This window comes from Eublepharis macularius, chromosome 12, assembly GCF_028583425.1.
Source record: "Eublepharis macularius isolate TG4126 chromosome 12, MPM_Emac_v1.0, whole genome shotgun sequence".
Classification (NCBI taxonomy): Eukaryota; Metazoa; Chordata; class Lepidosauria; order Squamata; family Eublepharidae; genus Eublepharis; species Eublepharis macularius.
The window spans coordinates 42,025,928-42,135,427 of NC_072801.1; the positions used below are offsets into that span (position 1 = coordinate 42,025,928).

At 43.8% G+C, this 109,500-nt stretch overlaps 2 protein-coding genes across 2 annotated transcripts; one reads left to right on the forward strand and one right to left on the reverse strand.

Moving 5' to 3' along the window:
• Positions 1-10,116: 10,116 nt before the first annotated feature.
• Positions 10,117-75,474, forward strand: GPR179 (G protein-coupled receptor 179). The gene is made up of 12 exons (XM_054995678.1): positions 10,117-10,991; positions 20,806-20,914; positions 48,947-49,064; positions 49,653-49,876; positions 51,048-51,116; positions 52,896-53,005; positions 55,748-55,986; positions 58,474-58,612; positions 59,717-59,822; positions 65,672-65,818; positions 70,205-72,160; positions 72,308-75,474. Exons 1-12 carry the CDS (start codon positions 10,117-10,119, stop codon positions 75,395-75,397), a joined length of 7,182 nt encoding a protein of 2,393 aa, XP_054851653.1. The 3' UTR covers positions 75,398-75,474.
• A 3,671-nt stretch (positions 75,475-79,145) lies between these two features.
• Positions 79,146-98,035, reverse strand: MRPL45 (mitochondrial ribosomal protein L45). Its single transcript, XM_054993704.1, has 9 exons — positions 97,938-98,035; positions 97,631-97,817; positions 94,453-94,654; positions 87,276-87,393; positions 85,593-85,691; positions 83,970-84,018; positions 81,851-82,000; positions 81,583-81,756; positions 79,146-80,790 (listed from the first exon to the last, which is right to left on the reverse strand). The coding sequence occupies exons 1-9, from the start codon at positions 98,033-98,035 to the stop codon at positions 80,698-80,700; spliced, it is 1,170 nt and encodes a 389-aa protein (XP_054849679.1). The 3' UTR covers positions 79,146-80,697.
• Positions 98,036-109,500: the final 11,465 nt, after the last annotated feature.

Here is a 109,500-nt window from a genome sequence, read left to right on the forward strand (position 1 = left end):
TCAGCACTCAAGAATGCAAAGAGGGGTACTAAATGCAATTTGCAATTATTTTTCCAGTTAAGGAAGAAAAAAAATGTTCTTGTTAGCATCTTTGTTCTACAGGAGGTTAATTGCTAAAAGGAGAGGTACTGGGGTTCCAGCCTACTTGGCTGGAGGAGAGGAACATTCATTTATTACAAATTTATATGTTGTGTCACAAAGAAGCTTTCAGAATAGTTTATTATAGAGAACAAACAGAACGCACAATAAAATCAATAATATACAATCTATGGCAGCGTAATAAAATCAAGCCAGTGTGGTGTAATGGTTAAGGTGTCAGACTAGGATCTGGAAGACCCAGGTTCAAATCCCTACTCTGCTATGGAAGCTTGCTGTGTGATCTTGGGCCAGTCATACACTCTCAGACTAAACTACCTCACAGGGTTGTTGTTAGGATAAAATGGAGGCGCACAGTACATTGTATGCTGCCCAGAGCCCTTTGGAGAAAGAGCAGGATCAAAATATAAATAAATAAAGCATCAGCATGTTCAGAAGCCCTCTTTCCTTTCTCAGCTAATTCTAGGGCTAATCTCTCCAGCCCCTTAGGCATAAGATTACTCTGTGGGATATTCAGTGATGGGACCAATGCACTCTGCACAAGCTTAGAGCCATTTCAGTTGGAATCCAGAGGCACTTCACAACCCAGAACGTTTCAACCTATGCTCCCAATGAACTCCTCCTGTCTTAGATTGCCACCTTTTCCTAGCAAGGCTGCTAACAGTGGCATGAGAAGCAGAAATTCGTATGTGTACCTTATTTCCATCATAGCGTCTTCATATGATAAAAAACTGCATAGCCATTGTTGAGTTTATCTTTTTCATACAGTTGCCAAGGACCCCTTCAGAGCCTACACATCAAGGCTACCCCACATCAACTTGGGACAGAACTCATCTCCTACAAGATCCATCAGGCTTTCCCTTTTCATTCTGGAATGCTCTGTCTATGATATAATAAAACTCTTCCATATCAGGTCACACCCACAGAACCTCTAACGCAACCTTGTAAATAAGCCCATGTACATTTTTACTTGCCTGTAAACATGCCACAAGCAGCTGGCTCTCTTCAGATTTGAAAACACTTCTCTGTTTGGTCACTAAGAGGTGATTATTAGGTGATAAAGTTGCCAACGTCTAGGTAGGGCCTAGAGCACTCCAAGTCCTGGAATTACAACTGATCTCTAGACTACAGAGACCAGTTCCCCAAGAGGAAATGGCATTTTTAGAGGGCTGACACTCTATAGCACTGCAAACCCACTGAGACCCCTCCTGTGCCCATACACGGCTTTCCCCTGCCTTTGCTCCCCAAATTGTCAGGAATTTCCCCAGCCAGAGTTGGCAACCCATAGGTGGCCAGTCAAGTGTCTATTCTGGTCTGATCTGATTACATTCAAACTGTAGCTACGTCTCCAACTAATTCCTCACCATAACGGCCACTCAGGTTGGAAATTTGGTCCAATCACAAGATTCTTGCCATTACAGGGAGATTATACTTCTATTTTATTAACTTTTTGTTTCTTCCATTTTCACATATATAAAGCAACACAACCAAAACAACAAGAAATCGGCAAATATCCATAGACCGAGATACGTAGTTATAAACTGTATCTGGGGGGGGGGGGAGAATTAAAAGTAATAGGACAAAATCAAGTACCCCTGTTTCCCAAAAATGGTCTCTGCTAGTTCTTCTTACCATAGGGTTGGGGCACTTTTTGCCCCTAACTAGCACATCCCAGATTAAAACAAATAGATGTGAATTTTCTGTTTTTCCAATGTATCTTTTGGCATAATATAACAGCCCCGTTCTAAACATTTATCAACAGTTAAGTCCTCCTGCCACGTCTGATCTGAACTCCATTGCCCCATTGCTGTTGTTCTGGGGGCAGCCACGTGAGTCTATTGCATCCCACACCATAATGAGTCTTGCAGCACATTAAAAATTATCAAATTGATTGTGGCATAAGCTTTCATGAGCCTAGTATGCCTCTCATGAAGTGGGTCACAAAAGCTATGCCACAATAAATCCGTTAAATCTTTAAAGTGCCATGAGACGCTTGTTGTTGTTAATCTTTATAACAGCAGTGTGACACATTAGTATTCCCAACTGGCAGGCTCAGGAAATTGAATTTGAGTGGTTTCAGTTTTGTCCTAGACCACTTAGGACAAAACTGGATGAGCAGGAGTTTAAAGCCAGGTCAGCATCTGTTACCAGACCAAAATTTGGTAACTGCCCTTTACATAGGTCTGGAACAGTGATCACCAATGTTGCACCTACAGATGCTATGGTGCCCATCAATGGATTTCCTAGTGTCCCATTGCTTCTTCCCCAAAGCGTCTCTTCCCCATAACAAAGAGCCCATCCTGGCTTTCCTCCACCTTATTGGAGCAGGAGGTGCTTGAGAAGAACCTAGGAGACATCACTTTTGAGCATGAAGAAAGCACCCATTTGGAAACAGATGCCTCCATTGCTTGAGCATGCTTGTCTTGTAGCCTGCAGCCATTTTGTAGCAATGCCTACTCCTTGTTCTCAAAATTCCAAAAGTGTCCCACTGGGTCATCAAGATTAGGGATCCCTGACCTAGTCCCACAGCATTCTTCCTTCGAAACCAGGACTTTCTTTTTTTAAATGGAGCTGTGTCCCTATTTTAACCTCCCTCAGTAATAGCTATACCTTTTAGAGAGACATTCTTGAATACACTCACTCATCATGACCAAACTTTAATTTGACTTTACAGGCATCTAGGGACAAGTAGTTGTAAGTTTAAATTAATATGTAATCAGTCACACAAATATCTTAAGAACAATAATAAAATAGCAGCACAGAATTTGAACAATCCATTAACTCATGCAACGGCTTTAAGAAAGCTGGTTAGACGGACGGACTCTGGTGTTTTGGTTCTCCTCTATCTGGAAGTGCAGTGTTATGAGTTTGTCCTGTCTTCCAGTGGGTCTACAAGAATGAAAATAGCAAACTGATTAATATCATTTACTTATTTTACTTTTGCCATTTTAATGTTGTTCTTTATTAATGTTATCTATTGGAGGCCAAAAAGGCCTCATGGGGAGATCTATGCCCCTCTCCCTTCAGCATGTTAAAGAAAATATAGAACAGGAGTTCCCCTTATGCTTTACTTTAAAATATATATGAATAAAGCAAACATTAATATGGCATCAAAAGTCTCCAATGTTGTCCCATCCAAAGGAAATATAATCCAGTCCCTGTAATGGAATCCCATACAAATTTCTATTCCAGTTTGTCTAAGCAACAAAACCACATGGTATACATATAAGAGAACCAGAAAAAATAAGTAGACATCACCATAGCCTGGAATAGACTTTCTAGATGCCATCTGTCAAAACGGCTGCCACCAAATTTTAACTGTGCCTATGTTGGCTCCTGGAACACTTATAGATGTCATTCCGGTGGCTAAATATATGTTTTTGGGATCAAACAAACTCAGTTATCCTTAAATTCATAAAATAATCCTATTTAGCCACCTGAATGACATCTGTAATTGTTCCAAGAGCCAAAATAGACACAATTAAAATTTGACGGCAGCCATTTTGACAGATGGCGTCTAGAAAATCTATTCCAGGCTATGGTGATGTCTACCCAATTTTTTCTGGTTCTCTTATATGTATACCATATGGTTTTGTTGCTTAGGCAAATCAGAACAGAAATCTTATGGGATTCCGTTACAAGCATGGAACTAATGGGGGGCAGGTGTCCTGCTATGGTGGGGGGTCTGGGGGGATCTTCCAGCTGCCACCACTCCACAGGCCAGGAGAGGGGAATTGACATGTTCCCCTTGGTGTCACAACATTTCTGTTGAAAACTGAAAGTGATGTCAATGTATCAGAGCAATGCTGTAGCATGCGTCCAAAACTATGGTAAAGTCACAGCAATATGGATACGTGCTAGAGCATTGTCCCAACATGTTAACTTGACATCACTTTTAGTTTGCACCAGAAGTGACATCGCAACACTGAGGATGCCAGAAGTGGTAGATCCTGCCTCCCCAAAATTCCCCACTGGTTGCTAGCCTTGGACAACCCTGAAAGGAAACTCACTACATGAATAGTGATGTGTGGGGTTGCCAACAGGCCTGGAGAAAAAAATGTTCTGTTCCTTTACTGGTGGTTTAATGGGATTTTATTTACCAGGTGAAGTTATTTTCCTCCAGACACTGTAAAGCTTCACCACCCCATTTCTACACAGTAAGCCTCTATTAAAGGGACAGCACATTTTTCACCAGGCCTGTTAGCAACCTTGGTTGAGGAATGAATAACAGTCACATACAAAAGACCTCAGGAAGATAGATTAATGGATTAGATCCCATGGAAGGTTTCTGCATGTGCACTGTACATCAGGACTTGCGTAAACCATCCCTTGCTACCTGTTTGTGCTAAGTGAAAGCAATTGTATCCTCACTTCCTTTCCAGTGCAAAACATAGCAGAAGGTATTTCTTCTGAAACAATTTCCAGAGCAAATTAAATAAAATCATGCAAATTGTGTTGTAGTCAGTACTTTGAACATTTCAAGGTGTTACATGAATAGAACATCTTGTGATTGCAGATCACTAATACCTGGACACATTAAATATTATTACTAGAACCCATGTGGTGTGAGTGGCTAGAGTGGTGGACTGGATCTAGGCGATCCAGGTGTGATACCGCACTCTGGCATGGAAGCTTACTAGGTCACCTTGCATTAGTCACCCACTCTCAGTCTAATCTACCTTGCAGGGTTGTTGTGAGGACAAAATGGAGGAGAGGAGAATGATGTAAGCCGCTTTGAGTCCCCACTGGGGAGAAAGGTGGGGTATAAATGAAGTAAGATAAATAAGTAAACAAACAAACACAATATTATTGTGGCTAACAAAAATTAATTTTTAAACTTTCAGCTGAAACTGTATGGCTACAGGGTTGCTTTCACCCCATAAACGATACATTTTTACTATACTATACATTTAAATTAAACTCTATGTATGTATTTATACATTTTAATCCTACCCTTCTTCCAAGAAGATTTGGATAATGGGGTCAGTTCTTTTTCCCCATTTTGGTCTGTAAAGAAGGTTAGCCTGAGAGAGGGTGACTGTCCCAAATTGAGCTTCGTGGCTCAGTAGGGATTTGAACCCAGGTCCTAATCCAACATGCTAACCCTTATACCACAATGTCACACTGTCATTAGTTCTGAGAGTCTAACAAAGCATCCTCCTCTCCATCCTGGCTCCATAGTCACAAACGGTTTTGATCAAGGAGAGAGAAACTGGAGGCCACAGGAATTTAAAATGGAATAATGGGGGTGGGGGTATGTTCTGGAAAAAGAGGATGCAGATCAACAGCTTTGTGCAGAAAATAATTGTTTAGCTTTGCATAAAAGAAGCATAATTGCGGGCAGGGGGTGAAACCCTGTTCAAATCAGCAGCCTACAGCTAGTTCAGCATAATGGAATGGATGTGCAGACTTTACTTTTGCATCCTAAAATGCAATTTGCATTTGGGAAACAGAATGTTTGGAACTGGCTTTCTGAGAGTGAAGGGCTCTCATATTTCGAGAACTTCTAATTTGCTTGGAGCATTTCCAGTCCACCTCTTCAGGATAACTGGTGACAGACAATATTCCGCCTTAGAGAGCTGAAGTTTGTTTGGAAGGGTAATTGTTGCTGGTGGTGTGCACACATTTTCCCATTTTCACTTTTGGTAAAGAGATCTGGCAGGGTTTTTTTTAAATTAAAACCCTGCAAAATACCTTTGACCAAAGGTGACACAGGTCAGAATATGTGTACTACTCCTGACAAGTGAATCACCTTTCAACTCCCTTAACACCTGTCTCCAGTCGGGCTGGAGTAGTGTCTGTGAAATGTTAGGTGGTTCATTGCATTGTCTATTGTATATGCTATACAGTCTGTGCATTTTTATTAGTTTTACTGTCTGGGTTCATTGCATTGGTTATTGAATATCTTATATTTGCACTGCTCTTAATTGCATTGTACAGTCCTTATTGCATTGTATTTAATTATGCAATCTGCCTTGAGTATCAGTTAAAAAGAAAAGACTATACATGAATGAACAAATAGTCCCTTTTTGCCTGTTGACCATGGTTAATAACAAAAACAGAGGAAGCAAAGTGAGAGTCTTTGCCTCAAAACCTAGTTCATAAAGTCAGCCTCTCTCCTCTCTTCCAAAACCTTCTTAAGAATTTCTCCTTCCTCATGGCCTTTCATTAACTGAGCAACTCAGAGTGTCCATTCCTGACTCTTTGTTTACCCTACCCTTTATCTCCCTCTCTCTTGACCTCTAATGTAAGCTCTTTGTGCAAAAACGTGCCACTTTTCTGCCCAATATCACACAGTAGTACAGCTCAAGAGATAGTAGGTTATTCACAAAATGACAGTTTTGTAGTCCATTTTTTCTGAATTCAGGTTGCAAGAATGCATCATTCTTAAACTAAAAAAGTTTTATTTTTAGTGTTTGCATTTCAGGGGGGAAAAAGATCAACCCTGAAGGGAGGTGATGACACACAACCCAAACAGTAAATCATGCAGAGGTACAGCTGGCAACCTCCTTAATACCAAGATAATTTCAGCTCATAGAAGTCTTGAATTATTTCCTCCTTGCAGCACAAAAGCAATTCTTTGGTGGCACACTAGGATGATACTCTGGCAAGCAGTGTGAGAATCACAAGTTGAGAAGTCATATTTATAACATATTTTATCTGAGATTCAGCCAAAACAGGTTACGAAGAAGCCCCCTCACAACAGCCATTGGCTGTGTTGCTGTGAGGTCAGACTATTCATGGACATATTACTGAGTCTTATCTGGTAAATGCAGTTATAGGGTGATCAATATGAACCCAAGCCCATACTTTTTAACAAGTGTTCCAAAGAGAAAAGGGAGATACAATTTTCTCTCCCCTACTTGACAAGCTACATTTGCCCCAATCTCCTCTTTTACACAACTGTTAAATGTTCTGTCTTCCTTTGCGTGTATCTGTCACTTGTGGTTGTCTGTACTACTGAGTACAGAAAAGATTGACTCAAGGGGCATAACAGACTGTAATTGCTAGCTGGCAATCCCTTTAGTTATCCGCTCCACAGCTACACTATTTGGATGGAAAGGCGGCTTATAAATGTTTTAAATATATTAAACAAATAAAATAGAAGCGTGCACATTGGGCAATGCATTTCTGTGAGAAGAGCAGCAGGCGCACAACTTCCAGTCCTGATAATTCTCTGGACTGGAGCCAATAAGGGATGGGAATTAGTCCACAGGACATTGGCAGGTGCTCTGGTTCGTTTCAAGGGGATAGCTGAGGAGAACATCCCACTGCACTGTGCCCTTTTTCTGATCCTTGGAGAGGCTGTTCTGAATTTTTCTGCATTTGCTCAAGAAAAGGGGAATGAAACCATGTGCTGGCCAGTAGAGGGGTTATGCATCCCATCATAAGGATGCGAGAATCGCCTCTCCTGCCTTTTCTTGTGAAGATCATGAATGGAATGATTTTAAATTCTCAGGCAGATCTTCTTGACTTTAATTACCAAGGAGGTTATATGTAAAATGCTGTCCAGTCGCTGCTGACTTATGGCAACCGTGTAAGAGTTTTCAAGGCAAGAGACAAGCAGAGGTGGTTTGCCATTGCCTGTCTCTATTACGGAGGTGACCTTGCCATAATTTAAATCACAATCTTATGCATGCTTACTTGAAAGGACTCGGTTCAGTGTGACATACTCACAAGGAGAAGTTCATGGGACCTAAAACTATGCCAAGTGATTCCAGAGCTAGGAATCCATTTGTAGTAGTTTAGCAGTGCCATCTTAAGCAGACCAGAGTCATAGCCTTTTAAGTTCATTGGAGTCAATGGTTTTAGAAAGGTGTAACTCTGATAAGTCCAATACTTCACTTTTGCTAAGTCTTCCTAGAACAAAGAAAAAATGTCTCCGGGGAGAAGGTCTCTCTCCAGCAAAGAAAGATCATCTAGCAGAATGGGAATCTCTGGATTCAGCCCAAGGATGTTGGCTCCAGAGCTTCTCTGAGTTCTAAGCTATTTTCAATAGATCATGTTAGAAGCAATGTGAACAACACAGGAAAAAAACCTGTACAGGCAATTTAATATAAATCACTATGATATAAATCTGATTAACTTTCAGTCTCCATAGGAAAGATAGCACTGAAATATTTAATCATGGTGGGGAGAAGAGATACCTTCATTTCACTTTGATTCACAAATATGGAAACACAAGTATTTCATTCTCGATTCTTCCTCTGTTGCATTTCCCTAATTCCACCTTACCTTCCATACATTCTCTTGTTCTTTTTAGCTCACTTTCCCTCTTTGCAAATGTTTCTGGTGGTTAGTTCAAGTCACATCCAGTTTATACTATTATACAGCAAGGGCCGTGGTGAACTACAAAGCAATTCAACAAAAGCCAATTAACTGCACTAATTTACAAAACAGCGTTCATAGACGTGCAGAAAAGTCATCATTTAAATATATATTTCCTCCCATTTTTATCAAAGTGGTTGTATGAATAACAGTAACACAAAAAATCGAAACAATCCCCAAGCAATAGAAAATGACATATCCAACTGACAGAATCTTAGAAATGTTGGCGAATACAATGGAAGTGATACCTTAAAAACTAACAACGTATATTTCAGCATCAGTTTTCATGAGTTCATGAGAAGTGTACTGTGTGTTAATTAGGTTGGTCTAACATATATACACTTGAATGTATCAGAGGAAGTGTACTCTGACTCACAAAAGCTGAAGCTGGAATAAATTTTGTTATTCTTTAAAGCGCCACTGGAGTCTTGTTTGCTTTTGCTGCTACTGGATGAAGACGGCTATCCATCTGGAACTACTAGGAATGTTGCATGTGCTGCAGTCACTCAACAGTGATGAAAATTCATTTTGCATATGCTCAGGGACATCTTTATTACAGTTTCACTTCTTCCATGCAGTGGAAAAAAGACACTCTGAGGATGAGGCCTGATAATCTTAAACCAGGCCATGTTGAATTTGAAAGAAAGAAAGAAAGAAAGAAAGAAAGAAAGAAAGAAAGAAAGAAAGAAAGAAAGAAAGAAAGAAAGAAAGAAAGAAAGAAAGAAATCTAGCCTTGGAGTCAACTCTCTCCATCCTTTTCCTTCCCTTTCTCATCTCGTCTTGTCATGTAGACAGCTCTAGAAAAGAAGACCCTGTCTGAAATGTCTCCATCCTTCTTTTCCCTTCCATTCTTCCCTGGTGCCTGAACAGTTAATTATATCGAGCAGTGTGATACGAACATCAGTAGGCAGTAGGTGACCTTATAAATGACTATCATGGTGTTAGTCAGGCTGATGAATGGGGAGGGGGGGAATAAAAGCAGGGAGGGGAGGGAAAGGGAGGGGTGAGGTGGGAAGACAAATTTCCCGTTGCCATGGCACTCCATGCAGGATTTGGTTGCTTGCATCACTGTCAGACCTATATCCCCTAATGGAACTAAAGTGAGACAGAGAGAAAGAGACAGAGAGGCACGGTTCCCTTCCAGTCTCCCTGCCTCACTCCCTCCCTTTCTGGCCTTACATGGGATTTCTCCATTTCGAGCATTAGCAAGTGATAGAGCTCTACGTCTGTGTGTGTGTATGTATGTGTGTATGAATGTATGTGTGGATCTGCAGAGATTTAAAAGCCCAGGCATATAATAGTAGTCGAAGAGGGGAGAGGGGAGGAGTGCAGTGCCAGCAGCTGCTCATATTCTGGTGACGTCTGCTCCATCACCAGCCAGGGAGGAAAGAAGAGAGAGAGAGAGAGAACGAGGAACTGATAGGGGCAGAGAGCGAAAGTCCTCCAAATTCTAAAAGGAGGCAGAGAACACTTTCTTGCCAGCGTACCAATGTTCTCTGGGGACCTTCCTCTTGGAGATGGATGGCCTCCCTCACCGCTTCTCTTGGTTTTCCTCCTCCACCTCCTGAGGATCTCTTGATCCCCCACCAGATGCTTCAGGACTTCCCAGGAGGGCTTCCCCGTAGCTGGAAATGATCTTTGCCAGATGACTCTGGCTTTTTTGGTGTTGTTGTTGGAGCCTTCTGCCAAGCCATGGAAATCAGCCTGTTGGGGTTTCTTCTCTGGTGCTTCCATCTGGAACTCCTGTGGGCAGCTGGGATCTTCCAACATCAACGCTCAGCTCCGCCCAAAGCGAGGACACCTGAAGCAAAGGAATGGATGCCTTCCTTCTTGTCTTCTCTGGCCCCACCTTTCACTTGGGTGCCCACCCCAAACTTGGATAAGGCCGATCCTGAGGGGTCAGAGGCAGCTGTGGCTTTCTTGTACTCTGGGGATGTGTTGCGTCTCTCACAAGCCAACTGTACTCAGAGATTTGAGGTGAGGGATGTGGGGAAGGCCTCTAGCCCTCCTCCAGCCTTGCGTTCTGCTTTGCGCAGTGCTACCGACACCCTAGCCCATGCTACCAATTTTCTCAACATGGTCTTCCAGACCAATGACATCCGTGAGTCGAGCGTAAAAGATGATGTGGAATGGTACCATGCTTTGGTCAGAAGTGTCATGGAAGGAGATTCCCAAGTGTACCGAGCCATGCTGACCTTTGATGCTCACCTGGTGTCTTCCAAACCCCAGATGATGCTCCAGGCCACCAAGGAGAACAATGAGATATTACTCCAAGATCTCTCAGCCTCTGCTGAAAGCTTGAGGAACCTGACTTGGGAAAATGAGTGGTACAATTTCTTCCGGTTTCAGAAGGCCCCAATGCTCTTCAAGCGAATCCTCAGCAATGATCTCAAGACACTGGACACCCCCAAATGGCACCAGGGAGACAGCTATGTGATGGATACAGACCATATCAAATGGTCACCACCTTTCCTGGAATGTGAGGATGGGAGATTCTTGCCCAATTGGATGGTCACACTCTCCTCTTCCTTCTATGGCCTGAAGCCTGATCTGAAACCAGAATTCAAGTGAGTGGGGAAGGGAAATACAAGGGATGATACTGTGTATGGAGACTGTGTGGAAAAGTGGCTATTCTGTGCCATTTTTATGACATTGCATATCCCTTTATGCTTAGGTATAAAAGTTTATTACTAATATGCATGTTCTGTGGAACAACCCACCAGACTCTTGTAGCAGTTTACAATATTACAAAAAATCTTGTCCCACAATTTAGTAGTAATAATGTTATTGTTGATTATTATTATTAATAATAATAATAACAACAATTATAAATCAGTAATGGTCCACTGAGCATGTGCAGAGAACTTTCTCATTCACTGCTAAGCAACTACTGCTTAGCTCTATTCACAAAAAAATGTTGGATAAACTAGTGTTAATTTCTGGGATTCAGGCCTGTCAGGAAAGAAGCCCAGACCTTTGATCTGGAAACCTAAAGGCCCAATCCCAGACTGCAGTGGGTTGAACTCAGTGGTGATGATGAAACATTCAACACATGCTCAAATACACTCTCTCTTTCAGTTTGATCTCATTATGTATGTTTCCAGGCAAACCCTGATGAACCCTGGCTCAAGGAATCTTCTGGGACCTCAATCTTTTTTTCACCCCTTGCTGTGACAGAACTACAGGATCTGGCCATGAAAGGAAGAGTTCGTCCCTTCCAAGTTCCTTTTACTTTAGTCCTGCCCCCTGAAACATACTATCCTGGCAACCACCTGAGCAATCAACCGGGAGACTCATCAGTGTCTTCCAAACCATACCTAAATGGTTGTCTGGAGGTGATTCTTGTTCACCACAGGCACCCAGGAAAATGGCTCTTTACAACCTGCTATATTATTTGAATGCATTTTACAAGCCTGTTCTATGAACCTGCAAGGTGCTTGATCCTACTTGAAAGCTTTGCCTCCTGGCCTAGAAAACCCATTCCTCTAATCCCAAGTGTGTGTGTGGGTTAAGCACCATTTCCCCCTAATTTTACTTTGTAGGTTCTCAATTTGAGCCTTAAGATTATTTTAAAAGTTCTAGAGGAGAGACCAGTTCAGCAGGGAAGAGGTTAATGTATCTAACCAGCTTTTTCTGCTGGTGGAAAGGAGGAGTCTCCTTTGACCAACCAAAAAAGTTTTTTTTGTCAGAGGGACCTCCAGAGATAAAAGCCATGTAGGGTGAGGGCTGTGGTAAGGAGAGGAATTAAGTGGGGAAAGTTGGCTGGATACAACTCACTGAGCTGGATCAAACAATCTTTTTCTGCTGGTGAAAAACAGGCGTGGGTCTCCTCTATCCATCTAAAAAGGCTGTACTGGGGAATCTCCATGAACAAAAGTTGTGTGGCTTGGGGGGTGGGGTAAGACGGGCAACTGGCTGAGACTGAGCAAGAAAGCTGGCTGGATCCAACCCATACTTCTGAAATAAAAACATAGTTAGGTTTAACTTTCATAGCGGAGGTGGGAACATAAATGTCCACCCTGTCTTATGCATATCTCTGTGTGGTGTAGAACCCTGAGAATTGTTCTTTTTTCAAAAACATATTTTTCCCCCTTTTAAAACACGAATCAAGTGCAAGGTATTAAGCAGTGTAACACTCTGGGGGTTTAAAGTGCATCTGTGATGCAAACTGCAACTGCATGTACAATTTATAGGGTTGCCAATGTCCAGGTGGTAGTTGGAGATCTCCCGGAATTACAATTGCTCTCCAGGCAACAGAGACCAGTTCCTCTGGAGAAAATGGCCGCTCTGAACGGGGGAATCTATGGCACTATACCCCATTGATGCCCCTCCCCTCCCTAAGCCCCACCCTCTCCAGGCTCCACCCCCAGATCTCCAGGAATTTCCTCACCTGGAACTGGCAATCCTAACCATTTACCTTGCCCAAATTAGTGGAGATCTTCTTGTCATGTCTCATGGTGCCCTTGGTGCTTATATTTAAAATTTCCATTGTCAATGTTGACCATGTTGGGAGGACATTCTGACCACATTTCTCTTTCTAGGCCTGTCACTTTAGCCCTGCAAATAAGCCCATGTGAATTACTAGCCCAGAAACAACCTGCCAGCCCATGCATAGCTGTTTGTAGGAAGCTGGTCTTGCATAAAGGCAAAAATCTTGAATCAGGAATGTTTGTATTTGGCATGAATTCACTAGGTGATTTGAGGTAAGCTGTGCTTTCTCAGAAGTAGAGTGGGAAATTAAATTGGCCCAGGCTGAGCCAATTTAATTTCAGGTAAAAGGTTTACACCACTTCTGTGACATCACTTGCTGCTTGCATGGTAAGCCTGAAGGGCTGTGCTGCTCCTGAGGCAATAATGGTTGGAGTGAGATGGTGGTGGACCCCAGGCCCTCATAGCTGCTGCCTCCTCATACTCAGAAAGATGGCAGTGCAGGTACAAGCATTAGAACAGACAACGTCTGTACCTGAGCCCCCTTCCTTTGTGGTGACTGCTGTCCCATTCACACCTGGCCTGCTATTTTCATGTGGCAGGAACAGCAGTACTTCCTCTTCTTTCTCATGAGGAGGGCAGCTTGGGCATGGCAGTGGCCACTGCACACCCTTCTTATAAATAACAACAACAACATTCAATTTATCTGCTGCCCTTCAGGACAACTTAATGCCACATTCAGAGGGATTTAAAAAGTGTGTTATTATTATCCTCACAACAATCATCTTGTGAGGTGGATGAGACTCAGAGAGCTCTGAGAGAGCTGTAACTGACCCAAGGTCTCCCTGCTGGCTTCAAGCAGAGGAGTGGGGAATCAAATTCGATTCTCCAGATTAGATCCTGCTGCTTTTAACCACTACACCAAACAACACCAAAGAAGTGCTGGCCCTCTTTGGATGGAGGAGCTGGACTACTTCTTGAGCTATCTTCCAGGGCAGGGGACCTGTGAGGACTTGTGGGGCACGCTTCCTGTGTCCGCTGTTTCACCCTCCCTACACTATTCCCTTTTTCCCTCTACTCCCCCTAGCTTCCCCCCACCCTTCCCTGCTTCCTTTTAACCCTATGCAGATATCCTGATCTGGTGGGCACTCACTACACGTGGAGGGACAGCAGAAATGAGTGAGCTGGCCCCACCCCCTGCTTCCTCATATTGCGTGGTCTGCATGGGGCAAACATGCAGAAGAAGAGCCTACACATATACTACCACCCCATGATCAAGTGACACTGATTGGGAAACATTGCTGATCATGGAGGAAGGGTGTTGTGCATGGGCACTTGCTCCACGCATTCACCACATGCAGACCACTTGGTGATTGCGTGGAGACAGGGAGCAGAGCCAGCGCACTTGTGTCTGTTCTCCTTCCCCATGTTGTGAGTACCATGTGATCAGGGCATCTGCATAGGGCTTCTTTCACCCACCAACCAATCTACCATTATCAACTTCCCAATATTCAGCCTCCTCCCTAGCAGCCGCCTACTTTTTCTTCTCTGCACGCACTTGTTTGCTTACCTACCTACCCTCTTTAGCTTCTCCATTTTCTTTCCCCTATTCCTGCTTCCTTCCACTCCCTCCACTCTTTTTATCTTTTTCTACCTCCCCCGTACCCTTTAAGTGACAGAAGCTAAGGCATGTAAGGCTCAGCTTGATATAGTTGCCTAGCATCCCCCCAAATGGCCATGAGATTCAGAATGGGATTTCACAAAATCTCAGCGGGCTTTGGGCTCTTAAAGGTACAGGTATTGATTTTATTATTTGGGTTTTTTTAAAAATCCACACTCTAGGGCCTGATTTAGAATTAGATACAATGAATTATGGAAACTTGTAAAGGTGTCAGCCCCCAGTTGCCACCCCCCCCCACTCACCTGTCCAGCAGGGAGGAAAGATGTAGGAAGGCTAGCAGGAGCATGAGGTAAAATGGTGCCGTGTTCCGCAGTTTCCAATGACATCACTTTTGGACCAAATGTCATCAGGAGCATGTGGCGAGCAAAATAAGCCAAGCAGTGTCCTCTACCAGGAGCCCCCCCCCTCACCATTTCAAGGTAATGGTTCCTGGCAACTCTGGAAAATTGTGCTGCATTCAGCATGAGAGAAACAGAGTGGTATATGTTGTGTCCTTAATGCCAGACTTAGGAATGGTGAGGAAGCAGTGGTTACAACAGGCAAGAGTTTTATTCTGTCTCCATTCTTTTACTCTCCCTATGAAGACCAGGATTACATAGGCAGGCAATGGCAAACCTCCTCTGTTAGTCTCTTACCATGAAAACCCCACTAGGGGTCGCCATAAGTCAGCTATGACTTGACGGCACTCTCTACTATTACTACTACTATTAGCTGTAGCTACTACAACTTCCTTTTCTTCTCCCTGTCCACAGTGAATCCTAGAGTGGACTAGTGCAGTCTCAAACACTGGCCTGGAGTAAAGGAAATCAGTTGTTAAAACATCAAAAGGAGTCAGATCAGGACTGAGAAGACCTGGATTCAAATCATTATTCTGTTATGAAGCATGCTGACCTTGGGCCTTTTATTGTCTCTCTAACCTACCTCTCAGGGTTGTTGTGAGGACTGGATCAAAGTGTCCCTGTGAGTTTCCACAGCAGCATGGTGATTTGAACCTGAGTTTCCCACATCCTACTCTGAAACTCTAACCACTACATTGTACTGGCTTGCGGGTTGGGGGTCCGCTGTGGAACAGTAGCAAGCAACCAGGCCTGGGTGAGTCATGCCAGCTGCATGGTATCAAGTTGCCCAGTGTTTGCTTCTGGGCTTGGCCCCAGTAAGTCCTCCCTCAAAAGCCAAACAGCCTTGGAAAGGGCCCTACCCCCTCTCCCTGCCTTTTGCTGACAGAAACCAAGTCTGGAATACCTGCTGAACTCTTATGGTTGCCTAGCAACAGCCACCGAGGGCATCTGGTTAAAGCTACAGGTGCTCCTTTTATACTTTTTTATTTTAAAAAAAACCCATTTTTATTTTTATTTTGGATTTCGGATTTTTCTGCTAACCTGAGGCATTTTTCAGGTGTGTAGGAAGATCTGTCTTGTCCGTTCAGGACTCCAATCTCTGAATTTAAGTTTCCTAGGAGAGGTCCATCACTGGCTACTGGCCATGGTGACTAAAGGGCACATCCACATTCAAAGGCAGGAAACCTCTGACCACCAGTGCTAGGAGGTGACATCAGGGGATCATCTTGGTTTCTATGCCCTGTTTGTTTGCTCTCCAGCGCAGCTGGTTGGCCATGGTGTGCCACAAGATGCCAGATTAGATGGACCAGTGAATTGATCCAGATAAGCACTGTTGTTGTTGTTAAAAGTGTTCTTAATATTCTTTTGGTGGGAGACATTTATGGGAACCTGGAATGCAAGGGACACAGGACAATCTAGGTTACCAAGACTCCAGAAGATAATGAAGCTCCTGACACATCAGTGGACAAGTAATTCACCTCAGGCCATGAATGTGAGGCACAGTTTCTAAGGAGAGCCATTTTTGCCCAATACAACCATTCTGGTCCCTAATTGCATCCCAGCTGTTGTACTCCAAGATGGTGCCAAGCCAACAGGTTTTTCCAAGTGGTTGCAGCAGGCAACCACCATGTTGCTCAAGATGGCACTGCCCTATAGCAATTGCCATCTTGAAGGTGATTCTCCACTACCACAGCAGGAGGAGACCAATTGGATGCAAGAAGGATGATGGCAAAGAAGAGAAAGATTAGGCAGGGTTGACATTTGCAACCTTGCTAGCTTGCCAGCACATTTAATGAATTAATGCTGAGTGAGAAACTGCTAATATTAAACCTCCTATTCTAATTCTTTCCAGGCCCCTTTGCACACCATGTTTTAAAAAACCTTTCTGTAAATAGGAAACTAATCCAGAAGGACTAGAATCCTTTCCCTGATGTGCTAGGGGTCTTTGGGGGAGGAGTAAAAAGCATTCAGCATGTGATGGGGTGCAGTCCATTCTGTTCACTCATGCACAATATCGTACTAAGTGTCTAGATACAGCCTGTGTTTTTAGTGCCTATAATTTTTCACCTTAGACAGTGAAAAAGCTAAGATCGGCTCTGTCTAAAAACCTTCTTCTGGTTTCCAGTCTTTTTTTTTAATGTCCCATCAATCCATCTTTCTGTCCTGTCAACTTAATTCCTGTCTGTCTTACTCTGAACGGACCGTTCTTTCTGTAGTTAGACTTCTGCTTTAGGATTCCTTGGCTTTCTCCCTGAGTCACAGTGTTCAGATTGTGCATTGTTTTGTTGTGTTCTATATAAATCCTTCCTCCCTTTGTGTTCCTTGGTTGCTGCTTGCCTGGGTTCATAAATCCTCAACAAAAAGGCAGTCTCCCCACCCATATGCTACAATAAAATTGGTTAGTCTTAAAGGTGCTACTGGACTCTTTTTGATTTTGCTACTACAGACTAACACGGCTAACTCCTCTGGATCTATCCCCACCCATACAGCGAGTGATCCATGATCCTTCTCTCCTGCAGCTTGAGATCTGAATTTTTCGGAGCCTGTTCCATCCTAAAATGGATGCATTCTGTCTTGTTCATGGTCATCCATGTTTCATGTTGGTTAGGTTCTCGGTTCCAGCTTCATCCCACCCTACAGTTCAATGGATCACTTTGCACAGCTAGGGTGGCAAAGAAGAAGAGCCCCAAAATTTAGGGCTACCAACCTTCTAGTGGGGTCTAGAGCTCTCACAGAATTACAGCTGATCTCCAGACTATAAAGATCAGTTCCTCTGGAGGCAATGGCAGTTGGGTAGGGTGGACCTAAGGCATCGCATCCCCTCTGAGCTCCCTCCTGCCCTCCCCAGATTCTGCGTCCAAATCACAAGGAATTTCCTAAGCCAGAGCTGGTAACCCTATAATGTAGTGTTTTTGCCCAGGCCTAGAGTTACTTCTTGAATCTCTTGGGGGGTGTTGAACCCTGTTAACTTCAGGTAGGGTTCCCAGTTGCCCACTGGTGATGGGCAATCTCCCAGCAATTTGCTCTGTTGCCCGCCGATCACTGGCAATTGGCTGGAGAAGGCAAACTACCTGGCAATCGCCTGCCACCAGCAGACAACCAGGGCAAGTATGCAGCAGGTGTGCTCCTGGCGAGGCGTGACGATGTCACTTCCAGAAGTGATGCCATTGCACTGGCGACGGATATGTTCCTGCCCAATGGGCTGAACTGGCTCTGCACAAAGCGCAAGAGCACACCCACTGCCAGCGCAATGATATTACCTCAGGAAGTGATGTCATCGTAGTGAAGCTGGGAACAGGCGTGCACTTCACATGCTTGTGAATATCAACCCCCCAGTGAGTACCAGCTTCCCTTCCCCACCACTCTGCTGGAAGGGTAAATAGCTGGCAACCCTAACCTTTTGCTACACAAAGGTTCCAAGATTCTACAGGAGAAGGTTTTTCTATCCATGCTATGGAAAGCTACTACTTCTTACACCTAGCCATAAGGCAGCAATTTCTACATTCAGAAGAATCAAATGAGAAAACCGTTCCTGGAATGCACCACTTCAGCTAACAGGTGCAGGAGCTGCATTTTTGAAGATTCCTCAATTTAAATAATCTCTTGCAGTAAGAGAAAGGTCCAAAGTAGGCCTTTCCTTCCTTTAAATGTTTGTTTTATTTTAAACACAGGGGAGCATTGGAACCCTCCCAACATGCTGCCTGAAGTAGTATGATCAAGAAGAGCTATACCACGATTTTGCTGAAGGGGCAAATTGGTCCTGAACCAGTGTGATGCTGCTGTGCAGCTCTCTGAAAGGAGAGACATACGCAGTAATAATAATAATAACAATTTGCCAAGATAATTATTGTTAATGATGATAATAATGATAGTAAGTCATTGTTAATTATTATTAATTATGCCTGCCTGGCTTACAACTGTTAAAGCCAAGGGAGCTGTTGGGTGACAGCCTTCGTTAGGGGTGGTGGATGAGAAACAGCTTTCCTCTTCTCTGTGGAAAATGGGTCACAGTAATACACATGGAATAATGTATTTCCCTCATCTGAGGAAACCTAGCAAGAGCAATGAAATCTCAGCATTGTTGTACCCGGCTGCTATGGATGTCTTAAAGTGCCTGAAATTCCATGGCACACACAAAAAAATCTGCACTTTCTTAAAACCAAGGACAAATCAGTACAACGAACAACTTCATTTTGAAGAATAAGGCTGCTCCACTGGTATAGCTTGGTATGGAAAGCATTGTTGAATTTTTTGGACTTCAAGTGAGAAAATTTGTTGTGGAAAATGCGGTGCTCTATTATTTCTTTAGTATATTATTTACCCTGCCTTTCCTCCAGGGAGCTCAAGGCATCATATATGAATGGTTCTCTCCCCTTCTCCATTATCTCCTCACAACAACATCCCTGTAAGGCAAATGAGAGAGAGAGAGAGAGAGAGAAATAGTGACCCAGCATCCATCAAATTTGTTTTACGTTAGGCCTAAAAGTACCAGCGAGCAACCAAAAGCAGGCCCTGTATGTATGTATGTATGTATGTATGCTAGCCTCCAGGTAGTGGCTGGAGATCTCCCGGAATTACAACTGGTCTCCAGGCCACAGAGATCAATTCACCAGGAGAAAATGGCTACTTTGGGAGGGGGGGTGGACTGTATGGCATTATGCCATGCCAAGGTCCTTTCCCTCCCCAAACCCCACTTTCTCCAGGTTTCACATCACAGATCTCCAGGAATTTCCCAAGTTGGATCTGGCAACCCTAGTATGTATGTATGTATGTATGTATTACAGTCCTTAGACCAGACGAGCAGGCCCCGTACTTCTGAGATTTAAGGACTTCCGGGTAGACCTGATGCTCTGCCATCTTTTAGGCATTGGGAAACAGTGTGGTGCTTGAAAGAGAGATGAGAAGGGTGAGTATAACACACAGTTACACTGAGCTGTGAAGTCCCTCCCTGATTCACATTTCACATCAGCCATTAACTCACTGGGTGGCCTGAGGCAATCTGCTATTCTCTCACCCATCTCTCTTAATCAGCGAGGCTTAGAAATCTAAGCAAGGGTGAGAAAGTTGCTCTTTTAAAAAAATAGCTGAGATTCTCAGTAAGTCCATATGCTTTGTAAGAACTCATATGTTTAAGATATTTTGCTTGGTTTTGCATGTGCTATTGTGGTGGCTATTTCCATTGTGAGAAAAAAGATGCACACTGCAGTGTTTTTAATTATGGAAGCAGCCTCTCCAGTGTTTAGAGGATGCCTCCTGCAGATGTTACACTGTTCACATGTGTAGGCTGCTCTTGTGGGTATTTATGCATATCAGCAGACCACAGTAACATCTGCATCAGTTTTAAGATCCAAACTACACAACACATTTGAACACAGTTCTATGGCCGGAGTTCCTTCAATCTGATTTGCACTTCCCACAGACAGACAGCAATTATGAAGCACTTGTTTCCCAAGTGCCACTGGCCCAATTTGGAATGGGAACACAATGTGGTGGGAAGAAGGGGGCTTCAGTGTCCTCCCCTTGCCATTTTCCCAACCCAAAATAACAACCCAGAGGGGGCGTTATTTTCCCATAAGTACAAAATCCTATCATCAGGTTCTGTGGAAGACTGGATTTTCAAGACGTCTCCCTCCCTCGCCTCTTCCCCCTCAAAGGTTCGTGTTTAAGGGTGCCAACATCCAGGCAGGGTCTAGAGTTCTCCTGGAATTATAACTGATCACCAGACAACTGATCACCATTTTCTCCAGGGGATCAGTTCCCCTGGAGAAAACGGCAACTTCAGAGGGTGGATTCTATGGCATCATGTCTCTACTGAGCTCCCTCCTCTTCCCAAACTCTGCCCTTCCTAGGATCTGCCCCCCAAATCTCCAGAAATTTCCCAGTCCAGATTTGGCAACCCTTCTTATGTTTAACCCCTTATGTTATCTGTTCCAGGGGGGTCGTGAGAATGGATGTTAAAATCCGGAACATTGATATAAACCAATGCACCAGTGGACAGGGATGGTTTGCAAACACACACCAGTGTGATCTCAACAGCACAAAGGTAAGAGAGGATCCTTGGAGCTGTACTTCCTGGTAGCTTCTCACAATCTCTAAAGTTCCTTCCTCCCACAGAGTCTATCAAACATTTCTGAAAGCACCATTAGCATGCCAGTAACTGTACGGAACTGAGAAGTGGTGTGGAGTCCTTGCTCAGAGGAGAAGACAGGGAAATTAGAAGTGGACAGAGCAACTTCTAACAAGGGTGGATGGGGATAATAATAACAACATTCAATTTATGTACTGCCCTTCAGGACAACTTAACATACAAAGTATGTTATTATTATCCCCACAACAATCACCCTGTGAAGTGGGTGGGGCTGAGACAGCTCCAAGAAGCTGTGACTGACCCAAGGTCACCCAGCTGGCTTCAAGCAGAGGAATGGGGAATCAAACCCGGAATGAAGTGGCACTGTAAGGACAACAGAGGTGAGAAGGGAGTCAGCTGCAATGCAATTTTGCACAAGTTGAAAACCAGGTGGTTTAATAGAACTTGGACATTTATAAAGGTTTTTGGAATTTGACTCAGAAGGATGCTTTTGCGTGACTGAATCTAAGATCTCATTTATGAACTTGAAAGCAATGATGCAAGCCACGTGTTTGTTTGGATGTGCAGAACAATATTAAAGTGGTAAGGATGCAGGCAATGGGGGGAGGGGGTGATACTTGTGCTTGTGTATAGTGTGTCAAGGGAGAGAGAGTGGAGGACACCTTACCTTCCTGCCCATCTAACCCAGCAGTCCCTCCTCCAATGCTATTCAGTAGAATAACATCTGAATGGGACCAAATATCTCGTTCAATCCCCATCATCTCCAGTTAAATGGATCAGGTAATGTGAAAGACTTTTATCCTGGAGACTGTTGCCAATCAGAGTAGGCAATACAGGCCCATTTGTATGATTCAGTATTGGGTAGCTTGATGTAGTTTAGGGCTGTAGCTCAATGGTAGAGCATCTGCTTGGCATCTAGAAGGTCCCTGGTTCAGTTCCTAGCATTTATGGTTAACGTAGATGATGTTAGACCACCTAATGCTTTTGACTAGGGTTACCAGCCGTAGCTGGAAACCTGCTGGGAAGAATTGGGGGTGGGGACAGGTGTGTTGCCATTGTGCCAGTGGGGGCCTCCCCCCATTTTTACCCACTGGCGTGTGAAGTGCCAATGGGGAATGTGGTTAAGCATGAGGAAACCTGCACTCCCTGACAGCTATAGAAAGTTAGAGCAAACAGATGTGATAGATCAATGGTCTAAGATGTGTCTATGTGCAGGTATGTATGTAAGTGGAAACAATCTGTTTTACAGATCTCATTTGTTTCAACGGGGTGTGTACTAAGCAGGTCCCCATTGGATTGTGTCAATTTTCTATTCTTTTTAGTTTGGCTTTTTGAAACTTTACTTTTATGCTCTTTGATGCTTGATAATCTATTTGTTTTGTTCCATTTTGCTGCTGATCATCTTTTTGAAAATAAAAATACTTCTATTGGGCAGAGGGTTTCTTTTGAAAGGCAGCTGCAAAGAATTTTTTTTAAAAAAATACTTAAATGACTGTGTTTACACATTTCTAAAACTCAACTATAGCTGAAATGTCAAGCAGGGGAAACAAATTAGCATATACATTTGAATTCTTCCACTCTAGAAATCATGGCTCAGGGCCATGTTTGTTCAGGACATGTTTGTAATGAGTTGGGTCCAAGTTTCCTGAACCCAACTTGGGTTTCCCAGAGCCACGTAGTAGCTGCAGAGAATGGTTTTTTAAAAAATAAAGCCAGATGGGCTCGGAATGCCCCCATAGGGGGAGGAAGGGCTCCTGCCTCCCTTCCCAGCCATTTCCCCACACTAAAACACTATGGGGAGGACTTCTTTCCCTATTTCTGCTACTCCTCCACATGGAGCAGCAAACACATGGCAATAAGTATCCCCTCAGTGCTGTTTTGGCATGGGAAAACTGCTGGGGGGGGAGCAGTAGCCCCCCCACCAGGTGGCATTCTGCTCTTGTCTGGGCTCTCCTTTGTTTTTTAAAAGCCATTACCTGCAGTGGGGAACCTGAATTAAAAACTCAAACATGACTCTTACACTGTTTGGCCCTTACACTGTAAGCTCTCTTTCCACTTTCAGAAGTCACTTCTTTCCACAGGAAAGGAGTGGGATTTTCAGGAATTCCCTTACTTGCACCACAGATTTTCAGGAATTCCCTTACTTGAGTCCCCCCCCCATCAGAATTTGTGGGAGAGGGGAGTATAGCAGGCTATAGCAGGAAGGGAAGTTCTCTTCCTCGAGTGCTGCTATTTTCACATAAATGGGTTCAAATGCAGCCTGAATTCTCCCTAGAAGCTAAAATGACGAAACTGAGGTTATCATACTTCGGTCACATCATGAAGAGAAAAGACTTCTCATGCTAGAAGTCAATGCTAGGAAAGGTGGAAGGCAGTAGGAAAAGAGGAAGACCCAAATGAGATGACTTGATTCAATAGGTAGCCACGGCCTCCACTTTGCGGGATCTGAGCAAGGCTGTTAATGATAGGACATTTTGGAGATCTTTCATTCATAGGGTTGCCATAAGTCAGAAGTGACTTGACAGCACTTAACACACACAGGAACCAAATTGAAGCACCATACTCAGTTTGTAATAATAGGGACCAGAAGCTTGTTGCAAGTACAGGGAGTGATGGAAAGTTAGTACAATCACTCAAGGCAGAATGCCTTGACCACAACCGAGGCAGGTCAGGCCACTAGGCAAACTCAGGTGATAGTCTAGGACAACAGATATTGAGGGCCTCCAAAAGAGCAGGCTTGAAGGGAAGCTTGGTGTGAGCTGTCTTCTAGAACCTTCATACCTATTGACTCTGGTCTTCTGTGGCTGCCATGAGGGAACAAAGAAAGTTTTTATCTATTTTTTTGTCATTCATTTTGAGTACTCGGTGTGTAAAATATTCATTATCTACTTCTCACTTTTCTTTCTATTGAATGGGGGGAAGGGGAGCACCAAAGCTGTAGTTGCCAAAAAACCTTGGGCTCGCCTTGATCTCAACAGGCTATCCAAACTATTTTCTTTCCGGGTAATGTTGGCCTGCCTGAATCCCAATAGAGGAGATCCTTATTAGGAACACAGGGGGGAGGGGGAGGGAAGCTGCAGATAATTCTGAAAGTTTTATTCAGGAATTAAGTGCCCTAGGTATTTTGAAAGAGAATGTTTTTGGCAAGGATAAAAATCTATACAGTCTAATTCATTGTCATTTAAATCACTCTATTCAACTAACACTAACAGTTGTATAGAGAAAGATTGCAAAACTCTAGAATATCGTGGGAGGGGAGAACAACACAGCCAGTCTCACTTATTATGATTTTAAAGGGAGGTTTCTTGGTGAGGTCTATGCAGTTTTCTATGAATCGATATAAGGAATGTTAGTTTAATGTGGCAATTAAATGCCAATGGAATAGGTAGTGTTCCTGCCAAAAAAACTTACTATTTGACAAAACCTTTCTGAGAATCCTTGCAGATTTTGCTGTTTTGTCACATCCTTTGCTGCAGTAGAAATAGCCCTTCTGGGTTTTCTCTCTCTCTCTTTATTGGCAGCAAGCATCCGTGTTCTTCTTCCTAGCTTCCCTCCTGCGTCTCATTTCTCCTTTGCTTTCAGCATCCATGTATTACTCCCCTCCCCTCTCTGCTGACCCATCTGCCTTCTTCAGCTGCTCTGTACCTTCCCAGCACAGCAGGGTTTTAATGTGCAAATCTGCATTTAAGCACCTTTTATTGAGTCTGTTTCATTACAGGCATCGGGTACATCCTGTAATGGGCAGTGCGGGTTGGTTTATTGCTCTTTGCTTTAGAGACGGCTGAGCTCGGTGCTACAAATCTGGTGCCCTCCGACAGAAGCCACCTAGGGAGGTCCTCCAAGCACGTAGGCCAGCAGACACAAGAAAACAGGGATGAAGCACAGTTTCTGAGCTCTGTAACCCAGAGTGAATTCAGCTGCCTTGGAATATTTGCACAAGGTCTTTTCGGCTTTTCCAGGCATCATGAGAAATACCATTTCTGAGGCAGGGACAGTTCAAGATCTTTTATTGGTGCATCCAAAAAATACAAATTGCATCCACTTTCCAGTAAGATGGGGCCACAATCCAGTGAAAAGTTCTTCTGCGCAACTGTGATAGAAATGAACAGGACCTGCACAGGATTGCTGTGATGTGGATAAGATGCAAAGATTCAAAAAAAGCCAGGGATGTCTTTAATAGATGCACAGAATTTGATATTGGGCAAAGCATTTTTTTAAATTAAAAGTAAGCTCCTAGTTCTTACTACAAAATTCTATCTGAAAGTATATGGACAATACTTAGATTAATCTCTGAAGATGAAGCATAGGGTATGTGCAGAATTTCCTATAGTTGGGTCAGAGCATTAGAATTTTGTGACCCTTACCCATGAGTAGCAGCCAGAGAATAAATTATGCACGAAGTATTTGTCTAACGTGCACAATTTATGCAGGTCAGGTCAGCTTTTCATGGCACAGAACTGTGGTGCATATTTAGAAGAAGACACATTCTGAGAGCACCCGAGCATCAGCAGGCGCAACGTGCTAGCGTCAAAACTATTTAGAGAAAATGTCAGTGTTAAGAATTGCAGAGGTTCTGCCTCTGAAAGGAAAGTTTGCACAAGTTTGGGGATTGTTAGCATAAAGCAAATCCCTAATCACTCTAAAGAACAATGGTATTTACATAAAACATTAATTATGTTAAAAGATCAGGAAGGAATAAATAAACCTAAACAGATTTCAGTTCACAAATGTTGCACTATCAGTGCTCTTTATATCAATTGTAGGTTAGACCTGAGCCCTTTTCAGACATTCAACTGTGCATAACAGGAGCCTTACAAATGCCACATATAGATCTTCTTGATTCTCTTGGTTGCCATGCTGTTTAAAAAGTGGTAGCAGGCATATGCTACAGCTTCAGTCCACCCAGACTGACCATTGGGTAGTTTTTTTTAGGATTCTGGGTTTCACGTATCAAAGATATATATGCATGCAGAATTCACACATTATCCCTTTTCAGGCAGTATAGTGACTGTGTGTATGGGGAGCATTATAGGTAGTGCATGTTCCCAGTATGTGTGGTTGCCGGACTCATTACATGTGGATGTGACGTCTAAAAAGGGATAATGTCAGTGTTCTGTGTAGAGTGTGATGTGTACAAGTTGGAGGCCCACAAAGAATTGCAGTGGAGGAACAATTTGCAAATTTCCCCCTCTACATCTCCCTCTCTAGAATTTTTCAGGGGCCTGATCAAACTAATCCGCCCTTTCCCCCCTTTCCTCTGACTCTCAGCTGCCCTTAATATTCCATTCCTCCTGATGCATACTCAGTCCACATCATGTATTTTGTTGTTGTTATTTTAGTTAAGGTTCGAAGTTAATTTAACACATGTATGTAGGCATGCAGTCTACATATGGAAAGACCTCTGGGTGGTTTCCTTGTGCTGCTTTCATCACACACACAGAGGCCAGCCAATTTACTATTAGATATTGTGGTAGCAAAGCAATATTATTCCTGGCATCCATCTACAGTGCAGGAATTGGGAGCTTATTCTTAGTGCCAATTTGAGTCACTGGGTAGTCCTATCCAAATCTAGACTTGGAAACATTTAATTCAGTGGCTCATTTAAAAATCTTTTATGACCTGGGACTCTCATATCTAATGGACCACATCTTCTGATATACTTCCATGTACCAACCAAACTTCTCTTTGCTTAGACTGGTCTGCTGCTCTTCAGCCACAAATAGAGCCTCTTCAGTGGTAGGAGTCAGGGCTGTTGCTAAGGAACGGCCTGCCCATGGAACTACAAAGGGCACCATTAGTTCATATTTTCTTTAGAGCATATAAAAATGCCCTATTTCTTAAAGTCTTTTTTGAAGGCTGGTGTTGTTACATTTTGTGGTGGACAATGGAGATGAGCTAATGGGTATCTTTAAGCTGTTTTAGAGCTGTTGCATGCATTGAGGGAGTTATGTTGATTTTATCATTATCGCAACTTGGAGTGGCATTTGTAAGCCGCTTACAGTTGAAAAGGATGGGCTATAAATATTTTAATTAGTAAATCTTTGAGGACAGTTATCAGAATAAGGGCTACTGAAAGTGAGGGACCAGGACACAAATTCCATAGGGCCTCCAGGCAAACTCTGTGATTTTTGGTTGAGTCTGAGGTGTGTGAGAAAGGCCCTGTCTGAGGGCAGGGCTGCCTTGGTTAGATTTCTGCTCTGCTGACAAGTTAAAGGAAAAAGACAAGGCTCCTAGTAGAATTCAACCAATTCAGAGTCCTCCTACTATGTGGTGATTTTAAGGATTGATATTGTAAAGTTTATCCCCCTTTTCTGGACAGGGTGTTTGAGGGGTGGTGGTGAGGCATCAACGTTTTAACAAGTAAGTAAATAAATATAAGAAAATCCCCGTAGGATCGGAATGAGGATTCCTCTACTCCACTGTCCAGTTCCAAAAGCAATGAGACAGACGCTGTAGGGAAGCCTAAAAGGGGGATGTCATGCTGACTGCATAGGCTTTTTTAAAAATCAAGCTGGCCTGTGATTCACCTTTTCAAATCCAGCCAGGAGAAAAACACAGGAAAGAGAGAAGGCCGGGAAAATTAAAACACCATTTGCTCAACCTGACACCTCTCCTTGAGACATGTGTGTAACTGACATCCTTGGGATAAATAAATGTATGTTGCTTTAGCCTTTGGTGCCTACGTGTGCCTATGTGACCAGGGCCAGTTTAGCCACGGAGAAGGATTGTGTGATGTTTCAGTGGCTCAGAAGGGACTGGAGAATGGAGGGCTGGAAAATACAGGCTTGCCTTCTCCTTCCTCTAGCAAGGAATGCCCATCCCAGCAGGAGATACCTGAGGTACTATTTGGTAACTCTCACTGTGGTAGTTAGACACTAGCAAATTTCTGTTCTTTCTTTCACATAGCTGCAAGCCTAGTGCAAGGCAACTTCCTATGGACTGTGAGCTCTCTACCTTTTACATTCTCTGTAGTTCCCCAGAGACCGCTTCGATCAGCGGATAAATGTTTACTGGTGGCCCCCGGCCCTAAGGAAGCCTACTTCGCTTCAACCAGGGCCAGGGCCTTTTCATTCCTGGCCCCAGCCTGGTGGAACGCTCTGTCAATGGAGACCCAGGCCCAGCGAGACATATTATCGTTCCGCCGGGCCTGTAAGACAGAGCTGTTCCGCCAGGTGTTCGGTGGTTGAAGGGAGTGGTGCCATGTCGGCCTTCCACCTTTGGGGTGAGGGTTCTCCCCACCATTGCACCTTAATGTATTTGGCTAATTTATTTTATTATTATTTATTGTATGTTGATTTTAGAATTATTGTTTTCTTGTTTTTATTGATTTTAACTGTTGTTCACCGCCGAGAACCCGAGGGTTCTAAATCGAAATAATAATAATAATAGTTCAATAAAGACCTTCTTTGGTTAAGTTAAGCTGTGCCAATGTGTCTTCACTCACAGGCCTTCTGCTCGGGCCATTGCTAGTGCTCTGTACACACTCAGAGGCTCAAGAGCTCCCCCTCCAAACAGCTGGTGAAAGGACAAGCCTGTTTAGTTAGGGGTGGTGGCAGGCTACCAGGAAGAATCAGTGATTAAAGAGGGAGGAGGAAAGCCACCCCTCTTGATCATGACAGGGAGCATGAAAGCAAGAGCCTTGTCCCCTCCCCCGTACCTGGTATCCACAGCTAGGCTACCTTTGAACATGGAGGTTTTATTGAGCTATCATGGCTAATTATTGTTGATAGGCTTATCCTAAACAGAGTTCACACCCTTCTAAGCCCATTTTAGAACAGGTTAATTCTGAATGGGATTGTACTGTTGATTGATGTCACTTTTTTAACCCTTTAAAAAGAACATGTAAGGTAGTAGTCATCCTGTGACAGGGAGTTCCCTGCGCCAACTGTGTGCACAAGAACTTCTCTATGGCTACGTGTCAGATCTGCCTGCTGCTTTATAACGACACAGTTCTGCAAGTTTTCTTTTTAATTTTTCCTCTTTTAATCAGGCTTAAAAAAAACAAAAGGGAAAAGAACCCAGCTAATGTAGATAATTAATGGCCTGCATCTATCTTTGGTCATAATTTCTGTTGCATCCCTCCTTTTCTCATGCTGGGTGAATACCAGGGACACCTGCTGATTATTAGGTGGGTGTAAATGACGTGTTTCTTTTGAACCATAGGAATCCTTTAAATATCCTCTTTCCCAGCACTCAGGTGCTTCTGATTTTTTTTAAAAGACTAAAATCTATCTAGAAACATTTTTATTCCACCTATGTTCTCAGAAAGGCATATAAGGTACCATGTTCCTCTATTTCAACCTTACAACAACAACCCTCTGAGGTGGGTTCAGTTTAGAGTGTATGAGTGGCCCCCTAGATTACCAGGCAAGTCTTACGGCAGAGTGTGGATTTGAGCCCTGGTCTTCCCGAGTCTCTCTGTTTTCTGTGGAATGTAATCATCTTCTTGCTCATAAAAAAAACAGGGTGCCACTGGATATCAGCATTTGTTTTGCATCTAACATAAAAAGTGCAAGCCAGACTACACCAAGATTTTACATCATGTCCTGAAGTTTTTTTCTTTTATTTTAAAATTTTTTAAAATAACATACAGCCCAACAAAGGGTTCTAGAGAACTTGAAAGCTTGCACTCTGGTATGCGTAGTTTGGTTGGTCTTAATAAAAGGAATAGTGTGGATTCTTCCAGATCCAAATCAGCTATTCTAGCCAGTGCTGTGCACTACACTAAAGGGGGGGGGGGTGTCACAGATTGCTTTCTGTTCTCTCTTCCTGCGGGAATCTCCCTCCTCTCCTTCTTGCTCTCTTCATTTCACACAAGCTCATTCATGCTTGGTCTCTTTTGCCTTTCCCCTCTGTTTTTTCCTTTGTGCCTTCTGCCAGCTTCCCACAATCTGTCTCTCAAGGTGTTTCCATTTAGGACCGGGTGGTTCTGCTCTGAAAATTTTTGGTGCTGTGTGGAAGTAGTGTTGCCAGACTTGCCAACTTCTCAATGGGGCCTGCAGGTCCCCCAGAATTAGAAGAGATCTCCAGGTGACAGAGATCAGTTCCCCTGTAGAAAACAGCAGCTTTGGAGGGTGGTCTGTATGGCATCACTTCCCTGCTGAGTTCCCTCCTATACCCAAACTCTGCCCTTCCCAGGCTCTGCCTCCCTGAATCTCCAAGAATCTCCCAACCCCAGAGTTGGTAACTCATGTGAAAGGGAGGCTGTTTGCCTCAGATTCACAAGTGGGTTTGGGAAGTTTATTTACTTCATTTGTACCCCACATTTTTCCCCACTGAGAACCCAAAGTGACTGACATTGTCCTCCTCGCCTCCATTTTATCTTCAAAACAAACTGGTAAAGATAGAGAAGGCTGAAAAGGTGTGACTTGCTGAAGATCACCAGAAAACTTTGAAAGCAAAGTAGGGATTCAGGGCCAAGCTACAAGTGACGAATGACACAGGTTGGACACTTGTCAGCTTCCCTCAAGTTTTGATGGGAAATGTAGGCATTCTAGTCTTGCAGCTTCGCTCTCTGACTGCTGTCCAATGGACTTCTCAACTGTCACTTGTCCAACATTCCGCCAAGCTGCCTACATTTCCCATCAAAACTTGAGGGAAGCTGACAAGTGGCCAACCTGTGTCATTCGTCACTTGTAGTTTGGCCCTCAGATCTGGGTCTCCCAGATCCTAGTCTAACACTTTAACTGCTACACCATATTGAGTTCAGACTGGATTTCATTTCTGTGACACACATCTCCTTATACATGCCTTCAAGTTCTTCAGGATGGTGTACACCTTACAAAGGCCCGAGGTTCCAATTGGCCACTGATGATAGCACACATATCCCTCCATGCTTTGGCCTTGGCACATGCAAGACTAGGGTAGCATTACCTGCCTTCTCTTTCTGGAATGGGCCCAGAAATTGCCACAACAGTGCAGCACCAGTGTCTGTTAAAGGAATACTTATTAAGACTGTCAAATAGAAGACCATATTACCATAAACCCCAGGATTTATCACTGAGGGGACAGGTGTGTTGGCCAAAGAGTGAGAAGGCCAAATTACAGCCCCGATTCTTTTTCGTGGCTCTTGGCTGGCCTCAATGAACGCTCCCAGCCCATGTGGAAATGCTTTCAGTTGCATGGTGTCTTGTCTGATATGGTTGTGCCCACTCTGGATGCCAAGTTGTACAAGAGGATTCTCTGACCATGCACATACATCTGGGACACCCAACAATTGTGGAGTAGGGTTGTCAACTCCAGGGCTGATTCCAGATGACTAATGTTCACGCGGAACGTTGTGCCTCGTTGCGGGGAAAATGCGAAATATCGCGTTTCCTCGCGCGAGTTTTGCGTGACGTTGCGCGACGACGCGCAAAACTCGTGCGAGGAAATGCGATATTTCGCATTTTCCCCGCAACGAGGCGCGACGTTCCACGTGAATGTTAGCCATCTGGAATCGGCCCAGGTTGGGAAAATCCTAGAGATCTGGAGGTGGATCTTGGGGAGGACAGGGTTTACGGAGGTGAGGAACCTCAGCAGGGCATAATACTATAGAATCCTTTTCCTTAATGGGAACTGATCTCTGCCACCTAGAGATCAGTTGTCATTACAAGGGATCTCCAGGCTCCACCTGGAGCTTAGCAACCCTATCACAAAGCAATTTTTCTTTGTTGTGTCTGTAGAATAGTTGCTACTTGGCAGACTAGCTATGCATTACACAGTCCTTGGATCTTGTCCAGGTCTGCCATGAGCACTCAGTTCCCAAGTAATGAGCATCCAGATCGGACTGGGACCAAGGGAATGATCTTAGCCCCCCCGCCCTGCATCATTTTCAGACAGTCCCAGGGGGTGCTATTTGCCCTGTTGTGGAAACCTATGTGCCACCCATCAGGACATGTGGCGCATCCAACAGGGCAAATAGTGCTCTTCATAGCCATTTCAGTTCAGGAAAGTGATGGTAGAGGGCTTAAGCCCTGTCTCCCCATTATTCTCATCTGAATCAGGTCCTATGCACCTGGGAATTCAGTTGGCACAATTTATTTTAACTCACAGTGCACAACTGATAGAAAAATCCTTCTTAATTTTTAAAAGTATTTAAACAAGGTTATTATTTGGAGTGCAGAGCTACGCATTCACAATGTGTACCAACTTAAAACATCTAAAATGTTAAAAAGTGCTGGGGTGGGTGGGAACCTACCAGTAGTATGGCACAGCTATATAGGGGAAAGTGGTTTGTGTAGCCTTTTGTCCATGTAATTGTGTGCCTGTATTTTCCTCTTTACAGATATTACAGGGCATACAACTGTTTTTTTAAACTGTTTTGAAACTGTCAGGAACAATGTTCTGTTGCTATATTTATGAAAATGGGAGATTCCAGGGTCATGCTTGCTTGCTAGTCACTCTTTCTAATCTAGAAACTCATCCTCTAATATCAGATGAGTGTGGCTACTGTGTAATGAGTAATAGGCACTTTGCACATGCTCCAGAGTACTCTCTTCGCTTGTTGCAGTCTTGGCGTTCAGTCCAAAGATTCTCTGGGTCCAGTTTAGTTAGATCTTCCCAAATACCTTAGTTTTCTTAAGTGAGTGGTAGTGGGACTTAGGATTCCTGGGATATTATACTCTCTGTGTAATGAGTGATAGGCACTTTGCACATGCTCCAGAGTACTCTCTTCGCTTGTTGCATTCTTGGCGTTCAGTTCAAAGATTCTCTGGGTCCAGTTTAGTTAGATCTTCCCCAAAACCTTAGTTTTCTTAAGTGAGAGGTAGTGGGATTTAGGATTCCTGGGATTATACTCTCTGTGCCCCCCTACAAAAACATTTTTTTGTAGTAAGTGGTTCTGGGATTTAAACCTGCCTCATCACACTTTTAGCCCTAGGTTTTGAACAGAGGCTTTCTAACAATTATTTATTATTACACAAAAAGCATTCTCCAGGTGTTCAGAGGCACACATTCTTTAAGGCTTGCAATTCATGATCAGGAAAAAGAACACTGGACTGAGTAAGACTGGGCACCAATGCTTCTCCTCCTGATATTCCCTTCCCAGGACCCCATTTTCTCTCTAGGCAAATTTCCTCCTGAAACTGAGGAGGTAACCCCAAAGTAGTTTGAATCTTTCAAGATTTTCTGCCCACTGCTGACATTAAAAAAGAGGAGCCAAATAAGAAAGAAGGAAAGGGACAAAGAAAAAAAAAACATAATGGAATGGAGCAAATAAAAATGAACTCAGACAGTAAAGAGTTTACTGCCTCAGGACAAAAGCCACAGGGCCATCAAATGGGATGAAAAACCGCTTGCAGATTTCTCTATATATATTTCTAAGGGAAAAGCCATAGATATAGATTGTGAATGAAAGCTGGATATTTGGGAGGTGGGCAACACATTTCTAAGGGGTACTGTCCATAAACCTCCCCTAGTGGCCAAGGGCCTGATCTCACACCATGTATGCAAACTAAGAGCCTTGTGACTCTTAAAGACTACTGAATTTATTGTGTCCGTAGATTCCGTGAGCCAGCATCCACTTTGGGAGATGCACACACACACTCAATTATCACATAACCCTTGTTCTCTGTCAGTCATTAAGAATCATCATTTATACTTTGATGTTTCTTTTTCTTAATGTTGTGCTGTCAGGCTCATGCAGAGGGAAGAAAGATGGAGGAGAAAGTGGGCATGGGCCTTGAGAACCAACTATTGGATGGGTGTTTAGGACACAAATGATTCAGATAAACAGGGGAAAAGGTGCTTGGCTCAGTTAGATGCACATATAGACTTAATCATCATCCTTTGCTAATTAAATTGGTTCTGCCATGGTCCTCACAGAAAGTGGTGGGTTTGGGACGAGGTATTTGGTGGGAGAGAGCAAAAAGTGGCAGGAAATAGAAGAGGGAAGAAATAGAAGGGAAACAAGAAAAAATGGGCAGAGTCAGTAAAGTAGATTAGAATCTCTCTTTCAATTTATGGTTATAGGTAAAGGACATGAGATCCACCTTAAAAGTACAACAGGTTGGTTTACGGGTTTCAAATCACTTCCCTTGAGGAGACACTCTAAAGCTGAACTGAATCTCAATAGTACATTTTAATTGACCCTTCCTTCACAGATCTCATACATTTTAGCTGAACTGAATCTCAATAGTACATTTTAATTGAATCTTTCTCCACGGACCTCCACAATTACTTCAAATTTGGTGACAGTTTATATCTACAGGTTAATGGCACAGCCATGGGCACACGCATGGCACCACAATATGCTAACATATTCATAGCAGACTTGGAGCAATGCTTCTTCAGCTCCCATCCACTGAAACCTCTCCTGTACTTAAGGTTATTGGATGACATCTTCATCATTTGGACCCATGGGAAGGAAGCCCCTGGAGAGATTTCATCAGGACAACAACTTTCACCCTACTATCAACCTGAGCCTGGACCACTTTACACAACAGGTACACTTCCTGGACACCACTGTACAACTACATAATGAACAGATAAATACTACCTTATACCAGAAACCCACCAACTGATACTCATATCTACATGCCTCCAGCTACTACCCTAAACATACCACTCGGTTGATTGTCTACAGCCAAGCCTTATGTTACAATTGTATCTGCTCCAATGTTCTTGATCGGGACTCCCACTTAAGAGATTTACAAGCATTTTTGGGACTACAGTACCCACCAAATGAGATAAGGAAACAAATCGACAGGGCCAGACTGGTACCCGGAAACAGCCTGCTCCAGGAGAAACCTAAAGGAACTAACAACAGAATACCACTGGTTGTCACCTATAGTTTCCAGCTCAAACCCATCCAACATATCATCAGTGATCGACAGCCCATCCTGGAAAACGATGCCTCTCTCCCACAAGCCCTGGGTGGAAGACCTCTCCTTGCCTACAGACTGCCCCCCAATATTAAACAACTTCTCACTAACAACCATAAATCGGCTAGCAGAGTCACCAACACAGGTACCAGACCCTAAAACAGACCCAGATGCCAACTTTGCCCTCATATCTACCCAGGAAATACGATTACAGGATTCAATGGCATCAACTACACTGTCTCTGGCTCTTACAGCTGCTCATCCTCCAACGTGATATATGCTCTCATGTGCCAACAATGTCCATCAGCTCTGTACATTGGACAAACCAGCCAACCTCTGCGCAAAAGAATAAATGGACACAAATCTGACATTAAAAATGGCAACATCCAGAAACCAGTGGGAGAACACTTCAATCTACCAGGACATTCCATTAAGAACTTAAAGGTCACCATAGTTCAACAGAAACCTTTCAAAAACAAAATCCAATTTGAATTCATATGTAAATTTGACTCAGTCACACTTGGATTGAATAGAGACTATGAATGGTTATCTCATTATCAGAAGTAACTTTCTTTCAGGCATTCTATTCAGATTCAGCTTTGGAGGGGAGGGGTCACACCCAACCTGGATTGTGCACGCCACCTCTTTCATGACTTTTGCAACTGATTGCATCTACTTCCCCCTCCCCTCACCACTTATATATATCTGGCCATTTTCTTCATACCCTCCACGTACCTCCCCTGTGGTTCTTGAAAGCTTATGCTAGAGTATAGTTGGTTAGTCTTAAAGGTGCTGCTGAACTAGGGTTGCCAGCCTCCAGGTGGTGGCTGGAGATCTCCTGGAATGACGACTTATCTCCAGGCAACAGAGATCAGTTCATCTGGAGAAACTGAAAGTTTTGGAAGGTGGACTCTATGGAATGATACCCTGCTTAGATCATTCTCCTCTCCAAACCCTGCCTTCTCCAGGCTTCATGCCCCAAGTTTCCTGGAATTTCCCAACTTAGAGCTGGCAACCCTATACTGGACACTTTACTATTTTGCTACTACAGACTAACATGGCTGAGAGCCAAGCCACAAGTGACGCCTGACACAGGTTGGACACTTGTCAGCTTACCTCAAGTTTTGATGGGAAATGTAGGCGTCCTGGTTTTGTAGCTTGGCTCTCCATTACAGCTGCAAGACCAGGATGCCTACATTTCCCATCAAAACTTGAGGGAAGCTGACAAGTGTCCAACCTGTGTCAGGCGTCACTTGTGGCTTGGCTCTAACTCCCCTGGATCTAGGACCTCAGAGTGGCTCTCTTTCTCCATTTTAGCCTCACAAGTCACAACTAACCTGTGAGGTAGCTTAGGCTGAGGGAAGCCAAGTCTTCTAGATCTTATTTGACTCTCTAACCACTATTGTACAGTCTCTCTTAATAGGTAGGGAAAAGAAAAAACTCTCCTGACTCACATTTTCTTGCAACATTTTTCGTGTTAACAGTTCTCCAATTCACATGTTTTTCAATATGCCTAATTATGGCTGCAGTTGGGATTTTTTAAAATGGGAGTAGAGGTGGGGAGGGGGTCGATGCTGAACATAAGCGCCATAACATTTCAAAAATAAGGCCTACAGCACAGGCCTATGGAGACTTACTCCAATCTAAATCAACTGGTTTAGACTGGAGTAAGTCTGCATAGAATTGCACTGTAAATATTCCACCACAAAAATGAAAGTAAGGGCAAAAAGTCACATTTAAATGTTGACAAGTTTTGAGTCGGTATAAAATTTGGTTTTACTTGTAAATACCTCCCCTATACTTCCTCCCACCATTGTCCCAGCTTTCTGCCCTCTGCTTTCTGTGCCTTTGAAATCTGCCTGTCTTTGAATATCTTGATTCACCTGTACACCTCTCTGCACTTTCCTTCCTGCTCCCGCTGCCCTGCATCTGAAGTAACGTTTAGCAGGACCTTTAGGCCCTTTGGCATTGAAGTCCCAGTCAGTTTACTAGCAGGTGCTCATTTTGTGGTCATATTTGCTGTCCTCTTGGCAGGAGCTGCTTCTCAAAGGATTAGCGCGCTTTGTGGCATTAGCAATCCATTTAGGTTTTAGGGAAAGGGGGATTTAGCCATCCAACATTCAGCTTTTATAATACTTCAGTGGTTAACCACTGGTGTCCAGAAAAAGAATACTCCGGTAGCAAGAAGGAACTATGGCAGGCAGAAAAGGACTTTGGAAAGAAGACACTTGGCTGTACGTTTGTCCATAGAAAGGTTAAGGCAAAGTTGGTTGAACCAAGAAGAGTTGATCTTTTAAGTGTACCCTCATCAGCACTTAACCCGAACCAGGGTCGAATCCACATTACTCATTCTAAGTCGCATGTTCCCCGCATTCCCCATGCATTCTCGAGTGCCGGTCACATTACCTCATTAAACAGACGCATTTCATTCGCATTTCTCCCGAATATGTGGTCACAGGTTTTCAACGGGAGTTTCACGGTGGCCATGAACAGGCCAATGCACAATTTACGCGGTTTTTTTAAAAACCACCCCCCTTCCTGTCTCTCCGGCCGTTCCGAGAGTTCCTATTGGCTGATTCAACTTGCAAGTGCTCCGTAGTCTGCAAAAGACTGTTTTTGACTTCATAGCATTGGATTTATTGATTATGCTGTTTCTGAATCAAATCTGGTAGTTTGAAAAATCATTTTGGGGTGAATCCATCCTCAGAACGGACTCGCGAAACTTCCTTTTTTTTTTTTTTTTTTTGAAAAATTTTTATTGGGTTAGAATCCATTATTTCCACATTTACATTCAATTTTCCCCAATTTTTTTCATCTCTAACCCCCTCCCTTTCCCCCCCCCTTTTTGTTGACTTCCAACAGCTTTCCAACCCTTTGTCCCCTTTCCCTTACTTTTATTAGCTTCCTCTATCTAAAACAAATATATATTCTCCATTATTCTAAGCAGTACATCCTTAACTATTTTTAACATTATATGCCCAAACTGTAAGCCTTTGTTTCCATCTTAGATAAACAATTTATCCCAATTTTTCAATTTCAGGTATTTCTATATATCATAAACCATATAGATCATACATTCGTTTATATCAAACAATTTGACTTATTCTCTATATATATTACTCATTCTATCTTTTTATAATAGTTCTATATATCTCTCCTCACGTAGTCAATCAATTTGACCCATCTATATCTTCAGACATTCAGTTTGGTACAAAACTTGTCAGAAAAAAAAAGAAAATATTGTTAGTTAATCGCTCCTTATATTTAGTCCTTATAATTAATTATTTTCTCTATGTTCTGTTTGTTAACCTATATATATCTATATATATGTCAATCTATTAATCTGACTGCTTATTAATTCACATTTATCTCTTCTCCCCCCGGTAAAGTCTCCCCCCTCTACTTCAATACTTCAGTAGTTCTCAAACTGCCACAGTTTTCCTCCCACCTCCCATTTCTTCTCCAGGTATTGTTTCAGCTTCTCCCAGTCTGTGTTGAACTGCCCTGAGTCCAGATCTCTCAATTTTCTTGTCATCTTGTCCATTTCAGCCATATACAGCAATTTGTAAGTCCAATCTTCAATAGTTGGCACTTCTTGTACTTTCCATTTTTGCGCATACAAAAGTCTAGCTGCTGCTGTCATATAAAATATCAACGTCCTGTGTTGGGCTGGAATTCCCTCCATTCCCAAGTTCAGTAGCAGGAGTTCTGGGTTCTTATTAATTTGAAATTGTAAAATTTCACTCATTTCTCTTATTATTTCCCCCCAGTACTGCCTGGCTACCTCACACGACCACCACATATGATAGAGGGAGCCCTCATGCTTCTTACATTTCCAGCATTTATTAGAAGTATTCGAATTCCCTAGCGCAATCTTCTTTGGTGTCATGTACCAACGATAGATCATTTTATAAATGTTCTCTTTGATATTAATACATGTCGTTGTCTTCATTGTAGTTTTCCACAAGTATTCCCATGCCTCCATTGTTATTTCTTTATTAAAGTTTATAGCCCATTTCACCATTTGTGTTTTAACTATCTCATCCTCGGTATACCACTTCAACAGTACTTGGTATACCTTGGATATTCTTTTCTTATCTTCTTTAAGAAGGGTCTGCTCTAGTTCCGAATTCTCTATTCGTATACCTCCCTTTACAGAGTCCGAATTATATAAGTCTCTGATCTGTCTATACTGGAACCAATCGTAGTTAGGTGATAGTTCCTCTTGTGTCTTTATTCTAAGTTTGGATGCTTCAGTTTTAGTTATTTCTTTATACGTTAAACATTGTTGTTCATTATCAACAGCTCTCGGGTCTATCACCTCATATGGAACCACCCACAAAGGGGTTCCTTCTTGTAGATAAATTCTGTACTTCTTCCAGATTATGTATAGACTTCTCCGAACAAAGTGATGCAGGAACATCGAGTTGACCTTTACTTTGTCATGCCATAAATATGCGTGCCATCCAAATATTTTTTTATATCCCTCTAGGGCTAATAGTTTCTTGTTCTTTAATGTCATCCATTCTTTCAACCAAACTAGGCAGATTGCATCATGATAAAGTCTCAGATTGGGCAGTTGCATTCCGCCTCTTTCCTTTGCATCTTGTAAAACTTTCACTTTCACTCGAGGCTTCTTGCCTGCCCAAACAAAATCTGATATTTTCCTCTGCCATTTTTCAAATTGTTTGGAGTCTCTGATGATTGGTATTGTCTGTAGCAAAAACATTACTCTTGGTAACACATTCATCTTAACTGCTGCAATCCTGCCCAACCATGACAAATTCAATCTATTCCATTTAATCAAGTCTCTCTCTATCTGAGTCCATAGTTTTTCATAATTGTTTTTGAATAGATCTATGTTCTTTGCAGTTAATTCAACTCCCAAATATTTCACTTTACTTGTTACTTCACAATCCGTTGTTTCCATTAACAATTGTTGTTTCTGCTTAGTCATATTTTTGCATAATATCTTTGACTTCTTTTTGTTAATGAAGAAACCTGCCAAGTCTCCAAACTCCTTGATCTTATCTATCACTCTTGGCATGTTCTCCAATGGGTCCTCTACAATTAACATTATGTCATCCGCAAATGCTCTGACCTTGTATGAATAGTCCTTTATTTTTATTCCACGAATTTCATCATCTTGACGTATTTGTATCATCAGAATCTCCAATACTAAAATGAACAACAATGGAGATAACGGGCAACCTTGTCTTGTTCCTTTACTAATCGTCAATTTCTTGGTCAATTCATCATTCACCACAATTGCTGCAGTCTGGTCTCTATAAATTTCCTTAATTGCTCTGATGAATCTTTCTCCCAATTGTAGCTTTTCCATAGTGGCAAACATAAAGTCCCAGTTTAAATTGTCAAACGCTTTTTCAGCGTCAACAAAGAAGAAACCAACCTCTTTGTCACAACGCTTGTCATAATATTCAATAGCATTGATCACTGTCCTTAAGTTGTCTCTTATTTGTCTGTCTGGCAAAAAGCCTGCTTGTTCCTCCTCTATGACTTCCGAGAGCCACCCCTTCAATCTCTCCGCCAATATCTTCGCAAAAATTTTGTAGTCATTGTTGAGTAGCGATATAGGTCTATAATTTTTCACATTAGTCAGGTCTTGGCCCTCTTTTGGGATCAATGATATATTCGCTTCACTCCAAGTTTCTGGAATCCTTTGATCCCTTAAAACCCCATTCATCACCTCTTTTAGGAATGGTGCCAGTTCATTAGCCATTGTCTTATAGAATTTAGCCGTAAGTCCATCTGGCCCTGGCGCCTTTCCTAGATTTGCAGATTGTATTGCCTTACTTATTTCCTCGTCAGTTACTTCACTATTCAACTTATTTCTCCAAGCTTCCGAGATTTCTGGAAGTTTGGTTTTCTCCAAATATGACGCTATTGATTCTTTGTTTACTTCTTTTTTATTATACAGCTTAGCGTAAAATTTATAAAAGGCTCTACTAATGGTAGCCTGCTCCAAATACGTTTTGTTATCTTCGCAAATTTTATTTATTATCTTCTTTTCCCTTTTCTTCTTCAATTGCCATGCCAGGTACTTCCCAGGTTTATTAGCACCCTCAAACGCTTTTTGATTCAATCTTTTGAGATTCCACTCCAATTCTTTATTGCTCATTGCTGTTAGCTGTTCTTGAAGTATTTTAATTTCCTGGTATACCTTCTTTTTCCCTGGTCTCTTTTTTAGCTGTATTTCTTTGGCTTTTATTTTCTCCTCAATCTCTTGTCTTTTCTCCTCTTTCTTCTTTCTTGCTCTACCATTTAAGTCCATTAGTATGCCCCTTACAACCGCCTTGTAAGCATCCCAAACTTTATTGGTTGGTACTTCTTTATTCACGTTGTATTGTATAAAAAACTTTGTCTCTCTTCTCAGTATTTCCATATTCTCTCTTTCCTGTAACAAGTCCTCATTTATTCTCCATGCTTTCCTTTTTCTCTTTTTTCCAAATTTCCACATAATTGGGTTGTGATCTGAGCCTACCATAGGCATTATTTCTACCTCCTTAGTCCATAATGCTAAGTCTTTTGAGGCCCAGATCATATCAATTCTTGATAATGTAGAATGCCTTGCAGAATAAAAGGTAAACTGTCTGCTTTTAGGATATTCTCTCCTCCATACATCTTCAAGAGTCTCTTGTTGAATCAACTCAAAAAAAAGCTTTGGTAATAGTCCTCTTTTCTTTTGTGCCGTTGTAGTCTTTTTGTCTAGTTCCAAGTCTGTCACTCCATTGAAGTCTCCAGCAAGAATTATCTGGTCGTATGCAAGATCGTCTAAATGCTTCCTTAAATCCTCAAAGAAGCTTTCTTTTGCACCGTTAGGTGCATAAAGTCCGACTACCAACACTCTCTTTAAATTCCAAATACATTCCACTGCTACAAATCTAGCTTCCACATCTCTCATAACAAATTTTGGCTGTAGCTCCTCTTTTATGTACAACACCACTCCTCTTTTTTTCTTGTTGGAGGCCGCTACATATTCTTTGCCCAATTTTCCAGATTTTAAATATTTTACATCCTGCTTTCTGATATGGGTCTCTTGCAAACAAACAATGTCACATTTTTGTTTTAGTAGCCAGTGAAAAGTATTTTTCCTCTTATTCGGTGAGTTTAGTCCATTTACATTCCAAGATAATACTTTACACTCCATACTCATGATCTTGTTGGTAAGTCTTTTTCATTGTCCTTAATAAATCGCTCCATCTCTCGCTCAGATCTGATGCGTTTTTTGGCCCCTCCAAACTCAAAGGACACTCCTTCCGGTAACTCCCATCTGTACCTGATTTTCATGTCCTTCAAAATCTGAATTAGCACTTTATATTTTTTCCGGTCCAGTAACACTGATCTGGGCAGTTCCTTCATTATAATAATCGTCTTGCCATCAATCTCCAATGGATCTTGAAACTGTTTTGTCACAATCCTCTCTTTCATATTTCGTGTTGTAAACTGCACAATCACATCTCTTGGTAGTTTCCTCTGGGTTGCTATTCTCGAATTCACACGGTATGCCACATCTAGGATAGCCACAACTTCCTCCTCCTCCTTCCCCAGGTACTCAGCCAACACCTCAGTCATCTGTTCTTGCGCTGACTTTCCTTCCACTTCTGGCAAGCCACGAAAACGTAGCTGCTTCTCCATATGTTTAGTTTCTGCAACTGACATTCTCCCCTTCACCAATCTCATCTCTGTTTGTTGCGTGTCTGCTAAATTCTCCATCGCGTCTTCTACTGTTTTAACTCTCTGCTGCGTTCCTTGTAATTCATTTCGTATTGTTTCCATACCTTTTTTCACTTCTGACAGCTCCGATTTTACTGTCTGTGTAACCTCTTTAACCTCTTTTATCAGCTCCAATTTCGTGTCCTTAAGTTCTTTAATCATATCTAAAAGTTTTTTGTCCAGGTTTTTATCCAGGTTTTCTATTGCCGATTGCCACTCTTTTTTTGACATCGTGGGGCTTGCTTTAGCTCGCTCCCACGAATCCGCTCTCTTCCTTAACTCCGTGGCGTAAAATTTAACGTTTTTCTATTTTAAATGTCCCGGTCTTCTTATAGAAATTAAGTTTTAAAGAGTCCAAAATGTCGGGCGTCTTTTCTCTATGGTTTCTCTATGATTTTGTAATCCAAGATGGCCTACTTCCTCTTCCGCTGAAGCCGCGACCCTTCCCCTTTCAAAAATGGCGATTCCCTACTTCCTGCCCTCCAGCAAGGGCCGCTTCTCTCCAGCCACTCTATTGTTATTACGCACTTCCTGTCTCCCGTCTTCCCACAGCAGATCTCGCGATGGTGTCTTTTTCTCACAGCTCCAAAGCCACAGGTATTCAAAACAATAGTCCCATTTCTTTAATAACTTCTTTAAACTTAGTCTCTTTTTAAATTCGATTCCTGCCGAGTCTTCCCCTCCTTTTCACTAGTCTGTTGCAGTTTAAAAATCTACTTTTTTTCCTCTCTGTTTTTATCAATCTGTCCCGTCTCAGAAGATAATGATCTTTACCTTCTCTTCACTTTTCTCGGGTTGTAATCGCTGTTTCGATTTTAAGTTCTCCTCTCAGCTTCTTCCCCCAATCGATGCTTGGGTATGTAGGTCTTATGCCAGCCGAATTGGCCCCAAAACTGCCGCAGAGATTATAGCCGACCCGTCGCAAGGTGGGACCTCAAGGATCGGGGGGAGACTCGTTGTGTAAAGCCCCCCCTCGTCCGAGATCTAGCTCACCCTAGGGTCTTGAGCGTTCTTTGCCTGCTCCCCGCCTGAGAGCAGTCGGCCGCGGGCTATTTTCACCCCGCCGGCCGGTTAAAACGGCAGTCCGGTCAGCTCCGCAAGTGGAGCTGCGTTAGACCTCCATGGATCCCAAACAGGAAGTCCGCGAAACTTCCTTTTTAACTGTTTTTTATTTTTTTTATTTTATATTACTGTAATATCGAAATTACGAAATATCGAAATAATGACACTCCAAGGAAGTGAAACTTCAGTAAAATTCAGGCACTGAACTGTCCTGCATAGGAAATGCCCACGAAAGCTTCCCACATGCTTCCAAATTTCCAAAAAAGAAACAGGAGAGAGCCATCAGTGCTGTCAGTGGGAGAAAGAGAGGCATCATTATCTTCAATGATGTTTCTTTATAATGCAAGATCGAAATAACGGAAAAGTGCGCTCAAAATTTTTTTAAAAAATGGGCGGGAAAAAAAGGTCCCGCCCAAAAAAGCTGTTTTCGAGCAGCCGTGTGACCGGAGGGACGCGCGAGAAAGACGGATTGGAAGCAGGAATGTGAACGAAGAGGAAAAAATCGCGGATTGGAGGCAAACAGAAGATATCCGATAAACATGCGGGTAATGGGTAAATGTGGATTCGACCCAGGGCTCATATTCAGAATCTGTTTGGTCAAGGGCCAGGGCTCAAGGGTAGAGCCTCTGCCCTATGGACAGAAGAACCCAGGTTCAATCCCTGGCATATCCAATTAAAACGATCAGGTAGTAAGTGATGTGAAAGACCCTGGAGAACTACTGTCAGTCAAAGTAGACAACGCTGACCTTGATAGACCAATGGTCTGACTCAGTATAAAGTGGCATCATATGTTCTGTGTTCTAGGGTTGGTCAGTGGTAGAGCCCCCACATTCTTCTTCTCAAATATTCTTCTGCTCAAATAAATGCTGATAGTCTTCAAGGTGCCACTGGACTTCTGCTTAACTTTGCTACAACACACTGCTATCCCTCTGGAGTTATTGCCAATAAGGGGACCAATAGTTTGAGCCAGCCTAAGGCAGGTTGATATATTATAAACAGGGCTATTGCATGTTTCAAGAAATCTTAACTGATTCATTGTGTGAGCTTTAATCAATAAACCAACCAGTACAATCTAAGTATTTATAAAACAGTAGTCCAGAAAAAAAAAATCTTTGTATCTTAGAGCTTTCCCTGCTGTGTGAGGGAGAATGCTAAATGTCTCTTCTGGGATTGAATCTGTCACTCATAGTTTTTAAGGTCAGTTGCATTAAAGAACAGCCAGAAATTTTAAAACAATCTACCACCCAGTTAATACTTAGTAGCTGCCCGCTTTTCAAACCAAACAGTTTCTAATGGATTGATTATTGCAGCCCATCATTTTAGAAGCCAGCATTCAGTATTTGTTATTAATTTGTTTAGAAAAGTGATATGCCGCCTCTCTAGGAACCTGCTCAAGGCTGCCTGCAAAATAAAAAATGCAATAAACATAATAAAAAACAACTGAGGAAAAGTTAGTTGTTGTAGATTTTCCGGCTTGTATGCCTGTTGTCTTGGCATTGTAGTTCCTGATGTTTCACCAGCAGCTGTGACTGGCATCTTCAGAGGTGTAGCACCGAAAGACAGAATTCTCTCAGTGACACTCAGTGCCAGTCACAGCTGCTGGCGAAACGTCAGGAACTACAATGCCAAGACCACGGCCATACAGCCCGGAAAATCTACAACAACTAACGTTCTCCAGATGTGAAAGCCTTCAACAATATATGAGAAAAAGTTGTCAATAAGAAACAAACCATTAAAAATAAGCCGGGGGCAAAAAAAGCATAAAACAATATCCAACAGCTTAAATTATATCCATAAAACAAAACAGAGGTCCAGTTTCCAATCTGCACAGCATATGAACAGCTTAATAAGATGGAACCACTCAACTGAAAGCCTGGGTTAAAAGAAATGTTTTGGCATGGTGCCTAAAGGACAGTAAGGCAAGCCTCAAGGAAGAGGGCATTCCCAAGACAAGGGGCTACCACCAAAAAAGCCCTGTCTTTGGTTGCCACCTCACCACTACAGGCAGGGGCACAGAAAATAGGATCTTGACTGGTGAGCTGGAGAGTATGGGAGGGGCAGTCCTTATAGTAGTTCAGCCCTCAGCTGTTTAGAACTTTAAAGTTAAGAACCAGGTAGTGAAGCCAATTTCCCACCAGTAGTGGGAGGCCTCCTGCTGATTGGGCCCTCCTTTCTGCTAGAAATGACGTCCGGCAATGTGTGATGTCACATTCTTCTGAAATCCTAGATGTGACATCATTGCATCAGGTAATGCTCTTGTCCCCAAAAACTTACCATGGAGATTTTGGGGGCAGCCAGAGCATCACCTGACACCCTGACGTCACAGCCAGGATTTCAAGAAGGATATGATATGTCACCAGCTGTCACTTCCTCCCATCGCCTTGCCCTGAAAGCTCAGCAGCCTGGCATTCTTTTCATTAATCTAGACAATGTGGAGTAAAGGTGGAGACTAAGTTTTGTGGCCCAGCCTCTGGCTCCTTCCGACAGTGACCTTCCTGCTAGGGAGCAAGATGCAGCTCCACTGGTAGAAGGCAATAGTAGAGGAAGACAGATGAATCTGCCTGGGGAAGGAGTTCTGAAGTTTGGTGCCATGAGCCGAGAAGGCTCTTTCATGTGTTACCGTCCATCTATCCTCAGATACCAGGGGTACCCGAAGCAGGGCATCCAAGATGACCAGAGTGGACAAGTAGGTTCATATGGGAGAAGGCGGTCCTTAGGTATGCTGGTCTCAAGCCGTATAGGGCTTTAAAGGTCAATACCAGAAACTTGAATTGGGCTCAGAAATAAACTGGGAGTCAGTGTAGACAGAATAAGAAGATTGGAGTCATATGGTCCCTATGACCAACTCCAGTCTTACTCCAGGAAAATCAATTTGCATAACAGAGAGCGGGACCACAAGTGACACCTGACACAGGTTGGACACTTGCCAGCTTCCCTCAAGTTTTGATGGGAAATGTAGGCAGCTTGGCGGAATGTTGGACAAGTGACAATTGAAAAGTCCATTGGACAGCAGTCAGAGAGCCAAGCTGCGAGACCAGGATGCCTACATTTCCCATCAAAACTTGAGGGAAGCTGACAAGTGTACAACCTGTGTCAGGCATCACTTGTGGTCCCACTCTAAGAGTTGGAGTGCTCTCTGCTTGGGAGAGGGATGACTCTTCTCCAGTAATTTCCTTTTGCTAGCTATGAGCCTGCAGCTGGGTTCCATCTTGTATACAGAGCACATTCCCAATAGTTTAATTATTAGTGTGAATTCTAGGGCAGAGGGCATTTCTCTACAGTATCCATTGGAGAATACAGAAGGCGTGGTTCAAACCTGTTCACCAAAGTGCAAGTTCCATCCTGGACTCCTTTAAATCCTTTGTCCTTTGTAGCTAAAGTAGAAAGGTTAACTTCCTACGAATCAGCAACAATTGCTCAGTCACATGTCTTCTGCTGCAGTATTCAGTGGCTGAATGTATGAGGTTGCACATATAGAGCCAACAAGACCCTGCGAGGAGAATGTTACTTTGCCTGGCCTGCTGCCCCATCTAAGCCCCTCAACAGAATGGTGTCTGGCCTTTCATCTTCCACTTGAACTTATGCTTAGTTATTCCAGATTGAAAAGAAAACATGAATCATTTAACAGGCTTCTAATAAATCTCAACATTACATTTCCTTTGATCATTGACAATTTATTATATTTCATGGCTATGCTCCAGTTTATGCCTGGGGAAGTACCAGTCTGTCTCCATGGTTGCTACACTACTGACAAGACCACTTGGGTGGTTTTCAAACTTGATTGGATCAATTTCCAACTCTCTTTAGGTGCTACTACAGTCTGACTGGCTCTGTTTCCTGCTGCTTTGCCATTTCCTGAGGGGAAATCTGGGGAGGGAAGGCTGAAGCCCCTTCTCTATGCGTGTATGGTCCTGAATTAAATCAGGCACCCTATGTGTGGAAATTGAGCAGAACTCATATGCATGCCTGATTGTTTCACAGGGTAGAAACCCAGGTCCAAAGTATACTTTGTAATGTGTGAATTGGCTATATCTACGGTTCCTTCTGTCTTGCATTTCTTCCCATCCTTCTGATTATGTGCTAAGCTAAGACACCAAACAACTTCATGGGAAACTCGATGGGTATCCCAGCCTCTAGAAAGCTGCAAAAGTGATCTTGTAGATCCTGTTTATTTAGGCATGTGCTGTGGGTGAATGTGGGTTACCCACAGCACCTCAGGTTACACACCAGGGTCAAATCCACATTCACCCATTACCCGCATGTTTATCGGATATCTTCCGTTTGCCTCCAATCCGCGATTTTTTCCTCTTCGTTCACATTCCTGCTTCCAATCCGTCTTTCTCGCACGTCCCTCCGGTCACACGGCCGCTCAAAAACCATTTTTTTGGGCAGGACCTTTTTTCCCCGGCCATTTTTTAAAAAATTTTTGAGCGCACTTTTCCGTTATTTTGATCTTGCCTTATAAAGAAACATCATTGAAGATAATGATGCCTCTCTTTCCCCCACTGACAGCACTGATGGCTCTCTCCCGTTTCTTTTTTGGAAATTTGGAAGCATGTGGGAAGCTTTCGTGGGCATTTCCTATGCAGGACAGTTCAGTGCCTGAATTTTACTGAAGTTTCACTTCCTTGGAGTGTCATTATTTCAATATTTTGTAATTTCGATATTACAGTAATATAAAATAAAAAAAATAAAAAACAGTTAAAAAGGAAGTTTCGCGAGTCCGTTCTGAGGATGGATTCACCCCAAAATGATTTTTCAAACTACCAGATTTGATTCAGAAACAGCATAATCAATAAATCCAATGCTATGAAGTCAAAAACAGTCTTTGCAGACTACGGAGCACTTGCAAGTTGAATCAGCCAATAGGAACTCTCGGAACGGCCGGAGAGACAGGAAGGGGGGTGGTTTTTAAAAAAACCATGTAAATTACGCATTGGCCCGTTCACGGCCACTGTGAAACTCCCGTTGAAAACCTGTGACCACATATTCAGGAGAAATGCGAATGAAATGCATCTGTTTAATGAGGTAATGTGACCGGCACTCGGGATTGCGTGGGGAATGCGGGGAACATGCGACTTAGAATGAGTAATGTGGATTTGACCCAGATTACACCATCAGTAAGAATCGTAATTTTGCTTTGCAGTTGGAAAAGGAACACATGCAGACAGGAAAGAAAAACATGCAGACAGGAAAGAAAAAAAATGGCCCCAACGCGCCAACGAAAACTATCCTAAAAACAGTCATGTGCCTAAATGTATTCGTCTTTACGAAACCTCAAGAGTTGTTACTCTGAAAACAGAGCGTAGGCCAGCATTTCACATATTTAAAATGGGCTCTAATGATATATCTGAAGAGGCCTAACTTAAACCTCCTTTCCTTTCTTTAGTGCATTCCACAGGAAAACCAGGGCTTCATTCTTGGAAGATATCTTTGCCCTTGTAAACCAGGTTTCTACCGAGCAAGCAGGCCCTTCTCTTCCTCCTCCTCCAGTAATGGCTGGTCTGGTAGGTAGCACCATTATCCAATTTCTTGTACGTAGTTATCTCCTACAACCTTGTAGCAGTGAATGCCAAGGCTCGGATCCAGCTAGCTTTCCCACTCAATGTTGCTGAATTCCCCTCCTTACACATGGGCCTCTGTCCCATGTGCCTTTTAGTCCATAATCTCCAGCATAGCCTTTTTGGGTGGTCAAAGGAGTCCCTTCCTTTCTCAGCAGCATAAAAGATGCTTGGATATAGCTTTGAGGCTGCACTGCACTGTGGCTGCCCCCTAAAAACTACCATCCTAAAGGGCATCCGCTGTCTTAATGATTTCTAGACCCTCACTGGGATTTAGCTCTGCTTTCCTGGGATTTTCTTCTTTGTGAAAGGGGTTGGCAACTAGATTGGCTGGGTAGTAGTGAGCCAATCTAGGATTGGGCAGAAAAATGAAGAAAGAAATCCTTTCTTTCTTTTACAGCCCGGAAAACCCACAACAACCAAATCTTTTCTTGTCTCCTCATTCCCTTATCTTGTACACTTTATTCTGCATTTTTAGGGACTGGCAACCACTTTTCGAATATGTGGCTGACCCAAATTCCCCTCTCCCCCCAGGGAAAAGTTCTTCTCAATATGCAGGCCAATATGGGACAGTGGATCCTGGATATTTGCTGGAGTGTCGTCCCTGTCAGGAGGGATGTACCACTTGCATCGATGACACCCCATGTTTGATCAAAGAAGATTGGTCTTTGCGGGCTGCCATACTGGCTTTCCAGGCCTTCTGCATGCTGGCAGTCTTCTTCAGCATGCTGGTCTCCTACCACTTCAGGAAGAGCAAGGTAAAGGGGCTGTGGCTGACTGGGGGCACAGCAGTTGCTTTGCATGCCGAAGGTTCCCAGTAAAATCCCCAGCATCCCCAGCTAAAAGGATTAGATTGCAGGTGATGCGACAGAACCCGATCTGAGACCCTGGAGAGCCACTGCCTACTTGAGTAGACAAGGGCCGTTCCACACATCCTGGCATAGCACTAAACTCATGCAATGAGGACATCTTCCTGGCACGATTTCTGATGTCATCACACCACAAAAATGGGATTGTGGTGCGATGACATCAGAAATCGTTGTGTGAGCTTAACTGTATGCTGGGATGTGTGGAAACAGCCAAGGCTGACTTTGATAGACCAGTGTTCTAACTTGGGTTGGAAAATTCCTGGAGATTTGGGGATGGAGCCCGGCTAGTGCAGAGTTTGGGGAGAAAGACCTTTCTACAGCCCCCATCCCATATGGCTTATGTACATGCTGGTCCCAGGACCCCCAGCTTGGCCTTTTTGGGTGTTCAGAGGAGACCCCCCCTCCCTTTTTCATCAGCAGGAAAGGCAGATTGGAGCCAACCCCTGTGAATTAAGTTCAGACCACAAAACTCCCAGAACGTATCTGATGGACCAAACCATATGGAGGACACCAGAACTTTGTAACATATGAATTAACTCTCAGATAGCTTTCAATGAAGCTTAGATAAGTTGATGGAGGATAGATCCACCATTGGCTGCAAATCATGCTGGCTAAATGGGACCAACTACTTTCAGAAGCAGGGTACCTTTGAATGCTAGTTGCAAGGTAGGCAACATGTGGGTGGGGGAAGCTATAGCCTCTGTGCCCTTGCTGTGGGCCTTCTGGGGGATCTGGCTGGCCACTGGAAGAAACAGGATGCTGGACTAGATGGTCATCTGAACTAGTAGGGCTAATCCCTTTGGGTTCAAGCAGCAAGGAGTCCCAATGATACTTCTGTGTGTGTTTTGGAATTCTGTGATAGGGAGCATAGCGTAGCTTTGGAGCAGAAGCACGGGATCTGCACAAAGGAATGGGACATGGTGCATGGCCCCAAGGTCTTCCAAGTGATCTTCACCACCACTATCCCATTTGACTCTTACATATAAGCATCACCTCCAGATCCACTATCTTTGATGACTTTGCTTTGAACCACATTTCACATCTATTTCTGTTTTCCTAGAGGATTCGGGCTTCAGGTGTTATTCTTCTGGAGACAATACTCTTTGGCTCGCTCCTTCTCTACTTTCCTGTGAGTATCTGGGTTGGACCGTAACAGGTTGCTTTGGCTAGGGTTACATTAGAACTGTTTCCAGGATTCCCCAAAAGGGAGTTAATAATGTTTCCAACATGAGGAGGAAAAAAGGGCCCATTCACTTGCAGCTATTACTCTGGTGTTTATTAGGATAACGAAAATGAATGGCAATAACAAATGCCATTAGTTTCCCTGTGTCGTGCCCTTAATTGCCATGTGGTTTGCCTTTCATTGCGACATGGTTTGCTTTTAACTGCCTTTAAAACTGGTACTTTTTCTTCTATCTGTCTGAAATTTGGCAGGAAAGATTCCTTGGGCTAGGGGGGCAGTCTCTGAGGATTTCATCTAACTGGATGGAAAATAAATTTCTCGGCAAAACCATTGAAAACCATAACAAAAATGAACTTGTATACCAACTATAACAAAACCTAAGAAATTGTTAGAAAATAAAAATGCGCAACCTAACCAGACGATGGTGTTCAATGCCAAGCCAGCTTAATTTAGGCCTCAGTCAGGTGATCCAGTTGATCTGTCACTGCATTGGCAGTGCAAATTGCGTAGGTTGAGGAGAGAAGGGGAAGGGAAGGTGAACAGGGAAGCAAGGTGGAGGTGCTTAAGAACAGACTAGGCGAGTCCTGAGCAAACTGGAAAAAGCAGGTGAGGCAAGCTATGTTCAGGCCCAAAGGCTGCTCCCCAAATTTCATTGTTAGCATTAGAGCTGCTACCCTCTAGGTGGAGGCTGGAATTGTTTTGGGATCATAAGTGATCTCCACTACAGAGATCACTTCCCCTGGGGGAAAAATCTTGGCTCAGCCCTGCAGTTCACTCACTAAAACCAGTGAGGGACAAGGAAACAGTTACCCAGAGGCTTCCCCCTCCAAAATGTTGAGTTGTGTGGCTGTTCATGAATTATGCAAACATTGCAACGTTGCATGTTATAGGGTTTATTTTGCATAATTTGTTTCTGCCAGCTGTGATGAGAAATAAAGTACTATCTTTGTATGTAGGCACTGAAGGCCATGAAGGGAAGGGAAGGGAAACCCAGCTTTGAAAGTTGTTGGTTTCTGTGGGTTTGGATCCAACCAGTTTTTGTGCTGGTGAAAAGGGAAGGAGGGCTCTCCTTTGACTCCCCCAAAAGGATATGCTGGGGATGATGAGCCCTGCATGGACAAAATCGATGTGGATAGGGGTCATAGTGAAGAGGAGAATTTGGTGAGATTGAGTGAAAAAGCTGGCTGGGTCCAGTCCTATGCGAAGAACCAATTTCTGCAGTAAAAGGAATAAACTCAGCCATACTCGTCTGATGCCTTTTAGCCACTCTAGCAAGAAACCTTCGTACTCAGAGGCTTTATTAATCCAGAGTGTCATGTTTTAGGGACTTGCAACAGGGAATAGAGCTTACCATTGTGCCCTGCCTGTGAAGGCCCCTGAGGAACCCAGCTAGCCCCAGTCCAAAGGCAGAAAGTCAGCCAGATGGCTTGACACAACCTAATTGTAAATGATTTAGGATTCTCTAGAGGAAATGACTGGAATCGATTGCTGATGTAAATTTTGGGTCACCAGGATAGCCAAGAAAATAGTCTTATGCAATCTCCCCCTTTCCCACTGGGAAGAGCGCAGTTGTGCTTTCCTACTGTTTTCTGGCTGAAAGGGCCAGGCTGGAAAACTGGATGTTTTTTAAATATATGCATGTGCAGATTAATATCATTTGGGGTTGGGGGGAGGTTCATAAGAGACACACCAATGAGTCTTTTCCTGGCCTCTCTTTCCGTGTAGGTGTTCATCCTCTATTTCAAGCCAAGCATCTTCCGCTGTATTGTCCTGCGCTGGGTGCGTATGCTGGGTTTTGCCATTGTGTATGGAACCATTACCCTCAAACTGTACAGGTAAGAATATTGGGGGTGGGAGGGACAATTAAAAATGCATACAAATGAACCAGGGCCGTTTCCACACACGTTGAATAATGCACTTTCAACGCACTTTAGTTATCCTTTAGAAGTGGATTTTGTGTTTCACACACGAAAACCCAGTTCCAAATGATCACCAAAGAGCATTGAAAGTGCATTATCCAACGTGTGTGGAAGCAGCCCATGTGTGGAACAAAAAATCCACTTCCAAATGATTGCTAAAGTGCATTGAAAGTGCATTATTCAACGTGTGTGGAAATGGCCCTCATCAAAGGTCCATTTAGATGAGCAAATTGACTCCAGCAAAGAACAGAGAGATGTCCTATAGAAAATTGTACGTCAGCACTATGAAATTGTACTTATGCCTGCTTTTCTTCCTCCAAGGAATCTTGGGAATTGTAGTTTGATGAGGGGTACTGTCTGTTGTGTATGTAAAGTGTTATCAAGTCACAGCTGACTTATGGTGACCGTTTCCAAGGCAAGAGACATTCAGAGATGGTTTACACCAGAGATGGTGTAAAGACCTTGGACTTCCTTGGTGGTCTCTCATCCAAGTAGTAACCAGGGCTGACCTTCTTAACTTGCAAGATCTGGCATGATCAGGCTATCCTAGGCCATTGGGATTCTCTAAGTTCCTCTTACCCCATACAACTATAGTTCCCATGTACTTTGGGGAGAGGGAATGACTATACAAATCCAGACACCCCCAGACAGTTTTTTTCTCCAGCAGGCTGAGCCAATCCTCCCTGTCTTCAGAACTCGTTTGACAGACAAACTGTCTAGCAAATAGAACACTGCTTCCATAGTCTGTGTTGACACTCCCTCATGCTTCGGATGGGCTGGCCACTTTTTATTTAATTATTCTTAAACATTGGAATACCATGTGTATGTTGATGCAATTAAATGTACGTTCATCCCAGCCATTTCTTTAAAAAACAAACAAACAGAACTAAGGTGTAGGCAGGGCTTTTTTTCAGCAGGAACGCGGTGTAACGGAGTTCCGGAACCTCTTGAAAATGGTCACATGGCCGGTGGCCCCGCCCCCTGATCTCCAGACAGAGGGGAGTTTAGATTGCCCTCCGCGCCGCTGAGTGGCATGGAGGGCAATCTAAACTCCCCTCTGTCTGGAGATCAGGGGGCAGGGCCACCGGCCATGTGACCATTTTCTCTGAGGGCAACCCACTGAGTTCCACCACCTTTTTTCCCAGAAAAAAAGCCCTGGGTGTAGGACATTGAAAAAATGCTTCAGAGAAGGAACAGGACTGGTGATTTCACTGGTTCGCAGCCAATCAGTACTATGCACAATGCTGTATTTTTGACACAAACAGGAAAAATGGGTTTCCCTGGACTTCAATCTGGAGAAAATTGTAGAGCTGGCCAAAACACAGTGAGTGTACTTCCACAGGAGGCACACCTTTAAAATCATATGCATATGGAAGCACCTGACATAGGAAAGGGTGATGAGCCCTCTGAAGAATGCAAGATGCTGATAGACATTTCTTTATCTCCAGCATCTGGTACTCAAAGGCATCCTGCTTCTGAACTTGGAGCGCTCTTTGTATAACACAGCTAATACCCACTGATGGACCTTTCCTTCATGAATCTTTCTAAAAGTCATCATAATATGCTGTGGCCATTGATGCCAGAAAATAATTATATATTGTATGAATTTATGGCCAAAGAGGTTCCCTCTAGATATCTCAACTAGGATTTCTTTTCCAGTGCCACATCATATGCATATATATATACAGTCCATCTTAGGAACGGAGCATGGCTGGAAGGGGGCAGCGTCTCACCTGTACTGCAGTCCATGTTCATGAGGAGTCTGGTGCTAAATTGAGGATGGTCATGGTTCAGTGGCAGAACATTGGTTTTGCATTCAGAAAGTCCCAGGTTCAATTCCTGGTACCTCCAATCAAAAGGACCAGGTAGTAATTGATGTGAAAGATATCTAATGGAAGCCCTTGTGAGACGCTGCCAGTCCAAGTAAACAGTATTGGCTTTGAAAGACCACGGCCTGACTCCATGACTCCATATATAGCGGTTTCGTCCATTCGTAAGTTTAGGGTTGGGGTTGTGGCTCAGTGGAAGAGCATCTGCTGTGCTTGCAGAAAGGCCTGAGTTCAATCTCCCACAGAGAGTTTTAGGTGATGTCAGAGACCAGAAATCCTGGAGAAGTGCTTTCAAGTACACAATCCTGACTTTTATAGATCAACTAGCAACAGAGCCCGTTTTTTAAAAAAACGGGCCCTAGAAAACAGCGTGGCCTCCAGAGGAGGAGCCTGACATTCCCACCGCTGCACCGGCCTCTGGAGTGAAGGGCTGGCTTATCTGGTTGTTCCACCACCGCAGCGCCCTCTGGAGGCCTTATTGGCCACCAGTATAAAATGTGCACCAGGATAAAATATGCGCCGTCAACAACACGGTTCGCCTTTTATGTTTAAGGATGACCTAATTCAGTATAAGGCAGCTTCATTTAAGGAGATACTGTGGCTCAGGGGTAGAACATCTGAATTGCATGCAAAATGTTCTTAGTTCAATCACTCCAGTTTTTTTACAATAAGGATCAGGTAGTGTATGAAAGACCTGAAACCCTGGATAGCTGCTGCCAGTCAAAATAGACAGTACTGACTTGGAGAGACCAATGGTCTGACTCAGGAGGCAGTTTCATGTGTTCGTATTTCATCAACCTCAGACCATCTCTCTCTTCCTGTTCTGCAGGGTCTTAAAGGTCTTTCTCTCCCGCACAGCCCAGAGAGTCCCTTACATGACCAGTGGGCGGGTTCTCAAGATGCTGGCTTTGATCCTGCTGTTGGTACTTTGGTTCTTAGCAGCCTGGACCATTGGGATGTTGCAGAACATAGAGAAGAACATCCCACTGGTGGTCAGAGCCCAGACGCCTAATGGCCTCCAGTTCTACATCTGTGACCATGATCGTTGGGACTACATGATGGTTGTGGGTGAGGACCAGATCCCTAAGCCGGTACTTTTCATGGTCGGGGCCATAGAATATCCCCATTAGGGTTGGCATTCATTTTGAACCCATGTCTCCTGCTAGCATCTTTCCCCCCCTAAATGGAAATATGGCAGTACAGCCTAGAACTTACATTTATTATTGTGATCCTTTTGGCTGTCTTCCACCGAGGTAAAGTTTTCTCCTGCAGCAAGCACCAAACAGAAAGCAAGCTGCTACAGTCATTGGCATATGGTTGTATACTCCCATCACGTTACCTTGTGTGTCCTTCCATCCAACCCCTTGAAACACCCAGTTCCTGATCATTAGACAGGACAGTACCAGTGGTCTTTTTAAAAATCTAGCGGGGCATGATATCTGGAACCCCCAGAGGGGTTCTTCACTTCTCTCTGGATAACTATACTTTCGGAGTATCTCCTGTTAAGAAGGCTGGCGCTGCTACCACTCCATCCATGTCACTGTTTACAGGCTTTGCCTGCTGCCCACATCTCCCACTTGCTTTGATTAGCTACCACAGGATCAGCTACTATTTGTGTGGTCCAGTGATCTAGCAATCTATTGACCAATTGCCTCCTTACCCCTATGCCTTTGTAGAAACATGGTCAAGTGGGGCTTAATGCGGCCCAGCATTCAAATAAGAAATTTATTATAAAGAAAATGTCCACACACATACTTTGCACAGCCATGGATCAAGCAAGGATACAAAGTAAAGGTGCATATATGCAGTCCTATGATCCTCCTCTAGACATGCTCTCTTAAAGCAACTCTTAAAGTTACACTGTTTTATCTCTTATCTATTACCATTGGCTGAGCTGCCTGCCCTTTGTTGGCTTCATATGGTAATGGCAGCCATCAAGATGGAGCCTAGATGTGACGTGTCCTTCCTGCAAGTTATCACCCGATGGAATTGGCCAAAATGGACCCCATTCCCCTTGTGACTAGAGTTTATCTCCTCTGTTTGCCCCCCCCTTACTGCCAGTCCTCTTCTTCCTGTTATTCCCAGGAAGAGATACTATCTAGTGTTTGGCATCTCCGTGTCTCTGTCCCCTCCTACGTGTCACAGTCCTGCCTAGTTTTGGGATGGTCCTTTGATGGTTTTCTGCTGTCTAGAAGCATTTGTATAACCAAACCTTAAATACGGGGAGCTTGTGAGAGGGACTGCAGGGATGAGGGATGCTTGAGAACAATTAAACCCTCTCCTGTTTCCTATCTTTTTACAAACAGAAACACTTCTTGGAAGGAATGTGGGGTTTTTGCAGCCCCTGGACTTCTAGTAGGGTGATGTAGCTCAAAGTGGAGGGCATTTCTCCACAGGGTCCATGAGAAATGATGGGATGGGGAGGGAGTTGCAGTGAGAGAAGTGAATTGGTGTTAATTGCCCCTCCCCTTCCATTAGTAGAAAATTTAGGCTGGATCTAACCCACTCTCTCTTAACCATTCACAGTTATTTTCTCCAGTCTACCACTTCTCTCTTTTCTCACACCCACTTCCATTGCCCTCCTCAACATAACCAGGCTTTGGACGAGAGAACAGCAGCAGACCTCTTGCAGGGCAAACTGCTGAGTCTGGAGATGTATGGTTTGTGGCAGTCCAAAGCTTATTTTGGGTGCAGAGCTTTTCAAGTATCATCAATATTTGTGGTTAGATTGACAAATAGGGAATGGGGAACTGGGAACCAGCTTCAGCCTCGGGCTGGACAAGTGCGTGGCAAGGCGTCACTTACTGACCTTAGGGAATGCAATATAAGACACTAACAGGTTCAGACACTCAGCTGCAAGTTCCGCCAAGAGACAAATCAGAGAGAATTCTATCAGTCTGTTGTCAGATTTCACCCACTGATGGAACAGCCAAAGAACCAATCTGTGATGAATTTGAATAGGGATCAATAATATCTCCTCAGGCCATTTCCACACACCTTTAAAGGGATGGCCTACTCACAGAATGCTGGCAACGTCTCCATTTGCAAAACATATGAGTGCCATTTGGCTTCTATTTTTTCGGTACCTTTTCTGTGACCACGAAAAGTGTATTCCCAGAAAAGGCGCCAAAAAAATGGAAGCCAAATGCCCTGCAACCATTTTGCAAATGGAGACATCTGGATTCCTGTGGAAAAGCTGCCAGTGTTTGGTGAGTGGGCTGTCCCTTTAAGAGCGTGTAGAATCAGCCTTGTTGCAGAAAACTCTGGAGTCACACATTAACAAGGAAACTTTTTCTTGGTGCATTCTGAGAGAACCTCTAGTCATGTACAAAGTGTCATCCTCACATACTGAGTCATTATAGCCAGCCTCCACCAATCAGAAGTCAGAGATGAGTCAGCCTTAAGGGTAAAGGTGAATGGCTTCTAGCCAACTTTGATTTTAGCCCCTCTCTGTCTTAGAAATTGAGAGGGATAGAAGAGATGGGGAGGCAGTTAGAATCTTGCCACCACAGAAATTTTTCATTTCCCCTTCCCCCTTTCTCCACTATCCTCCAGCGGAGATGCTGTTCTTGTTCTGGGGAAGTTTTCTCTGCTACGCCACACGGACCGTCCCTTCTGCTTTCCATGAGCCACGCTACATGGGTATCGCCCTCCACAATGAGTTGATTGTTTCTGCCGCTTTCCATGTTGTCAGGTAAGAACAGATAAATGACTTTTGAGTTGGGGACCTCAGATATTGCTGCTTTGATAGCCCAGGAATGGGGGGGGGGACAAGAGGGTGACTTCTGAGTGAAGAAATCCTTTTTACCATTTTTCCCTATGCGTAATTACATTTGGAAGGTTCGCGGTGGAATTCATTCTCTCCTTAATTCTTTCTTCTCCATCATATTAATCTTCCCCCTTAAACAGGATCTCCAGTTACATGAAGAAGTGAACTGTGATTCATGAAAGCTCATATTTAAATAAATGTTGTTCCTCTTTAAGGACAGGGTTTTTATTTAAATCTCAGCCTCTGTGCATTTCGCCTACAACATAAGGTTGATAATACTGGCCTACAGCACAGAGCTGTTGTGTGGATGATATGTGTGAAATGTTTAGGAAAATTGCTAAATATGGATTTAGAGAACAGTATTATGAGGGCAATTAACGCTGGTACCACGAACTACCAAAAATTCAGCTGTATATTGAAAATATTTATATCCCAATGACCAGACTTAAAGGAGTTTACATCGATTAAAACCAACTAAAATCTCAGGTCACAGAAAGAGGAGTTTTAAAAAAGTAGATCAATACTCATCATGAGCCATCAAACACATGTTGGGAAAGTTCTGCTTTACAGAATCTCCAACATTTTTGCCAGATCGGGGCAAAAGCTGGTTCCATGACATAGGAGTGACCACTGACCAAACTCAAGGAGAAACAGTTCTTACTAAGCTGATTGAAAAAGCTACTAGTAATCCCTGGTCTGATTGTTGGACCTGCCTTGTAGGCACATATGGGTGGAGGCGGACTTGGATTGATATGTTCAGCAATTTAGATGCTGCATTCTGTACCAATTGTAGCTTCCATGGTCTTCAAGGGCAGCCCTATGTGGTGTGCAATACAGTAGTCCAATCTCTGGGTTAGAGTAACATGGACTAATGTGGCTAAGTAAGCGAAGCCTAAAAAGAGGAACAATATTCATGACAGATGAAGCTGAAAAATGCTTAAAATAAGTTGTTTTAAACTTAATTTGCTATCATTCTAAGAGGAGATGTATTGTTTTCTAACTCTCTATTGTATATATTTCTGGCTGTAGGTTTTTAATGGTTCCCTCCCTGCATCCAGACTGGACATTGCTGCTGTTTTTTATTCACACGCACATTACGACCACATTGACATTGGCACTTCTTTTCATCCCAAAGGTATGAGCCTGCAGAATCTGTACAAAAAATAAGAGCTTGTTCTCTTTTCTCTTCCAGCTCCTCCAAAATATTTTTTAAAATTTCATTGTGTGCATTAAAAATCATGAGATTTCAGGTTTTCATTTCTGCTTATTTGAGGTATGATTCTTGCAAATACCTAAATTTGAATTCTACTTCTGCAAACTATGGGTAAGCATTTGGGGCTTATTGGTCAAGCAGTGTTCTTTTGCCATTAATTATGTGTAGTTCCAGGTTCTACATCTGTGTTAGAATGCCTCTAAACACCTCTCAATTTAAAATGGCTTTTGAAACCAAATGCAAACACTTCTCAATTTAAAATGGCTTTTGAGACCAAACTGATTCTCCACCCCAAGTTTTTATTGTTAATTTTGTTTTGCTGTTCATTTTAAGGCACCATCCTTACATTTGCTATGCACACTAGACAAACTCAGAGAGGAGAGGCCTTCCCTCAGCCACAGTAGCTAAATGGAACCTCCCTGTACCGAGGCAGTATACTCTGACTACTAGAGGCTGGGGACAAATAACAGGTAATAGAAATCACCCTCTTTTCTTAAGAACTGCCCAGAGGCATTTAACTGGCCACTGTTGGAAACAGAATGTTAAATTACATGGACCTTCATCTGGACAGTGATTGTGTTCTGAAGCCTATTGAGAGTAGTGGTATCTCAAGACACACTTGACAAAAGAGTCGCTTGAAGGTATGTAGCAGGGAGAATAGTGCCATTAGCCCCCCCCCTTCCTATTAGACTTACTTGTAGGGTGAAGCACTTCACACCATGCTGTGTTCTCACAGGGGCCAGCACCTGTCCTATGCAATGGCTTTCAACCTCCCACTTCCCAGTTAGAACATTTCTGTGCAGGACTGTGTATGTTGTATATGGGGTGGGGCACCAGTAGCCATTGTCAGCAGCCCTGCAAAGTACCATTGGTATGGCAGAAGGGAAGAACAAGAGTAGAGGAGACAGAAGTTCAGAGAACCAATCAGAGAGACTCAGAAGTCCTGATGGCACATGCAAGTTGCCCATTGGGAAGCAATATCCTTCCAGAACCATGTTCCAGTGCATGTGTTGGTCACTTCCTGTGAGACTAAGACTAGCAGTGAGCAAAGAACACATTGGAGTCTAGATCTGTACCTCTGAGCCACATGTAATGGACTGTCTACATACCCATTATTTATGTGACACATGGTTAGGGTACAGAAGGTCTCAGGTAGCTCCAGTTAAGGGATCTCAGGTAGCCGGTGCTACAGATCATCTTTCTCTGCCTGAAATTCTGGAGAGCTGCTGGCAGGAAGAGGGGAGGGGCTACAGTTCAGTGACGGAGCATCTGTTTTGCTTGCAAAAGACATCAGGTTTAATTCTCGGCATCTGCAGTTAAAAAGATCAGAGGAAGTGAAAACCTGGAGGGAGCTGCTTGCCATTCAGCATAGCCAGAACTACCCCTTGATAGACAAGATGCTTATCTCAGTATAAGGCAGCTTCATATGCCCATTAGATTAGAGCTAGTGCTGTGGCTCAGTGGTAGAGCATCTGCTTGGCATGCAGAACGTCCCAGGTTCTGTCCCTGGCACCTCCAGTTAAAAGGATCAGGCAGTAAGGGGTGTAAAGAATCTCAAACCTGAGACCCAAGAGAGCTGCTGCCAGTCAAACAATGCTGACCTTGATAGACCAAGGGTCTGACTCAGTAGAAGGCAGTGTTATTTCTTTAACAACTAATATTGAGCTGAATGGACCAACCCTCTGACTTGGCATAAAGCTGCTTCGTTCAGTGATTCTAGCTGATCAGCAAATCTCTCTCTTCAGGCTCAGAGTCAGTAGCACTGTCTACTAAATTAATCCCATGGCTGGTAAAGTACCAGATATTTACATCTGGGGAAATTACACTTATTCTCCAAACCTGGAATTTGCAGTAGTTTTGAAAAAGACTCAAAATATTCATTTCGCAAACTCACAGTGTTCACCAAAACTAATGTAGTAGAGTCGATCCAGTCCTGTGCAACTGCAAAGCTCACTGATTCATACATTATCAAACCTACATATGTGTGAATCTACCTGCACCTTACAGGATTGTTGTGAGGATCAAGCAGGATAGAGCTGTGCATGGCACAAATATCCCCGTGTAGTCCCATAATGCATGTGAAAACAGCTTATACAAAAATGGCTGAAAGGCATTTTTACATTGCAATCCTAGGCACAGTTATGCCAGTCTAAGCTAAGGTTGCCAAATCAGGGCTGGGAAGTTCCTGGAGATTTGGGGGTGGAGCCTAGGAAAGGCAGAGTTGTGGGGGGGAGTAACCTCAGCAGGATATAATGCCGTAGAGCCTACTCTCCAAAGCAGCCATTTTCTTCAAGGGAACTGATTTCTGTGTTCTGGAGATTAATTACATTTCCAGGAAATCTCCAGGTCCCATGTGAAGATTGTGAACCCTGGTCTAAACCCATTGGTCTAACTTTGCCTAGGATTGCAATTTATGTCAAAATACCCTGTTGAGAGAGCAACCTTGGTTATTCTGCCTGTTCCAATGGGAAGGGTCTGCAGAGAAGAATCCTAGATAGATACCTCCTAATTTTGAATTCCCATATCCCACTCTCAAGTGGGATTTTGGCTGGAGTTACCGTAAGAACTTAGAGGAAGGAGGATAATGGTGGTTTGAAGAGCAGAGCCATAAAGACAGCTGGAAATTGAAGTCACAGTGGAGCACTGGGACACATAAAGTGCATTATGTAGATCCCAGGAGGGACATAACCAAAAATCCACCTAGGCTTTTTTCAGTGGTCCCTAGACAGATACTTCCAGAAAAGGCAAGTGCAAAATTCAGATCACAAAGGAAAGAGCTGTACGCTGTTGTTAAACCCAAACTCCTGGTATTCACAGGTATACTGCCCCTGTTTATGGAAGTTCCACTAACCATTGCTCAGCCAGTCCTCCATGAATTTGTCTAATTTCCTTTTAAAGCTATCTAAGCCAGGGGCCATCATCCCTTGAGTAGAACTACCAGTTTGCCAGCATGGTGTAGTGGCTAGAAAGTCAGACTAGGATCTGGGAGATCCAGGTTTGAATCCCCACTCTGTCGTGGAAGCTTGCTGGGTGAACTTGGGCCAGTCACTCACTCTCTGCCTAACCTGACTCATAAAGTGGAGGTTGTGAGGATAAAATAGAAGATGGGAGAACAATGGTGTAAGCTGTTTTGAGTCCTGAGTGGCAGAAAAAGAGGGGTATAAAATTACAAATAAGTTAATCCGCCATTGGCTGCATGTTTGCAGGACCTCTTCCTATTCATGCAAATACAATAGTCCTTTTTGAGATGCCAGGCTTATGCAAATCTCAGCTGCCCTCCCTCACTCCCCACGGAGACATTCATTCATACAAGTGCAGCCTGCAACTCTGCCAGGGGACAGCAGTCCTAAGCAACCCACAGGCAATTGTGTGGGGCTCAATAAATGTCCGCCACCTGGAAGAGGCAACATCGGGGAAGGCCTTGGTCTCTGTACCCTGTTTGTTGGCCCTCCAAGGCAACCAGCTGGCTGCTGTGTGAGATAGGATGCTGGACTCGATGGGCCGCTGGTCTGATCCAGCAGGGCTCTTCTTATGAGGTAACTGGTTATCCCCATTATCTGGGCATCACCAATTCCATCCCTTCCTAGTAAGACAGAAGGCCTGACTACACTTTCTGGGTTTGCCCTGCTCAGGTCAAACCAGACAAACAATAAGTGTTCCGGGTCAAAAATGAATTCTGAGGGATGCATGGGCCAGTAGGGTTGCCAACCTACAAGTGGTGTCTGGAGATCTCCCAGAATTACAACTGATCTCCAGTCGGTTTGGTGTAGTGGTTAAGAGCAGCGGGACTCTAATCTGGAGAACTGGATTTGATTCCCTACTCCTTCACTTGAAGCCAACTGGGTGACCTTGGGTCAGTCACAGCTTCCTGGAGCTCTCTCAACCCCACCCACCTCACAGGGTGATTGTTGTGGAGATAACGACAACATACTTTGTAAACAGCTCTGAGTGGGTGTTAAGTTATCCTGAAGGGAAGTATATAAATCAGATGTTTTTATTATTATGTATGTTATTATGTATAAAATGGCTGCTTTGGAGAGTGGCATAATAGCCTGCTGAGGTCCCTCCTCTCCCTAAACACCACCCTTCCCATGCTCCATCCCCAAATCTCCAGGAATTTCCCAACCCAGAGTTGGCAAACCTAGCAGCCAGGATTGGGACCATGGCATATGGGGGGGGGGAGGAAGGGATTAACCCTTTCCCTCTATGCTCTTTTCCCCAAAAGGTAGAGATACCCTACCCTGCCCCCCACCCCTCACACCCCGCCCCCACTTACCTGGCTGGTGGGGGGGCACACATCTTCTGTGTGCGCTCCCGTGCGCAGCAGCCACCTGGATTGGCCCAGTTTGGCCTGGACTGGGGCCGCTGCGGAGCGTGGGAGCGCTCCTGCGGTCCACAGCGTCCCAAAATGGGCCCGATCCGCATCAAAGTGGGCCCAAAACGAGCCTGTTTTGGCGCAGATTGGGCCCGTTTTGGGCTGCTGCAGAGGCCAGGAGTGCTACTGCCCTCTGCAGCTGCCCCAATCCAAGCCCCTGTGGAGTGTGGGTGTGCTCTGGGGAGGGACGCGGGTGCGCCACATGATGACATCACTTCCTAGAAGTGACATCATCATGCTTGCAGGAGCGTGCACACGTGCATCCCCTCCCCTGGAAAGGTGAGTGCCAGGCACCAATCCGCCCCCCACCGGGAGGTTGAGGGGGCCTGGCAACCCTACCAAAAGGACTTGGGCAGCTGGTGTTTGCCCCACGGTGGAAACTTGTGTGTAGCCCAGGGCTGGATCGAGGGGGGGCAGGGGGGTAGTCTGCCCCCAGCGCCACCAGGGAGGGGGCACTGGGAGCAGCTGCCAGCTGCCAGAGGGCGCAGGCAGCAGTGCGGGCAGCCTTGCAGCCCCCTGCGCTGCCTTTCGCCTGCCCCGCAGGACAGGGGGTGGACGGCTTTCCACACACCCCCTGTCCTGCAGGGCAGGTGAAAGGCAGCATGGGGGGCTGCGGGGCCACCCGCGCCATTCGCCTGCCCCGCAGGACAGGGGGCAGCCGGCCGCCCCCTGTCCTGCGGGGCAGGCGAAAGGCAGCACAGGGGGCTGCAAGTCCGCCCGCACCATTCGCCTACGGGGAGGCAAACAGCGCGGGTGGCTTCCCAGCCCCGCACGCTACCTCCGTTCCGCCCTGCGTGATGACGTCACCGAAGTTACGTCATCACGCAGCGTGGGGAGCGCGCGTGCGGGCTGGCAAGGGTTGCCCCGGGCGTGGGCAACCTAGATCCGGCGCTGGTGTAGCCTATTGATGCACCTGTTTCCCCAGTGAGACAAATATTTTTATTTATTATAGGGTTGCCAACTACATGTAGGGAAATTCCTGGAGACTTAGAGGCAGAGCCTGGGGAGGATGGGGATTGGGGAGGGGAGTAACCTTAGTGGGGTATATAATATCATAGAGTGCACCTTCCAAAGCAGCCATTTTCTAATCTTTTCAGCCTGAAGATCAGTTGCAATTGTGATCCTCACCTGAAGGTTAGCAACCATACTGGGACCTCTATCTGCCAAGTACAAAAACTTTCTATGACAGAGAGGTAAAAGGAGGTGAAAGGACAAGAATGAGTGAAAAGGATGGCCAGATTCAAGCCAAAGTATTTTGTGTCTGTCTGGTATCTTTTTTTTTAAATGTTCCCTGCCAACATTACAATAAATAACACGTGTTAAACACTACCACATTATCCATAATGGACTCCAGTGGACATTTTCAGCATTCTCCCATTCCGTGTTCCCAACACAGTTCCTGCACGTGGGGTCGCCCTTGCGGGAGGAAATTGCCGCCGAGGTGTATGAGGATGAACTAGACATGAGGCGTTCGGGCTCCTACCTGAACAGCAGCATCACATCAGCCTGGAGCGAACACAGCCTTGACCCCGATGACATTCGGGTGGGTGGAACACTCAGGACCTTCTTTTGACGCTAGCTATGCCAGAAACTGTACCGAGTAAGAGTTGCCTTTTGCAGTCTTTCTCCTGAAGTTAATCCCCTCCCAGGACCCTAAATAACCTCAAAGCGGGAACGGGTGGGATGACTGAGAGCAAACACTCAATGAGTCTAGGTGGAAACAGAGGCAACCAAGGACCATTGGGCTTGGTCTGTTCTGATTGGCATTAAAATCTCAAGAGGAGGCCTTTCCCAACCTTGCTTTACAGTGCAATCTTAAGAACTCTTCCCTGCGTGTAAGCCCCGTTGAGTAGACCTGCTCTCTAAGTTCCTTTTCTAACAACCTCAGGGCCAAAATGGCTGATGTAGGGTGACTGCTTTAGCTGCCACAGTTTTCTGCTGTGTTGTGGCTCAGAAGGAAGAGAGGGCTGTGCAGTCTCCTAGGAAGATGTGCCAGTGTCCATGCCTAACAACCTGTACACTACCAAGGAAACTTAGGTCCAGGGTCGGATTTGGCTGCAGAATGTGGGACAGAGCCTATAGAGAGAAAAATACGAGAGCTTGATTTGGAAATCCACTGATCTCTGTCCCCTGGGTGAAGCTGGCCCTGTTCCCAGCAGCTGCAAAAAACAAAACAGAAAAAGCTGTGTGATCTACTGAGTGGAGCTGGCTAGGATGGGTGGTGCATGCTATATTAGTGATGCAAAGACCCCGCAGTGCACAGTGGATAGCATGAATTGGGCCTTCCAATGATTTTTGTTTAAAGTTTTAATGCCATGAGCAGTGCTTGGGGGGGGGAGCAGGGAGAGAAGGGTTATTTAACCCTTTCTTCTCACCATTTTCCTGATTTCAACCACCCCCATACTCCAATCGCTATGAATCCTGCAGTAGAAAAGGTACAGGCATTGTGCAGCATTTTTGAGGAGAAATTCGGATAGGAGAAAACAACACTGGGGAGAATCAAACCCCTACATCATTCTCAGCAAAAGCTGCTTTGAAGGCTATAAAAATCATTTGGATCTCCTATGTTATAGATGACTTGGAGCCAAGGTTTGCAGTTTCCTGTGAGTTTGGTTGTGGGAAGAAAACGGGGATGGTGGGAGGTGGGTTAAGGACTCGTGGCCAGACGGATCCCCAGATGATCTTAAGCTATGAAAAGCCTCTGGGAATTATAGAGAACTGGGGCTGAAGATGTGCTTTCATGAAGGTTTCAGGTCCAGTCCTTGGCATCTGCAGTTATGGAAGGATCTTCAGTGGCAGGGCTGGGAAATTTTTTGGCTTGACAGCTTTGGGGAATGACCACCATCCAAAGAAAGAATACTAAATTAGATGGACCAATGACTGACTTGGTATAAGGCAGCTTTATAACTGAAAGATGGATCGCACATAGCTTTACTACACAGTATGATGTAGGTACAAGACAGGGCCATGGCTCAGTGGTTAGAGCATGCTTTAGAAGCAGGAGGTCTCAAGTTCAATCTCTGGCTTGTGATGTTAAAAGGATCAGGCAATAAATGATGGGGAAGGCTCCATCTGAGGCCCTGGAGAGGCGCTGCCAGTCACAGTACTGACTGACAGGCCAACGGTCTGATTTAATATAAGGCAACTGCATGGGTTCCTTAGTTTAGGTATGGGGCATGAATGCACCATTTTGCATGCAGAAGGTCCCAACTTCAGTCCTGGCGCATCCAAAGATTTCAGGTTGTAGATAATGGGAAAGACCCCTCTACTTGAGACCCTGGAGAGCAGCTCCCAGTCAGAATAAAAACTGACCTCGACAGACCAAAGGTCTGACAAGGTAAAGCAGCTTCATGAGCCTCAAATTTATACCCAAACACATTTGGAAGACGAATTCAGACCTTGGGTGCAATTGTTTGTGCATACATACATTTTTGCCCAGGCAATATCCACCCCTTGTTTATGGACATGAGGGATTCACTCTTGCACCTGAATGGGAAAGGCATGGACCAGGTTAACACAGAACACTCTAAAGCATGCAGCTGTGCTCCCTAGCTGGCCGCGCTGCTTTATGAATTGCTTTGCCTGTCTTTACCCTAATGTGAAGTATGAACGCTGCAGTTTTGCATCTGCAGTGTGAAAGTACATTTTCTTCCTTGGGGATTTGGTAAAGAGAGGCTGGGCTGGAGTCCACTAAGTGGCAAGGGGTTGCAGATCGCACTGGGAGGTTCATTGTTCCCTTCCTAGATCTGCCTTCATTGAAAATCAAGGCTCATTGTTCAGGGCCATTGTTTCTCAAAGCTGTTTGCTCTAACATGTGAAAACACCCACTTGCTGGTGGCTCCCCCTACCTCTCCCCAACACACACACTGCTGGATTTATTAAAAGGATTAGGCAATAATCATATACCTACTCTGCTCCTCCTGCAAGGAGTTTACAATACCTTACAGTTCCCAAGGAGTTTCCTACCTGGCTGGCTTACTTGACAAGTTTGGCTTATGCTACTTTCTTCCTCTTTTACAAACAAAATCTTCAAGGCCTGCTGGATCACTACTTGTGGTAATCTGCTTATTGGAACTGTTTTGCCATGGGCAGTAGATCAGTTTGAAAAGTCAGTGGTCCGCTGCTGCAAAGGGTGAGTGAAGGAAATCTCCAGTGGCAGGATCAGACTATATTATTTTTTTTAGAAAATGCATCCGCTGTCTCTCCACAGAGACCTACTTGAGGCGGCTCACAGAGTAAACACTACAAGAAATGATTAAAATGTCATCATAAGAACTATCAATAATAAAACAACCCAGAGCACAAAAACAGCATAACACAACTGTAATGTTTTGCATGTAATGCCATTGTGTTTTATTTCTGCTTGCTAATGTGGGGTTTTTAAAGTTGTCATTATTAGTTAAAATGCAGGCCTCTGCAGAAAGGAGGGGCTCGATAAGTGAATGGAGTGTAATCGGATCCTCAAATTAAAACAAGCAAATCATTACAGAGTGGTATCAAAAATAAGCAAAACATTACAATATTTAGTAATCTAAAATGGTATCAATAAAAACAGTAAAATAATGAGACCGTAAAACTTGCTTTAAAAAACAAAAGAAACAGTCCCTCAAAAGCCTGAAATGTTTTGGACCAGGCACCTAAAGGAGACTAAGGTAGGCACTAGGCAAACCTCAAGGGAGAGGATATTCCAAAGGCTCTGTCTTACAGTAAATCTAGATGGATCAGTAGGGTTTAATTAAGGTAAGGAATCAGTGCCCAGGTTCAGCACTGAACAAGGGAGATATGCCTGTAAGCCTGGACAGGGTGCAGTTTTCTCACACACATACAGACCCCAGACCACAATCTAGGGTTGCCAAGCTCCAAGAGGTTCCTGGAGTTCTTCAATTATAACTGGTCTCCAGATCACAGAGATCAGTTCCCCTGCTGGAGAGAAAGGCAACTTGAGAGGACAGCCTCTATTGTATGGATTTGAGGGGAAATCCCTCTCCCAATTCTCCCCTTCATAGTTACCCCCACTAAATCTCCAGGAATTTCCCTAGCTGGAGTTAGCAACCCTTCACCAGCTTCCCTTGGTTCTAATGGAAGGAGTTTCAGGCAGCATGACATGGCTTCCAGGCAAACAAGCCCATAGAACCACACTGTTTATAAATTAGCTACTGTGAGGAGGATCATATACTGAATATGTTAGAACAGGGTTCCTCAATGTGGTGCTACTTCCCTTGGCATTTGCCAAGCTTTGCAGAAAGCAGGCAGGGCCATTGTAAGACAGTGGTTGTTATTGGCTACCATTTTCAAATGAAAAGGTTTTCCACTGTAGTATCAGGACTGGTAAGGGACTTGTGCTGTCCTGAGTCAGTATGTGGTTTCATTCATCCTTCAGCATTTCCTTCTTCCCTAGAGGTGCAAGGAAGAATGTATTCCATTTTGGCAACACCTCCTGAGGCAGCCATTTTGGATTTGGCTCTGTCTCCTGGGGCAGCCATTTTGGGGTGGCACTCACTACTGTCTCTCAAAATTCCAAAAGTGCCTGCATGCTCAATATTGTTGAGAACCCTTGTGTTGGGGGTTGGGGGGGGGAGGTTAAAGCAGAGTCAACTTCGGGAAAAAAAGAAGAAAAACTGCTAATGTAGTCAGTAGGTAATGCAAAACACCTCTGCCTAAGATACTGGAGAACATCTGCCAGTCAGAGTAGACAATACTGACCTTGAAAGACCAGTAGTCTGACTCAGCATGTGTTTATTCCAAATACATACACCAAGTTGTGTGACAGTAAGCCCAACAGTGTTGATACTCAGTCTACAAAATAAGATTCCTGTTGTCATTTTGCTTTTGACTGAATAAGAGTTTTGGTTCCCTCCCACCCTTTCCTTGTATCTTTCTTCCCCATCCTTCACCCTAATGCCCCCTCCCCTCTACACATAACATGCAGGATGAACTGAAAAAGCTTTATACGCAACTGGAAGTTCATAAGACCAAGAAGATGACGGCCAATAACCCTCACCTTCAAAAGAAGAGGAGTTCCAAGAGGGGGCTTGGCCGTTCCCTCATGAAGCGTATCACCGAGATCCCTGAGTCTATGACCCGCCAGTGCAGCAAAGAGGAGAAAGATGGGTCTACCAGTGGAGGCGGCGGGAGTCGCTCAGGCTCCTACAAACGAAGGCACGTGGACTCTGGTAGCTCAAGCATGAAGCTGAAAGATGACTTCTCTTCCAAGAGCAAGGTGGCCTCATCAATGAAGAAGTCCCACAGCACCTATGATCACACCAGAGACGCCAAGGAGAACAACATACCAGCCAGGCATGATAGCTGCAAAGAGGCTCCTTTGTTAGATTCACTGATGAGGAAAAAACTAGCCAAGAAAGCTTCAGAGAGATCCAGTAGTGACTCTCTCGATGATTCAGCACCTTTGGTCTACAAATCAGCCAGCGCTCACAACCTATCGGCCAGTAAGAAACCTCTGCACCCCAAGCCTTCCCCCCTGCAGAAATCCCTCAGTGTTGCCACCAGTGCCAAAGAGAAGGCCTTGCTGCTCACTAGCAGAGCTTACTTAGAAGACTGTAGAAGGCAAAGCCAAGACAAAGAGAAGAGAGCAGCAGGAGACTCCACAACAGAAAGTGACGCCTCTGGGCACACTGAAATGACTGACATCGCCTCAGATCTAGTGGTGAAACAGCTACAGAGGGATGACGCATCTGAAAGAACTGTTAACTCCCTTCTGGAAGATAGCAGCTCCGTAAAGGATACTGCACAGCCGTTGGAAGCTGTCACGGCCCCATCAACTCCCTCAGAAAGCAGGATGCAGAAACATGTTACGTACACCACCAACAGGAGTTACAGCGTCCACATCTCCAATTTGGCGGAGAAGAGATACCAGGCTGGCAAGAAGATGCCACCTGAGCCTCCCATTCGGCAACAAAGCTTAGGTTATAGCCTTGAAAGAAGAGACCAAACACAGACTCTAGCTCAGTCCTTGAGAGATTCCAAAGACAGTCCAGTGCTGGTCAGTGTACACCTTCAGGAAACGACAGAGTCTCCAGCAAAGAGTGAGATGGGAAGAAGTAGGCAAGCAGCAGATGACACACCACTTCCTTCTCCCATTGGCCTACAAAGGCTGGCCTCCATTGCTGCAGAAGTCTGCCCTTGGGAGGTCATGGAAGTACCAAGCAAAAAAGACCCACAAGGGAGTGAGCTAGAGAGTCAGGATGACTCTCCAGAGAAACAACCCCCTCAGGTCTCCATTCCAAAAAGCTCCATGAAAAGCTTAACTCTGGCCATTAAGGCATTCAACCGGTCACGGATAAAGGCAAGCACTAGAGCAAGGAAGGATAGCGAAGAAAGCCCAAGAAAAAATGAGAGAGAAAAATATAAGGATGGAAAAAACGAAAAGCCTAAACTGGCAGAAATAGTCTCTTTGTCTGTTGGAGGTACACCAAGGCAGCAGGAAACATTCAAGAGCCCGGAGGAGAGCAAGGTAAAGGTAGCCAACAGGCAATCAAGCATATGCCCTTGGGATGATGAAGACGTCCCAATCAGCCCACAGAAGAAGAGTCCAAGCAAAGTATTTGAGGTATGTCCTTGGGAGACGAGCGAAGATGGCACCATGCTAGGCAGAGCAAGCAGCACAGACGCAGCGGCTCCCAAAAGCACTGGAAAGATCTCCCCTATCAAGGTGGGAAAGGCCAAGAGTCAGCAGGAATCCATGCAGAGGAGCCTAGACACTGATCAAAACACAGAGAATAAAACCTCCAAGGATGCTCTAATGGTTCCAAAGACAGACAAGAAGAAGGCAGCAACATATCCTTGGGAAGTGGCAGAGGCCATAGCCAGCACTAAAAGTGATGGACAGTCCTGGGAAATGAGCACAGCTTTGCCCGGGGATGAATCGGTAAAAGAGGAGAAAGGGAAGCCCTTTGGGTACAAAAAAGGGGACTCTTTGAAAGAGGTTCTTCAGCCTGTGCCCCAAGAGAAGGCGAGTAGCCAGAGTGATTCCAAGGGTATCAAAGAACCCTTTCTGGGAACAGAGATGAAGAAGAGTCCAAATCTATCTGAAATAGACCAGAAGAAACCCAAGAGAATAGAGATCAATAAGACACAAGTTTGTCCTTGGGAAACAGAAGCCCGCATCAGTGATAAAGAACAAGTCTGCCCTTGGGACATGGAGGAACCTCCAATGAAGATGTTGTCTGTGGAAGACAATGGAGGGTTTTCCAAAGAGGAGAAGAGCAGCACTCCACAAACAGCAGTAAGGGAGAAAATCAGCCACCAAGTGGATTCCATTTGTCCCTGGGAGTCCATGGAACTACCACCAAAAACAGATGCTAGGAAATCCAAAGAGGAAACAAACATCAGAATAGTGATATGTCCTTGGGATACAGGTGTCCCAGAAGAACCAAATCAGGATCCAGGACAGGAATCCAAAGGGGCTGAAAGGATAACACCTGGAAGTCCCGTATCAGAAGAGATCAAAGACATTCCATCTAGAAAATGGGATCGAGAGGGCAGCTTTCGAACTTCTGTTTGCCCCTGGGAAGATGTAGGGGCTGAAGAGCCTAACATAAAAATTGCTGCTAAAATAACAGACCTACCCAAAGTCATTTTGAAGACATGCAGCAGTGAGGAGAGTAAAAAGGCAACGGTTTGTCCTTGGGAAGCTGCGGATATTGAAATTAGCTCAAAGGCAGCCATCTGCCCCGGGGATGTGACTCTGGCTTCATCAGATAAAAGGACTTCAGTACACGATCGGGGTGGAGCATCAAAAAGGACAGGAGACATCATGGCTACAACCGCAGAGATGGTGAGCAGCCCACGAGAATCCATCTGTCCTTGGGAAACTATGGACACTCACAACATTCCATCAGAGACTGGTGCTAAAAGTCTAGACCAATCTAAAGTTGACTGCAAAGAATCCCATAGCACTGAGAACTTCAAGGCAGAAGTGTGTCCTTGGGAAATTCAGGAAGCAGAATCCAGCACTAAGGCAGATGTGTGCCCATGGGAGGAGCCTGAAAGCTCACAGAGTAAAAGATCATCCTCAAAAGGTGGCAGAGCTCTTGAAAGGGGTAGGACTACCCCTCTGAAAGAAACAGAGCCTTCCAAAGCAACAGAGAAAGTGAGTGGTCCACGAGAGTCAGTCTGCCCATGGGAAAATGTAAATCTCAATGAAACCTTTGTTAAACCTGAAGTGTCTGAAACCCCTTCTAAGAAAACTGAGAGTGCTGATAGTTTAAGGGCAGAGATTTGCCCATGGGAAATCACTGAAAGCCTACCAAATATAAGCGCTTTGAGTACAAGTGACCAAGAAAGGAGGTGTACCGTGCTAAAGCCTCTGGAAAAGCTGAGCAGCCCACAAGAAGAAGTCTGTCCTTGGGAAAGCACGGAGCTTGAGGAATCGTCTATGCGTTTGGGTGCTCAAAGCCCAGCCTCAAAGAAATCAGATAGCATCGAAAGTCTAAGGGCTGTGGTTTGTCCATGGGAAACCTCAGAAGAGGACCTCAGCATGGTAGACGTGCACCCATGGGCAACAGAGGATGCACCATTTGAAAAAAATGAGACAAGGCAAGACCCAGTTGGGGCTTCCAAACAGAAAACAGACAGGGCACTAAGAAGTCCAGGTGCAAAGAAAGTTGGGGGAGAATTTGCATTTAAGAAAATAGAGAAGTCCAAGAGCCACCAAGAGAGAGTTTGCTCCTGGGGGAGTATGGATTTTGAGAAATCACCTACCAAAAGCACCCGAAGTCTAGATCTGTTGCTCATTGGTTACAAAAAATACGACAGTGTTGAGAGCCTAAAAGCAGAGATTTGCCCATGGGAATTCCAGGAGATTCATACTAGAGCTGAAATATGTCCATGGGAGGAGTATGAAGGACCACCAGAGGGAGATGCCTTAAGAAAGGATAAAGACAGGTTTTCTAAAGATGAAACAAATACCAGACCAATGGGATGGTGGAAGGCCAAGGAGAAAGTGGGCAGCCCGCAAGAATCCATTTCTCCTTGGGATAGCATAGAACTACTGAGCAGCAAAAGTCCAAACCAGTCCAAAGCTGGTTCTAGCAAATCTGACAGTGTTGAAAGCTTGAGAGTAGAGGTATGTCCTTGGGAGGTAGAGGAAGAGGAATCTAGCAATAGGATGCATCCCTCAAAAAAAGAGCCAATGCTAATCACTAAAGTGATATTAAAACGAGACAGAAGTGGAGCTTTGAAAGGCAAAAGACTGACCAGTCCAGATTGGAAGAATGTTGGAGAACCAAGCACTTCTAAAAAGATAGAGAAGGCTCACAGCCATCAAGAGTTAGCTTACAAAAGTACTGAAGAACTCTCAATTAAAAAAAGCAGTAAAAGCTTTGATCTGTCCAAGGTTGCATCCCAAAAATCTGACAGCACTGAAAGCCTGAGAGCAGAAGTCTGCCCATGGGAATCCCAGGAGTTTGAATTGATCACCAAAACGGAAGCATTTCCCTGGGAGGTGGCTGGCGTTCCCTTAGAGAAGAGGCTATCGAGGAAGGTTGTTAGCAGGGCTTTCCAGGGGGATACCAAAGAGGTGACAAAAAGCTCCGGAGATCTATCCAAAGGTGCAGAAGACTTGGCATCAAGCAATTCAGCCAGCACTTCAATAAAAAAATCTGACAGCAGGAGAGAAATTTGCCCTTGGGAAACAGAACCCCCTGAAGTATCCATTAAAGAGATTAGCCAATGGGAAACAGGAACTGTGTTAGTCACCGAGACCGAAAAACAGGCAACCTGCACTGGTAAGACAGCGGTATCACCAGTATGTGAGAAAAGATCCCAAAGCAAACACGAGGGGTTTGCCAGACACAAACCTCTGTGCCGCACCTACCCTGAGAGCATGCTACCAAAAGGCTTAAGCAAAGGCAGTGGCACACAGACAGCAGCAAAAACGGGAAGTGACAGTGCCATAGCTGACATCTGTCCTTGGGAAGACCCTGCCGCTATCAGGAAGGACTCCGCCGCGATCAGCAAAGCTTTCTCAGAGGCATCTCTGTGGGAGGCAAGAGACAGTGGTTCTGCTTCAGCCAAAGACCAAACAGGCAGGAAGCCCCAGCCTGATGAGGCAAGGAATCCTAGGGAAGTGCGATCAGTTATCTGTCCTTGGGACTGTGACTGAACTGGCAAGAACAAAGAAGTTGCTTCACAGCTTAAGAAAGGATGTTGCTAAATGACCGCTCCGCACGCCGTGTAAACTGGCTCAGCATAGCCTACTGGCCTGGATTTCAACAAAGACATCTTTTTGTGGCGACTCTGGTGGTAACAACTGCTGTATTTTTTTAAAGAACAGCGAACCAGCAATGGTAAGTTGGAACATTCACCAGAGAAAAGTTGTACCTTCCTGCCTTCATTTGCAGAAAACCCAAGCTAGCTGCAAAACGCTGCACATTGTTATCTCTGTGTTAAATGTGTAGTGTACAGGCCTCTGCCAAATCCAGACCATCCATTCCCCAAGTCTGTGTAGACAAGAAGTATCTGGATATGTTCACAGTAAAAAGTGTCATTTAAAATAGTCTCTTAAGCAAACCTGTGAGCATCAGTCGACAAAGAGCCCTCCAGAGATCGTAGAGGTTTTATTTTCACTGGCTAGTATTTTGTTCTAGGGAACATGAGCGACCCAAGTTCCCACAAAAGGTGAATCGTGGCTGACCATGGATTTGGGACTATACTCCCCAAAATATGATTAACCCAGCAGTGTAGCCTCCATATTGCTTCAGAAGGGAACTCCTGTTGAGGGTCATCTTCCTATTTCACCCCAAACTATCTTCCCCAGTTCATTTTGGCATCTGGAAACACCAAATATTGTTTTTGTATTGTCTTAACAATGTCCGTGTTGACGCCTGAATGCTGCATTCCAAGTCCAATGGCTCCTTCAGCCATTTCTTTCTCCCATTTTCAGACATTTTCATATATCTTTCCAGGAGCACACTGTGGAAAGCTTTGGTATTAATTTCACCCGCACACACAAAATCCATAGTATTTGTGTAAATCAGAGAACGTCAAAACTTTCTGCTTTGAGAGAGCCATTTTCCAAGTTGACATGCCTGTTGAATCTGTTGGATGCACGCCATGAGGCTTTCCCATGCACTTTGGTGAATTCTGGGGCACATTCAATTTGTAGGGCCTGATGCATCTTGCTGGTGTAGTCAACTGAGCACATGTTAAGACATGCCTGACACTTCCTTACAGCTATTAAGTGGCAAGGGAGACCACCTGTACTGGGGGAGTTCATTTCCAGAAAGTATGTGTCTACCATTACTGAGGCCAGTAGGGTAGTAGCTCAACATACCCTCTATTAAAGGGTGATCTCAGCACCTGGGCAAGTGCTGTCCCTCTTATAACCCAGAGTGCACCTGATTTGCTTTGTCCCAAGAAAACCCAATGGGAACCAATGCAAATGGAGCTCCTGCCCCTACTTGCAGGACTTCACCCCAGCAAAAGAGATCTGAAGCTCACCAAAAAATAAAAGGCGTGGCTTACTAAAGTCAAGAGATGAAGGTGTACTCTTGGTACACCTTTTCTGCAGAAATGTGCAGCTCATCAAAATATAGTCCTGCCATTTAAACCATGGACTATTCCCAGCTCACATCCTAGCTAAATATAACACTTATTTTCTCTAACACAAAGGAGAGAATACTGTAAGCCACTTCGGGCCCCCAAGGTGAGAACAGAACACTGGACTTACCATGAAGGTTCCTTCTTTTTGAGGGCAAGGACAACACTTGGAAATGCTTGGGTTCCTCCACCCACAATCCCTGGGGGCAGGAAACTGATTGCTGTATCTCCAGGGGAAGAGGAACCCATCCATCAATCTGTTTTTACAATTTATCTTTACCTCAATGGTTTATTTCAAAGGGATCTTTGAAATAAAAGGATCAGGTGGATGAAAAGCCTCATTCTGTCTTCTCAAGATCTCCCCCCCCCCTTCTCTAAATGATCAAATTGTTCTAGCTATTCTTGGAGTGACAAAGGGGTCTTCCACCTCCAGGCTGCCCGCATGGTGGAGAGCTGTCATCTCCTGTCCACTCACCAAGACGGCCCCAGAAGGCTGCGTAAAGTTGGCCAGTAGGGGCACAGATTTGGCTTCAAAATACCTACTGGGTTCTTTGTTCTCCAAGCTGGATGCCTCATGATCGACAGTGCCCTCCCGGAGCAATGCTATGGTGGGACAATTAGGCAAGCAGGACTGAAGGGCCCTCCTGCTCCGCTGCTTGGGGATAACATTCCCTAATTCTCCCTTGGAGGAGGCCCCATGGTTGGAGGCCTCAGTTGCCTATCGAGCACATTATTGCGACTGAAGCAGCAGGCGAGAAAAGGCAGGGAGAATGAGACACAGGACAAAAGCTTTTTAAAAAAATTATGAATGGGCACACAAGCAGGAAAGGAAGAAAAAGTGCCACCAAAGAGTTCCTAGAAGGAAAATCTCCACTGCTCTTGCAGAGAGAGGCAAGAAAAGGACTGACAGGTGGGCCACTCTACCCGCTGAAGACAGAAAATGCAGTTTCCTGCCTCAAGGGGTTGTAAGAAGAGGAACCCAAAGTATCCAAGTGTCTTTCTCCCTTCTCAAGAGAAGGGTAGGGTATAAATGAAGTAAATAAAAAAAAATCTCAAAAGTTGGTACCTGCAGATCTTTCTGTCCAGGTTGGCCAACTTTCCTTGCAGCTTGGTGCCAATGTGGAAGACTGGCTATGAAAACATGGCAACTCAGACAGAATTTCTAGCAGCATCCCTGTATAGTGGGATGTTGGAAAAAATGAGGCAAAGACGATTAGTCATGCCCTTTTCCTACTTTGTGTGGGCACACTCCCCCTTCTGGGCTATCTCACGCACCCTTGCATCTGGGGCTGGCAGAAGAATACTAGGATGGAAATAGTGTTGCACTATGTGCTGACATCACATCCGGATTACAACCTGGACATCAGCCGATGCTATGGAAACTACAGTAGGACATGGTGTCAACAGGTTGCACAACATCACACCCACCCCTTGCCCCACCCCTAAAGCTCCTGGGGGTCCCAGGTGGCATCCTGGCATCCCTACCAAGAGAGATGGGGCTGACCTGACTCGCAGGAAATGTGTGTCAAGAGTTAGTAGGCTGTATACAACAAAAGAGAACACAGAAGATGGGCCTCATTCAACATTTCTCTCCCAATCTCCATAAAATTATTGAGAACCATCAGAGCCCAAGAACGGATGCAAAAAATCAGCCCTTCCTGCAGCCACCCTCCTCTCTGAAACCTTCCACATTGCCTTGGATTCTCTGAGCATCAATTAACCCCCTACACATACAAGGTGTCCCCATGAGCAGCAAAAGTGACATTTTTTGCTTTATGATAAAAGTTGAAATCTAAAATTTGCTTGATGGACCCTGCCTTCCCCTGTGAGCTGTTCTTTGCACCTTTAGGCAGTACTGCAAATGTAGTGTGAAGCTGCCCGTCTGTCTCAGTGCTGAATGTCAAACGAGGTTATCTAATGCTGTAATAAGTGTAAATACAGAAATAAAATATTCTCTATATATATTAAAAGGATGTATATGGCTGATTCTTTAGCGAAGGAGTTTTGACAACGGGTAAGACTTTTTACCTCCAACCTGCTGCTAGAAATATCCTTTTTGGTTTTGTGATGACTAGGTTCTATCTTGGCAATATGCAACCGTTTTAAAACAAACCTAAGCGCAAACATACACTTCCACTGGGCTATCTCCTTACAAAGGAGGAGTCAAAACGGACAGGGTTGTAGGAGGAATACAGATACGGATTTACAGGGTTTGTTCCACACGTTAAGTGGGGCATGCAAGGATCTGCCACTGAGCCAGACAGCCTGCATCCACGCTTGTTCCATTTAAAATCCCTTAGCATGCCCTTAGAGACCCTAAGACCAAGTTTTTATTGATAAAAGGTGGGGAGACAGGATGAGGCTTCCTCTTCCTTTTTTGTGCTTCCTTTTCACACCACAACTGCACATGGTCATCAGAAAGTTGCACATGCGCTCAAAGACAGAGCTTGCTTCCATTTTTCACAAAGGTTTTTTAAAAAAAATCGCTGTACCACAAAGCCCCTTGAAAGATTCCAGACTGAACCATTACACATTACAACTTAACACTTATTTAGCATGACCATTTTCTTATCTAGGTATTAGATAAGAATTTCACAAACTTAATGCCTGATAACCCAAACTCTTTGCCAAGAAAAGTAAATTGCCTTTTATGTCCTGGGTAATTTGTTCAAAGCTGCCCCTATTTGCTTCCGCCTCCCCATGACTTATTCTGCTTGTGCTAGGACCAAGGAACTACACAGGGCCTCCAAACCCCTTTTGACTGATGGAAACACGGCTCAGCCAACAATTGCACTCCACCGATTTGCAGCTTAAATGCCCGAATTAAAGGGGGTAGCACAGCCTGTTGCCTAGCTTTCAGCAACAAAAGGCATCTAACAAAATCCAGTGAAAGCCTCCAAGCAAAAGCCAAAGTTGGCCTGCAAGGCACAAAACTGAAACTAGGCTTCGTTTCTGGACTAGCCGGTTACCACTCAGTGAAAGCCCTCTTTACGTAGGCTGAAGGCAAATGTGAAAGTGTGAAGTTGTTATGGGCATTCTGAAGCAACGTTAGTGGAGTTATGGTAAAAGTGGTGAAGTCATACACATTAGCAAAAAGCTGTCTGACTCTTTCACATGTATTCTAAATCAGCACTTCAAAACAGCTCTCCCATAATCATACTTAGTCAGTAAAAATATAATATTGCTTGACTACTAGGAAAATGTGACAGACTAAAGATAACGATTTCTTGGGGAAAGATTGCTTAATCAGGTACGACTACCACACACCGATAGCATTAAAAACTGAACGTTGAAGAGGGTCTCCGATGAAAGCCAATTGGCTTATTTTTAGGTTTTAACTCAGCTCTAGAACTTGTCTTCCCTACTAAGTCTCAGCCTGACAACCTGTGAAGGAACAGATATGCATTTCTGACTATATGCAGGGTGCTCAGTATCAAAGTATAGCTGTAGCATGACCCGATGTATACAGGTATTAGAAAGCACAGTCTTCAAGAGCAGAGGATAGTACAGCACATAGCACTGAGAGACAGTGCTTTCCTTGTTATTCCCTAAAGATTAAAGCACTGCTTTCAAGACTTGTCTCTTTACTGATCAATATTTCAGACAGAATTTGAAGTTATGCAGTAACTGGCCTCAAGAGGAACTCTGAAGAGGCTGGAAAGATCTGGCAACTCTAGTGGTCTGCAGTGTGATGAACAGCCCCAAGGGTCCTTTAAGCAGCTTGGAACTTCTCAAGACTCAATGCTTGCACATGGAGGCATGAAGCATATGCCACACCCAAGCACACAGTTCTAGAGGGGTACCTCCCTTACCAAATGCAACAGATCACATCTGCTCTGGCCCACCCCTTAAGCATGATTCGTATCACAAAGTCTGTTGGGTTGGCGTGGCTTGGGGAATGCCGATTTCTTCATATTCCTGTGAATGCTCCAGAGATGGTCCTGGGATCATAACAGTCTGCAAGTTAGGAGGAAAAAAAGGAAAGAGATTGTTAATTTCTATTTCCAAAATACACTACTCTTTATTAATCTACTAGCAATGAGTCCCTCAGGCATTATGGAAGGAGTTCTTTAGTCCTCATTGATCCTATGGAGCAAGAATCTAAGTTGGCTTTTCCAAACCTGGTCCTATACCATTTCCCACAAACCAAAAGTGGCCTTTAAGCCCTTGGAAGGAGGTAAGGAATGCGTCCCTTTCCCTACTCAAGATACAGGTGGGAAAATTAGCAACACAGACCATAACCTTCTTCCCTCCCCACATCCTGGCCCGAAGAGCAAGAAACATTGAAATATATTGCTCCTGAACCAATGTAGTGTAGTATTAAGTGAGGCTAGGATCTGGAAGACCCAGGTTTGTATCCCACTCTGCCACTAGGATTTCTAAATGACTTTGGGCTAATCATAGAGTTTCAGACGTACCTCCCTCACAGGGTTATTGTGAGGAGAAAATGGATGGGGCGGGGGAATCTTGTACACCTCCCTGAGCTGCTGAGGGGAAGTGCAGAATAAAAATGTACTAGTTAGGTGGTGTGCTGAAGCTGCCTTCAAGAGAGGTTCTTTGCAGACTTCTTTGTGGTTGCTGGTCACCAGTGTCTGGTCCGTCTAGTGTCAAGGGTAGTGTGGGCAGGCTTGGAAGTGCTGCCCTGACTGAACATATTACTTGTGTCCTTATTACCCATGTGCCTGAGTACATTCTTCCAGATGGCCCACTGAGGTTAGGAAGATGCCACGGCATCACACTGCACAGTACCTTTGTGACAGCGTCTTTTGGAGGAGCCCAAGAGGGAACAATCTTGCCATGCAATCGCCATGGACTGTAGGGGTTGACCAAGTGTCTTTCCAATACTACATATTCCAGGACATCCTTAGGTATTTGCTCTCCACCATACATCAGCCGGCCAAACCGGTCATAGATAGCTAGGGTCTGTCAGGAAAAACAGGAAATGTTCAACGCCCATTAAGGATAGGTGGAAAACATCAGTATCACATCCAGGATGAAGGTGTGTGGACAGACGTACCTGACGGGTGTGCATGCGGACTGTCACTTGTCCATACAAGTTGCCCTTGTTCATCATATCAGTGCATCGCACTTGAACCACGCGAGGGGGTTGAAGGGACTCCACGAAGCTCCACCGGATAGTCTTGTATCTGTTTCCGCGCACCATCTCCTACCAATTCAACAACATCTTTTAGCATCAAACTAGAAACTAGCTCAAACTGGGCAGAGACCAAGTTCTCTCAGGAGATGTAAGCACCTCTGTGATCCCTCTCTGCTCCTGCAGACCCTATGAAATGTTCCCCCTCACACATAGCAAGGGGACCCATGACCAACAAGGACAGTAAACAGAATCTCAGGTGTGAAACTAAAAGATAACAAACACATGAAGATGCATTATACTGAATCTATCAAGGTCAGTCTTGTCTGTTTTGATGGGTGGTGACTATTCAGGACATCTGATAGAGCTCTTCCCCATCACCTGCTACCTGATCCTTTTAAATGGAGATGCCAGGGATTGAACCTAGGATCTTCAGCAAAACAGATAACCCACCACTTAGCCACAGTCCCACCCCACAAAAACAGCACGAAAAAATGTCTTCTACCCTGACGACGGGTTTAGTACCTTGCGTGTATCTCCAGCCAAGGCTAATGTGACATTCATTTCCATGTGTCTCTTCCCTGCCACTTTATCTGTCTTTTAAGTTTTCCAAAGATTCAAGTTTTAAACATTCAGCAGAATGATAGAACTACACATCCATCTCAGAGCCTTGAAACTTCGGACACTGGCAATGCCAAGCAGAGTTACATAGTTCTGAATCCATCAATTTCAAATGTGATTCCACTTAGGATGAGTCTCTATTTTATGTAGTAGCCAGCTACCTGCCACCCAACACATTTCCAGCAGGATTTCTTTAGGGCATTTTCCCTATAGGAACTACTTGCACACCCACTGCAAGGCACACACCATCCTGTGAGAGAACCAGTCACCTGCAGAGATTTCTTTAAAACACGACCCTGCCACCACAGATTTTTGACTGGCCCCTTCTAAGATGCCCAGGCAGGATCTCTTCCACATCAGCAACATCAGGGCTATCAGTAGAGTCTATGAAGCCCATGATGGGAAAGTACGTGGATAGGTTCTCCCTGGATAGGTTCTTCAAGGAAGAAATCTCAGTGGCTTCCCAGCAGTGAGAAGGAAGCAACTACACGATAGAAATACAGCTGCCCAAGTCTACACTTCAATGGCAGGGCCAGCCCAAAGTTTGTTGGTGCCCTAAGCAAGCCAGACTTTGGTACCCCCTTCCCATTCAACACCCATAAACAAACATAATGAAACATCAACTGCCTCATTTCAAGGGCTCCAAGCATGCTTACGTGGGAGTAAATCGCCTTTAAAATAATGGGACTTATTTCTGAGCAGGCACGGTAGACATGCATAAGAGGAATGCTGGTTAGGCTCCTTCTTTGCACTACACCTAGGACCCCTGGGGTAGCCTGTGGCCCTCTAACTCTTTTGTCCCCTACCCAAGCTTTGGCACTTTAGATGATTGCCTAGATTTGCCTAATGGACAGGCTGGCCCAGCCTAAGAATGATCACCGCAGTAAAGAACTCTGGTCCTGCCCCCCCTACCCACCTACACAAGGAGGTGGCAAAAATGAACTGCGGAATGGAGCCAGCACCAGTAGAGTTGTTCGCAAGGCAATGGGAAGGGGGCGGGCATGTGAAATCCTCTTATCAGTTGGTGGATCATTATGCCATTGGCCGAAGTGGCAATGCAGGGACATCATGCAGAAATAAGAGACAGTGTTAAACAGCCTCTAGCATAAAAGAAAGTTCCATGATATCACTGTAGTGTAGTCATTAGGATCTGGGAAATGCACACTCAAATCACCACTCTGTCATGGAAGCTCTCTGGGTGATCCTGGACCAGTCACACACTCACAGCCTAACCTACGTCACAGATTTGTTGGGTGGATAAAGTGGGAGCGTGATGTAAATTACTTTGGGTCCCCCACTAGGAAGACAGGCAGGTGTAAATGAAGTAAAACAAATGACACTAACTTATTTTTTCCTATTCCGTTTAGGGGATTTTAACATTTCAACAAACATGCTTGCTAATCTCTATGCAAATATTTACCGGATAGCAGCGTTCTGTCACTAAGGAGTGAAGCTTATCTTTGTTAAAGCTGTAAAGAACAAAGACAACAGGCAGTTACCAAGATGCCGCTGCAGACCTGCAGATAAGCTGACGTTCTTCCCGAGGTCATCCTATTCTGTCAACAGCAAAACACTCACTCAAACTCACTCACTCACTCTCTCTCTCTCTCTCTATCTGCAAATACAAGTGCCACCCAAGAAGCCCAATTCTCTCTCCCACAACTTCACACACCCCATTTAAGCACATAAACAGTGCATGCTTAAGACTGCTTTCTTAAGACTTGCTTTCTTAGAATGTCAAGGCTATGATCTGGGAGATACAAGCCCAAATTCCCATTCTGCCACGAAACTTACTGGGTGACCTTGGGCCAATGTCTCTCTCTCTCGCTCAGCCTCACCCTTTCATTGTGAGCATAAAATAGGAAACAGAGAATCACATATACCATCCAAGTCCCTTGAAAGAAGGTCGGTGAAAAAATGCATCACTGAAGAACAGCACCATCCCTTGTAAGGTTTGGTAACTATCCTTTTGCCATGCAGTCCACAAATCTATCAGTGTTTTATAGGATCCACAAATTTTGGCTTGGCTTGATTTGTGGTTGCTACCAATTCCTGCCCCCCCCCTCAATTCTGCACATGTCAGAGGACTCAGGGAAGGGTCTCGCCACAGTGGTTTCAGAAATGACTGAAGCTGCATGAAGCTTTTACTGCAAGTGATCACTGCAAGTGATCAGCACAAAGTAAGGCACAGGGGTACTATTTCTCACGCCTGGCACCATGAAAATCTCCCCCATCAAACACACAGAAAAACACTGTGTAAAGGTGATCATCAGAGGGGAGGAGATGGTCACTATTAGCAGCCAGGTTTGTGGACACTTGTTAGAAGTGATAAGTCTAATGAAGACACTACATGGTCATCTTCATGATACATGTGACACAAAGGTCAGAGATCTCCAGATCCAATTCAGTCATACATACCGTCAGAAGACTCACCTTAGAAAGAGGTCTGTCAATGTGGCTTGGGAGCACTTAGCCTGTGCTTTCGCCTTACTTCCCACACCATTTTCACAAGGGGTGGGGGCCCTGTTTGTCCCTACTTTGGCTTCCATGTGTCCTGGGACCATATGAACTCATGGAGCCCAAGATAGTGGCAACCAGCCATTTAAGTCCTGAAAAAACAGCATGGGAAAAGGCAGAAGCTGTCCCCCTGCACTCCTGTGCAGTGCTCTTGAGCTGCACTGAATGACAGAGTACTTCCTAAGGTACCCCAAAGGTATGTGTGACTGCAAGTCAAAGGTTTTCCCTACCCAACTCAGGTCACATGTCTTGTGCAGATGAACCCCAAGAAAATCTTTGTGTAGTGCAGTGACTGGCACTCTCTCATACTCACACACACACACACACACACAGATGTCTGCTGATTTTAAGGCTCACAGAATTCTCCATTACTGCTGAAGAGTTCTCGGAAAACCCCAAAGCCTATACCAACCTACAATGGTCTTTATATCATCCATTCTTTAAGTCCAATAAATCTAATGTCAAAAACTGAAATTTGTGCACACAACGAGAACCCAAAGAACACCCCCCCCCCCAAATATCTTACTTTGTCAAGTTATTGTGAGCTTCAATAAAAATATTCTGGGCTATTTCTGCAAAAGTTTTAGTGCTGAAGTCAGGATTGTGATCTTTGATCTTCCGGATTCTGCAGAGATAAGAAAAAGAAAAAGGCCAATGGAGAGAAAAAAGTTTATGCCTCAAAGGGGAAAAGGGAAAGAGACCACAATAATACAGGGGACAAATTCTTCAGAAATGGAGTGATCTGATTCTGACTGCCCTATTATTATCCCAAACTGGCTCATCACTCTACAAACAGCCTAACACAAAACGAAATGCATCTCTGTGATCATAGCAGGAAACATGAAAGGAGGGTCTCCCTGACCTAAGAAGTTGCTTGATTGGCAGCAAATTCCAGAGGAACAGAAGCAAGAGCCAGTAGGATATGGGAGAGCCAGGTTCAAATCTGCACTCTGTCATGGATGCAAATAGGGTGACTTTGGGCCATTACTCTCTCTCAGCTTAACCTGAGAAAGAGTGGTAGCTGTGAAAATAAAATTGGAGGAAGAGGACCATGCTGCAAACTGCTTTGAGTCCCCATTGGGGAGAAAAAGTAAATATTTTCTTCAGACATTGGCTGATTCCACACACGTTAGATAATGCACTTTCAATGCACTTTATCAATCGTTTAAGGTGGATTTTTTGTTCCGCACACAAAAAAATCCATTCCGAATGATCTATAAAGAGGATTGGAAGTGCATTATCCAACGTGTGCGGAATCACTCATTGTGTAGTTCAGTTACAAAATTCATTGGCACAAGTTTGGAAGAATTCTTTGTAATAGGATTACATTTGTTGCTGAAATAGGCCTATGAAAGAGCACCGGCCACAAAAGCCAGGAACAGAACATTCATGTTCAGAGAGAACATGCCTCTGATCAGTAGGCACTGGGAACAAAGAAAAAGGTTGAGCCTATCCAATACACCTTGCTTGTGAGTACAATATCTAAAGGCAGTCAGGGCAAATGCAACTCCTGTTTGATCTAGCAGTGCAATTTTGAGTTTGCACATGCTTCTTTTAGAATGTAAAGTATATTTATTATATTTTCATCCCACTTTTTAGGAATAAAATTACCTCCCAAAATAGCTTGCAGCGATACACAAAACTGCTCAAGGAAGGAGATTACTAAGTTCTGAATCCAGGCAAACAGACCGGCGCTTGGCTGTGGCCTCTCTTCCCTGTGACGGCTTCATTGGTAACATTTGGTGGCTGGACATTTCTAAGTGCCCCCTCCCCATTACATGGTACAACTCATGTAAGGCCGTACCATTTCAGAGTGCAGGTGGCAAAAATCACACGTTTTCAATGCTTCCCCCATGTTTACAAAAAAAATCTGTCCACGGATGGTCAGGATGCAAGAAGAGAGCATAGCCTCTCCCCCATAATAGTCTAACTCCTGTATCAAGAAACTTTTGACATGGGCAATATTCAGCCACACCCATATATTGTATCCTGAAATGGTAGAATCCCAGGAAGTTGAACAATATGCTTTTCATGATCATGAAGATCAGTGATTTGCATTCTATGCCGCCTGAAACAGAATGGTCCTCCTCACTCCTGAGTATATGCTGAAGAGGCAGACTTTGAAAGAGGGCCACAAGACGAGGGAAACAGATTGTTAAAGATGCTGGAGGAAGAATGGCTTGTGCACAGAGATGCCTGGAGTACGTACGCCAACTGAGAAGCCGCACTCTGCTTCAACTGCTCCATCTTCTGTTTCAATCCCTCCTTTGACAAAGAAGAAACACGAGCATCCCCTTCAGGAGGAATGTAAGGGTCGAAGATCCCAGCTGTGCAACCATATAGGAAGCAAAGATTATAACAGTTAACACACGCCCCAAGCTCAAAAGATTCAAGTCAAAGACTGTGAACAACTGGGAAAGGCAATTAAAGCATGTAGAATTATCTACCGGACCATGTTTCTATTTCAAAGGTAATGTTCTATAAGTAACTTAGAAACAATGAGAACCTGAACTGAAGACTTTTAGTCAGCTTCCACTGAGAAAATTCCCTGTGTAGGTCTATGGCTGCTGCAAGTGCAGAGGCATTCACAGTGGTAACTGAGCAGCCACACAGAAATGTTCCCTCTGGGGCTGCCATTTCCCTTCCTAACACCAGGTGCCTTTTCCAGGCTTCTAAAAATGGTGATAGCTAGATGGTTAGAGCGTTATAATGATTTACTGCAACAATTAACTAATCCCAGCATTTTAAAAATCTCTAGCCCTTTTCACTGGTGAATTATAAGGCAAAATGTGCAGGCAGTTCCTTTCTTCCCCATAACTCCACAATGAAAACACAAAGAATGCTGTCAAAGAAACATTTCTACTGCTTACAATCCAGCCTACATTGTAGCATGCAAACAAACTCTTACATATGAAGTAGCACCAGCTCATTTTAAACCACCTAAGCCCTTTTGAGTACTACCTCTATATACTAAGGATGACCAGAGGATATTCAAAGGAACCTTGAAAAGTGTTTAGAAACTTCGATTTGTACAGACTGAACAACCAAGACTGGAGTTGTATGTTCCCTGTAACCCTTTCCAGCCATCAAACATATCACTCCAGTCTTGGTTCATCTACACTGTTTCCAGGCACAACTCAATGTGACATTTAAAGCCCTACACAGTTTGGAATCAACATACCTGAACAACCACATTCTTCTTTACGAACCTACCTGACCATCTTTGGAGGCCCTGCTTCAGGTGCCCCTGCCTTCTGAGATTAGGTAGGTGGCAACCTGGGAGAGGACCTTCTCGACAGTGGCACTAAAATGCTGGACCTCTTACTCCAGGGAGATTCTCCTGTCTCCTTTTGTTGCCATCTTCTGCCAGTGGGTGAAGATTTTTTTGTTTCACTTGGCATTCCCTCAGTGACCCCTCCTCCCTTTCCAATGTTTTAATTTGTTGTTTTTATCTTTTGTTTCTAATTTCAAATTGTTTTAATGATGTATTTATATGGGGACTTCCGGTTGGGTGGGGTTGCGATTTGGACGCGTGTGGCTGCTGCTCCAGAGGATTTATTTTATTGCTATTTCTCTGTTAAATACTTCTGTTCTCTTGGTTATTCAAACATTTATAGGATCTCTTGAGGCTTTAGCTCCTAGTTCTTTAATCTTGGTTTTTGTTTTGATAGCAGCTGACCTTGCTCGGCTTGAGCAATTACCTCTCACTCCTCACCCTTTCTGAGATGCTGAACCATGGCTCATTTTCTGGGCTGACTAGCAGGAAAGGAGACTGATTTCTCTCACTTATTCTAGGTGGCGAACTTGTGTACTCTTTGCTGTTTCCTTTTAACTGGTTTGCTCTTTGTTCTTTAATCTCATTTCTGTTCTGTTGCTTAGCCAGTCGGTGCTTTTAATGGCCACTCTAGACTGCTGCTGGGTGTGTGAGTTTTGCCCCCTGCTTTAGAGGATGTTTCTGTTTTCTTTCCTCAGCCTGGTTGTGGGAGGTTTTACTCTATTTTATTTATTTAAATTTATTTCATTTATCTTATTGTTTGATTCTGATCGGGTGGGTGGTGGAGCAAGGGAAAGTAGAGAATAAGATTAATAGGGTGTAACTATTCTAATTAGTAAGACTTTATTATTTATTTATTTATTTAATCGCATTTCTAGACCGTCCTCCCCATCAGACGGGCTCAATTACTGCATCCTAATTACACAGCTGATAGCACTATCCAGCTACATTTATTTTTCCAACTATATTGTGATAAGAAGTCTAAGAAGTCGAACTTTACGCTACTGCTGTGTTATTATAATTCTCTAACTTGTCTTAACAAGTAAAACCTATACTTGGAATTTAATAATCAATGGGAAAGAAATGGGGCTGCCCATTCAATGGTATTCCTGCTCCCTGCTCTACGCAAAGTAAAATGGAAGATTTCTTCCCCAGAGGGACTCTCAAACTGCATTGGACAGACAGACAGTTACCAGGTGTTTGTCTGAAGAGTCTCGGCTGTCTGCAAATTCCAACCCGCAACACCTACAATCAGACGAAAGCCAGAAGGAACTGAATTTTAGTGATCTTTCTGAAATTCTGTTATCAGGAAACGGAGGTCCAGAACCAAGTAAAGCAGAAACCCTGGGCTATTTAGCCAATCAAACAGTATTAATAAGTCAGACTCTTGCCAAGACCTATGATAAATTGGACCTGATAACCCAGTACTTCCAGGGACAATCACTGATTAATCAAAAGACCCAATTAGATAATAATCTTCCTCCAGGGACATGCCCACTAAAGGAAGTGAGAGGAAGGGCCTCTGGGGGGACTTATTTTGACGCAGTTCCCCATTCAATTCCGGATGAGGACGTTTGTCAGGTTGTGTTAAAGATCTATCCTTACCAAGGGAAGCATATTAATTGGCTCCCGAAATGGCGTGCTAAGCGACATCTAGCCCTCTTCCTGAATGTACCACATATAGACTTAAGAACCGTAGAAAGAATCCAGGGTCCAATATACTATGATCGTATTCTACTTACATTCTTTTCCCCCAGGTTACCTAGACTTATTTTGGCTAAAAGCAATTTTCTACAAATATATGGAATAACTCCCTTAAAGCACCTCTGTGACCCAATAGTTAAACCACTAGTTCCATTAAAACGTTTCATCTCTGAAAGAAGGAGTTGCGATAGAAAGATGAATAGGTCTATTGACAATATCGACCTATGTAAAGATTTACCACCATCTTTAGACCAGAAAAAGGAATCTAATGAAAGGGAAGGCAAGCAGGGAAAGTCATCCCTCAGCAATAGAAAGGAAACTAAAGAAGTAGTTGATCTGAATCCAACTAATGACCCCTCCAATAATTTAGCTAGCAAATCCCATGATCTAACTGCTCCATCAGCTTTGGACTCAACTGAAACCAACCTGTTTATATCCTTTTCCAACCTGGACTTACAAGAACAGGGCAAAATGATAAAATGTTTTCAAGTTCTTCAACAGAAACAATAGGATCTTCATCAGTCGTCTCATAGAAAATACAGCAGGCTCGAAACACAAAGTCCTGCAGAAATCTACTCCACCCCAATTGCCCAAACAAGTGCTCATGATGGAGCTCTCAACGAGCTTGAAGCTAGCGACATGAAGCATGAAGGCAATGCCCCGCTGCCCCTCGAACCCAGGATTGTAATTAGAAAAACCAAGGCTCACACCACACAGACCACAGATACGATCTTGCCGTTCTCCCAAGATTGACTCCCAAGTACCCCTGTCAAAATCCTTTCATGGAACGTGGCAGGATGGACATCTAGGATAGGAGCTCCAGGTGTAGCGGAGTTCCTCAACAACTTTTCAATAATACTACTCCAAGAGACTTGGTCTCTGGAAGATGTGTCCCTCCCAGGATACACAACCTTTACGGAGAAAGCAATACGAGGGAGGAAAGGGGGGCGCCCTAAAGCTGGCCTCTCTTGTATGATCTCAAATGCTCTGAAATATGATAGAGTAGAACTTCTTGAATCCTCTCCTTCAACATTAGTTATTTATTTGGAGCTCAATGTCTGTGCCCTTATTTTGGTGACAGTCTATATCCCTCCTATCTCTAATAAAGTCCTTTTAAATCAGGCTTGGTCTGACTTAGAGAATCGGATAGATAGACTAACCATTCTCCACCCCAGAGCAAAGATTTTGATGGCAGGGGATTTAAATGCCCGTATTGGAATGAATGATGAGTTATGGCTGGCCTCAGCAGGACTTACCGAGGTTGAATCGAATGATCTGGGATATCTGTACTTCTATGAAAGGAGATCCGAAGATGGGAAAGTTAATCCTGCAGGCCTGAAACTCTTGGATTTTGTTCTCAAGACCAGTATGATAATTCTAAACGGGCGGGCCGGCATCGATGAAAGGGGAGGCTACACGTTCTTTTCAAACAGAGGTGCAGGTTTGATAGACTATTTTTAAGTCTCCCCTGATATAATCCCATATAAAATGAAATTGCAAGTGGAAATTTACCTTGGAGGTGATCACTTGCCCCTTTCACTTTCAATCAAAGGGAATTTTGAGGTTCTACTATTAGCCCACGAGGTCCCCCTTTGCCAAGAGGGCAATTTATTGAAGCCAGCCCGTTGGGCCCACCACATGGAAGCAAGAGCTAATGCTCTTCTTGAAACCCTTGAAGCTCAAACACTTATTAGTGAGCTACAGGACAGACAGAATACAGTACACACTCCATCAATTTTGGTTAAGTTATTAGATTTGTTGACACCAGTCTTTACTTGTAAACCATCGAGAACTCAATCATCTCACTGCTCAGGGTTCGACAATGAATGTAAGGAAATGAAAAAACTCACTCAAAGTAAACATTGAAGATTCAGAGATTATTGTAACCCTCTATTGCTTCAAGAGTTTCTTCAAAAAAAGAAAAGAAATATAAAGCCATGATCCATAGGAAAAAACATGAAGCTATTTATAATGGATGGAATGCCTTAATTAATGCTTCAAGGAATAGTAATTCTAAACAATTTTGGACATTACTTTCCTCTATTCAACCCACAGCTAAACTAGTGACTTTCTGCATTCCCCTCCCAGTATGGGAACGATACTTCTCGGCATTATATTCATCAAATGATTCAGTGAATACTACGCCGAAACAGCCTGAGAATTTACCATCCTGGTCACCAATAACAAAAGAGGAAGTGGGAGAAATCATTAGGGGAATGAAGTCTGGAAGCACCCCTGGGCCAGATTTGGTACCACTGGAATTTTTCTCATCTAACCTTGATTGGTAGTGCGATACTCTGGCACCCATTTTTACTATCATTAACCAGACAGGCCAAATTCCTAATATATGGTGAAGAGCAATAATTGTCCCTATCTATAAGAAAGGGAATAAAAATGATCCAAGTAATTATCGGCCCATCTTGGGAAAAATATATGCCTCTGTTTTGTTGTACCGTCTACTCGATTGGAACCTCCTTGAGAACACTGTCGGCCCTGAACAGGCAGGTTTTATAAAAGGGCGATCGACAACTGACCACTGTATACTATTACATCATCTGGCTAAGAAATATACAGCTGTCGCAAAAGGACGCCTATATGTGGCTTTTATGGATTTACAGACAGCCTTCAATTCGATACCAAGGAAGCGATTATGGGAAAAATTAGGGAAGACATCGATGGACTGAAGACTTCTGTGGCTAATACAAAGCCTTTATGAACCCTCAGCTGCCCAGGTCCGTTGTAGCTCGAAAGGGCATCTGACAAATCTTTTCCCTCTGCAGAAAGGAGTGAGACAAGGGTGTTTGCTGGCCCCCATTCTGTTTAACCTTTACAGTAGCTTGCAAACTAAACGACAGTTTCATCCCCCTGTACTGTCAAACAGCTATCCCAGTATTACTGTATGCTGATGATACTGTATTGTTATCTAGAACCCCAGAGGGTCTACACCGACTTCTGTCCTCCTTTGCAGAATATTGTGCCTCAGAGGGTTTGATTATAAATTACAACAAATCCAAAGTGATGCAATTCTCTAGAGCCTTATGCCAGAAGAATTATCTTTGGTGTGTAAATGGAAACCTTATTGAACAAGTTACTATGTTCAAATATCTTGGGATTTACTTTCGCTCAAATATGTCTTGGACAGCCCACATTAGAAATGCCCCAACCATAGCGCTTATAACCATGAAGGCAATAATCCGGTTTTTCTACTCTAAAGGCGGACAATACAGCCCAGCTGCCATCACTGTTTTTAACAGTAAAGTAGGCTCACAATTTTTATACGGAGCACCTGTGTGGGCCGAAGCCTGCGGATAATTGATTGACTCCCTCCTCCATCATTTTCTTTGGAAAATCACTGGTGCTCCTAATTGTGTAGCTGGAGTATCACTGAGGGCAGAACTAGGACTCAGGTCCTTTGAAGCACGGGTATGGGCTGCAACTTTTAGGTTTTGGATTAAAACCCTGTTCTCTACAGAATCAAATGGCTATTGGCATCTGCTACAAACCGATTCTTACCAAAGCCCTTGGAGTAAGCTGATTGAAAACCGTGCCCAGGCCTTGGGTATTAACCCTCATAATCTGAAAGAACAAGGGCCTTCAACAGCTCTTTCCTCGATCTTGGATAGTCTGAGCAATCTGGACTACAGAAGTACTACGATAAGAGCACGTAGAGTATGCTCACCGATATACTTGGGCCTAACATTGTCGCAATCTCTTCCAGCTTATTTTGACTTCCTGACAGTTCCACCACATTATCGACGATTATTTATGTTAGCCAGACTGAATGCCATTCCATCAGGAGAGTTGCTGGGACGCTTAAATAAAGTTCCCTACTCTGAGCGACTCTTCCAATGCGGCTCTGGCCAAATAGACACTCTTCAACATTGTCTATTTGAATGCAATATTCTAAACTTGGCAAGAGACAGCTGGATCAAGCCCTATATCCAGGACCCAGGAAGTATAGAGGATAATTTAAGGCTTCTTTTAGCAGGGGTGGATTTTAGTACTACTTTAGCACTAGCCAAGTTTCTCTCCCAATCGGTTAAGGAAAAAACTTATTAAATTTTTAAATTTTAATACTAAACAGATTACATATTAAAAATGTTGCCTTTTAATTCTAATTCTAGTGTGGCACTGCTCAGAGCTGAATAGGTTGCATGAGCAGTATCATTAAAGTAAAGTATATGTTCGTTTTAATTGATTTTAAGATTAATTTTTAATTTTTATGCTTTAATTTCTTAGCCATCTTGGTGTCCCTGTGACAGCAGAAAGGTGGAGTAAAAATCTTGTTAATAAACAAACAAACAAATGAGATTTCTTATTTTAGGCCCATGATTCTACAGGGGTCTATTCCCTAGAATCCAATCAAAATGTAGACTCTTCCCCATAACAAGTGATCACAACTACCTACCTGTGCAGGAAATATTCATTGGACGCAGTGACCGTTCATAAGGGACCACAATCCCTGCAGCCCTGGCATGCTTTTGCTGCTGTTCTGGTGTTACATACTTTGGATTGGCTGAAGGTGGAATGAAATACCGTTTCTTTGTTCTCACTGGGACCATGAGAGACGATGCAGCCAAGCGGGCAGGATTCAGTAAACATTCCACACCCTACAGAATTTTTTTTAAAAACAGACAAATCAAACACATAAGCTTTCAACCACAACTCAATCCATTATTTTTCCAATTCACTATTTCATGCCAACCTAGATACATACAAGTGTCAGTACACTCTGTTAGGTAAACTTTTAGTACATTTTAACTTACACAGGTATACACAGAGAAAGAGAGAAAACAGGTGCTTCTTGTAATAAATATGAACCCTTATGGCCACTTCCTTGCCTGTGCAAGAAAACTACAATGACCTCTGTAATGTTTTGTATTTAAATATTTTAGATTTTATTTCTGTTTCCTCATGTGTGTGTGTGTGGGGTGGGGGGGTTAAGTTGTTGCTACAAGTTAAAATAAAGGCCTCTGAGGAAAAAAAGGGGAGGGGATGGATGGGTAAATGGACAGTAGTAGTGTCCGAGGGGGTGGAGTGAACTGTTGTTTTGAGAGACTGATAGAAAATATTGAATCTGGGGAAAGCAGGCAGCATGTGTGGAAGCCTAAATTGTGTGTTTCTGAGAGAAAATATTCATGTTGATATAAACGGGCAAGCTGTGTGCAGCCTGAAAGTGTCTGTGTGTTTCTGAGAGTAATTTATTCTGCCAAGTTCAATGAAACTGCATGCTTCTGAGAGAGTCTATATATCTGAGTCAGGCAAAATGTGTGTGTGCCTGGGGCAGTGAGAGAAATTAATCACTCTAAGACTGAATCTGTGAAAAAAACTTCAAGAACAGATAACTGTCCTTGCGACCACCAAGTTTAAGAAATAGTCTGAAACCAACATGCTTATCAAAAGTCTGCAACCATCAAGCTTATACACCTATAAATAAACTCTTCTTTCGTTTGAGGGAAAAAAGATCCTTTTTTACCTCACAACCACCCTCACCCGCTGACTATTCTGACAAGCTACTATCTAATATAAGCATTCCTATATTACAAGTTACAACAACTCAGAGATCTAAGGCAAAAGCCTTTGGTGGCAGCAAAAACCTTTTTGTGGGAGTCAGGAAGGCAGCAATATAAAAGTCACACAAACACCCAAAAGGCAATGTGTTCTTGAGGTAACAGCTTGGGGTAAAGTAGAGAACACCTAAGCTCTGTATGATTAGAAATATAAGGACTGTGTATTAAGACCAGAACCCTCCAGAAGTATAAGTTTAAGATAAAGGAAGGAGGAGTTGAATTTAAGGTCCAACGCCAAAGGTACAAAGGTTTAACAAAAAGATTGACCATGTAAAAAGGTTAAAAACAAGCAAACTATTATAGCATAGATAAAATACAAGCAAAAGTATTACAGGAGGGTATAAAAAAATAAGCTGAAAATGTAAAGCTACGTGCTTTTTTGAAATAAAATAAAAGCATACACAGCTCATCCTTTCTGGGAAAAAGTGAGAAACACAAAAGTCTCCTGAAAAAAAAGGAAGCACCAAGCAAGGAAAACATTACATGCAAAGAACCTTCATTAAAACAAAGAGAAAGTCATAAAGGCATGTTTATTTCGATGCACACACATGCACATGCATGCATGCACACGCACACGCACACACACTCAAAAATAACAAATACTTCAAGGAAGTATTTATAAAAGAAACACATGGATACATAAAAGCTTTTCCCCAATACTAAGGCAATACTAAGGCAATGTGTATTGCACAAAAACCCAGTCCAAAACAGTAACAAGTACATGAACAGTAGTGGCAGCACAAGTGCACAAATAGTGCCCTCTGCCCAGGACTCATTTAACAGCTCCGTTGATAAGACAGAAATTCAACAGAATTTGGGGAGTAGCAAGAAAGACAAATAAGTGGGTTCTAGGTCAAATCAAGCCTGAATTCTCACTAGAAGCTAAAATGACTAAACTGAGGTTATTTTACTTTGGTTTCATCATGAAAAGATACGACTCGCTGGAAAAGACAATAGGTGGCCTTGGGTAAGTCACTCAGTCCCAGCTCCCCAGCTGTATTGTGAGGATAATAACAACACTAACTTGTTCACTGCTCTGGGTGAGGCACTAATCTGTCTAGAAGAGCGGTATATAAGCGTAATGATGATGATGATGATGTCAGCGTAAGTATGAAGCAATCTGAATGCACATAACACACACATAGGTCAGTGGTACAGCACCTGCTTGGCACGCAGAAGATTTTAGGTTCAATCCCTGGCATCTCCAGTTAAAAGAATCAGGTGGGGTGAAAGACCTCTGCCTGAGACACTAGAGAACTACTGAGTAGACAGTAAGTACTTGAGGCACCAATGGTTTGATTCAGTATAAGGCAGCTCCATGTGTTCAACAGTTAACACTCCCCATCACATCACTACAGCTTCTGAATTATTCCCACTTGTGTTTATTAAGAGAACATTCCACCAGTCTACATGAAAACACTTGCCAATTTTTTTCTCTCCCACATACTGCTTCCTTTATTCCACTTTCCTGGTTTTTATTTAATTTTTCTTAAAGAAAAAATAAAACATCTCTTTACAGAACAATCCTACAGAAATCATCCCAGGCACTTCACTGTGTTGCTGTCATAGTAAGCTTTCATGAATCAGAACTTACTTCATCAAACGTTATGTGAAATTTTAAAAAGTAGTTCTTTAAAGAAGAGTAAAATTTATTCTAGCGTAATCTGCAACGAGCTCTGATTCACAAAAGTTCACATTAAAATCTTTAAGGAAAGCTTATACTAGAAAAAAAATTGTTCGCCTTTAAGGGTGTCGTTGACCTCCTGAGTAACTCCAGAGTTACTCAAATCTAAACCCAATGAAATAAGAATTAGAGTAACTCTGAATAGAACTGTAGTGTTCTCTCCGTTGTTCTGGGTAGGGAGAGTGATACTTTTGCCAGTGCCAATTATGTTGCACAAAAACAAGATAAAATAGTAATAAAAAAGACACGCTGTTATAGCCACTGACATACCCCACCTCCCTCGCACAAAAAGCAGTCCACCCCTCGCCACCTTTTTGCTTCTCTCCCAATACCTGCAAAGAAACACTTAGAGCCGATTTAGCCATACGCAGCTGCATGGAGGCAGCCATCTTGGGTCCGGCGAATTGCATGCTGGGATCGTGAAGCCGGGCGAGGGAGCGGCGGAAAAGTCTGTCCGCGGCGCGTTCAGGGGATGAGCGGGAAGAAGAATTTAGGGCTCTGTGTTGCCGCTTTTCTCTTCTGGAGAAGAAACCGGACGTCGTAGCCGCGACATGAGTTAACCAATATACAATACATAAATAAAAACGGGTGGTTTTTTTTCCTTTTTAAAGTACGCACGGGCACACTCCATACACATACTCAGGAACGTTATGGTCGTCCAGACGACAGATTACATCTAACCGTCGTTTACGAAAGCCCTCACAAATGTGCAAAACACTCCAAAACACGCTACCCATTCCTTCGAGGTTTTGTCCCACCCTGCTTCCAATGGGCGAAAATTTAGCCCATATTTCTCTTCACACCATCCCTGTGAGGTAGGGTTGCCAGCCTCCAGGTGGTGGCTGGAGATCTGGTGTTACTGCTAATCTCGGAATGGGGATACTGCAAGCCTCCCCGAGGAGCGGGCCTCCTGCCAGGGATGGAAGTAAAATGTGGCTGTTTCGATAGTGCCTGCAGCTCTCTGCAAGTTGTGGGTTGTTTGTACTGCTGCTGTACAGACTCTGGCTTTCACATCCAGGTTTACACATAGGATACCACACTAGCTTTCTAGTAGGGTTGCCAGCTCCAAGTTGGGAAATTCCTGGAGATCGGGGGGGGGGGGTGAAACCTGGAGAAAAAGAGGTGAAACCTGGAGATCGGGGGGGGGGGGGTGAAACCTGGAGAAAGTGGGGTTTGGGGAGGGAAATAACCTTAGCATGGCATAATTCCATACAGCCCACCCCCCCAAAGTAGCCATTTTCTCCAGGTGAACTGATCTCTGTGTCCTGGAGAACAGCTGTAATTCTGGGAGATCTACACTACCTGGAGGCTAGCAACCCTACTTTCTAGCCATCTGCTGAAGAGATTAGCCCTTCCAAATGTGACTGCTCCAGAAATCCCACAAGAAACGAGGTTGTTGTCACCTTTTTCCTACTCTCATGTTTGGAATAGTTGTATGATGGGTAGGGATTAGACTAGTTTCCCTTCCCCAATAGGAGGGGGAAGCTACACCAGTTGAATTTCTTCCTGAATTTCTTTCTAGAAAAATGGCAGCACTAACTAAATTAAGAGAATTTGATTGTTTAAACTGAGAAAACCATATTCTGGAAGTGAAATGTGCTGTAGCAATTAAAGGTGTACAGATTTCTTTATAGTTTCAGATGGGGAGCAGTGTTGGTCAACTGTTGAACAGCAAGATTTGAGTCCAGTGGGACCTTAAAGATCAACAAGATTTTCAGAGTCTAAGCTTTCAAGAGTCAAAACTCCCTTTGTCAGATACAAGTAGGAATGGAGATCCCTAAGCCTTTATATCCTACTCAGGAGGTGGGAGGGGTGTAGCAAAGAATGAAGTCAGTATGCAAAGGTACTATGGTAGGATGCAGCTTGATTAGAGCAGAAATAAGCATTTATAGTGAGAGAAGGATTTCATGTGTCTATTCAGCCCTTCCCAGGTGGTCCCTTGTTCTGAATTTGTAAATGAACTCAAGTTAATTGTGAATGAAATCAAGTTCATTAGATTTCAAAATATCCACATCTGAAAATGTACATTGTTCACTGTAGGAAATGTACACTGTGAAATTAGAATCTTAAAACTCGGGGTCCGGGGGTGGGTGGGTTGATGTATGCTGCCATGCCTCAAGGAAATGACTCACTTTCCTGATTTTTCTTAGTGACGAATCCGTTTTATTTATGATAAGTTCCATATCAACAATATTTTGTTGGAATATCTCCTGAGGCTAGCAGAAAAAGGATTCCCAGTGTACACTGCATATCAGCAGCTGCCTTTGTTTATTTCCTACTTTCTTCTTTTATCATGCAAGAAAATCAATATCTCATTAAAGAAATACAAGTAGTTGCATAATTTGTATCAAAAAGCTTTATTTTATTTATTATTTTTCTCTCTCCACTATTCCTCCAGTTCAGGGCAGTATATATGGTCCTCCATGCTTTCTCACAACAACCCAGTGAAGTAGACTAAGATGAGAGTTAACTGAAGCGATAAATGCAACCCAGAGAATTGTATGGCTGAGCAGGGATTTTCACCTAAATCTGAACCTGACATGAGTAAGCGTAGCCTAGGGTTGCCAAACAGAGATTGGGAAATTCCTGCAGATTTGCAGGTAGAGCCGTAGGAGAGTAGGGTTTGGGGAGGAACCTCAGTAAAGTGTAATGTATTGAGTCCACCCTCCAAAGCAGCCATTTTCTCCTGCCAATTTCTGTAGTCTGGAGATCTGTTACAATTCCAGGAGATCGCCAGACTCCACCTGGAGGTTGATAACCCAATGACACACTGATTCACCTGTGTCATCCTTCTCCTGCCCTTTATTCTGATCTGTCCCTTACTCTGCTGAAGCTTTTTTAGTTTCCCCCCCTGTTTCTGGTGAATTTGCAGAATTTATTCCATGCATCAGTTATGTAGACACTTTATTATGCCTGACAATTTCTCTTACCAGACACTGAACTGTGTTAATTTATTAATCACATCCCCAACAACTTTATAATCGTATTCAAGATCTCCCCCACCCTGCTCCAGTGGGTGAAAATTTTTCAGGGTGTATAATGTATGGGTGCAATCATACAGATTTGGATTTTTTTTAGAAAAAAACACTGGAAATCTTTCCACAGTCCTGGGAGGGTGGCACTCATACATAAGATAAATAGTCAAAGATTCTTTCCATGCCTGTATTTATTTACTTCATTTATACCCTGCCTTTCCCTCCAGTGGGGAATCAAAGAGGCTTCCTGACATTCTCCCCTCCTCCATTTTATCCTCAAGCAGGTCAAGTTCAGAGGGTGTGACTGGCCCAAGGTCACCCAGCTAGCTTCCATAGCAGAGCGGGGATGCAATTCTGGGTTGCCCAGATCCTAGTCTGACATTCTAACAATGATGACAATCTAACCTTGTTGACACACTAACCAGTATGCCATGATGTCTCCTATACTTTGTCTATGAAGGACAAACTGAAATATTATTACAGCTGCATACGTTCCTGGGAATACCATGGGAATTATTATCAGCTTTGGCTGCCTATGCATCAAGAATGCTTACCTTGCTTGTCTGTTAATTTAACATAAAACAAGCGTACTAATTTTCTTTCAAACATTCAGGATGTGATACCGGATCACTTCAGAAAGTCATTGTACTGATCATTCAACTAATCCCAAAGAGGGAATGAAAAAGCTGACTAATGGGAACTTGAGACAAAGCTGTCTCAATTCCTTTTGAAATACAGAACCACATGCACAGTGGGTGAGAATTCTGCTCTGTTCTTAATGGAAAAGAGGGTGACTCATCTAGATTTAAAACATCCCTGCGGGAGGAAGGCAGGGCTCTTCAAAGCAGTCACTTTATTTATTTCCCACTTGTCTCCCAGATGGAGAACTAAAGCAGCTTACTATATCATTCTCTCTTCTTCCAGTTTATCCTTACAACAACAGATCTGTGAGGTAGGCGAGGTGGGAGAAAGTATCTGGCCCAAGAACACAATTCTGTGGCACAGTGGGGATACAAGGCTATGTCATACAGATCCTAGCCCGACACTCTAACCACTGCACCACCTTTTAAAAGCATTAACTGTGATTATCATAATTTGGGTCCAGTAGCACCTCGTAGATCAACTAGATTTCCATGGTGTGAGCCTTCAAGAATCAAAGCGCATTTTGTCATCAAAACATAGACACTCGCCAGATCCAGGTTGGGATTTTGGGGGTGGAGCCTGGGGAGGCTGGAGTTTGGAGACGGGAGGGATCTTAACAGTACATAGTGCCATCGAGTCCACCCTGCAAAGCAGCCATTTTCTCTAGGGGAACTGATCTCTGTGGCCTGGAGATCAGTAATAATTCCAGGAGATCTATAGACACCACCTGGAAATTTGCAACTCTACTTGGGGGGTAGGGAATCAAGTTAATAACCAGTAGGGCTACCTTTTTCAAAATCAGTTTAAGTGATTGCAAAGTTTCACATTTGGGTGAGATCAAGACCACATCTACATGCAAGCCAAGGATGACAGCTGCCCGGAAGAGCAAAATCCTGGGAATCTTACTGGAGTTTCAGAAAGCTTGGAGTTGAGGCCTGTACAGGGTAACTTAGCCAGGAAGCTGGAGGTGGGAAAGTGTCTTTCAACACCAATAAGGACTGCTAGGGAAAGCTATTATCTATCAACAGAAATAAGTTTCTAATTATTTGAGGCTACCACTACAATGCAATCTTAAATCTTAGTATCTGACAAAATGAGCTTTGACTCATGAAAGCTGCTAGCTTGGAGAGTTTTGTTGGTCTTTCAGGACTTAAATTTTAATCCTGTACAGAGTTACACTCTAATAGGCCCATTGATTTCAATGAATTTAGAAGGGTACAACTCTGTTTAGGATTGCATGGCATGTCTTGTTTGTAATTTAAGCAGGGGAGGAGGAATACGGTAATCTGATCATTAAGGGGTTGAATTTAGAACAGTTTATTATTATGAGCTGAAGCAAGACTCTGCCCTTAGATTTTTCTTTCCAAGCCCTTTCACTTTCTCCACAATATTATCCCAGTAATAAACAACTTGTTTTGTTAGTCTGCGAATAAAGTTTGCAGGAATATTATATATACATGTCTGTGCATATGTATGTGTGTACTAAATACAACAAATATAGTAATAAACTACTATATAAGTGTAGGCTATATGAAATGAGGAAGGACATTCTACAAAGGTTTATCTGTTTCGTTTTGTTTTTACCCTGCCTTTCCCCCCAATGAGACTGCAGAGCTGCTCACATTTTTCTCTCCTCTGTTTCATCCTCACAACAACACTGTGGGGTAGGTTATGCTGAGTGTGTGTTTGCCCAATGAGCATCCTCCTGTCAAATTATCCTACATGTACAGAAAAATCAATGTCTGACTTGAAACATTGCATCTTGTTGCAGAGAGATCAAGTAGCATCCCTCCAAATGAACACGCAGCTCATGCATGTGAAATGTGCGCACACAGCACATCTCATAATCGCTGAATGCATCTCCTGCAGACTCGCCATCAATTTATGAACGAAGCTGCTTTTCCCAATGTATGAACGAAGCTGTTTCATCAATGACACACTAGGGGGAGCAAGAATATCACTGTGTGGGGATTCCGGGATTCTCAAGAATGTTTCTTTACTTTTGAAGGCTGAAGGGGGGGAAATCACATGGGATATAGTTTATCTTTTCTCTGGCATGGGAAAAATGTGAAAGACTATGCTGTTTCAGGAGCTGGTAGAGTGGAAGTAAGCAGACAGGAGAAGAGAGTGTTAGTCCATTGAAACAAAAGAATTGTGTGTTATGTGCTGTCAAGTTGCTTTCAACTTATGGCAACCCTATGAATAAAAGATCCCCAGAACGTCCTATAATTAACAACCTTGCTCAGATCTTGCAAACTGGAGGCTGTGGCTTCCTTTACTGAGTCAAACCATCTCATTTTAGATTTCCCTCTTTTCCTACTACCTTCCACTTTTCCTAGCATTATTGTCTTTTCCAGTGAGTCTTGTATCCTCATGATGTGACCAAGGTACGATAGTCTCAGTTTTGTCATTTTAGCTTCTAGTGAGAATTCAGGTTTAATTTCATCTAGAACCCATTTATTTGTCTTTTTGGCTGTCTGTGATATTGGTATAACTCTCCTCCAACAGATTGCAGTCAAGTGTCCATAGTTTGAAACCTCAAAAAATGCTATGTTCTTTCTGCATTTCTGTTGTTCAGCATCCTGAGAACATTAGCTTTAGTTTGAAAAGAAGCCAAGGTTCTAGTCCTTAAGGCTGCAAGTGCGAAGACTAGTTTGTAATGGAAGTAATACAAGCCGGGAAGGGGATGTTGAGTAGAATTTCCAGAAGCACAGGACTCAGTGCTGCTGCCCAAAACTAGCAGAAACAAATCATGGAAAACAAGACAATCTAAGCAAATACGTTTATTTGGCATAACAACATAGATTGCCTAATTTTATTTTATTGGGATTTTTGCACATTTCTTACAGAATTTGTGTTGTCTTGAGGCAGAACCTGTTTTGTTTTTAGTTCAATGTATACCTCACCCTGTTTTGATCTCTTTATAAGTTTCATGAGGGAAGGGAAATTACAAGACACACTTGGCCCTACCAAACACAGGCCATTTTCACACTGCTTACCCAATTGCACAAAACTCCCGGAACAACGTGCCTTCCTGGTGCAATTTCCCGCAATAACCGGAGTTATGACGGGAGAAACTGTGTGAAAACAGTTTCTGTGATGTCCTTCCTAGAACTGGATGCAGAGAAGTTAGCCGTGTTAGTCTGTGGTAGCAAAATCAAAAAGAGTCCAGTAGCACCTTTAAGACTAACCAATTTTATTTTAGCATAAGCTTTCGAGAATCAAGTTCTCTTCGTCAGATGCATGGTACAGAGACTGGTCAAACACAGAAGAGCAGAGGGAAGAGGCAATTAGGGGGGGAGGGGGAGGGAGCAATCAAAACATTCCTTTGCTAGTATATGTAAACATCTCCTTTTGGTGTGTGTATCAGTTGGCTTCAAAGGAGTTTGCCCTGTTAGTTTGTAGAAGCCAAACAGCTAGACCATCCAATTCCAATGCAGTATGGGCCTTCGATAACCACAGCTCTCCCTGCCAGATGCATCTGACAAAGAGATCTGTGGTTCCCGAAAGCCCACACCAGGTACCACTGAGCTCCCCCAGACCCCACCTCTGTAAAGGAAATCTGTTACCTGTGGTAATGTGATAACCATTCATAGTCCCTATTCAGTCCCAGCTTGACAGAGTCAAATTTGCATATGAATTCCAGTTCAGCAGCCTCCCGTTGGATTTTGTTTTTGAAAGGTTTCTGTTGAACTACAGTGACCTTTAAGTCTTTGATGGAATGTCCTGGTAGATTGAAGTGTTCTCCCACTGGTTTCTGGACGTTTCCATTTCTAATGTCAGATTTGTGTCCATTTATTCTTATGTGTAGAGGTTGGCTGGTTTGTCCAATGTACAGAGCAGAAGGACATTGTTGGCACATGAGGGCATATATCAGATTGGAGGATGAGCAGCTGTAAGAGCCAGAGACAGTGTAGTTGATGCCATTGGGTCCTGTAATTGTATTCCCTGGGTAGATATAGGGGCAGAGCTGGCATCTGGGTCTGTTGCAGGGCCTGGTACCTGTGCTGGTGGCTCTGCTGGCCGATTCATGGTTGTGAGTGAGAAGTCGTTTAAGGTTGGGGGGCTGTCTGTAGGCAAGGAAAGGTCTTCCACCCAGGGCTTCTGAGAGAGAGGTATCATTTTCCAGGATGGGTTGTAGCTCACTGATGATACGTTGGATGGGTTTGAGCTGTTAGTGGTTTCGGTGCCCTCATCATTATCTTGCTATGAAGACATCAGCAAGCAATATGCTAGTAAAGTAGCGGGGAGGGGAGTAACCTGGCCATTATTTTAGTATCTTTCTTTTTATGTTACCACCTGCAGTGTACTTTGAGGATAAGGAGGGATAAGATTCAGGCCTAACCCACATGTTTAAAAGTCCTCATGTAGGAATCATGTAGAAAAGGTATTCCTCATGTAGGAATCAACAACAGACATGGTCTGAGAGTGCCATGCTCCCACGTGAAAGGAACTCAGTTCAGATCAGGACTATATTGCGTGAGGAGAGGGAATATGTGCTTCTCGCTGTGCCATTTTCCCAGTCTGAAATAGGACTAGGGCACTATTTGCCCATTGGGGAAACTTATATATAGCGGTGGCTGCATGTCCTCGCAGGGCAAACAGTAGCTCTATGAGTCTGATTCAGGTCAGAAAAATGGCAAAGGGAAGATGCTTAAGCCCCAGAGCTGGATGTATGCACAAGCTACATGAGTTACATTGGAGGGCCTCAGATTATGAGAGGCCTCTACATTAAAAAAAATAAATCTTTTTTTTTTACAATGCTGTCAGGCCTTTTATCTTGATATAATGCAGGGCCTTAGCATGTTTTAATCTTTTAAGGGCCCCTTTAAGCCCTCTTTCCTATTTGTTACCCTCCTAATCCAAATCTGACCTCCACACACCTGGGAATTATGTTCCAAGCATGCAAATCACAGAGCACATCTGGTCAAGAGGGCATGTGGCACAAGGGCTTCATAACATGGTAATTGGCCCTCAAACACACAAATCCAGTGGGATCTCTGGATGGTCTTGGGCAACATTTCTTATTTCTGTCAGTTTTCCCATCTGTAATATGGGAACTATTTGCCTAGCTCAGTAGTTTTTAAACTAGTTTCTGGAGAAACTCAAGGGGTTCTTAAATGAAACGATCAGTGGGCAAGAGTATCCATCTGCCACAATTTATCCACCACTATTGATATTTTTTCCCGGCAATGCACAGCCGCAAGGGAGTATCGAACAAGCTCCAGGGCATGTTCTCTGTTCCTCTGAGCAGACCATGAGGCTCAAGAGACCTGGCCAGCAGGTCAAATAGGCATGCATCCTAACACTCTCCAGAGAATCCTCTGAAATGCACAGAGGAGCATTGGCAGAGCAGTCAATGTGCCCAGAGCTTCCTGAGAGCCTTTTTTTAAAAGCTTGCAAACCACAGGCATGCCCTGTACAATTTTATAAGAAAAGCAGCATAATTAGGTTTGCCAACCTCCAGGTGGTACCTGGAGATCTCCTGGAATTACAACTGACTTCCAGATGACAGAGATCACTTCTCCTGGAGAAAAAGGTTGCTTTGGAGGGTGGGCACTAGGGCATTGTATCTCACTGAAATCCCTCCCCTCCCCAAACTCTGCCTTCTCCAGGCTTCACCCCTTAATTTCTAGGGGTTTCTCAACTGGGAGTTGGCAATTCTAGATACAATCGTAAGCGGAGTGACATCTTTCTAAGCCTTTACTGGACTTAGAAGAGTGTAACTCTGGTCTGCACCATTAGGCTGCATTCCTAAGCATACTGACTTAGTGAATCCCATTGAAACCAGTGTGGTTTCTGAGTACATAGGATGAAGTCTGGGCTGTACTTGTTGACAAAGAACGTCACCAGGTCTGATTAATAGGCTGGATTGTATGTGTCAGTTAGTGAAGGTTTCAAACAATGGGCTCGGGATACACTGGGATGACTTCACATCTTTCACAGCTGGGCTTCAAAGTCTACACACCCCTGCAATCATCCCACCCCCCTCCCTCTGTTCCTGAAAGGAGGGTCAGCAAGGCTTGCAAACAGAGAACTTGTCACGTTTCACATGCCTCTCTTTCCAAACTCTTAATAAAACCATTGAGCATTCACTGCTCAGCCTGACATCATGAACTGAAACTCTTGTGGTTAGCATTTCCTGGCAGGTAGCTGAAGATAGGGGTGTAAGCAAGGGAAGATTATAAAGGCACAGATCCACATGCAGGAATGATCTTCCGACTTCCCTGAGCAGGCTCTGTTCTACTCAGTGTGGTCCATCATTGCTCCTTGCATATATGCCTGGTAATTTGCCTTGTGTGAATGAGAGGGTGTGCCTTAAGGTTAGCTGTAACTCATCATTGATATAGATCTCAAAGGCTGCAAGCAAAGCGCAACAGTTATCCATTCATTTGTTCTTACCGTTTTTCATTCAGCCAGAAATTTAGGATGGAGCAAAACCAATGTTCCCCTTACTGTAACAGAGAAGGAAGTGGCTGAAAATCCTGCTAACAGATATCAGTGCTGAGTACGTTTCTCCTCTGCTTCTCCTCTGGGTGTACTTGAAAGCATTTCTGGCAGACGAGGGCATGAGCTGATCCTGCTAGCAGGCTAACAATAGCTGAGTAAAACCAGGGCTGAGTTTTTCTCCTTTGCTTACAGATACTTATCCTGGATGTGGCCGGAAGTGCAAAGCTAGGACCGGCAGCCTGGAGCCTCTTTGGTGGCCTGTTTAAATTGTGTTAAACTAATTTTACTTTTCTGTAAGCCACCTTAGGTCTCTTTGGGGAAAAGATTGATACCTAAATAAATAATAAATAACAAGAAGAGTTCTCACTCTTCAAATAAGCATCTTTGGGTGTTCTGGGACTTGGGGGTAGGGTTGACCGCTCCAGGTTGGGAAATTCCTGGAGATTTGGAGGGTGGAGCCTAGAGGGGGCAGGACTGGGAGAAGGGAGGGAGCTCAGCAGGTATAATGTTCTAGATCCAGCCATTTTCTCCAGGGGAACAGAAGTCTGGAGTCAGTTGTAATTCCAGGAGAGCTCCAGCCACCAGCTGGTGGCTGGCCTTCCTACTTGGAAGCTGGCTCAAGGTTGCAACCAATTGCTTTATAATATGGGTGCATGTATAATTTTTTTATAAATTTTATATAAACTGTCTCCCCTTCTGGAGCCTTTGCCCTGCTGCCCTCACTGCTTAAAACTTTGAATTAACTGAGTCTCAGCAGGGCAAGACAGTCAGGCGCGCCAGAGACAGCAGAGGACTGTGAGAGAACTGATCCCCTCCGGAGTGATCTCTGCCGGCTCTATCATTTAAAACGATGCTTCCAGGCTAACATTGTGTCTCCTGACACGTGAAGAATATGTGTCTGAAGTCTTGTGCAAAGTGATTCTCAGTTTCATTGTAAAGGGGGGAAAGATGCCCCTAAACACCCAGCAATTAAACAAGTCCTGCCCATTGCTTCTACTGCCCTACTCCAAGCATGGGGGGGGGCAGTTATTGGAAACCAGAAAACGGAGACTGCCACTGGGACAGGAATGTGACCCATGTGACCTAACGTCCCTCCAAAGCCTAGCCATCCCAGAGAGTTTCTCTTGTTTAGAGAGTATGTGGCCTGGCCTTGATTTGCTGATTCCAGCAACAGCAGTTGAGTGTTTGGCTCCCACAGCATGCCTGGAGGTTTCACACTTTGAATCTCTCAATAGCTGTGTCCTGAGCTGGAGACTGTCCAGTGTTTTTGTAGCTCTTGGAACAGAACTGCTTTTCTGCTGCTACCGGGGGCAGGGTCGACGTGCTCACTGGACTTCAAATCCCAGTCAGGGATTTATGGCATTCACAAGTCTTGTAGCAGAGCAATTTTTTTCACAGCTAATGCACAGTGGGGAGAGAGAGCTAGCGAGAGGAAAGTACGAGAACAAGCTTGGAGTATTTGTTTTGCATGTCCCACAGATTTGCAGTATTTCGCATGTCCCAGATTTGCAGTACCACTATCAAGGGTATACTTTTCTGAAGAGCCCTGTGAAAGAGACAGGCCCGGCTCCAGGTTTTACTCGTGACTCAGGCAGAAAAATATGGGCTGAGCAGACCTACAGAATTATAACTAAACAATATCAGCAAGGTCTGCTTCTTGGAACTGATGGGGAAACAGCTCCACTGCAACTGCTCATCCATCCCAGAGGCCCCCTACAAACTTCTTTATTATAGATATTTTAATTTTATTATTGATAGTTGGGGAAATACAGAATAAGAAGGGTAGGGGAAGGAAATACAGGTTACATAATTCAAATACATTGCACCGTTCAGTCAAATATATTTTCTTATTATCTTTTTGTAATCCATAGGTCAGCTTATTATTACATTTTTTCCATTCATTTTTAGCACTGTCCATAAAGGTCTTCAACTTAACTCGGAATTAAGTTCCTTCAAAGTTCTTTTGTATCCAATCATAAAAAGGGTCCCAAATATCATCACATATCATACTATATCTTTCAATAAACTGGATAGTTTATCCATTTCTGCTGTATCAAGTATTCTTTCAAAAAGATTTTCTTGTGTTGGGATATCTGTCATTTTCCAAAATTCTAGCTGTTGTAATTATATTCAGA

Bases quoted from the DNA above. Each gene is read 5' to 3' on its own strand.
- GPR179 (XM_054995678.1), top strand. From the start codon at position 10,117: ATGGAAATCAGCCTGTTGGGGTTTCTTCTCTGGTGCTTCCATCTGGAA. The intron at 59,823-65,671 runs GTATGAGCCTGC...TTCCCAACACAG, and splicing joins CACTTCTTTTCATCCCAAAG to TTCCTGCACGTGGGGTCGCC. The intron at 72,161-72,307 runs GTAAAAGAGGAG...GAGATGAAGAAG, and splicing joins CTTTGCCCGGGGATGAATCG to AGTCCAAATCTATCTGAAAT.
- MRPL45 (XM_054993704.1), bottom strand. From the start codon at position 98,035: ATGGGTAGCGTGTTTTGGAGTGTTTTGCACATTTGTGAGGGCTTTCGT. The intron at 84,019-85,592 runs GTAAGATATTTG...TGTTCTTTACAG, and splicing joins GCTCACAATAACTTGACAAA to CTTTAACAAAGATAAGCTTC. The intron at 80,791-81,582 runs GTACTGTGCAGT...CCTAACTTGCAG, and splicing joins CAAAAGACGCTGTCACAAAG to ACTGTTATGATCCCAGGACC.